This window comes from Mastacembelus armatus, unplaced genomic scaffold, assembly GCF_900324485.2.
Source record: "Mastacembelus armatus unplaced genomic scaffold, fMasArm1.2, whole genome shotgun sequence".
NCBI classification, from domain to species: domain Eukaryota; kingdom Metazoa; phylum Chordata; class Actinopteri; order Synbranchiformes; family Mastacembelidae; genus Mastacembelus; species Mastacembelus armatus.
This window is the reverse complement of record NW_022872938.1, coordinates 1225962-1370140: the sequence shown is the minus strand read 5'-3', so window position 1 is coordinate 1370140 and position 144179 is coordinate 1225962. Positions and strand designations below refer to the sequence as shown.

The window sequence follows — 144179 nt, the reverse complement described above, 5'->3', positions numbered from 1 at the left end:
GATGTTTTTGGAAAGAGGGCTGGCTGATTGTCCTCAGGAAGTTAAGCCCAAATGTCCAACATATTGAAGTAACAATGATCCACACACAATAATCCCAGTGTACAGCAACACCTTGTCATTTTTGATATTGCCTGCAGTCGACCATCGCCAGTGCCAAGAACTCTGAGTTACCATCATAAAGCTGTAATCTTGTCTTTTCAATCAGCCCATAATAGAATTATCACTAAATTTAACTGATTCAACTGTTTTCCTGATTCCAACAGAATAAAATGATTGGTTAAAACCATCCCAGTCTTAATGTGCTAATTGTGCAGCTCCATCCATTTGAACTGTTGTTGACAGCAGGTTTGAACAGAGGAACACTACTGTATCTCTGACACAAAGCCACACAATTAGATTTCTCATTTCCAAAGATGGGAAACATTTGTGCAGTCAAGTCACTGCAGATGCATCAGTTTCAGATTATAAAATCTGACCACCTTTGTTGTCTTATGATCATTTATGTAAGAACACATTATTTTATTGCAGAATCTAATCAATGAGGATTTTGAGTATTGATCAGTGTCTGAGTGAAATTAACTTCACTGACATGAAATCATCATATTTGTTATTAAATCCCAAGATTTCACCTGATGATCAGATGATTCAAGAAACAAGAAGCTAAACATACCTGAGGTCTTACAGATGATTCAACAGCTACTGTAGTAGAAGATTCATTTATTGCAGGTATAGGAAGCATCTGCTGAATTTTATATCTAATAGTTGTGATTTTATTTGTAAAGAAACTCAAATTCAGGGGAACACTGGGCTCAACAGAGCTGTGACTTTTTGTCAGCCTGGCTACAGTGCTGAAAAGAAACCTGGCACTGTTCTTATTTTCCTATATTAGTGATGAATAGTATACAGTTCTGGATTTACGGAGAGTTTTTTTTATATGTTAATAGACTGTTTTTCCAGGCGAGATAAAATTCCTCTAAATTTGTGGAACCCCACTTCCTTTCCAGCCTTTGTGATGCCTGCTTTAAGATATGAATATGTAAATTATACCATGGGGCTAATCTCCTCTGATTCACTAACTTCTTTTTCAGAGGGGCCACAGTATCAAGCGTTTCACGCAGTGAGGCTACAGCGCTGTCAACAATATGATCAGTTTGGTAGGGAGTGGGATTGAGGCAGCTGCCCTCCACTGTGTTGGCACATGGGAGAGATGTAAATAAATATGGAATCATTTTCTTAAATTTATTAACAGCGTAGTCAGATAAACATCTGCTGTAGTGGAATTTTCTTCCAAACGCTGCATGATCCATCATCTTAAATTCAAAAGTTATTAAAGAATGATCTGACAAAACAGGACTTTGGGGGAAAAACTATTAAATGTTCAATTTCGATGCCATAAATCAGAACAAGATCAAGGGTGTGATTGAAACAGTGGGTGGGTTTATTAACATTTTGAATGAAACCTATTGAATCTAATATAGAATTAAATGCAATGCTGAGGCTGTTATTTTCAACATCTACATGAATGTTAAAATCTCCCACTATAATGACTTTATCTGATCTAAGCACTAGATCAGACAGGAAGTCTGGAAATTCAGTTAAAAACTCTGAGTAAGGGACAGGTGGACGATACACAATGACAAGTAGAACTGGTTTTTGTGTTTTCCAGTTTGGATGTGAGAGGCTCAGAGTGAGGCTCTCAAATGAGTTATAATTGTTCTGAGGATGATAGTTTAATAATAGGTTTGAGTAGAAGATTGCGGCTACTCCTCCACCTCGACCTGTGCTTCGAGGAACATGACAATTTTTATGACTGGGGGGGTTGATTCCTTCAGACTGCCATATTCATCCTGCTGTAGCCAGGTTTCAGTGAGACAGAGTAAGTCAATTTGGTGATCAGTTATCAAATCATTTACTAACAGAGATTTAAATGAAAGAGACCTGATATTTAATAATCCACATCTGACTGTGTTTGTGTTCGATAAGAGGAATGGTCTTAATTTTTATTAGGTTTTTATGAATAACTCCTCTTTTGTTAATATCTGATTTATTTGATTTATATGTTCGAGGGACAAACACAATCTCTATGTGGTTTGAGGGGGGCAACGGCTCTAAGGAAACTGCAGAGAGGCGTTTTAGACTGAGTCTCTGCGTCCCGGTCCCCACTCTGGATTATCAGGCTTTAGGTTGGCTAATAAACTTGGCCAGATTTCTAGAGATGAGAGCCGCACCATTCAAAGTGGGATGGATGCCGTCGCTCGGTACCAGACCAGGTTTTCCCCAGGAAGTGGCCCAATTGTCTATGAAGCCCACATCGTTTGCTTGTCACCACCTAGACAGCCAGCGACGGAACAACAACATGCGGCTAAACATGTCATCGCTGGTCAGATTGGAGAGTCACAGCTCCGTTGAGCCCAGTGTTCCCTTAGCTCTCAGCAGTGATGAATTTATGAGTTTCTTTACAAATAAAATCACAACTATTAGAGATAAAATTCAGCAGATGCTTCCTATACCTGCAATAAATGAATCTTTTACTACAGTAGCTCTTGAATCATCTGTAGGACCTCAGTTATGTTTAGACTGCTTCTCTCCCATAGATCTCTCTGAATTTACATCAGTAGTTGGTTCATCGAAATCTCTTGGTCTCTTGGACCCCATCCCGACTAGACTGCTTAAAGGCACCCTGCCATTAATGAACTCATCTTTATTGGACTTGGTAAATTTATCTCTAGTATCAGGCTACGTACCACAGGCCTTTAAGACTGCAGTAATCAAACCTTTACTCAAAAAGCCTAGTCTTGATCCAGGAGTCTTGGCTAATTATAGACCAATATCCAACCTGCCATTTATTTCTAAAATCCTAGAAAAAGCTGTTGCTAAGCAGCTATCAGACCACTTACACAGGAATGAACTATTTGAAGATTTCCAATCAGGATTTAGAGCACATCATAGTACAGAAACAGCACTGTTGAAAGTTACCAACGATCTTCTCTTAGCCTCAGATAATGGACTTGTTTCGATACTTGTCCTCCTAGACCTTAGTGCAGCATTCGACACCATTGACCACAACATCTTATTACAGAGACTGGAGCATGTGATTGGTATCAGAGGAACAGCATTAAATTGGTTCCAATCCTATTTATCGGACAGATTCCAGTTTGTTCATGTCCATGATGAACCTTCCACATGAACAAAAGTTAGTTATGGAGTTCCACAAGGTTCTGTGCTAGGACCGATTCTGTTCACCCTGTACATGCTTCCTTTAGGATATATCATTAGGAAGCACTCTATTAATTACCACTGCTATGCGGATGACACTCAGTTATATCTATCTATTAAACCTGTTAACACAAACCAGTTAACCAGACTTCAAGCCTGTCTAACTGAAATAAAGGCCTGGATGACCAGTAACTTTTTACTTTTAAACTCAGAGAAAACAGAAGTCATTATATTTGGGCCTAAAAATCTCAGAAATAACTTTTCTAAAATTATAGCTACTCTAGATGGCATAGCCCTGGCCTCCAGCACTACTGTAAAAAACCTTGGAGTTATTTTTGACCAGGACATGTCCTTTAACTCACACATAAAACAAATTTCTAGAACTGCATTCTTTCACCTGCGCAACATTTCCAAAATTAGGAACATCCTGTCTCAAAATGATGCAGAAAAACTAGTCCATGCATTTGTTTCCTCAAGGCTAGATTACTGTAACTCATTACTATCTGGATGTCCTAACATCTTAATAAAAAGCCTCCAATTAATCCAGAATGCCGCAGCCAGAGTCCTGACAGGAAGTAGCAAGAGAGATCATATTTCTCCTATATTGGCTTCTCTTCATTGGCTCCCTGTAAAATATAGAATAGAATTTAAAATCCTTCTTCTCACATACAAATCCCTTCATAATCAAGCTCCTTCATACCTTAAAGACCTCATAGTACCATATTATCCCAATAGACCACTTCGCTCTCAGAGTGCAGGCCTACTTGTGGTTCCCAGAGTTCTCAAAAGCAGAATGGGAGGCAGAGCCTTTAGCTATCAAGCTCCTCTCCTGTGGAACCAGCTCTCAGCCTGGGTTCAGGAGGCAGACACTCTCTGTACTTTTAAGGCTAGACTTAAAACCTTCCTCTTTGACAAAGCATATAGTTAGGGCTGGCTTCAGGCAACCCTGAACCATCCCTTAGTTAGTTATGCTGCTATAGGCCTAGACTGCCCGAGGACCATCGGTGCACTGAGCTCCCCTACCCTAACCCCCCTTTCCCTTCCCCTCTTCTCTCCCACCTCATGTATATTCCACCATTGAATGTTATTAACTTTGTGCTCTCTCTCTCCCCTAGTTTGTGCTCTCTCCCTCTCTCTCTGTTCTCTCTGTACCTTCCGCAGGTGTCCCTGGTCCTGGAGCTGTTTATCGCTGATGTGCAGTTACTGGCCCCACCAACTTGCAGTGTCTATTTGTTGTTTATTGTTGCTGTTCTTTTCTCTCTGCTCTATCCACTCACCCCAACCGGTCGAGGCAGATGGCCGCCCAAACTGAGCCCGGTTCTGCTGGAGGTTTTTTTCTTCCGTTAAAGGGAGTTTTTTTCCTCTCCACTGTCGCCAAGTGCTTGCTCATAAGGGAATTGTTGGGTTTTTAGTTTTAGTTTTTGTAAAGTGCCTTGAGATGATTTGTATTGTGATTTGGCGCTATACAAATAAAATTGAATTGAATTGAATTGAATTGGAGAGGGGTCCAAAGAAAATGATGGAGTCCGACATTAACTTGGCAGTTACACACTGACTCAACTTTAATTTTAGTGACCTCTGATTGGTGTAATCGGGTGTCATTGCTGCCGATGTGAATAACAATTTTTCCATTTTTACGATTAGCCTTAGCCAGCAGCTTCAAATTTGACTCAGTGTCGCTCGCTCTGGCCCCAGGAAACATTTGAGTATGGTCGCTGGTGTCTCTAGCTTCACGTTTCTGACTATGGAATCTCCAATTATCAGAGTTGGTTTTTCAGCGGGTCTGTCGCTGAGCGGGGAAAATCTATTAGAAACGTTAACAGACAGGTAATGAGCCGTGGGCTTCTGCTTAGGAGTATGTCTCCGTCTGACCGTCACCCAGACTAATCCTCCCGGCTGCTCCGGAGCTTGCCTTGGACCGCTAACAGACCCTGAGCTCGGTGGCTCCACACCAGCTAACGGGGCTAGGCTAGCTGGCTTCAAAGGTGCGGAGCCGCGCTTCCAAATCAGTGATCCTCAAAGCTAGCAGAACCTTACACTTATTACAAGTATCATTATCACTAAAGCAGGTAGAGGAATAACTAAACATATGGCACACCGAGCAGGAAAGAGAGAGAGAGGGGGAGAAGACATGTGCTAAGCTAAGCTAACTGGTAGGCTAACGAACGCTAAGTCAGGAAATAGCAATAAATACCAGTAAAAATAGAAATGTACTTGACTAGTACCGGAATGTAGCAGTTAATGAATTATTTAGAAAGTTTAGTTAGTTTTTAAGAGTGTTAGACTAAAGCTAGTCTGTTGCTAATCTGTAGACGAACTATACAACACACACAGCACGACACGCTTGCAATAGGAAGTGATTCACTTACCCAGAAACTAGACTTCAATTCTACTTTTAGCATATAAAGTGTGTTCACACAATTTACCAAATGTATTTGTGCTTGTGTTGAAACGTAGTAAAAGTACATTTTTGGTGAGTCTCAAAAGTAGAAGATTAGTCAAAGAGTTACTGATACAAAAAAAGCAGATTCAAAGTAAAGTTTGCAAAGTATATTGAAATGATATCATTACTTCATTAGTCATTTAGCAGATTTCTTAAAAGTGCACTTTACTTTAAACATATTTTGAAGTATATTTAGTTATATTTTTCAAAAGTCTGTTAATGGTTTGTGTTTTTAGTGGAGATGGTGTAATTCTCTTCAAAATATGATACTATGCCTCCATTTAACTTGAGCTATATTTCAGTATACTTATTTAAAGTACACAGTGTGTGTGTTCCTGGGTGTGGTAACATATGATAGGTTTTGATTTTTTCAAAATCCATAATTAATCCGCCTTGGAGAAATGTTAGTTTGACAGGACAAATTGGCAGAAATGATAAACAGTGGCAACTTAAACCGTCTTACCCCAAACTGCACCACGTGATGTGACGTAGACGGAGGTGGAAGTAGAACCTGGCTAATTGTTGCTGGTAGTGGTTATTGAGTCATTTATTGTCATTTTTCTGTTAAAGTTAATACCATTACTCACAGGATGTCTCCATCTTTTCTGAACTGAATAAGTTGTTGGACTGGACCAAACAATATTAGCTAAAGCCTGACTCACCAGGACAGCAAAGTACATTGAGTAAACTTTTTAAATGTTAAATTTCATTATACTTGAAGTTGTGTTAAAATGAAACCACTTAAGTGGCACTTAATACAGTGGAAGCTCCACTATAAATCTGCTTTTGTACTTTAGTTGTATTTCATACATACAGTAAGTATGGGAACACTGAATATCTATCCAATGTAGAATTATTAAGATACTGTACAAAAGTCTTTTAACTTAAATCATCTCCATGGTAATTATTAAGTATTTCTGAAGCATGCCTTTCCAAATGACCCCCTTCTGACCTTATTTTATTTGGTTCTTATTTCAGATCCAGTCTGAGCCCATCACCACCTCCACAGTCCAGGTTTCTGTCCCAGCTGTATATCCCATCTGACAGATGTCTGAAGTTGTTGGACAGGAGAGGATTTCACCGTTGCTCAGCACTGGTTGGACTTCACTGGTTTGGTATTTTGTCTCATGTTTCAGTGAAACTGGATTCAGAACCCTTCACTTTTTTCAGCCTGATGCTCCAAGTGTTTAAATTCATTTTGTTTTTCTCATGAATCTCCACTCAGAGCCACATCATGGCAAAGTGAAAACTGAATTTTAGGAATGTCTTCATTTTATTAAATATCCATTCAATTAAACAAACACCATCATGTACTACAAGGTCATGTGTGCCTTGCACCTCACACCACTGTCAAAATGATTATGTTCAGGCTTTCACAATAAAAGTCTACAATTACTTAGAGGTGCTTACTTCACCTCTCTAAATATAATCAGTATCACAATTAACATTTCATCTTTCCTCTTAGTTCTGAAAAATAACTTGATAAACTCCATGATATTTACTTAAATGTACTGGTTGACTGGCATCAGCTGCTGGGAATCAGCTTCCTATAAACTGACATACGGACAAGTGTGTAGCATCATGTCGATGTGCAGTATGGACATTAAAACCTGAAACTTAACATCAATACATACGTATTTTGATGTGCCCATAAGAGTATTGTTTCCAGCCAGACAACAATACAGCGACACCTTCTTGCATGAGCACTGTTCATACTTAGCTCATAGGATGAACATCATTGAACAGACACTTAACATATCTTAGGCTGTTTATCATCAGTTTGATTAATTGTTATTTCTTCTTTCTTGTTATTTTCAGGCTATGTTATGGCTCTTATATTAAATGCAGTAGCTTTAGTGGTCTACTTGAGACTGAATTGGATTATGTATGGTCCATATAAAAGAAAACTGACAATTTATGTCAGAGTTTAATTATTTTGTATTCTCTTTATTCAATAAGAATAAAATTAAAAGTACTTTAAATGAAAATGTTATTTATTTCATTAATTTCATTCTTTCATTCTATTTTTTAAATTCTTTTGCAGGAAACAATGTAGCTCAAAATTTTCTAAGGGAGGAACTTCCTACCTTTGATTTTCTAGGTCTCAAGGTTGGTGAATATGTTGTCCACCTGTTCCTAAAAGGATCATTTTCATGTGTAATTCAATGCATAAGATTACATTAGTATTTTAACATGTTCAGTGATAGAAATTAGTATAATGTCAGGTTAGCCAAATCTATTAGAATAACACAGATGTTGTTGTGTTTAGCTTGAAAATGATCTAAAAGAAATGTTCCTCTACACATTTTATAACATACATGCTGTGTAAACATTTCAGCTAGTCCAGGATGCAACATGTTCAAAGTGCATGTGAGCTGGAGCAGTCCAGGGCAGCAGACAGCACCTACTGGCCTGTAGGGGCTTGATGATGTGATGGAAGGATTCTGAGCTGGGAGCAGAGTAGAGACTGTTCATTCAACAGTCTGTGCATCTTCTATTTAAAAAAAGAGTCAGAATCAAAGAATGTATACAGCAGACAGCAAGACAAATCTGAAACAGGTACCATTAGTAAAACTCATCTTGTCAATGAAACGAACATCTTGGCAAGTAACGTAGTGCAGATACACAGTAAAATATCTGATTTTAACTAATTGTTTGTTGTTGGAGGACCACAAGTGTCTCAGAAATAAAAATACAAGATGTCATTGGACAATAAAAAGCATGTTCCCTGAAAACGTTTTTCAGTGACATGACAGTGATAGGAGGTGTAGTGATTTACTAACAGTTGCAGTATTGCAGGAGACATAGCTCTGACATCTTCTTCTTCTCCTTTTGGCTGCTCCCTTCAGGGGTCACCACAGCGAATCATCTGCCTCCATTTTACCCTATCCTCTGTATCCTCCTCACCCACACCAACAATCCTCATGTCCTCCTCAGCATCCTTTTACCAATATATTCACTGTCCCTCCTCTGAACATGTCCAAACCATCTCAATCTGACTTCCCTGCCTTTTTCTCCAAAACATCTAACATGAGCTGTCCCTCTAATGTACTCATTCCTGATCCTATCCATCCTCGTCACTCCCAGATTGAACCTCCTATCTTTTTCTCAGTGCCACTGTCTCTAAACCAGACAACATTGCTGGTCTCTTGTACACCTTTCCTTTCATTCTTGCTGACACTCTTTTGTCACACATCACACCTGACACTTTCCTCCACCCGTTCCAACCTGCTTGCACACGTCTCTTCACTTCTTTTCCACACTCTCCATTGTTCTGGACTGTTGACCCTAGGTACTTAAAATCCTCCACCTTCTTCACCTCTACTCCCTGTAACCTCACCGTTCTACTTGAGTCACTCTCATTTACACACATGTACTCTGTTTTACTGCGGCTAACCTTCATTCCTCTCCTTTCCAGAGCAAACCTCCACCTCTTTAGAGTTTCCTCAACCTGCTCCCTGCTCTCACTACAGATGACAATGTCATCTGCAAACATCAGAGGGGGTTCTTGTACAAGCTTTTTGGAATTTCAAATAAAAGGCATATATTTGAAGGAAGTCTTCTCCTCTGCTTTTTCCGATAAAAGAACATGTGTTAACACCAGCTCTACCTTCACCTTACGCTGCATCTCCCTGTACTCATGTCTGTTCTCTTCTGTCCTCTCAGTGTCCCACTTCTTCTTAGCTAACCTTTTCCTCTTAACACACTCCTGAACTTCCTCAGTCCACCACCAAGTCTCCTTATCTGCTTTCCTCTTTCCAGATGATACACCAAGTACCCTCCTACCTGTCTCCCTGATCACTTTAGCTGTAGCTGTTCAGTCATCTGGAAGAACCTCCTGACATCCCAGAGCCTGTTTCAGCTCCTCCCTGAAAGCCACACAACACTCTTCCTTTTTCAACTTCCACCACTTGGTCCTCTGCTCTGCCCTTGTCCTCTTCATCTTCCTCACCACCAGAGTCATCCTACACACCACCATGCTATGCTGTCTGGCTACACTCTCCCCAGCCACTACTTTGCAGTCACTGATCTCTTTCAGGTTGGAACGTCTGCACAAGATGTAATCAACTTGTGTGCTCCTGCCTCCACTCTTATATGTCACCCTATGCTCCTCCCTTTTCTGGAGGTGTGTTCACTGCAGCCATTTCCATCCTTTTTGCATAGTCTACCACCATCTGTCCTTCTGCATTCCTGTCCTGCATACCAAACTTACCCATCACTTCCTCGTCACCTCTGTTCCCCTCACCAACATGTCCGTTGAAGTCTTCTCCAATCACCACTCTCTCACCACTAGGGATACCCTGAATCACCTCATCCATCTCCCTCCAGAATTTCTCCTTCTCTTCTCACTCACATCCTACCTGTGGGACATAACCACTGACAACATTCAACACCACACCTTCAACTTCCAGCTTCAGACTCATCACCCTATCTGACACTCTCACCTCACCTCAAGAACATTCCTAACAAAATCCTCCTTCAGGATAACTCCTACTCCATTCCTCTTTCCATCCACACCATGATAAAACAGCTTGAACCCTGCTCCTAATCTATAGGCCTTGCTACCTTTCCACCTGATCTCCTGAACACACAAGATATCCACCTTTCTTCTCTCCAGACATAGGTCTGACATAGCATTTGAAAAGTAACCACAATCAGACCCACATCCTCGTAAGGCCTCATATGCTTCATTTTGTGTTTTCATTTTGGGTCAAATGTTCATTCGTACAAAAGCACCAGCTGTCATGAACATGCTAAATAAGTCTCTACCATGGCCCTGTGCTGTGGAGAACCAATAAGTGACTGTAAATTACTGTAAATTTGAGAACCATCTCAGATCCCTTATCCCCTCCAATTCAAACACTTCACCAGCTCCTGCTCCCCTTACAGCCTCCTCCTCTCTCACCAATGGCCATCTGTGAAGAGGATGTTTATGTTGTCTTGGAGAGAGAGGAGATCAGGGAAGCACCAGCCCCACATGGTGTGACTCCTCTTGTCTGAAGAATTTTCCCATCTTCACACATATCTTCAACACATCACTGGAGCTGTGTGAAGTCCCTTCCTGCTTCAGACCATCCACAATCATCCCAGTTCCTAAAAAGCCCTCCCCCACTGGACTGAATGACTACAAACCTGTCACCCTGATATATGTGGTCATGAAGTCCTTTGACGGACTGACAACCTGAAGGACATCGGAGACCCATTGCTAGACCCCCTGCAGTTTGTCTACAGGGCAAACAAGTCGGTGGAATCAACATGGCCCTGCATTACATCCTGCTTGACTCCCCATAGACCTTTGCTCACAGATAACACAGAAGTTTTCAGTCTCATTCAAGATGATGGGTGGTGCTACAGAACACTGCATGCCAAAACAAGCAGATACAAGGACAGTTTCTTTCTCCACGCCATCCCACTGATGAAAACTTAGTCCCTGTTTTTCTGGACCACAGATTACAGGAAACAACCCCAGTGCACTAAATGTAAAACAGTGCAATAAGTCTCTAACAGCAACACTCATCTGCAATCACGTGTCGGAATATTTGTCAGAGACACTTAATATTAAATGAAAAAACGAAGAAACTACTATGAAATGGCTGAGGAAAACATATTATTAAAACACTTTGTGAATTCAGTTTATTTAAATATTGCATTTTTAAATTGATTCTGAAATTCCAGTTAGATGGGGAATTAATACTTTTTAATCTAAAGCATTTATTGAGCCATTAATATTTCGTTAGTAAATTTATATTTTAATTGCCCATTAAATTACACACAGATTTGATTGTATTTTTATAACAGGATCATTTCTAAATTGTTATTTTTACTGTCCAACCAAACACACGTAAAGAATTACTATTTCCATGACGGTTGTGGTCCTTGATACATGGCTCGGAAATGAAAGTAACTCAGTCTGACCAGAACCGGGTCTCACACACACACTGCTAAGGCTGCAGGGCAGCCCACCTGTCTAAACAGTCCTGCAATCTGTGGTGTCAACAAGATTATTTTACTGCTCCTGATCGGGTCGGGGCCTCAATCGTAAATATCAAACGTGTCATGATTACTGCTCGGGGAGGCTCCAACTGAATGCCCCCAATAGCCAACGAGAAAGAGAGCAGTCCGAACAACGTCACCAACCGGATATCGTGTACCTGAAGGTCTCACAAACATCATGACAAATCTAAACTAAAGCGGACATTGCAGACAGGCTTGTTGTTATATGTTATAATTCTACCAACAACATGTGCGTCTTTTTAACTATTATGCAGGAGATAACGTTACCACAATAGAGTCCACAATGAACAGACGTGTGTCACGTAGTCACGATTGATCCCGCGAGTGTTTGTGAAATCTCGTATCTGTGGAATAACTACAATCGGTAGGTGTGTGGTGTTCCGGTCTGGCTAGGTCCTCTAGTGTGTGCGGTCCAAAGATTGTAATATTAAAAATCAGCAGAAACTGTACTTATGTCTGTGGTCTCCCACGTTCTAAAAATGTTTAAATTTTTAAAACCGTCTAGTGTGTACCCAGCTTAACGTTTCTGCAAAATGTGATACAGCAATGAGAATGGTGCCACATCGATTATTATAAATGATACCAAAAATGTAACTGTCCATGCATTTATTGGTTTTTCATGAAAACTGACCAAACTGTGGGTGGGTTGGACCCACGGCTTCACAAACTATTAATAACCTCTTAGGTGCCCCACACGGCTGAAAAACACATACCCAAATTAAACTAGCTGTTGTTCTTCCATTTTAAGAGTTATTTTGACGAACATGGTGTCGTTTGAACCAAAAGCTTTCCAGTTTACTATCGGCGCGCTGTAAAACATGAAATATGACTCCCCTCCCCCTCTTGCTTCGAACGCTGCTTGCCCAGCGTTGTCAAAGCAACATACAGTAGCGGTGAGGGCCATTTAAAGCCCACTGATGCATCATCAAACATAACAAGTCATATACCGCTGAAAAGGTCTCATCATTGGCTACAAGCTGCGTCAGTCATCATTGCCAAAAAATGCGACTGGCTGATTCTACTGTCAATAGAATTTGGTCTATCCCCCTGACTGGGATTTGCTCTGAGGATGCGAATTCTATTGGTTTTAGGGTTAGTTACGCTGTGAAACGTAACAAACACGTTTGATTGAGGCCTCATGTGATTCACAGAAGCTTGGTATGTCAATCTTTATCTTTATTGAATAAACAGCGAAATCAACAGTAAAACAACCCGGATTACAGCTTTTTATGAGGAGGATGATGGTTTTATGGATTTACTGTATAATAATACGTCTTTTGGACTAAAACATGGGTGCTCTTTGTTCTATGGATTCTAACGAACAAAACGATATGCGACACTCCATGTTTAAGTACACGTATGAAGTAACGCGACCTAAAAGGTAAGAACCAGCGTAGTGTATTTGTACTATTGTTAAATATTAACAAACCGTAGTCGCTGTGATCATTCAATCCTAAATTTATACCATTTGAATCGTGAGACTTTTGTAGTATCTTAACCCCACAAAGACTCCGATAGCCCAATTCAGTTGTATAACTTTACTTGTCACCTCCAGTTAATACCATATCTCTTAACAGTATCTAACACTGGCAGGGAACAACCTCCATCTTGTATCTGCGTCTCTTCTTCTTCTTGTTAAGGATAACTCTAAGTCAAGACTATCAACCCCCTCTAGTGGTTGACCACTGTAACAACAGGCATTACAGTTAACACACAACCTACGTTTAACAACTATACTTCACTTTAAGCTTTTATTAAATATACAATTTGTTAGACTTTATTCAAATTTGTCTGACGATCTTTGGTGATATATCTGGACATACAGTTCATCTCCCGGGTACCCAACAGTTAAGATACATGCTCAAAATGATAGTTTTAATACTGATATGCCAAAAAGAGAAGTGGCCTCTGCAAAGCAGAACTGGTTGTGTTAGGACTAGGTAGGACCAGGACAGCAGCCTTTAATGAGTACCTGTGTTCTTACATTTGGGCTTTTGACACACAAATATGGAAACATCTATTTGGTTATAAAGTAATTGTGTATTATCTTGTATTGTTCATTACATGTTTCTAATCTTCCATATAGTTTAACAACTGTTAAACAAAACTGGAGTCAAAACTGGAAAGCAAAGTGGATACACACGCAGACCTGGACCAGTTCTTCATGAAAATAAACACCAAAACATTTGCTAATCAAAAACCAATAAATGACAGTCAGGTAATAATATTTGGTGCCACAGTGAAGATACATTTATAAACTTTCATGTGGCACCATTTTTATTGTTCTACTGTACTTTGTTGAGAAGGTACGAGGCATCATGATCATCAGACAACCCCCTCCATTTTAGGCAAACATATTGGCCTGTGTATAGATAATTATAAATTTTTATTGTCAAATACCTTGAAAACTTTAGCCAACCAGCATCTGTATAACCTGTTTTCCAATTCATCTAATCATAATATGGAAGAATCAGCACATTTTATCTCAGAGGGCGATAGTTTCCCAAAATTTGGAGACCAGTGTTGTTTCAACCTTTGAATCTCAGTGTCTGTCTTCAGCTGTGCTGATTCCCGTTCCTTGGTATATTTGTAATGTTTACAAATATTGATATATTTTTATTTCCAAAAACAAATATGAAAAATGAAAGTTAAATGAATAGTTTTTGTTGTTTTCAGCCTCATACTGTTTGATCTGGATGTTAACTTACAGTATGCTGTTCTGTTCTATATGTGTTCAGTTAGTCAAATATCTTTTATTGTGTATTAGAAGGAAGCTAGAACTTTTATTTTGATAGCACCGGATGTGGCCAGTGTAGGAGGGAAAGAAGTTAATCAGTTGTTGTTGTGCCTGCGTGAATGGCGAATGCGGGAGTTACGGATCAGAAATAAAAGTTTGTGTTCTTACTGAGTAACACTAGAGTCTGACCCAACCCTCAGCTTTATGGCACCTGTCAATTTCTGTCTTATAATCCCACAGAGAACTGGGGAACCCTGGTCCTTTTACAACAGAATGAAGGGTTAAGGCTGATGGTGGAGGAAAGTAGTGAAGAGTATTGGGTATTTTCCCAATTTTTTTCTATAGGAAATAATGCTCCTAATTGAAAGTGTTGACAGAGGTGGAATTAAAGTGATGATGTGCATCTTTACACCCTTAAGGTGTAAGAAGTGTCTTTGTTCATTTAAACGTTATCCTGAGCACAGAGCGTAATTATTTTTTTACACCCTTAAGGTGTAAAGATGCACATCATCACTTTCATCATCATCATCACAAGTTGAATGATGAGTAAAAATCTCTGAATATTTACTGAGGAAAAGAGAAACAGCTGAATAGAAAAGTTTTAACAGATCAGGTATTGTGGTTTTAAGCTTCTGTTGAATTGAGGCTTTAAGTTCAAGTCTAAAATATCCTGGAAACTTTTCAGACTGTATTCAAACCACATGAGGTAACAGTGAACACAGCCAGATTTGGCTGCGCCTTGATGCACATAGTGAGTGGATGTTTTTGTAAAACCTAAACTCAGTATATTCTGACTGATTAACTGACTCTTAATACATGTGTAAGTTTTCCTTCTGAGAGAGAGCCAAAAATTACACAAGGACCTTCAAAAGAAGACTCAGACCTTAAGGTGATCTGATACATTACTCACACCACAGCACACACACTGATGAGGTTTAGGCTCACACAGACACACCTCATACAGGTTTTGGATCGAAAATTACACCCTTTTCCTTAATTTAAGAAAGTTCTTATTTTAAGAAATGCCTATAGCTGATAGGGTCTTCTAGGATTTTCTGTAGGGTTTTTGAGTTGTAGTTACAGGCAGGTTTGTGAGTTCCTTTGGCTCCTGTCAGCCTCACAACAGACTCGTAAGAGAGGGCATGCTGCTGGGGAGACAGATATTCACGACTAGACTAGTGAGGATAATAGGGGAGCCCAGAATTTCATATCCTCCCCAGTGAGGACAAGCTACATAGGGGTCACAGGGCAACCAGGTGGGTCATATAAGCTAGTTGCTAGCCCCGACCCTTGACCTGAGGGTGCCCGAATGTAGGTCCTTCCCGACCATACAGTCGCACCCAGGATCTTCAGTTTTAGTTCAGCCCTTTCTTTTGTTATCTTGGGTAAAAAGTGGACTTGGAAAATTGTTTTCCCTGTCTCTGATGGAAATATTATTTAGTGTCTATGCTACTTTTAGAGATTGTTGTTAGTTTCCAGATGCGTGGTGGTCTGCCAGAGGTTTTCTGAGAATCTTGGTATTGATATGGAAGAGTGAGGTCCCAATCTAAGGGGAGAATAATCTCCTAAAGAAGCATTATAATAAAAGATTTAATTTATTAAAGGAAATTAGAATTAAGGTATGAAACTCAAATTTATTAGATTTAAATTTTTGCTTGGATTCTTTTGAATTAAACTTGAATTGACAAAAAAAATCAGGGTGAGATAAACTAGAATAACTCTACAGAAAATTAATATAAATATTAAAGCACTAACTACATCAAAACAAGCTGATTTAATTAGATCTTTAGAGTTTTAAACCAAACCAAACTAATCAGTTAATTAATCACCTCCCCCACTCCAACCAAGACTATTTTCAGGAACATGGTTGGTGGATAACCAACGGACACGTTTTATAAAAGGTGTAAGTATGTGACTGTGTTACCATTTTTAAGTTGTCATCATAGTGAGGGACCAGTTCATTCAGTTGCATCTCCAGCTCCATAGTCTCTTGTTTCACTGCTCTCCTTAGCGCCTCAATGTCACGAACCTTCTCCCTATGCACAGAGATACACACAAATGTGTTTTCATTCCATGCAGCCACTTTACATTGACTTGTGTTCTTTATCTGGAGACATACCCAAACCTTAAACATGCAGCATGTGTGAGATATATGGGTTTATCTTTAGTCTTACATAACTGATGTCAAATCTCAGATGTCTTCTTTCAGCTTACTGTTGATGTTCACAGCTGAGTTTAAAAAAACAAGAGGCATATAAAATCATCTATAGACTTGGTTATGTCAGTGGAACTAATGTAAAACCTTTAGGTGCTGGTTTTTAGTGGAATTGTCTATTTTATTTCTGAGGGACAAGTGACAAGGAATGTCCAAGTGCTGAGAAGGAAGGTGCTGAACCGGTAGGCCTCTTCTTTAAACCTGTAACTCTCTTGTCAAAAGCAAGTCAACTGAATCATATGATCATATGATCAGAATAATCCATCCCTCTGTGGCGGAACAGCCTCCCTTGTTCTCCTTGGATAAAAAACAACACAGTGCCCTCTAAGGTGCTTGCATGCAGCCTTTGAAGGTCTTCCTCTTTGCATGTGGTGCCCTGTATCAGCACCCAAAGGGCAGAAGATGAAAGAGCTAATGAACGGTCCTGTGTGACCAAGGTGTCTTTCCTACTTAGTAAGTGGACGTCCAGTTCAGATAAAGGTGTGTGAATGATTTATAAACACACTCAAACAATGTCAGTGGGCCATTCAATTTAGTTTGGTTTGTATAGCATTAAATCATCTCAAGGCACTTTACATAGAAACCCAACTGTTAGAAAGTCAACAGGCGTAGGGGGGAGCTCCGCGCATGCGCACTGCGCTGCAGCCTGCCCATGCTGAGCCTAGGAGCGCAGTTACCCTGAATGAAGATAATCTTAAATTGGTTGTGGTCAATTTGTACTGTTCAGTTGATTCCTTTTTTGCTTGCTGTATCCTGTCTGTTTGGCTGGAACCTTGAGTGTGGTGTGCGTCATTACCAAACAGTAAGTTCCGAAGTTCATATTGTGTTATGAACGATTAACAACGCGACCATGTGGCTCGCGGTTACATAACGCTGCTACGTAACTTGTGTTGGGGAACTAATACAAGAGATTTGCATGCAGTCTGTGTGGTGACATTGTTACGTCGTTAATATTAATGTCACTCGTGTGAACGGTTGGATGTATCCTACAGATGTTTGTGACATTATAGTATTGTTAGCTGAGAAGTGACGATGCATGTTATGTGCCTTAGTGCAGTTCCTTAACTGTAAGGATGTTGTTTGCCTGTAGATGGCGGTCTTGTTAGACCCTCCATGTTTAGTCCCGATGTTAAGTTTATTGGTATGATTACATCTGTAATAGACAGTGTGGGTGGCAATATTGTATACTAATGTGTATTGTTCATTTGTTTTGTAGACCACACCCACCTACATACCCACATCTGTGTACTATTTGGAGCTCAATAAAGGATTCGGAGAAGTATCACTTCAGCAGTATTCTTATCGACACTCCAGGGTGACACTACCTTCATACGGCCATGCACCCATACAGTCCACCTATTTTGCTCCTCTCATAACCTTCAAAACACCAACAAATCCCTAATGAGCAGCACTTGGCAACAGTGGAGAGGAAGAAACCCCCAGCAGTTTGGGCAGCCAGTGCCTTGACTGGTCAGGTGCACAAGCAGCATGAGCTGAATGAGCTGATTTGAGCCATGGCTTGCAAAACAATGAGATCTCAGAACACCTAAGATCAAGAGTTGTTGATGTGCATGTAGCTGGTAAGGCATACAGAGTAATCTCAAAGACTTTGGGTATTCATCAGACCACAGTCCATCTACACAGACATATCATCTGTGTAGATGGAGACAATGTGGTCCTGTGGCTAGATATTTTCTGTGGTTACAATAATCTATACTTTTCTCAGAAATTAGTTGTGTCTATCCAGCTAAAAACTACAAGCTCCAGCTCTAAGTTCAAAACTTAATGACATGTTCAAAATGTATGTATTTTAATATTTTATATTATTATTGCTGTATCACATCTGTCAACTTTGACAAGGAACACAGATGTTAGTAACGTGAAATGGACACGGCCCAAGGGGGACAAAAAGGCCACATAAAGCACTATAAACTACAGACATCAGCATGTGACATCAATAAGTGTAACCTGCAGTCTGTAAATGTCAAAGTACCTGTCCTGCTCAGAGAGAGCACTGTAAACTGAAGCCTGATCTTCAGAGAGCTGCTCCTCCAAGCTGCTGAGCACAGACTGGAACTGTTGCAGACAGACAGACATCTCCTCCAGCTCATCTAGAGAGAACTGTGGAGAACATAAGTGGAAGAGTTACCGCTCAGCCACATCCACATAATAGAAACTGTCAAAGTCCACTTCCTGTAGTCCATTGGGAAAAGCTTTAAAGTAAACTTTATGCTAATCTGATCTGCTTTTAGGGGCGGCGCAGTGGATTAGTGGTTAACACTGTTAAAACACTGTTAATGTACACTTCACAGCAAGAAGGTTCCTGGTTTGAAACCCATCAGGGGCCTTTCTGTGTGGAGTTTGCATGTTCTCCCTCTGCTTGCTTGGGTTGTTCTCCAGGTACTCCGGTTTCCTCCCACAGTCCAAAAAAAAATGTCCTGTATGTCAGGTTGATTGGTGACTCTAAATTGCCCATAGGAGTGAGTGGGAGTGTGAGAGGTTGTCTGTCTCTATGTGGCCCTGTGATGGACTGGTGACCTGTCCAGGGTGTACCCCTGCTTTTCACCCAAAGAGAGCTGGATCAGCTCCAGCCAATCCCTGTGACCCTCGGTATATTTAAGAGTTTCATATTACTATGACCACAACAACAAAGGTTTTCCATGTCACAGTGGCCTTTTGAGCTGAACAGCAGGTAGGGCCCTGCTAAACCACATCTATGGTCTCAGTGGCAAACTGCTTATGGCAATTTATTAGGTGAGGTCTGTTTTTTTTTTTTAAATATGTTTCAAAAGTTAGTGCATACTACAGAGTGTGCTATTACTCACAGGAATGTTTGCCCGAGTGTGTTGCTTGTAGCTCTTCTGAGTACAACAGGTACACTGATGGTGACAGGAGCAGCAGCAAACCATAGTCTGATTCCTCCTCCAATGCCTCTGCTCATCTTCATTCACAGTCCTGTCCACCTGCATGTCCATATCAGGCTTCACAGGGACGGACACAGTCTGGTAATTTTTTGCCATCACAGGGAAACAATCATTAGACAGCAGAGAAAACGATGGAGTTGAAGAAAATATCAGTCTTGGCCTTGGAATCATTTCTGAGGCACTGGCTGATACCGTCATTTTGTTTGGGACAGTATGAGGAACCCCATGTGATAACGTCTTGATTAGAGTGTTTTGTTGAATCTGCAAGTCCGTCCATGACTGGACAGCTCGGAACGGAGTGGAGGTATCCAAAGGGAGTATAGTAGGAAGCAGGGTAGATTTTGAGTTAGACATGTAGGGAACATCCTTCCGATGAACAATATGAGAAGACGGAGATGAAGACATCTGAACAGAAACTGAGTGGCTTGATGGCATAAGGTCTGGGCTTGTGGACCGGCACAGGGACAGGGACAGGATTGGAGCCAGAGACAAAGAGGAGGTAGTTGCATTTCCAGAGGTCAGGTCAATACCTGTTGATGCTGAGGATGACAAAGGCACCGTGGTGCTCATGGAGGAATTTACACCAACTGGACCTGTAGCTAACAGAGGACTCCCAGGACTGTCATCTGAGGCTTCAAAGCTGCCTGATTCTTCAACAATATGGGTTGGGTTAGAAACCTCGATTGGTTCAGCCCAAAAAACTTGCTCTTCAGTGTCCAGCTGTTTGAAAAAGATATCTGTTTCTCCAGTTTCACCCTCTGAGCTATCCACTGAGGTTTCAAACACCAGATCTGAGTTGTAGATCTTCATTAGATCCTTTGGCTCTCCCTCAGTTCTGCTCTGGTCTTCATGCTGTACAATGAAATAACTTTCTGTACCATTAATTTCCATTTGACAGACTTTTTTTAAATCTCCCTGTTTAATTTCATCTGAACTCTCATAATCTGAAGTGTGGGACTGGACCTTTGTCTCTGTTTCTATATTGTTACACACTTTCTCTGGGACTAATTTAGGACCTTTTGGCAGACCGGCCACATCTGAGATGTAAAAAACAGTGTCTTGAGTCTGCACAATGTCAGTGTGTCTCTTATCCGGTCCTGCTCCCTTTTCAGTCCTCTGGATGTCTAGGTCTGAGTTAGCAGGAGAACATGGTTGGCCTAATTGGGTGATGGGCTGCTCTAACATGTCTGAAATTCTTTCAGCAGTCTGACAGCCTAGAATGGAAGAGTTAGAAGAAAGACATGGCAGTGTGGGACGACTCTTCTCAAGCTCACAGGAGTCCAGATCAAGGAGAGATGGGGATTTGGTAGAGATGGGTTTTCCAGAGAGGCCTATTCCACTGGAGTCACAGAAAATAGACTCTTGATAGGATTTTGGACTCTTCCCTGGATTCTCAGAGGACAACTCGGACTGTGCAGAAGATATAGCAATCACAGCAGATACCTGACTATCTAAATGTGCAAATGAAGGAGAAGATGAGGCAGTAGGAAGGCTAGCTGAAAAATCAGAGTTATGACGAGTAGAGAGGTGGGGCCATGGAGCATCTTTATCCTCAGTTTTAATCTCATCCACCTCATCAGTTAACAAGACAAGGTGCATGGTGGAAGAGGTAGGGGGCAGAGGGGTAAAGGATGGGGGGCTGGGGGGAGTTGGATCCTTATCTGGAGGTGTCTCCATGTCTAAACTTTGCAGGTTAGGTTTTAAGCAGGGCAATAGGGCAGGGCCGACAATCAATGAAGGTGTTTGTGAAGAACAGGGTGAGGAAGATAGAGATTTGTCAACATCAGCAGAGGTAAGGGATGAAGAGAGGAAGGCAGATGTAGATATATGTGGTGAGGGGGAGCCTGGCCTCTCACTGTTCTGACTGTCAGTGCTTCCTCCTGACAGACAAGCCAGAGCCTGTAATCAAACCCACAAATATACTATTTTAGATTAACTCTACATGATACACATCACACTATCTATGAATAACTATGGTGACTTAGAATATTCTGTCATCTAGCCAGTGTGATTAACCCTCTGGGGTCGATGAACGCACAATTTTGATCGTACAGATAAAAGAAATATATCATTCAAATCTGTAAAGTGTCTAGTTTTAGTTGTACACACTCATAATAACAACAAGATGCTGTTCTTTTAGTTAAATAAAGAAAGCCGACAGGGTGCGCTCTCTGTCTTCTCTGTCTCTGTCATCTCTCTTCACAGACACGTAAATAAAACAACCAGAATCTCAGCGAATACTTGCCTCATAAAAATAAGAAATATATGGCTAGAAAGCTTGAAATGTCTTCTTTGAAATGAAACAATTCAAGTCGAAAACAAATCATCACTTTTTATTTAATTCGTATGAACGTAAGGAGAAGTATGTTTTCTCCTGTCTCACCTCATTACAGGTAATGCGATTCCGCCTTGTACTCTTATTCACTGTTCACATGTAAATAATCTCAGGTGAACCAGGTAAATATGTGCATGCCCCCGAAAAATGACATAAAACGTCAAACTTCATCATAGAACTTACTCACTTTTTCTGCACATTTGGATGATGGCGCGTTACACACGTGAAGAAGTGCTTCTTATATTCCACACAGAGACAAATAGTTTAGTTTGTCCTCAGAGGAAAAACACAGATTTTAACTCAAATGACGAACGTTTCGCTTCGCATTGTTTTGTATTGTGCTGCACCAATCCCCTCTCAGCCACATTGACTTAAAGGATCATTATGCGCGTCTTTGTCTGGTCGTTGAGTGCATCTATTCATCCTGAGACACACCTTCTTGCATATGTCTTTTCTAAACAAAAAGTGTCTAAGAAAACTTAAATCAGTGTATTGTTTACTGTGAATGAGTTAACAAGATGACTTTCACATCATTGTGAAGTAAACACTTTAGCCTACAACATGCAGTTCTCCAAAGTCTTGTGAACCAATGCTCTGTTTGTGTTTTATTATCTTCACTAACCATGCATAAACACTGTTTTCTCAAAAACATAATCAAAGTTGCTGCTCACATATTATTGTAGGCCAGTTTGTGCTGATTACAGTGTTATCAGACTTTAGACATTAATATGTTTAAAAGCAACTGAATAAAGCACAAATGTCAGGGCATTTCAAAACTTGTCCAAGGCCCCAAAACCCCTCAGACCCCAGAGGGTTAACTATTAATACTCCTATTTCATAGAGTGAGAGCTTATGGGCAATGTGTATTTGCAGTAATATGTATTGAATATGCAGTACAATGTAGTACAATGGAGACCTTGGTAAGTTCAGGTCCCAGTGACCCCTGAGAGAGAGCAGGGATGATGGGCTCTTCTAGAAATCCACTGCTGTCTGACTGACAGCTGTTGGTCCGTATTAGACCGTTAACTGATTGCACAGAAAGGAAAAACAAACTGATTAGAAACAACATCAGGAAATTTATTTTAGTCGGCCCAAAGGTACAGTGTGAATGTTTGAAAGCTTTCGAAAGACCAAGGAAAGAAAATTAGGGGGATTAGATAGTACAGATTAGTACAGCATGTTAAAAATAACATCTTTAGAACTGACCTAATAGAAATTTTGGACTACTGAAACTTCAAATCCACCTCCCACATGATTCTTGTTACATGCCATATTAAAAAAAAACCTCTCTAATGACTGTGCATCATGTCACTATGTTGAAATTGTATAACAATTTTTTCTTTCCTGTAAGGCAATATTAAACTCTAAGGTAACAGCTCAGGTACTGTTTTCCTTTGGCCGCTCTGTGGTTAGAAAGCTCTTCACACCCACACCAACTATCCTCATGTCCTCCTTCACTGCATTGTATGACTGGTAGGAAATTCTGTTAGGACGGTGTAGTTGTGCCGACACCTTGCAGTGTAGAGTTAAGATAAAATGTTGGACAGCATCATGTCAACAACATGTTCTCATGGTTGTACAGATAACATGTTGTTTTATGTTAATGTTATTATCCATTTGTGTTTAATGAACAACAGAAAGTTATGGATGCACATTGTAGAGCAGTGCAGAGAACACACTGTTGTATCACACCATAAAACTATACATTTCCAAAGCTTTACTTCTTAAGTTTTTCATTTCCTATCTTCCACTTTAGCTATGACAATGCGTACACTTTAAAGCTGTGGTAAATAGTGCTGCTGTTCCATCATTACTAATATTTTAAAACATTAATAAAGAGTTACATGATTCATGACCCACCTAAATGTTCTGCTCCTCCCATGTAGTTGCCTGCAAAACTACTGTCATCAAAACTGTGGATCTGAAATGAAAAAGGAAATATGATCTTATTTCTACACTTTGGAGGGAAATAAGTGATAATATGACAATAGCAGGAAACACATTTTAGGTTGAAGATTACTACATTTTAACATCTACTGCTAGATAGCAAACACCGTGGAACTAGTTATATGTTATTTAGGTTATAATGCATATTTTTTAATTGAATCATACCATATTTTCCAGCTATTAGTCACTTTTAGCAAAAACAGCCTTGTTGAAAAGAAAATAACATATGTAAGTCACTTTTCTGTATCTTTTTCTTCTTTTCCTTCTGGCTGCTCCCTTCGGGGTCACCACAGCGAATCATCTGCCTCCATTTAACCCTATCTTCTGTATCCTTCACACCCACACCAACTATCCTCATGTCCTCCTTCGCTACATCCAAGAACCTCCTCTTTGGTCTTCCTCTAGGCCTCCTTCCTGGCAGCTCTAACCTCAGCATCCTTTTACCAATGTATTCACTGTCCCTCTTCTGAACATCTAACACGAGCTGTCCCTCTTATGTACTCATTCCTGATCCTATCCATCCTCATCACTCCCAGAGAGAACCTCAACATCTTCAGCTCTGCTATCTCCAGCTCTGCCTCCTGTCTTTTTTTCATTGCCACTGTCTCTAAACCATACAACATTGCTGGTCTCACCACTGTCTTGTACACGTTTCCTTTCATTCTTGCTGACACTCTTTTGTCACACATCACAACTGACACTTTCCTCCACCCATTCCAACCTGCTTGCACATGTCTCTTCACTTCTTTTCCACACTCTCCGTTGCTCTGGACTGTTGACCCTAAGTACTTAAAATCCTCCACCTTCTTCACCTCTACTCCCTGTAACCTCACGGTTCTACTAAACACATGTACTCTGTTTTACTGCAGCTAACCTTCATTCCTCTCCTTTCCAGAGCAAACCTCAACCTCTCCAGATTTTCCTCCACCTGCTCCCTGCTCTCACTACAGATGACAATGTCATCTGCAAACATCATGGTCCACAGAGATTCCTGTCTAACCTCATCTGCCAGCCTGTCCATCACCACAGCAAACAAGAAGGGGCTCAAAGCCGATCCTTGGTGCAGTCCCACCTCCACCTTGAACTCCTCTGTCACCCCTACAGCACACCTCACCAGTGTCTTACTGTTCTCATACATGTCCTGAACCACTCAACCACTCATACGCTTTTTCCAAATCTACAAAGACACAATGCAGCTCCTTCTGGCCTTCTCTGTACTTCTCCATCAGCATTCTCAAAGCAAATATTGCATCTGTGGTTCTCTTTCTTGGCATGAAACCATACGGCTGCTCACAAATCCTCACTTCTGACCTCAGCCTAGCCTCCACTACTCTTTCCCATAACGCCATTGTGTGACTTTATTCCTCTGTAGTTTCCACAACTCTGCACGTGTCCCTTGTTCGTAAAGATGGGCACCAGTACACTTCTCCATTCCTCAGGCATCCTCTCACTCTCCAAGATCTTGTTAAGTAACCCAGTCAAAAACTCTACTGCCACCTCTCCTAAACATTTCCATACCTCTACAGGTATGTCGTCAGGACCAACTTTCCATTCTTCATCCTCTTCAATGCCTTCCACACTTCATCCTTACTGATCTTTGCTACTTCCTGCTCCACAACAGTCACCTCTTCTACTCTGTGCTCTCTAACATTTTCCTCATGCATCAACTCTTCAAAATATTCCTTCCATCTTTCCATCACACTTGTGGCACCTGTCAACACATTTCCATCCCTGTCCTTAATCACCCTAACCTGCTGCACATCCTTCCCATCTCTGTCTCTCTGCCTTGCCAACCTGTACAAAACCACCTCTCCCTCCTTAGTGTCCAACCTATCATCCAAATCCTCATATGCCCTTTGTTTGGCCTTTGCCACCTCTACCTTCACTTTACGCTGCATCTCCCTGTACTCCTGTCTGTTCTCTTCTGTCCTCTCAGTGTCCTACTTCTTCTTAGCTAACCTTTTCCTCTTAACACACTCCTGAACTTTCTCATTCCACCATCAAAACTCCTTATCTGCTTTTCTCTTTCCAGATGACACACCAAGTACCTGTCTCCCTGATCACTTTTGCTGTAGCTGTCCAGTCATCTTGAAGAACCTCCTGACATCCCAGAGCCTGTTTCAGCTCCTCCCTGAAAGCATACCAAACTTAACCATCACTTCCTCATCTCCTCCATTTCCCTCACCAACATGTCCGTTGAAGTCTGCCCCAGTCACCACTCTCTCACCACTAGGGATACCCTGAATCACCTCATCCATCTCCCTCCAGAATTTCTCCTTCTCTTCTCACTCACATCCTACCTGTGGGGCATAACCATTGACAACATTCAACATCACACCTTCAACTTCCAGCTTCAGACTCATCACCCTATCTGACACTCTCTTCACCTCTAGAACATTCCTAGCTAAATCCTCCTTCAGGATAACTCCTATTCCATTCCTCTTTCCAGCCACACCATGATAAAACAGCTTGAACCCTGCTCCTAATCTATAGGCCTTGCTACCTTTCCACCTGGTCTCCTGAACACACAAGATATCCACCTTTCTTCTCTCCATCATCAGCCAACTCTCTAGTTTTCCCTGACAAAGTCCCTACACTAAGTACTACACTTCTGAAGTCGGATTTGTGATTCACATATTTGATTTGGATGAAATTTTATGTCGGATGCCCTTCCTGACACAAACCTCTGCATTTACCCAGACTTGGGACCAGCACATGAAGACACTGTATTGTGCCCCCCTGTGGTTGCATTAAGTGACTTACTTAGTGCTGTATAAGTCACATTAATCTAATTATACTAATTATAGTCTAAATTAGCCTCTGAAGAACATAGACTAGACATAACAAGAAGCAGAAGTGCTTTATGAAAGTCATTCATCTGTGTCAAGTAACATTAAACATCTGCACCAACATCGGGGTGGAGGGAGATGAAGCGGCGTCTCCTCCTCCTCTCTCAGGTTGTCTGAATGTCAATACTGAGTCCAAACTGTGTTTCAGCTGCAGACTTTCTTACCTGCACTTTGAAGTCTGCAGTTTAGCTCTTTGTTTGGGTGGTACTTTCACTTCTGTTACACTGGGAGTTAGAGTTTTTACTTTTTTAGCAGTACAATATTATCTTCAATCAAGCCAACAGTGTCATCTAACACTAGTGACTACTGGACAAAATTACTACAAATATACACATATAAGTCACTTTGTTGTATAAGTCACAGGACAAGCCAGAGGAGTAAAGAAAGTGGGACCTGTAGTCCAGAAAATATGAGAAATAGTGGATACTGGAGGGTACACAAATGAGACATGTTGAAGATTTCAATTTAGCATATAGGTTCAGTTGAAATGTGTTGACACAAAATGTAAATCAGTAAGAAATAAAATCTCAAATATATTTGCATAAATATGGTCGATTAAGGATTTTTTGTAAAAACATAATTACGTTTTGATTAATAATGTTTCCTTACAATGAGACAGCAAACAAATATAATAATTTATGTATTTCAATGAGACCTACAACCATATTTTTATTTTACTATTATTTTAAGGGTGATGAACATGTGACACACAAACCACACACTTATAATAGAGCTAGTCTTGTTTTTGACTTGCCTCTTCCATTTCAAGTGATTCACTGGCCTGCCCTGGGCTTGTTTTCTTCTGTGAACAAGGATTTACTGTGAGGGCAGGACTTTCCACCAGGGCACAGGGTTTGAGTTTTCTTTCCTGGCCTATAAAAGAAATTATCTGGGGCTGGAGCTGAAGGTCTGGACCAGCTCCTTGTTCTTCTGCCAGAGGGCTCAGACAAACCATCTCCAAAAGTCCAGGTTTGAGTCTTTTTAAGTGGATTTTCTTGTCACCAAGGCTGGGTGGTGGTTGCAGTGGCTCAGGGACAGCACAGGGAGAAGAGGTAGCAGCAGGCCTGGTTGGGTCCTCGGTTTTATGGATTTGGCTGAGTGACTTCTTTGAGGCCTTTCTCAACAGCATGCCCATGCGCTTCCTCCTTTCCTGAGCCTCAAGAGACAGGTCTTTCCCTTGTGGTGTTCTGAGAATGGAAGAGGAGGAGGAGGAAGACCCCATCAAGGAGGAGAATGCTGTAGTTACTTGTTGGAGTACCTCAAGTTGTCTAAAACGATCTGTGGGTCAGAGGGAAAGAGAAGCAAACCTGAAACAAGTACAGTGGTCATGGAACAAGTAACTGACTGACATGTATATATTATGTATGTATGTATGTGTGTATATACAGTGGGTATGGAAAGTATTCAGACCCCTTTAAATTTTTCACTCTTTGTGTCATTGCAGCCATTTGCCATAATCAAAAAAGTTCATTTTATTTATCATTAATGTACACTCAGCACCCCATCTTGACAGAAAAAAAAACAGAAATGTAGAAATTTTTGCAAATTTATTAAAAAAGAAAAACTGAAATATCACATGGTCATAAGTATTCAGACCCTGTCCTCAGTATTGAGTAGAAGCACCCTTTTGAGCTAGTGAACGTTGGTGGACAGCCATTTTCAGGTCTCTCCAGAGATGCTCAATTGGGTTTAGCTCAGGGCTCTGGCGGAGCCAGTCAAGAATGGTCACAGAGTTATTCCGAAGCCACTCCTTTGTTATTTTAGCTGTGTGCTTAGGTCATTGTCCTGTTGAAAGGTGAACCTTCGGCCCAGTCTGAGGTCCTGAGCACTCTGGAAGAGGTTTTCTTCCAGGATATCTCTATACATGGCCGCATTCATCTTTCCTTCAATTGCAACCAGTCCTGTCCCTGCAGCTGAAAAACACCCCCACCCACAACATGATGCTCCCACCACCATGTTTCACTGTAGGGATTGTATTGGGCAGGTGATGAGCAGTGCCTGGTTTTCTCCACACATACCGCTTACAATTAACGCCAAAAAGTTCAATCTTGGTCTCATCAGACCAGAGAATCTTATTTCTCATAGTCTGGGAGTCCTTCATGTGTTTTTTGGCAAACTCTATGTGGGCTTTCATGTGTCTTGCACTGAGGAGAGGCTTCCGTCGGGCCACTCTGCCATAAAGCCCCGACTGGTGGAGGGCTGCAGTGATAGTTGACTTTGTGGAACTTTCTCCCATCTCCCTACTGCATTTCTGGAGCTCAGTCACAGTGATCTTTGGGTTCTTCTTTACCTCTCTCACCAAGGCTCTTCTCCCACGATTGCTCAGTTTGGCTGGACGGCCAGGTCTAGGAAGAGTTCTGGTCGTCCCAAACCTTTTCCATTTGAGGATTATGGAGGCCACTCTGCTCTTAGGAACCTTGAGTGCTGCAGAAATTCTTTTGTAACCTTGGCCAGATCTGTGCCTTGCCACAATTCTGTCTCTGAGCTCCTTGGGCAGTTCCTTCAACCTCATGATTCTCATTTGCTCTGACATGCACTGTGAGCTGTAAGGTCTTATATAGACAGGTGTGTGCCTTTCCTAATCAAGTCCAATCAGTTTAATTAAACACAGCTGGACTCAAGTGAAGGAGCAGAACCATCTCAAGGAGGATCAGAAATGGACAGCATGTGAGTTAAATATGAGTGTCACTGCAAAGGGTCTGAATACTTATGACCATGTGATATTTCAGTTTTTCTTTTTTAATAAATTTGCAAAAAATTTCTACATTTCTGTTTTTTTCTGTCAAGATGGGGTGCTGAGTGTACATTAATGAGAAATAACATGAACTTTTTTGAATTTGGCAAATGGCTGCAATGACACAAAGAGTGAAAAATTTAAAGGGGTCTGAATACTTTCCGTACCCACTGTACACTACCGTTCAAAAGTTTGGGGTCACCCAGACAAATTGTGTTTTCCAATTTATTTACCACATGAGTTGTAAAATGAATAGAAAATATAGTCAAGACATTGACAAGGTTAGAAACAATATTTATTTGAAATAATAATTTTTTCCTTCAAACTTTGCTTTTCGTCAAATAATCCTTCATTTGCAGCAATTACAGCATTGCAGACCTTTGGCATTCTAGCTGTTAATTTTTTTAGGTAATTTTCACCCCACACTTCTAGAAGCCCCTCCCACAAGTTGGATTGGCTGGATGGGCACTTCTTGCGTACCATACGGTCAAGCTGCTCCCACAACAGCTCAATGGGGTTTAGATCTGGTGACTGCGCTGGGCACTCCATTACAGATAGAAGACCAGCTGCCTGCTTCTTCTCTAAATAGTTCTTGCACAATTTGGAGGAGTGCTGAAATTGGCTCCAATCAAGCGCTGTCCACAGGGTATGGCATGTCGTTGCAAAATGGAGTGATAGCCTTCCTTATTCAAAATCCCTTTTACCCTGAACAAATCTCCCACCTTACCAGCACCAAAGCAACCCCAGACCATCACATTACCCCCACCTTGCTTGACAGATGTCGTCAGGCACTCTTCCAGCATCTTTTCAGTTGCTGTGCGTCTCACAAATGTTCTTCTGTGTGATCCAAACACCTCAAACTTCGATTCGTCCGTCCATAACACTTTTTTTCCAATCTTCCTCTGTCCAATGTCTGTGTTCTTTTGCCCATATTAATCTTTTTCTTTTATTGGTCAGTCTCAGATATGGCTTTTTCTTTGCCACTCTGCCCTAAAGGCCAGCATCCCGGAGTCGCCTCTTCACTGTAGATGTTGACACTGGCGTTTTGCGGGTACTATTTAATGAAGCTGCTGGTTGAGGACCTGTGAGGCGTCTATTTCTCAAGCTAGAGACTCTAATGTACTTATCTTCTTGCTCAGTTTTGCAGCGGGGCCTCCCACTTCTCTTTCTACTCTGGTTAGAGCCTGTTTGTGCTGTTCTCTGAAGGGAGTAGTACACACCGTTGTAGGAAATCTTCAGTTTCTAGGCAATTTCTCGCATGGAATAGCCTTCATTTCTAAGAACAAGAATAGACTGTCGAGTTTCACATGAAAGTTGTCTTTTTCTGGCCATTTTGAGCATTTTATCGACCCCACAAATGGGATGCTCCAGATACTCAACCTGCTCAAAGGAAGGTCAGTTTTATTCCTTCTCTAACCAGCTAAACTCTTTTCAGCTGTGCTAACATGATTGCACAAAGGTTTTCTAATCATCCATTAGCCTTCTGACACAATGAGCCAACACATTGTACCATTAGAACACTGGAGTGATAGTTGCTGGTAATGGGCCTCTATACACCTACGTAGATATTGCACCAAAAACCAGACATTTGCAGCTAGAGTAGTCATTTACCACATTAACACTGTATAGAGTGTATTTCTGATTAGTTTAAAGTTATCTTCATTGAAAAAAACTGTTTTTCTTTCAAAAATAAGGACATTTCTAAGTGACCCCAAACTTTTGAATGGTAGTGTATATATATACACACACACGGAGGGGGGGTTGCTCAAATCATTATGCACTGTAGAAAATGATATTTTATATATCTTGTGTGTAACAAAATCAATGTCTGTTCAATAAAAAATAATCTTCTCTCTCAGTGATGTGGGTTAGACTTGAAAGATGAACTTTGGATTGTTGAAGGGAGGGGGAGGAATCTGGTGTCCAGGAAAAGTCCCAGAGAAGAAAAACCATTAACTTTTGTCACAAAGTAAATCCTTGTGTAATAACCAATGAACAACACTTTGTTGTCATTCATTTAATGTTGATACAGGGCAGCATGGTGGCTGAGTGGTTAGCACTGTTGCCTCACAGCAAGAAGGTCGTGGGTTCACACCCTTTCTGTGTGGAGTTTGCATGTTCTCCCTGTGCTTGCGTGGGTTTACTCCGGGTTCTCCGGTTTCCTCCCACAGTCCAAAAACATACATGTCAGGTTGATTGGTGACTCTAAATTGCCCGTAGGAGTGAGTGTGAGTGTGAGAGGTTGTCTGTCTTTGTGTGTCTCTATGTGGCCCTGTGATGGACTGGTGACCTGTCCAGGGTGTACCCCTGCCTTTCACCCGAGAGAGAGCTGGGATAGGCTCCAGCAGATCCCCGTGACCCTGGCTTTCAGGAAAAAAAGCGGGTATAGAAGATGGATGGATGGATGTTGATACAACAAAGCTCTAAAGGTGAATCTATAAACAGATTGTATTGTGGTAACAGGCTGATCAAAGCTATGCTTTGTTGATGTAACAAACTGTCTTTGCAGTATTGATTCTGAATCATTTTGACTGGTTGACATATAAACACTGTCATGAGTCCCCGTTTGGGACTTCCTGCCAGGGGACCTTTATTGTTAGAGACTTCCTTTTCCCTGGTCCCCGGCAGCTTCACATTTGCAATTTGTGTTCATTCGTTTCACCTGTATCAATTATGTTTCTTATCTCTTGTGTTCTCCCTATTTATACCTCCCTCTTTCCTTTGTTTCCTGCCAAATCATTAGTCGCGTTTTGTTGATACTAGCTGTAGTTAGTTTGTGTAAGAGTGTGTTTTTGTAGTGACCGTCTCACCTGGTCTTTCTGAGTTTTATCGTTTCATCCAGTTCCCGTGTGCTTGTCTCTTGAGTTTTGCATTTTATTTTGCCCTGGAGATCCCAGGAGGGAATAAAGCTTTGTTTTCGTTCTGCATTTGGGTCCTACCACCTTTCCTTCGCTCCCGCACCTTCACACTCTGACACCAGCTCATGACAAACACAACAGTGTTTTTTTATTCAACTCTGAGCTTGATAAATTAACACTAAAAACTGTTCACACCTTTTGGAGTGTTGATTTAACACAGGAGACTTTGCTGCACCGTGCTGTACAGTATGTGCTTATACACTCCTGAACAAAATCTTAAGGTCATGGAAAGATTACAAGTTTCACATTTCACCCTGCTGGATCGTAACCAGGCTGTAAGTAGTGCTTCAAAATGCCAAAAGAAGAAACAGGAGCAAGAGACAAAATACTGAGTAGACAATTGATTGAAAACTGCATTTAAACTCAAACAGATTGTTCATCAGCTGATCAAAAGTTTAAGACCATAGCCTTAAAAGGTTCAAATCTGTGCAAAAATCTGGTTTTCATGTCCCTTTTCCTTCAGGCAAAAAGGCTTTGTGTCTTTAAACGTGGCACGATTGTTGAGCTGCACAAGCAATGTGCCATCACTGCTGAGGTTGGATGCAGCAAGACAATCATTTTAAATGTCTTAAAAGATACTAAGGGTTATGGGACAAATAATTCAAGTGCTGCACCCAACAAATTTCACCTGTATGAGGATCCAACAGGCTATCTGTGAAGACACAGGCTAATCCTCAACCCAAATTAAGACCACAAGAGGCAGTGAAACTAAAGCTGGAGAAAATCATTTCAAAAAGAGCCTACAGAATTAAGGCTGTGGGAATCACTGCTCATATAGTTCTATTATTTTAACTAGTGTTCATAGTTCTCTAGCTCTGTGGGACCACAGGTCGACCTATTTTTGCCCAATCTGAGTTATAGATTATTGATTTGTATTAACAGTCAATCACAGAAATCCCTTTTCTCCTGTTCCCTTCAGTTTCAAAGCAGAGTTTAAAGACCTCATTATACTAACTTAGTTATAGTGTTTCAGTCTGCTTTAATTTTGTGTCAGGTTTCAGGATCTGTCTGTATTTAAAGAAACATTTTATTTGTAAATTAAAACAGCAACAATTTCGGACACTCCTGCAGTTTCAATGATTCTCACTGATGGTGCAGCTCAGGTCTGTAGCTCTGCAGTAAAGTTAGTAAAAAACTCTAAACTGATAAAAAAATATATACTTTTTGTTGATTTTACAAGAGGGGGAGGGGGTGTTGTGTGTGTGTCTGTGTGTGTGCGTGAGTGCGTGTTTGTTTATGATGGAATTATAGAGTCTTATGGCCGTGGACACAAAAGACTTTCTGAATCTCTGTCTTGGCTTTAGGAGGACTTAGTCTGTGGCTGAATGAACTTCCCATTCGCCATAATTCCTCATGAAGTGGGTGGGCAGAATTGTCCAGTATGGAGCTGATTTTGTCTACCATACTCCTCTCTGCCACAGCCTCCAGACTGTCCAGTTCTAGTCCAACAACAGATTTTCCCTTCCTGATCAATTTATTTAGTCTGTTGGCCTCACCAGCCTTGATGCCACCTCCCCAGCACACAGCTGCAAAGAACAGTGCACTCGCTACTACAGACTGATCGAACATCTTCAGTAGCTTGTTGCACACACCAAAGGAACAGAGAACTGAGGAAGAACAATCTGCTCTGTCCTTTCTTGAAGAGTGCATCTGTATTGTTTGACCAGTCCAGTTTATTGTTAATGTGGACTCCAAGATATTTGTAGGAGTCCACAATCTCTACTTCCTCTCCAAGGATGGAGACAGAGACTGGGGTCTTCCTGTTCCTCCTAAAGTCCACCACCAGTTCTCTGGGCTTTGTTGAAGGTTGACTGTCTGTGGGAACTTCCATATCCTGCATCTTTGCACTGAGCAGGTGGGACTGAATAGTGTTGAAAGCACTTGAAAAGTCAAAGAACATGACTCTCAGTGTTGACCTGCCTCTCCAGATGGGAGTATGCTCTGTGCATTAAGAAAGTGATGGCATCCTCCACTCTGATGTGTTCCTATATGCAAACTGCAGGGAGTCCTGAAATTCAAACACTTGAGACCTCAGGTGTTGCAGGACCAGTCTCTCAAACACTTTCATGACATGTGATGTTAGTGATACTGGTCTGAAGTCACTAAGGGTACTGGGACAGCCTCTTTTTGGTAATGGGACAATACATGAAGTTTTCCATAACATAGGCATGTTTTTGAGCCTCAGAGAGAGGTTGAAGAGTTGCTTAAAATCCTCTGCAAGATGTCCAGCACACACCTTAAGTACTCTGGAACTGGTCTCATCTGGTCCTTTTGCTTTGTTGGTCTTTAGTTTGGATAGTTTCTTCCTCACCTGTTCTGTGGCAAAGGCTGGGCCTTGATGAGGAGTCAGATGGTGAGGGCAGGGGAGGAGGTATTGGAGGTGAGGTATACTTCAATGTTGTATGGCTGCTGATAGAGGAGATGGCATCAGTGGGCAATGGGGAGGCAGCATTGGCAGCAGTGTTAATTTCATTGACGAAATATTTTCGTTATAATTTTCGTCAACGACACGTTTTTACTGACGAAAACGAGACGATAACTAAATAAAAATTAAGTGATGACGAAAACTATAATTAAATTAGATTGACATTTTCATTGACTAATAAAAACGAGACGAAAATGTGAGTGAGGAACGTTTTTAGAAAAGATCCAATCAGAATCAATCTTGAAAAGTAACTGATCCACCTAGTGACGCGGGATGCGGGAGTTCACAACATCATCAGAGCCTACACTGGGTTTCTGTCTGACTTAAACTATCATGAAATGGCAACAGCTGGGAGAAAACAAAGAGAAGATATATGGGTCAGTTTCATCTTTGATGCAATGGCATTACTGCTAAATACAGTTTTTCTTTTAAATATTTTGCTTTAAAGAATGAAGAATGTCATATGCAAGTTATAAACGATGCATATCTAATTTTTGGTCTTTTATGGAAAGGCCATATTCCATATATATTTAATGAAACTTGTTTTTCATTTAATTTCAGAAGAAGCGAATGTAGTCTGTGATGAGTGAGAGATGCCTTCGATGTCCTCACCATGAGCATCCATGAAAAGGTCCCAGTTTGTAACCCTGAAGCACTCCTGCAGGGCCTCCTCAGCCTCCTTTGACCAAACATTCACATACATCTTGATAGCTGACTTACATGGGCTTGTATGTTGGTACTCGATATATTGAGTTGTGGTCTGATCCACCAAGCGGAGGGAGGGCTGGAGAGCTGTATGCCTCCTTCACACTGGCATAAAGGAGAATCTTATTTTCTCGTGTTGCACAGTCCACATATTGTTTGAAGTTGGTCAGAGTTGCCGAAATACTGACATGGTTAAAATCCCCATTATTTAGTATAAGGGCACTGGGGTGTTTCGTCTGGAGACCAGCGACAACTGTGTGGATGATGTCACATGCACTCTGTGCTGCAGCTGATGGAGGAACAGTCACAACAATGGCGTGTGAAAACTCATGGGGCAGGTAGTATGGCTTCAGTCCAACCACCAACAGCTCAATGTCTGTAGTGCAGATGCAGTCCTTCACTGTTACATGTCCAGGGTTGCACCATTTAGAGTTAACAGAAACAGCGAGACCACCTCCTTTTTTCTTGAAGCTCTGTTTCCCTCTGTTCACTTTCACTAGTGAGAACCCAGGCAGTTCAAGCGAGCTGTCTGGTATATTTTTATTCAGCCAGGTCTCAGTGAAGCAATGCAAGCTACACTCTGTACTCTCGCTGGCTGCTAGCTAAAGCAGAAGGTTCATCCACTTTGTTGCAGAGTGACCTCACATTCCCCATAATAATTATTGGGAGAAATGGTTTAAACCTCCTATTTTTTTCTTGATGCTTCACTCCTGTTCTGGAGCCCCTCCTACACCTCCTCAAGTCTTGGGGGATTTCAGGTTTTATACCCAGAAGCAGACTTGTTCCTTTGAGAGTTGTTCCCTTGTATAGATGCCGTTGCCACAGAAACGTATATCTTCTGATGCAGTTTCCATAATCTCCATATGTCTTTCCACAGGAATTAGAAGATCCCAACTCATCTACTTTCATCCATTATCAGAGAGAAAGCATAGATCTTGACTTGACATGGATTGGATGATAATTCAGTAAAAAATCGTCAAAACTTGCAAAAAACCCCCAAAAACAAACAGGAGCTGCTGCAACTGGCTGCCGCCGAACAGGCTCCATTCTCTATTTGGCACAAATATAGCAGTGTCATCTGATATATGATGATTGTTGAGAAAAGGACTGAGAACTGACCTTTGGAAGGCACTGGTGCTTTAAATTTCAAAGGAAGGTGGTGATAGTTTTTGGAAGAATGCCAGCAAATGCCAGCAAAATCACAAATATATAAGACTTTATAAAAACCTCAAACATAACTTGTTCCTCTGCTCCACTAGCTGGTGCTAACGAGTTGTTTTCAATTACATAATCAAAATGATATCTCACCATATTTGCTACACATTTGCTCTATATTCTAACTTTCACAATACTTGTTCCAGTCGACAACATTGTGACATTATTTAGCTGATATGTGTTTATGCACACACTGTAGGATGGCCTGGAGCACTTAAATATTGTCACACTTATCAGTTGTTGGAAATGCTTTTCTATGGACAAAGTGCTAAAACATACTCACTGCTGACATCTGGGTTTTCCAGGTCCAGTCGGTTCTTCTGGGCCTCCAGAAACACCTGGAGATTTATTCCTCTTGCCTGAGACTGATGATTGATGAATCGAGCTGGTATGCGCCCGGAGAGGTCAGGTTCATCACAGCCGAAGCCAAGTTCCAAGAGGATTTCCTCTGGGTCATCATTCCACAGGTTAAGTATGTCCATCACACTGCTGACGTAATATATACTGCAATAAACAGTTTCATCTGAAATGTGTGTGTGTGTGAGCAGCAGGGTCTAACCTGAACGATTCAGAATGACCTGAAGTTGCTTAGCTGAAGCTCTTCCAACTGCTCAAAGCTGGACTTCCACCTGAGCAAAACACACAACATAGTTTTTTTCTGTCTACTGTATTTATGGATTAATGATAGTTTATTCTAATTTCAGCACTTCATAGTGTCACTTTTAACTTTAATATGTAGTTGTAATGTGCACAGGACGAGTCTGCTGATGTAATTATTGTCCTTATCAACAAACCCCATGTTGAGACCGACCCAAAGAAACTAAAGTGCTGTACTGTCTGTACAACCACAGTCTGATACACAGCATCATATTCCCATGTGCCATAGAGCTTCACTGTTCAAACATTAGGAAACACATTACTGAGCCACTTTACACTAGCTGACATGAGACACGAGCATCGTACCTTATCAGCTGTGAGAGTACATGTCCAAACAGTCCTCAACACACAGTACTTGACAAACAGTCCTCAACAAACAGTCCTCGACAAACAGTCCCCAACAAACAGTCCCCAACAAACAGCCCCAACAAGCCTCCTTGCAAAGGTTAAGCCCTTCCTGAACCGCAGTGACCTAGAGAAAGCCATTCATGCTTTTATTAACTCCAGACTACACTATTGTAATGCTTTCTATGTTGGCATTAACCATGCTAGCATCCATCATTTGCAACACGTACAGAATGCTGCAGCTCGTTTGCCTACTGATCCCTCAAATTTCCAAAAATTTCCAAAAACAGATGCTACTTACCTGGTCTCTTTTTTAAACACAATTTTACACCAGACATATACCCTCCCTCTATGAAAAACAAATCCTTTTCTTTGAAAACTGGTTTAATAATAATGTCATTTTAGTTGATCAGCTACAGTATTTAAACCCAATGATATTATTACGATTATACAGAACTGCTCTCAGCTTATTCCTACATCCCCAATGGGATCTGCCATTGTCCCTCCGTCCATCCATCCATCCATCCATCTTTTTCCGCTTATCCGGGGCTGGGTTGCGGGGGCAGTAGCCTAAGCAGGGATGCCCAGATGTCCTTTTCCCTGGACACTTCCTCCAGCTCATCCGGGGGGACACTGAGGCGTTCCCCAGCCAGCCGATGCCCGATGCCCGAGCCACCTCAGCTGGCTCCTCTCGATGTGAAAGAGCAGCGGCTCTACTCCGAGCACCCGGCCACCCTGCAAAGGAAGCTAGTCTAGTCAAGTCAAGATCTCGAGATCCGAGATCCGAGATCTTGTCCTTTCGGTCATGAGCTCTGGGTCATGACCAATCTGGTGATCTAGGTGAGAATTGGAAATTGAGTTTTATAGAGCTCTATACCCTCTTCAGGGTGCTTGAGGGTTCGTGGGAGTTTTCCCAACCAGTTCACATGTGTTCTGTGCAGTTGGACAAGGCATTCGACCGCATCCCTCGCAACATTCTGTGGGAGGTGCTCTAGGAGTATGGGGTCTGGGGCTCTTTGCTAGGGCCTATCCGGAGCCGCTGCTTGGTTTGCATTACCGGCAGTAAGTCAGACGTGTTTCCCAGTGGATGTCAGACTCCGGCAGGGCTGCCCTTTGTCACTGGTTCTGTTCACTATTTTTATGGACAGAATTTCTAGGCATAGGGGAGTCCAATTTGGGGACCACAGGATTTCATCTCTGCTTTTTGCAGATTATGTTGTCCTGTTGGCTCCATTGAGCCATGATCTTCAGCATGCATGTTTGCAACTGAGTGTGAAGCGGCTGGGATGAGAATCAGCACCTCCAAGTTTGAGGCCATGGTTCTCAACCGGAAAAAGGTGGCTTGCCATCTCCAGGTCCGGGGAGAGATCCTTCCTCAGGTGGAGGAGTTTTAGTATCTTGGGATTTTCCATTGTACTTGATGCAATTCCTTCAGATGTCATTATGATGCATTTTCCTTGTTAGTTCCTCTTGTTGCAGATAATGACCATATCACATCTTCTTTCAAACAACATTCACAGACACTGCTTTTGGAATATTAGTTTACAAGGAGAAGAGTAATCATTATTATAATAAATTGCAGGTTCAAAATAGTAGTAGTAGGATCCACTTTCTTGTATTTAGAAATGAAATTAGAAGATACTCTGACAGCATTAAAAATACTAAAGCTATTAAACTATTGAAGGCAGCACGGTGGATGAGTGGTTAGCACTGTTGCCTCACAGCAAGAAGGTCCTGGGTTCGCAGTCCAGCCTTTCTGTGTGGAGTTTCTCCCTGTGCTTGTGTGGGTTTACTCTGGTTTCCTCCCACAGTCCACAAACATGTATGTCAGGTTGATTGGTGACTCTAAATTGTCCATAGGAGTGAATGTGAGTGTGTGAGGTTGTTTGTCTCTATGTGGCCCTGTGATGGACTGATGACCTGTCCAGGGTGTACCCCTGCCTTTCAACCGAGAGAGAGCTGGGATAGGTTCCAGCAGATCCCTATGACCCTGGTTAAGGAATAAGCAGATATAGATAATGGATGGATGGATGGATTAAACTGTTCAACTTCTGTGAAACTTATGGTTTAGATTACAAAGTATTACCCTGGCTATCTTATTATTTTTCTTTACCTTCTTTACCTACTTTTGTATGTTATTCATTCTAAGGTTGCTGGTTATGTTTTGCCTTCTCTTGTGTTCAATAAAGTCAATGAATAAATAAAGAATGACAGGCTGCCTAATATCCATTACTACTCCACCCTCAGGGGCCATTTTGAATGGCCATGTTGTCTTCTCTCAGTAGGATACTGCAAACTTTTCACAATAAAAGTTTACTGTTAACTATAGGTAGTTATTGCACCTTTTTAAAGTATAATCATCCGTCTAAAGTATAAGCATCCGGCTTTAGGTACCAGTGGAGGCCTATTTAAATCTCAGACATGTCATCACAAAAAATCTACAGCCTTTCAACACAACATGTTTCAGAGACTTGATGACCCATGATGACTGCAAACATCCAGACTTGAGCTATTTTGCTCCATCAGTTTATCTCCCACCCAGAGGCAGGGACACTCAGAACTTCTACAGAAATCTTCTAGTTTTACATCGTAAAACTTTATTATACCTGAAATATCATGATCTCATTAAGAAGTATGGTTAGTCAATTAATCCAATTCACAAAATACATGTGAATGTATTGCCTGCCTGTTTTTCAACTGTACATGTTTTAATAAATCATTGAATCCCTCAGACTTATGAGTGTCCCTAGAATTATTGGTCTCAATAAAGGCAGATTAGAAATAGGATACTTTAGACCTATAAACACTAATGGGTGAGACGTACTCTCAATATAATATGTTTATTTTCATACAGTTGATGTTTCATGATGGCAGTCAGCCAAGATTTGTGCTGAGATATCACTGTAACACTTAAACTATATGATATAAGTTAAACTGTATCATTAAAAGAATGGCAATAAAAGTGAAGTTCTTCTTATTGGATCCAAGACAACACTTTCCAAATCCCACCCCCTCAGTATCCTCATCGATAGTTGTTTGGGCCCCAGTGCATCACTGGTTTAAAGTCTTGGTGTCATCTTGGACAACACCTACTCATTCACATCCCACATCACCAATATCTCTCACACAGCCTTTTTCCAGCTCCACAACATTTCCAGGCTCTGCTCTTCCCTCACCCAGCACTCTGCAAAAGTCCTCATAAACAGATTATTGTAAATGTCTACTCACAGATTTACCCCTAAGACTCATTCACCATTTACAATCATCCAAAACTCAGAAAAACTCACTTTGCTGCCAAAACCATCAGCCATACCGTCACCATCATCACCATCACCATTATCACCATCATCACATCATCATCACCGTCACCATCATCACCATTAACATCATCGTCCTCACCATCATCACCATCACCATTATCACCATCACCACCATAAAACATAATTCTTAGCTCAACAAAACACAGTTACTCTTGTGTAACCTCATAGAGTCACTGGGTGTATTTACATCGTTGAGCATGCATTACTGTTAAATCAAACAGACACTGTAACTATAACAGTATAACTGGTGTCTTACCTCTTCTGCTGCAGGGTTCTCATTCATTTTGTCTCTCATGCAGTTTGTCCAGCCACCCTCACAACTTGCTAATTAACTTTGACTTCAGAAAACCTTGTTAGTCTGCACAGACATTGCAAACAACTGATTTGTTTGTCATCCTCTCCTGCTCACCATCACTGCGGTCTAAGAGCCATTATATATTCAACCTACTTCAAAATTGTAGAAGGCTGATCTCAAACAAACCCAGCAGAATGGACACAGTTAGTGTTATTCCAATAACAAACACACAAACAGTGCTGCGTGAGAGGGAGGAGCACACAGGCACAGGAGCAATTTGCCATTCTGATGGTTTTCTGAACAAACATTTGCATGCAGTTTGAATGAGCTGCCTCAGGGCCCAGTGATGCACAGATTACATAATACAGACTGACCATCCACAAGGTATAACTTCATCATTCAAATTTAATTCATATTGAATGTTCAGTGAGAAAGAAGATTTGAAATATAGTCTTTATGAAAGAGAAAATGAAAATGTACAACATTTCTCATCCAATAATTAGTGTAGCATTATGTTAGGAATAACACATTCTTCCCTTGTAGAGGAAGACTACCTCTGGCAATAGAGGTAGACAGTTTTATATTTCACTGCACAGCAGCTAATACTCATACTGCAAGTTAGCTATTGCATATCAGCAGTTTTTTATCATCTGTCACTTGTTTAATCACATGTTGAATATTCCCAATGATGACAACACTACTACAGTAGTACGATGAATGGAGGAGACACAGGACTCATAGAAGGAACATGGCTACAGGAAACACAAAGGATTTCCATTGGTCATACCTGCAGCTTCTTTCAATGTCTCATGCTTTGCATCTTGTCTACAAACACAGGGCGGGTACACACAGACACACACACAAGAACAATTAATGGCACAGTTTGCAGTTGTCCTTGTCTGTCCAGGCCACACTCAACCTGCCTGTAGGAAGTGATCCAGAATTACTTGTACTGGGGTGTCTGATCTTGAGTCAGAATAATAGTTAACTCCAGATTTCTACTGAACTGCAGTTTAACTCTTCTGACCATTACATGGTAATTATGTTAAGGTTATGTTAAAGTTACTGGTACACTAAGGTTTACGGCAGCAACATTATGCAGAAAAGGAGATACCACAGCTGTTATTAATTTCAATTAATTTCAATTTATTTGTATAGCGCCAAATCACATACAAATCATCTCAAGGCACTTTACAAAACACAAAAAAACCCAACAAACCCCTTATGAGTAGCACTTGGTGACAGTGAAGAGGAAAAACTCCCTTTAACTGAAGAAAAAACCTCCAGCATCGGCCTCAACCGGTTGGGGTGAGTGGATAGATGAGAGAGGAAAGAACAGCAACAAACAACAAATAGACGCTGCAGGTTGGTGGGGCCAGTAACTGCACATCAGCAATATACAGCTCCAGGACCAGGGACACCTGCAGAAAGTACAGAGAGAGAGAGAGGAAGTACAAACTACAGAGAGAGCACAAAGTTAGTGACATTCAATGGTGGAATATACAGTGGGTACGGAAAGTATTCAGACTCCTTTACATTTTTCACTCTTTGTGTCATTGCAGCCATTTGCCAAAATCAAAAAAGTTCATTTTATTTCTCATTAATGTACACTCAGCACCCCATCTTGACAGAAAAAAACAGAAATGTAGAAAATTTTGCAAATTTATTAAAAAAGAAAAACTGAAATATCACATGGTCATAAGTATTCAGACCCTGTGCTCAGTATTGAGTAGAAGCACCCTTTTGAGCTAGTACAGCCATGAGTCTTCTTGGGAATGATGCAACAAGTTTTTCACACCTGGATTTGGGCACCCTCTGCCATTCTTCCTTGCAGATCCTCTCCAGTTCTGTCAGGTTGGATGGTGAACGTTGGTGGACAGCCATTTTCAGATCTGTCCAGAGATGCTCAATTGGGTTTAGGTCCGGACTCTGGCTGGGCCAGTCAAGAACGGTCACAGAGTTGTTCCGAAGCCACTCCTTTGTTATTTTAGCTGTGTGCTTAGGTCATTGTCCTGTTGAAAGATGAACCTTCGGCCCAGTCTGAGGTCCTGAGCACTCTGGAAGAGGTTTTCCTACAGGATATCTCTGTACTTGGCTGCATTCATCTTTCCTTCAATTGCAACCAGTTGTCCTGTCCCTGCAGCTGAAAAACACCCCCACCCACAACATGATGCTCCCACCACCATGTTTCACTGTAGGGATTGTATTGGGCAGGTGATGAGCAGTGCCTGGTTTTCTCCACACATACCGCTTACAATTAATGCCAAAAAGTTCAATCTTGGTCTCATCAGACCAGAGAATCTTATTTCTCATAGTCTGGGAGTCCTTCACGTGTTTTTTGGCAAACTCTATGCGGGCTTTCATGTGTCTTGCACTGAGGAGAGGCTTCCGTCGGGCCACTCTGCCATAAAGCCTCGACTAGTGGAGGGCTGCAGTGATAGTTGACTTTGTGGAACTTTCTCCCATCTCCCTACTGCATTTCTGGAGCTCAGTCACAGTGATCTTTGGGTTCTTCTTTACCTCTCTCACCAAGGCTCTTCTCCCACGATTGCTCAGTTTGGCTGGACGGCCAGGTCTAGGAAGAGTTCTGGTCGTCCCAAACTTTTTCCATTTGAGGATTATGGAGGCCACTGTGCTCTTAGGAACCTTGAGTGCTGCAGAAATTCTTTTGTATCCTTGGCCAGATCTGTGCCTTGCCACGATTCTGTCTCTGATCTCCTTGGGCAGTTCCTTCAACCTCATGATTCTCATTTGCTCTGACATGCACTGTGAGCTGTAAGGTCTTATATAGACAGGTGTGTGCCTTTCCTAATCAAGTCCAATCAGTTTAATTAAACACAGCTGGACTCCAATGAAGGAGGAGCACCATCTCAAGGAGGATCAGAAGAAATGGACAGCATGTGAGTTAAATATGAGTGTCACTGCAAAGGGTCTGAATACTTATGACCATGTGATATTTCAATTTTTCTTTTTTAATAAATTTGCAAAAATTTCTACATTTCTGTTTTTTTCTGTCAAGATGGGGTGCTGAGTGTACATTAATGAGAAATAAAAGGAACATTTTTGATTTTGGCAAATGGCTGCAATGACACAAAGAGTAAAAAATTTAAAGGGGTCTGAATACTTTCCGCACTGTACATGTGAGGGGGGAGGAGCGTGAAAGCGAAGGGTTAGGGTTGGGGAGTTCAGTGCACTGATGGTCCTCGGGCAGTCTAGGCCTATAGCAGTATAACTAAGGGATGGTTCAGGGTTACCTGAAGCCAGCCCTAACTATACGCTTTGTCAAAGAGGAAGGTTTTAAGTCTAGCCTTAAATGTCAAAGTATTTACAGGCACTTTATCATCATTGGCTGTAGTGAACTCTCATCCTTTCCTTTACTGAGTCACCAGAAGACGTTTTTTAATTTGTTGCTTTTCAGAAAACAACAGACCAGAAACAGCTTCTCAGAGATCAACTCTAGGTCATCCACATAGTCTGCAATAATCCTCATCCTCAGCCTGGTCAAGTATCAGACAGACTATTGTTAGACTTTTGTAATGTTTACATACTAACTTAACTGTGTGTGCAAGAACTATTTTCAGAGCCCAGAAGAACCAGGGGACCTGTAACAGATGGTCTGACCCCCACAGAGCCCTGATCTGAGCCGTGTGGAGTCAGCCTGGGATCATATAAGCTGCAAAGTACCAGGAGAAACTATGTGCAGGTCAAACCAGAGAGAACTGCTGCTGGTTTAAAGGCAAATTTAAAGATGCACATAACCCTTTATGCTTCAGGAAGCAGAAGGAAGGTGCCAATTCAGTGACTAGCAGTCATAAAGCATGAAACATCCTGGTGAGAACACCCAGTCTGCCCTTCTTGGATATTTCAAGAAAAACATCAAGGTAAGTGAGAAAGCTAGCACTTTAAAGTGTGTAGGAAGTGAGTTGATGTAAGTCCTACCAGTGAAACCATTTGCCTCCATTTGCCTCCCATTGCCTCCCATCCTTCTGTGGCTCCCTTGGCCACAGAAGGATGGACAGGCAGTTATTTCAATTGAAACTTTAAGCTTCTGGAAAAGAGGGAGGCTCATTGCTCAGGCAAAGTACAGGATGTTATCTTGATATTTACGTTTACAGACGTGAACTGAAAGAAATTTACAAAAGGTAAACAAACCACTTTAGATTGCATATATAACATAACATATATATAAATTTATCTGGTCTGACCATAACACAGCAAGTTAGGGATTTATCCGGTCTGACCATAACACAAGCAGGTTAGTATTGTAAAGTCACTCACCTCAAACGGCACAGACACCTTTAGAACATCTATCATTTGAGGTGCAGTGAAGCCTGTTGACAGCTGCTCATGAGTGACTCAGTAATGGGCTCGACCATGGGCACAATCACAATGGGCACAATCACAATGCAAATCATCTCAAGTCACTTTACAAAAAACAAAAAAACCCAACAAATCCCTTATGAGTAGCACTTAGTGACAGTGAAAAGGAAAAACTCCCTTTAATGGAAGAAAAAATCTCCAGCAGAACCGGGCTCAGTTTGGGCGGCCTGAGCCTCGACCGGTTGGGGTGAGTGGATAGAGCAGAGAGCAACAGCAACAATAAACAACAAATGGACACTGCAGGTTGGTGGGGCCAGTAACTGCACATCAACGATATACAGCTATGAAGAGAAGCTAATATAGGAGAAATATGATCTCTCTTGCTAGTTCCTGTCAGGACTCTGGCTGCAGCATTCTGGATTAACTGGAGGCTTTTTATGGAGATGTTGGGACATCCAAATAGTAATGAGTTATAGTAATCTAGCCTTGAGGTAACAAATGCATGGACTAATTTTTCTGCATCATTTTGAGACAGGATGTTCCTACTTTTGGCAATGTTGTGCAGGTGAAAGAAGGCAGTTCTAGAGATTTGTTTTATGCGTGAGTTAAAGGACATGTCCTGGTCAAAAATAACTCCAAGGTTTTTCACAGTAGTGCTGGAGGCCAGGGCTATGCCATCTAAAGTAGCTATAATTTTAGAAAAGTTATTTCTGAGGTAAATACAATCCAAAATACAATCCAAAAAAAATTCCAAATACAATAACTTCTGTTTTCTCTGAATTTAAAAGTAGAAAGTTACTGGTCATCCAGGCCTTTATGTCAGTAAGACACACTTGAAAGTCTGGTTAACTGGTTTGTGTTAACGGGTTAAATAGATGGGTACAACTGAGTGTCATCTGCATAGCAGTGGTAATTAATAGAGTGCTTCCTAATGACATAGCCTAAAGGAAGCATGTACAGGGTGAACAGAATCGGTCCTAGCACAGAGCCTTGTGGAACTCCATAACTAACTTTTGTTCGTGTGGAAGGTTCATCATGGACCTGAACAAACTGGAATCTGTCCGATAAGAGAAGATCGTTGGTGACTTTTAACGGTGCTGTTTCTGTACTATGATGTGCACTAAATCCTGATTGAAAATCTTCAAATAGTTCATTCCTGTGTAAGTGGTCTGATAGCTGCTTAGCAACAGCTTTTTCTAGGATTCTAGAAATAAATGGCAGGTTGGATATTGGTCTATAATTAGCCAAGACTCCTGGATCAAGACTAGGCTTTTTGAGTACGGGTTTGATTACTGTAGTCTTAAAGGCCTGTGGTATGTAGCCTTATACTAGAGATAAATTTACTAAGTCTAATAAAGATGAGTTCATTAATGGCAGGGTGTCTTTAAGGAGTCTAGTCGGGATGGGGTCTAAGAGACACGTTGATGATTTCGATGAAGCAGCTACTGATGTAAATTCAGAGAGATCTATGGGAGAGAAGCAGTCTAAACATAACTGAGGTCTTACAGATGATTTAAGAACTACTGTAGTAGAAGAATCATTTATGGCAGGTATAGGAAGCATCTGCTGAATTTTATATCTAATAGTTGTGATTTTATTTGTAAAGAAACTCATAAATTCATCACTGCTGAGAGCTAAGGGAACACTGGGCTCAACAGAGCTGTGACTTTTTTGTCAGTCTGGCTACAGTGCTGAAAAGAAACCTGGGATTGTTCTTATTTTCCTCTATTAGTGATGAATAGTAAGCAGTTCTGGCTTTACGGAGAGCTTTTTTCTCTAGACAGTTTTTCCAGGCTAGAAAAATTTCCTCTAAATTTGTGGAACGCCACTTCCTTTCCAGCCTTCGTGATGCATGCTTTAAGATACGAATATGTAAGTGATACCATGGGGCTAATCTCCTCTGATTCACTAACTTCTTTTTCAGAGGGGCCACAGTATCAAGAATTTCACTCAGTGAGGCTACAGCACTGTCAACAATATGATCAATTTGGTAGGGAGTGGGATTGAGGCAGCTGCCCTCCACTGTGTTGGCACATGGCATAGATAAAGATGGAATCATTTTCTTAAATTTATTAGCAGCGTTGTCGGATAAACATCTGCTGTAGTGGAATTTTCTTCCAAATGCTTCATGATAAAATTCAAAAGTCTGAGGTCCTGAGCACTCTGGAAGAGGTTTTCCTACAGGATATCTCTGTACTTGGCTGCATTCATCATGATTAATTCATGATTAAATTCAAAAGTTATTAAAGAATGATCTGACAAAATAGGATTGTGGGGAGAAACTATTAAATGTTCAATTTCGATGCCATAGGTCAGGACAAGATCAAGGGTGTGATTGAAACAGTGGGTGGGTTTATTAACATTTTGAGTGAAACCAGTTGAATCTAATATTGAATTAAATGCAGTGCTGAGATTGTTATTTTCAACATCTACATGGATGTTAAAATCTCCCACTATACTGACTTTATCTGAACTAAGCACTAAATCAGACAGGAAGTCTGGAAATTCAGTTAAAAACTCTGAGTAAGGGACAGGTGGACGGTACACAATGAGAAGTAGAACTGGTTTTTGTGTTTTCCAGTTTAGATGTGAGAGGTTCAGAGTGAGGCTCTCAAATGAGTTATAACTGTTCTGAGAATGAAAGTTTATTTAAGTTTGAGTGGAAGATTGCAGCTACTCCTCCAAATGACCTACAGCTGTCCATTTTCTATAGAATACGGCAGTGGTGTTCAAAGTATCAGGTCAAAACCCAGAGCCGTTACATGTGTTTATAACTGGGGGTGCAGGTACAGGTTAAAGTCACCTGAATAAAACTATTCAGTACGAGGCAATTCGACTGTCACCAATTTGACCCAGAAATCTGTGTTTCATTAACTGCACCAACAGTGATAGCAGCTTATAACTTAAATGCAGCCACTAACCACACTACATTTAATATTGGTAAAGATATCTGTCTCCCCTACATACCACTGGATGATGAAAAGCTAAATTCATTGGGGGCCAAATAAAATGGATCTCCAGATCCTGATAATTGATGAAATATCAATGGTTCCTAAGTAATTAGCTTATATTCATGGCAGGTTATGTCAGATAAAGCAAACAGGTGACTTCTCCCCATTTGGAAACCTTAGTGATATATGACTGTAGGAGATTTCTACCAATTACCCTCCAGTCCATGGTAAAGCTTTGTATGTAGAACAAGTGAGCTACACATTTTCTCCACAAATCAACAGGCATTTTCAATTCAATTTTATTTGTATAGCACCAAATCACAATAAATCATCTTTAGGCACTTTACAAAAACCCAACAAATCCCTTATGAGCAAGCACTTGGCGACAGTGGAGAAGAAAAACTTCCTTTAATGGAAGAAAAAACCTCCAGCAGAACCAGACTCAGTTTGGGCGGCCATCTGCCTCGACCGGTTGGGGTGAGTGGATAGAGGAGAGAGAAAAGAACAGCAACAATAAACAACAAATAGGCACTGCAGGGTGGTGGGGCCAGTAATTGCACATCAATGGTGGAATATACAGTGGGTACGGAAAGTATTCAGACCCCTTTAAATTTTTCACTCTTTGTGTCATTGCAGCCATTTGCCAAATTCAAAAAAGTTCATTTTATTTCTCATTAATGTACACTCAGCACCCCATCTTGACAGAAAAAAACAGAAATGTAGAATTTTTTGCAAATTTATTAAAAAGAAAAACTGAAATATCACATGGTCATAAGTATTCAGACCCTTTGCAGTGACACTCATATTTAACTCACATGCTGTCCATTTCTTCTGATCCTCCTTGAGATGGTGCTCCTCCTTCATTGGAGTCCAGCTGTGTTTAATTAAACTGATTGGACTTGATTAGGAAAGGCACACACCTGTCTATATAAGACCTTACAGCTCACAGTGCATGTCAGAGCAAATGAGAATCATGAGGTTGAAGGAACTGCCCAAGGAGATCAGAGACAGAATCGTGGCAAGGCACAGATCTGGCCAAGGATACAAAAGAATTTCTGCAGCACTCAAGGTTCCTAAGAGCACAGTGGCCTCCATAATCCTCAAATGGAAAAGGTTTGGGACGACCAGAACTCTTCCTAGACCTGGCCGTCCAGCCAAACTGAGCAATCGTGGGAGAAGAGCCTTGGTGAGAGAGGTAAAGAAGAACCCAAAGATCACTGTGGCTGAGCTCCAGAGATGCAGTAGGGAGATGGGAGAAAGTTCCACAAAGTCAACTATCACTGCAGCCCTCCACCAGTCGGGGCTTTATGGCAGAGTGGCCCGACGGAAGCCTCTCCTCAGTGCAAGACACATGAAAGCCCACATAGAGTTTGCCAAAAAACACATGAAGGACTCCCAGACTATGAGAAATAAGATTCTCTGGTCTGATGAGACCAAGATTGAACTTTTTGGCGTTAATTGTAAGCGGTATGTGTGGAGAAAACCAGGCACTGCTCATCACCTGCCCAATACAATCCCTACAGTGAAACATGGTGGTGGGAGCATCATGTTGTGGGTGGGGGTGTTTTTCAGCTGCAGGGACAGGACAACTGGTTGCAATTGAAGGAAAGATGAATGCAGCCAAGTACAGAGATATCCTGGAAGAAAACCTCTTCCAGAGTGCTCAGGACCTCAGACTGGGCCGAAGGTTCACCTTTCAACAGGACAATGACCCTAAGCACACAGCTAAAATAACAAAGGAGTGGCTTCGGAACAACTCTGTGACCGTTCTTGACTGGCCCAGCGAGAGCCCTGACCTAAATCCTATTGAACATCTCTGGAGAGACCTGAAAATGGCTGTCCACCAACGTTCACCATCCAACCTGACAGAACTGGAGAGGATCTGCAAGGAAGAATGGCAGAGGATCCCCAAATCCAGGTGTGAAAAACTTGTTGCATCATTCCCAAGAAGACTTTTTTCTTTTTTAATAAATTTGCAAAAATTTCTACATTTCTGGTTTTTTCTGTCAAGATGGGGTGCTGAGTGTACATTAATGAGAAATAAAATTAACTTTTTTGATTTTGGCAAATGGCTGCAATGACAGGGGTCTGAATACTTTCCGTACCCACTGTACATGTGAGGGGGGAGGAGAGGAAAGGTAGGGGAGCTCAGTGCACCGATGGTCCTCGGGCAGTCTAGGCCTATAGCAGCATAACTAAGGGATGGTTCAGGGTTACCTGAAGCCAGCCCTAACTATACGCTTTGTCAAAGAGGAAGGTTTTAAGTCTAGCCTTAAAAGTACAGCGAGTGTCTGCCTCCTGAACCCAAACTGGGAGCTGGTTCCACAGGAGAGGAGCTAAAGGCTCTGCCTCCCAGCACCAGCTGCCTCCCAGCTGGTGCTTATCCAAGCAGCTTTAAATCTGAGAGCAAACTGACCATTTTGAGAGCTGAACAGAAAGTTATGGTTGAAGGCAGTTGGGAGATTCTTGTTGGAGATGTTGGTTATGGTGGAGCTTGAGGTTGTAGCTGCTGACCTGAAAATCATGGTTGGAAGGAATATAGTCATCGTTTGGGTGCAGCCAGCAGTTGGAGGTGCTGAATAAGTCGTGGTTGAATGGGTTTGGGTGATTGTAGTTGGAAAAGCAAGGTAGTCATTGCTTGGGTGAGACAGTTGTAAGATGACGTGACACTTTTGGTGTGACCCCACAGTAGTTGTGGTGCAGGACTGAGCCACACATGCTAGCAGTGGCACAGAGTGTAGCAGGAGATGATGCTTTGCCCATGGTTTGATCTATAGTAGTTGCAGGAGATGATGGGAAATTGTGCCAAGCAAATGAGCACTGGCTGATGCAGTGGACAGAATCACACATCTTGGAGCTTTTCCGACTATGGCAGCTGTTGGACTGGGCCTTGTGTTTGGAGCTGTGCTTTCTGTAACTGGTACCAAATTTGTGGTTTGAGCTACACTTAGTTAGCATCTACAATGGTAGAACTACTTGTTGGAGGTGGGGCCGTGTTTGTGTGTGGAGTTGTTCTAACCGACTGGTATTTGGACAGTACTCGCTGGGCTATTGTCACCAGTATATGAGCCCTCAGGAGCTTTGTTGAAACCCAAGACACTCATGTATTCTGATTTGGCGCTATATAAATTTTAAAAAATGAGATGATGGAACAAATTACTCATACTGCTTTCTCTAGTTGCCACAAACTTCAGACAAATGTGGGCTTTGGCTTGTTCAGTGTCAGTTTCAATTTGCAAACCCGAACCATTTCCGTATGACTGAAGAAGCTGTGCCTCTCTTAGAAACAAGCTCTTTGTTTTTATCAGAACAGGCTGCCATTGATGTACTTCATATTTCCCACATGTGAATCACAAAGGGAGGGGAGGGCGTTGCAGGACTACAGAAACTCACAGTGGAATAATTGGAATTAATCAATAAAATCGATTAATAGCTCAGCTCTAATTCACTCTCATGTTAAATGGGAAAAGATTGTTTTTTCCGCGTGGTGAGTGACTGCTCAATCTCTCATTCAGTGCCATTATAATTCTAATATAACTATAAGGCTAACATAATATATATTAATTATAATATTATATTATATTATAAATCTAATATTCCTGAAGAAAGTGTGTGTGACTGCTGAAAGCAGGCTGTGATCACTGCCAGCAGTTGTTGCAGCTCTCCAACAGGTGGCAGTATGGCATCAATATTTGCGCACACTGTAGGTGTCAAATCTGTGGCAGAATTGACACACATTGTCTTCAAACTTTTCTTTTCTCTCATTGTCTCAACAAAACACACCCTGAAGGTTGAAAAGACTGGCTGGAGTTGAGAGTTTTATGGCTGGAACAACACCACCACAGTCAACAGAAGACATTGGTATTGATCCAGAATATGCTTCACCAGGTAACTCCAGCTCCACTGAGAAACACCTCAACTGCCTGCAACTTAAAACTGTGCACAGAGAAGGAGGAAAAAGGTGGCAAAGACAAGGGCAAAGGTCTACAGAGATCTTTATGCAACTACTGTGAAGCTTGAAGATGCTTTAAGGAAGGTAGAAAAATACAAGAAAAGATGTGACCGACTTAAGAAGAAAATGGAAACGTCCAATTCCCCAGAGCTCAAAACCAAACAACAGATGAAGCAAACAGCAAAGGATTTAAAAAGAACTGTGTTCTGTTTCAGAACACAATTATTTCACAGATAAAAACGAAATACCAAAATGTGCACACTGCTAGAGATTGTCAAGTGATCTCCAAAGTTGTAGCTGGTAAGCTTCTGAAGAAATACTGCTTACTCTGCTTTGCCAAAAAGGAGTTTGGGTTCTCACCAAAGCTGATGAAAACAAATGTGACAAGGGCCACCAGACTCCAGTACACCCGAAAAATCCAATGTAACAAAATCAGCAAAGAAGTGGAGGAAAAGATAACAACAACAGGAAAGAAGGAGACAATTACAAAGAGCAAGAAAAAAATGCAAAAATGTTTCCTTGTTGAGTCCATGAGAATACTTTATCAGAAGTTTAGAATGGAGCATCCTGAGACTGCAGTTTCTTACAGCAGATTTTGCAAAAAGTGATCTTTCTGGATTGTTAAACCAACAATCATGGACAGAGACACATGCCTTTGCAAAATACATGCAAACCTCCAGTTTATGGCAGACAGACTGTTTTCTCACAAAGTAATAAAAAGTGCCAAAGTCAATGAACTAATGGAGTCTGTGGCATGCACAGCTCCAACAAAGGAGTGCATGTACAGGGAGTGACCTCACTGCAAGGACAAGGAACTGCCGATCTCTGACTTTGATGCAGGAGAGCAAACCTGTTTGTTTGAATGGAAAAGCAAGGTCAAGGAGAGGGAGAAGGCTGGAAAAGATGGAACAAAAGAAAAATTTAAAGCCCACTTCACAGTCAAGGAAAAAGTCCATGGGACTATACAGACACTGCTGGATGATTTTTCAGACCAACTTAAAAAGATGGGAAAACACATCTACAACATCATACATCAGTATTCTGCTCTCAGTGCCCTGAAGGAAAATATAAGAGGAGATGATATAGTCTTGCAAATTGATTTTGCAGAAAACTATTTATGTAAATATGCGAATGAGATCCAAGCAGTACATTTTGGTGATTCCCACAGACAGGCGACTCTCCATTAAGGTGTGGCTCACAGCAAAACTGGGGTGGTGTCTCTCAGTTCCATTAGCTCATCAATGCACCATGACCCATCAGCTATCTGGGCTCATCTCAACACAGTGCTCCCCTACCTCAAAGCACTGAAACCAGCAGCAACCACACTGCATGTCATCAGTGATGGGCCAACCACCCAGTACAGGTCCAAGAAAAACTTATTTTTCTTAAGCAAAATTCCCTTTCAGATTGGATTCAAAAGGATCACATGGAACTTTCTGGAGGCGGGACATGGAAAAGGCCCAGCCCAGAACTCTCAAAACAGCCATTTAATGTGAAGCTGATGTATGTCACTGAGAAGGAGATTGAGGAAATGGACAGTCTCCCTCGTGATGGCCTGCAGACTATCCGAGGCACAATGCAGATACATCAGGTAATTTTCACCACATCCAGATCAGTTTTTGTATGAGAAGGTGTGTAAAGCATTTATGTTTATTCATGTTTAGTGCATGTAATCTGAATACCATGTGCTCCTCTAGATTGTCTCTACAAGACCAGGAGAAATATCTTGGCGTATTCTAAGCTGCTTTTGTTTAGAGCCCCAGCTTTGCAGATGTTTTGGTCCACAGACAGTAGACATGGAAGTAACAGGTGATACTGAGACTCCTGCATCCACAAGCACACCTGTCACCACAGCTCAGCCTTTTGGAGACCTTCATGAGGGACTAATTGGAAAATGGTGTGTGGTCACATATGATGGTGATCCTTATCCAGGCATCATGCAGGATGTTGACTCTGACAGATGTGCTTTGGTAAAAACCATGAGTCATTTTGGCAAAAACAGGATTTTTGGGCCAACGAGAGAGGACATGATCTGGTACCGACTTGAAGATATTGTTAGACTGGTCCCAGAGCCTCAACCAGTTACAAAGAGGTATATGATGTTGCATCCCACAGTTTGAGCAGAAATATGCGCTGCTCTTGATCTTGAAGGATAAAGGAAAGTATCCATTTGCAAAATTGACAATTTGTTGAAAGCACTCATTTCAGAAATATTAATGAATGATAATATTAGTTTCCATTTTTAACATATAATTTTAAAATGGAAAAATCTATGGTTTAAATTTGATTGCCATAAACTGCCTTTTAGTCCAACTTTTCAACTTGTTTGTAGGTTTCAGCACATAGCAAGCAGGGAACGAGCAATTTTCTACCATCTGATGAAATGTTTATTGTTGTTTAAAGTTTAAATAACAATGTGTCAAGGATAATAAAAGTGAACATTATTCAGCATTGCTGTGTGTCATGACATTTCCAACAAATGCTGTCTTTTCCACCACGCAATTCATCTCCATCACAAAACAGATTTTTACATAAAATTCATAATAATAACACAGTCACACTAATAATATTTTCCAGTTTTAAAAATTATGCACTCTTGGTTGTAATTCACTTCTCGGATTGGAAAACCATGTCATGTAAGAACTTGATTGAAAGGCTTCAGTAACACAGTTAAAAGGTGTTTGTCATCTAAAAAATGGATAAATATTATCTTTAAAATCCTTAAAATAAATACAATTATACATTACATCTATGTGTGAAATTTCATTAAATATCTCGAAAACATGGGTTATGTTAGTAATTTTATTTGAAAAATACCTTTTTTGTGGTGTGATGGAAATGATGCTTTCCTCTGAACGTTGGACTAAAATGACAAAAATGATATATTATTTAAATAATTTCATTACGACCACTATCAGAAAGTGTTTTTACATATGATGGAGAAGAAAACCATATCCAAATATTTCTAAAAATATGTGTTAGATTTTCTAAAAATTTTTCACACCAAATTTGACCATAGTTGGAGAATGACCCTCAAACAGAAGACAGAATCAGAAACCTTTACTGTCATTGCATATAACATAGGTCACTAACAGGCGGACCGCGGTCCGGGTGCGGACCCAGAAGCCGCCCCATACGGACCCGGACCTACAGCCAAAACAGAAGGTTAACATTTAAAACCTAACGGGGCGCTTCTATTTCCACTGGCGCAGCTTTTGTAGACTTTACGGTAGTGGAAACGCACAGACAAATTGCATGCGAGTTGAGCCATCCCACGTGATACCACTCAGCCAATCAAGTCTGTGCATCCCATGCGGTAAACATTACGACTCTACAGTGTAAACAGAGCTAGAGGCAAGTTACACATGAAGAGACGGTACAAAGAAAAAGAAAAAAGGCGATACATGTAGAAAACAAAGGGAGAGAAACAGGCGAGTGAGACGGAGAAAGAGAGAGAACTTAGTTATTGAGAGAACATTATATATATCTACAGCCATACATATATGTTCAGTTGTATGTTACATGACAATAAATATTGTCAAAAAGTTTTTGAATTTTACTGAATTCATTTGATTTGACAGTCAGGTACTGGTTACATGCAGATGTTGATAAAACTACTAGGCAGGTCTGCAGTCAGTGGTGTAGAGACACACCCCTGGGTTCAGTGTCCGGGTGGAGGAGAGGTAGGGTCTAAATTTGACTGTCTGTGGTCGGTTTGTAAGAATATCCTTAATCCAGGGGCAATCCCCGTTAGAATCTCATGTCAATTTGGTTCTGGGTACAGCCTGTTTCAACAGTCAAATCTAGTATTTTATGTCTGGTGTTTCCTTGTCAAGTACAGGTCACTATAAGCCACATGAGAAGTCTGATCAAATAACATAAGTTGGTTCAAAAGGCAAGTTTTTTGTTGTTAGGCAACTACAGATGTGATGAAATCTCACTGAAGGTGTGATAATGTAAAGATGTACACTGCTGCAGAAAAGGCTTTGTCTTTCCTTCCGCATTTAAACATGCCGTGGTACAGCCCTCTGACAGAAACCTGCCCTGGACCCCAGTTATTAGTCATTTTAGACCAATTTCTAAGCTCCACTTTTTATCAAATTTGGTAGAAAAAGTTGTTTCAATTGAGCTTTTAGAGATTATGCACCGAAATGACTTCTTTGAGAAACTCCTGTCAGGTTTTAGGCCCCTTCACTACACAGGTGTTTTTTTTCTTCAATAAGTGACTAATGACCTTTTACTAGCTGACATGGGGAGAGAGATCCATTTGAATCAGTGTAGACCTCACAGCATACATTACATCACAACATGTTAACTGATTGTCTGCAGACACTACACTACTATTGGCTTTATAACGCTCTCAGTCACCATAAGTAATCTCACATCATCAACAGCCCACAGTACCTGTGGTGTACTGCAGGGTTCAGTTTTAGGTCTGATTTTATTTTCCCACTTGGTCAAATGATCAATAAACATGATGTGTACTACACCTCCTACTATGACCATAGCTGCTGCTGTTGACTGCTGGATGGCTCAAAACGTCTTACAGGTCTTATGTCCTGGTCGAGGAGATTAGGCTCTGCAAAATCAGGCTTTTATGTGATATGGTCTTTTAAGGTCATCTTATTTAATTTTACTTTTTATTATTGCATTTGTTCATTGTTTTTGTTTTTGCACTTGCAAGACTGCATTTACATTTTGGTTGGCTTCCTTTTCTGTTTTGAACTGGCCAGAAAGTATTTTGGAAGACTGTTTTTTTAAAGGACCTATAGAAATGAAGTTGTTTTTATTGTTCTTGTTAGTTCATAGGCTACTCGCCCTTTATTGGATAGTTTAGTTGAGTTAGCTCAGTGGTTATCATTACAATTCCATAATCAGAAGCTGCAGAAATCCCTCTATTAATGGCAGCTTCTATCAGCTTCTACAGCCTTCATTTGCAGGTTCCTTTAATAGAAAATCCCCTTTAAATCAGGTAATTGTCTCCTTTCATGACAAACCCACAGAACAGGACACTGTCAGTGCCACTTTCCCTTCTACCTGCCAAGATAAGAGATCTCTATATGATAAAATTGTCTTTTGTTATTAGAAGGGTAGATGTTTATCCAGTTTGCCTACAAAAAGAAAACATTACAAGCACTCTGAACCATGCCAGAGCCTCGACCATGGCAGGACTTTTCCTTTTTAAAGATCTTGCTGCTGCAAAGTATTTACAGTGGAATCTGAAACAGTATGAAGGCATCTGACATATACTGTGTCTAACTGTATAAGCTGGGGGACAAACGTACTGAAAAAATAAACATCTGTGCTTCCCAGTGCATGTTTGGACTGTGTAGACATATTCAATGAGCCTCTGCTCTGAAAACCAGTCGACCTGGCTGCTCAGTGATGAACAGAAACATGCCTTAAATATCCAGCAGCTATGACTGAGGCAGCTTCAGTGGGGCTGTGCTGGGGTTCATACGGTCTGCTGTTGTTGAGTAACGTGGTAAAGGATTAGGTGAAACACAGTCTTTCTTCACTTTGTGGACATGTTGCAGTTCTGGGACCACAAATTGCCCCACATGACGGCAGGACATTTCAACAGACTTGGCCACACAAGTCATTATCTGCCTATGAATACATGACAGGCTTTATAAGAAGACTGTGTCACACTTTCCACTCTCCTTCGGAAACAAATGTCCATGTTAATTCTGCAATTGACATTATCAAGGGATTCAGTCTGTCACAGTTTTAGAATTCTGTTTGTGACCAGTGTTTTTTTTCTGATGTTAATAAATACCTCAAACAATACTTTGGTTGGCCTCAGATTCATTGTTTTTCCCAAATGGGCAATAACACAACAATGAAACTAGATCCCACCAGTTACATGTATATACATATTTTTTATTAAATGGAGATAATCGAATAAAGACGGATTTGAAACTGAATTTGGTCTTTATTTTTTCATATAGTCATAAATTCAATTCAGTTCATTTCAATTTATTTGTATATTGAGAAATCACAATACAAATCATCTCAATGAACTTTACAAAAAAACAAAAAACCCAACAAGAAATGTCTTGTTCGTTTTTATAGTGCTGAAATGATAAAACTTCTTTTTTCAGGTGAAGATAAGAGTCTGACTTGTCCCACTCCCCCTCAGTCGCCTATCTTTATGTCCGTTCACTACCATCATAGCCACAGGAAGGCCTTGATAGTATCTCTGTGCTCCTCATCTCCATCCTCCCCTATGTTGAAATCTTGCCCATCCCACAAAGGGAAACTGCTGGTGTGCAACGGTCCATAATGTGATGCCTGTTTCTGTGGGTAGACAAGTTACGGCCAATAATGTGTCAGGTGCACACCATGATCCATGAAAACAAGTGAGACAGATAATAAACAAATTAACTTAATGGAATTAAATCACATCATTTACTATCAAAAGACGTATTATTTCAGGATTCAGTGTGCACCTAACCAATAAAGCAATGGACTACTGTTTTATGTACCTATACATCATACTGTGTATATTTTAATGTTCAAATAGGAAGATTATGATTCATATAAGCACAGTTATTTATAGTTTGTGCTCTCTCTGTCTGTACCAGGTGTGCTTGGTCCTCCAGCTGTAAAACTAAACTAAATCCAATTGAATTCAATTGAATGAAAGAAAGAAAGAAAACATTTGGCAAATGCTTTAATTGGTATGAATTGATAAAACACATTCACTAATATTAAAGATATCTTTTTACATATTGAGTCATAATAATCTCATGGAATCCCACTCTCATATAGAGTATTATCAAGAGAGAGACACTTAGATTTCATTAAATCCCCTACAAACCACAAGCTGTTGTGTAACTCTGTTAGGCAACAACACTTACAATCATCTCTGAAGATTACAAGAAGTATCGGGTAGGCAGTATGTATTAACAACAAGTCTACCACAGGGTGGTCCTCTACATGATCTCCTGAAAGAAGCATCTTCACATATCGATGCACTACAATAATTTTTTTTCACAGAATCCAAAGTATAACAGCAGCACTTGTGTTCAGGGTCATGGCCACAATTTCAGAAATACCAAGGACATGAAAAAAACCTAATCTTACTCAGAAAAATACATTTTAATTATTCATCTGTTAAATTTTTGCTTCCTTTAGGCAATGTTATTAGGAAGCACTCTATTAATTACCAATTCTATGCAGATAACACTCAGCTGTATCTATCTATGAAACCTGTTAACACAAACCAGTTAACCAGACTTCAGGCGTGTCTACCTGACATAAAGGCTTGGATGACCAGTAACTTTCTACTTTTAAATTCAGAGAAAACAGAAGTTATTGTATTTGGGCCTAAAATCCTCAGAAACAGCTTTTCTAAAATTATAGCTAATTTAGATGGCCTCCAGCACTACTGTGAAAAACGTTATTTTTGCCAGATATTTTTGACCAGGACATGTCCTTTAACTCACACATAAAACAAATCTGCCTTCTTTCACCTGTGCAACATTGCCAAAATTAGGAACATCCTGTCTCAAAATGATGCAGAAAAACTAGTCCATGCATTTGTTACCTCAAGGCTAGATTACTGTAACTCATTACTATCTGGATGTCCCAGTATCTCCATACAAAACCTCCAGTTAATCCAGAATGCTGCAGCCAGAGTCCTGACAGGAACTAGCAAGAGAGATCATATTTCTCCTATATTGGCTTCTCTTCATTGGCTCCCTGTAAAATACAGAATAGAATTTAAAATCCTTCTTCTCGCATACAAATCCCCTCATGATCAAGCTCCTTCATACCTTAAAGACCTCATAGTATCATATTATCCCATTAGAGCACTTCACTCTCAGAGTGCAGGTCTACTTGTGGTTCCCAGAGTTTCCAAAAGCAGAATGGGAGGCAGAGCCTTTAGCTATCAAGCTCCTCTCTGATTTCTCCACATTTGAGGTGAGAAGGTCCTCTGAATGAAGTTATAATCTGTAGCTCAAGACCTTACAAGGGTGTCATGGTTTCTAGATTTCACAAAGCCAAAAACACAAATAGAAAAATATAATATAATATTCATTAAGCTGTTTGTTTCTGTGTTCTAACATAAACCTAAAGATTAGCATGAGTAACTGACAAACTTACTGTCTGCAGTGTGTGCAGTGGCAGCTACAGTCTTGCCACAGTTTGACAATATAAAAATACCATTTTACCCCTAGCATTAAATTCACACATATGGTTTATCCACTTTTCTAAGGGACTTTTTCAAATCATCTCAGATGTTTTCCTTAAAGGCAAAGTTGGCTTTAGACTTTGCATGAATGAGCCTAATCACCAGTAATGCCTGTATTTGGATGGCAGGTATCAATGTTGTTCAGGGACCAGACTCCCCTGCTGCCCCCTGCTCAGCTCCCTGCAGGTGTCGCTGTGACAGGATGTGTTTGAGAGTGTCCAGCTCCTGTGTCAGCTCCCCTATTCTCATCTGCAGCTTCTGGTTTTCCTCCTGCAGTTGCACGGCTCTCTGCTGGGTCAGCAGGATCCTCCTGCGGGCTTTGTCCCGGCTCTTCCTCACTGCAATGTTGTTTCTCTCTCGTCTCAGGCGGTACTCTGCACTGTCCTTGCTGATGCTCCTCTTTGTCACCGGGGCCCTCAGACTTGGCAGGACGAATGGGGAGAAATCCTGGACATCACAATCATATGTTCAGGATGTGTGAAAGCTTTTGACAGTAGTGAAAATGGTGATAGATATTTCTAATTTACTATTTCACTTCTAGTTAATTGGCATTTATATTGATTATCTTCAAAAAAAAACCTGAGACCCACCTGCTGAGTGCTGCTGTGGCTCTGGTGATGGTTTGTGCACCCAGTATTCAAAGTATTGCTAAGAGAGGATGTTGGGTAAGGTTGGTATGACAGTCCCATCATCTGCTCGGCCACTCTGTCCTCACAGCCCCCCCTCATCATTCTCTGGGACTGGCTGTATGGCATAATGTCCATCTGAGACAACTGACCGCTGGAGCCAGTCGGGCTGGAATTGATGGGATTCAGGGTGTGCGTATGGGTCTGACCTGGGTATGAGATCACCCACTCCTGGATGACAGAGGATATCCTGGAATCAGACATCTGGAGGGGTTCAGAAGCAGAGCAAGAGTCGGTCATTTTTGAGTTCAAACCAAAACACATGAAGAACCACATGAGCAAACACAATTCGTTCTCTGACAGTCAGTAATAAAACCTGACCTAAAATCATAATCCATTAGAATATCACAAGCACAAGCAGTTGTGGACCTAACATGTTTACATAGTGTGACAAAGGAAGGTAGAGTAAGAAAGCAGTATATATTATAAATATTACATGAAGTACATGTAATATTTATCCATGCCAAGTACATGGAAAACAGAGCAGGAACATCAAATAGCATAACTCAGGTTTTTCAGGTTTCTCAAAGAGAAGATTTATTTTTTCTGATCTTCTCTTTCTCTCCTTATATTTTTTTCTTTTTTTACAATTTAAGTTTTGAAAGCTAAAAAACATGGGCAATAAGAATAAATACTGCTAATAAATAAATACATTGTGATTCAATGTAAAATGCTTCATTGTTGTATATTGTGTACTTTTACATTTGTAATACCACTTTTACTGAAGTAAGAATGCAAGACTTCTACTGCAGTATTGTTACAGTGCAATATGTACTTTTAGATTTAAATATATTTGCCATACCATCTTTTCCTTTTAGCACAACAGAGTTGGTTTTCCTAAATGTGACCTAGTTTAATCATGTTTGAGCCATGTAATGGCCCGTGTGTGCATGTCAGACAATACCTGTTGCCTTCAACATACAAGGTTCTTAAAAAATAATTTGATCTTTTACAGGAACAGGGAATTTTGGGTGTTTGACATTCATGGACATTGAAAAAAATAAAATTGGGCTGAAGGAAACTGCATTTTTACACTTCTTATTGACAGTGCATCCAGTCAAGTGAGAAACTAATCAGTAGTTTAAGTGACGGGATATACAATATCCCAACATTAAAGGAAAACACAAAGTTATAAAAATGAAAGACCAGTAGAAAGGACATAGTCTGGTTTTTAACTCATGTTGTTGTTTCGTTGGGTTGCCTAATTTTGTATCCTAGTTAATCCTAGTTGTGTCACATTCTAATGAGTAAATGACAATCTCATTAATACAACACATAATGCCTTTTGGTTTAGAGGCCTTAAAATTGGTCATGGCTTATTGATCATGTGTTTGATATTGATCAATATATTGATTTTTGATATTTACTCACCATGGCTGTTCTTCAGGTTCTTCAGGTTTCGCTGTGTGGAAATGCAAAGACAGAAACTGATTCTCTTGTGATGCTCCCTCCATCATTTCCTCTCTCTCTCTCTCTCTTACACACACACACACACACACACACACACACACACACACACACACACACACACACACACACACACACACACACAGACGTTAAAAAAATACAAACACACCTTTACAAACTGATCTGGTGCCGTTCGGAGTCTTTATGAGTCAACAGTTTTAATTAAACAAATTAAATCAGTTTTAACACAGTTGGTCAGAATTAAACCATTTGCCTTTGAATAACGAAACGCGTTGAGTCCTTCTGCGGCTTCCGTAGCATGAAGTCAAAATGGCTGCTGACAACGTGAGTATATCTCATTTTTGTCTGAGATGGATGGAACTCTAATTATTGGGCCGCTTTCATGATTTAATGTTTCCACACTGTAACTTAAAACAAAGGTCCAATGAGACGCTGACGAGTGTGGACAGACGAGAATTAACCTTAGCTCGTTCGGTTTTAAAGGTCGCGTTGACCTGCAGCCGCCATTTAACCAGCTCTGTTGTTTTTATTGTTGTTTTGGTGTCTAATTTAACCGTTTCTGTTGTTTTTATTGTTGTTTTGGTATCTAATTTAACCATTTAACCGTCTCTGTTATTTTTATTGTTGTTTTGGTGTCTAATTTAACCGGCTCTGTTGTTTTTATTGTTGTTTTGGTGTCTAATTTAACCGGCTCTGTTGTTTTTATTGTTGTTTTGGTGTCTAATTTAACCGGCTCTGTTGTTTTTTTTTTGTGTAATTTACCCAGCTCTGTAGAACAAAAACAACAGTTGTTAGCCATCACTGTTGCTAAGAGCATTTTATTTTTTGACAGGGTGCAATCAGAAGAGATTTGCCCACAGCTGTCCAGCTGCTGAACAATCTCACAGAGCAGGTAAAGTAACAGTCTAAATCTATGTCAGTAATGTGACAGTAATCCACCATGGTTATGACTGATGTGTCATCCTGGGTAGGCATGTTAGGAGTCCTTTACTGTCCTGTAACAAAACTATTAATTTGCCTTAAAACATGTATAAATGTACACTATAAAATATATTCAAATGCATAAATACCAGTGCCAACACCACCGCGTAGCAAATCTCGTACATAATATGTTTTGGATCCATGTCCGTGTTCCCTTACAATGGAATTGCGTCTACCCCTTTTGTTGACCAAAGACTTCTGTGCTGCTCTGTTTCCACCGTCTTGACTCCTGCTGATTTTCAAATGCCACTAGATACTACATACGCGACTAGTTTCGCCATCAGTACAGGCTGAGAGAGTTCAGGTGAAAGTGTGCATGTGTGTCATTAAGAACACAGGCCAAAAAAACTTGAAAAATAGAACAGTCTTTTTTTTTTTTTTTTTTCTCCATTACATAGTTTTTGTGATTGTTGAGACCTGAAATTGAAATCAAAATTTGATTAATTGCACAGCCTGATGCTGAAATACCTGGCTGCCTCATGTAATGGATGTTTCTGGAGCTGTCCTACAATAGATCCATGCCCCAAGTGCACAGTGTTGTCTCCCAAAGAATTCTCAATAAAACAGGTGGAGCTCTCTACCTACCTCAAGGCAAACTTTGGATTGGAGCATTATGTGCTAAGACTGATGATGTTTGACAGACTCAAGCAGAAAACAAGTACCAGTCCGTCTCTTTCCCTTCAGGTGGTCTCAGTTACCAGTCATGTCCATGGGCTGCTACTTAAAGTCAAGGACGGGACGTTTAAGACATCTCAGGTAAGAAAGGGCTTCAGACATGTCAGGTTTACTACAGGTGTGCTGGGTTTGACTGATTTCCAGTGTGTGAGTCACCACTTCACAAAGCACAGTATCACCTAAGACCAAATGCTTGATTTCCAGCCTTGTATCACAGTTTTCAGTGTGTATATAGATTACAGTACATGTGTTTGCAGTTTTCCTGCAGCTTGTAGTTCAGCTAATGTGTTCCCATATACAGACAGACCACAGTCTGCTCTTTAATTGGCCTCTGTAATTTCAGCCTGGCTTTCCACACAGCATGTTTTGAGTTTTAAACCCAGCAGTGACAAGTCTCTCCTTTCTCTGCAGGGTCTGTCTTTCTTAGACCTGCGTTATCACCTGCTGCTCTTCTACCTTCAGGACCTCACCCACCTGATTAGCATCAAGACCGAGGGAGAAAAAATAAAAGAGAGCAAAGCCTTGGACAGACTGGTCCGAATTAGAACGGTGAGATGTGGTGATGGTAGCGTCCTTCATTATTATTTCTTCAGCTGGCACACTCAGAATGTTTCATCACTCCCCTGTTTTGTAAAGGTCTTTGAGAAGATGCGACCCCTCGACCACAGATTGAAGTACCAGATTGATAAACTGGTGTGCACAGCTGTTACTGGTAGTTTAGGTAAGACTGATATAATGCTGTCTGTAATGAATGCCAACACTCAGTAGTCACTGCATTTATACTTTTACTTGTCAAATGCATATACTTACACATATACATCACATATTTTCTGTAGTTTTATTTTAAGAGTACTGTTCACTACTTTACTTGAGTGCAGTGTGTGTTTACACAGGATGTGTTTGTAGCTCAACAGACATACGATATAACAGCACTTAGTTACACTCAAGGGGTACCATCAGACTGCAGCAATAGACAATGTCTATACAATAGCCAACACAGGCATGATTCACCTGAGCAGACAAGATTGAAGATGCTGGATGAGGAGCGCGGGACGGTCCTTTAACAGTGTCTTGTGCTTTTCATTGATTTCAGCGGAGAATGACCTGCTGCAGCTACGTCCTAACCCTGATAATCTTATCAGTAAAGTAAGTCACTGTGATTGTAGCAACTCTGTCTAAAATCACCTTGTAATGAAAACCTGTTAACATCGTTTTGTTTGGACGTTCAGTTGGTGTAATTGATGTGTTTGCTTTGCTGATCATTCAGCTGTGTGAAACTGATGGCTCTGAAGATGGAGATGACAAACAGGTAGCCTCAGAGAAGAAAGCAGATCTCGGTAACGGCAGGAAATATGTGCCACCAAAGATTGTCCCAGTGCATTATGGTAAAGTTGTCTTTTAAAATTGGTTTTTGTTTCTTTGATAATTCTGCGTTGTTAACAGATGGAAGAGGCTTGATTTTTGTTTTTTGAACACTTAGCCATACAGTCAAATAAGGTTTTTTTTTTTTTTTTTTTTTTTTAATTATTATTATTATTTTCTCATTATAAGAGCCACTCCTGTTGTGTCCCGCAGATGGTGACGTGCTTGAGACGGACAGGAGGAAGACTCAGGTGGAACATCATAGACGGGCAGCTCTGAGAAGTTCTATGATCCAGGAGCTGAGACAGCAGTACAGCGACACCCCTGAGGAGATCAGGGACAGACGAGACTTCCAGAGTGAGCGGGAGAGCCGTGAAGAGATAAACAGGTGTTTACTTCATTTGTTGTAGAAATACAGGTGGACACTGCTGAGGATCAGTCGGCTATCAAGTGGGAAAACCTGGGACTGAATATTTTGCAGCACAGTGGGGCTACATCCTTTTGCACTGAGTGTAGATATGAAATGTGGATGGGCTAGTGTCTGCACATTTAGGTTTACAGCAACTCACTGTCTGCACGTCACTGAAAGTTCCTTCTCTTCTTTGGCAGGAAAAACTATGAGGAGTCCATGATGGTGCGTCTCAGTGTTCCAAAGACTTCCAGAAAAAGGGGTGTGATGGCCATGTCCAGCCAACTGAGTGGGATCACACACTTCAGTGACATCACAGTGCTGATGGGTAGCCAGGGCGGCCAGGTGAGCTGTTAGAGTAACATTAAACACTGCGCCAGTTCAGTTGTTTTGGGTTTGGGCACTTTAGTTCAGGTCATATCTCAGCTCCAAACAGTCGTCTAACATACATGAAAATCATGTGCATCTGTACCATTTCCTGTCTGACTTAGTTCATTGTTATTTGTAGGATGGGAAGAACGGTTGCCCCAAGAAAAAGAAAAAAGTCATGAAGAAGAAACCCAATAGAAGAGGTGAGTACACAAATTAGCTTAATTTTTAAAATGTCGTTCTTGAGTCTGTCATTGCCACTACTCCGACACTGGGCATCATCTCCTCCTCCCTCAGGTTGTCTGAATGCTGACATTCACTCCAAACTGTGTTTCAGCTGCAGACTTTATCTGCACTTTGAAGTCTGCAGTATAGCTCTTTGGTTGGGTGGTATTTTCACTTTCATTACACTGGGAGTTGGAGTTTAGCCTGAACATGTTTTTACTTTTTCAGCAGTATATTATCTTTGAGTCAAGAGTGTCATCTAACACTAGTGACTACTGGACAAAATGACTGTAAATATACACATAAAAGTAACTTCACTGTATAAGTGGCAGGAAAAGGCAGATGAATAAAAAAAAAAAGTGCGACTTGTAGTCCAGAAAATGCGATAATTGGTACAATTTTGGTTTTTAATTTAATTTTGGTTTGGTTCATAAAATATGTAGTTCAGTGCACTAAATGAAGCCATGTAACTTATACATTTTAATCCTGTTTCATAGTACTAAATGTGGACTTCCCTGTTTTGCAGCTATCAGAAAGCACAAATAAAACCTGAAACATGACGTCCAGTGATGAACCACAATGACCTAAAGATTTACCAGTTTTATATAAAGTGTGTAACTTTCACATGTAGTCTATAAAATAAAGGTGTATTGCCATCATTGTGTATTTGTTGTACGTCTCTTCATTACATAAGTCAGATTACCTACATGGCAGAAACAACAGACCATTATTGGATAAATACAGAAAAATTAGGGAATTTTAAGACTTGGAAACCATCTATTATGGGATACTGTTGAACTAAGTCATAGTGTATGTCTTTACATTTACATAAAACTCATCACTATCACAAGCAGACACATGTTGGTATAAACTGTTTAGTACATGCCAAAGGGTTAGGGCAAACCTGAAGCCACTGTGTCCACTTGTTTATGCACTCCCATCACTGATGTAAGAAACATCCTGCTGAAATGTCTCAATTTCTTCAAATCTCAGATTAAAGTCACCAATTCATGTGCTGCATCTATCAATGCTGAATTCGTTTTCGTTGTGCCATAGGCTTACCATTGTTGTCTGAACATGAAGAAAACCTGGTAAGATGCATATATCCATGTTAAATCAGATTATGGATTCACACGATTCATGTTTGGTTCTTGTTAGTGTGTGATTTAGGAAAATAATGAATGCAGTGAAAATGGAAAGCCTTAATACCCAATACAGAATTAGTCACACAGGTCTGTTTTTACACAATGTCTTTATTTTTTTTTTGTCCTAATTACAGACTCATGAGTTTAAAAATGAAAATTAAAAAAGCAAAACATTTGTTGAAACCCACTCCCCTTAAAAAAAGAAAGGAAAAAAAAAACCCCCCAAAAAACAAAAACAAACAAACAAAAAAAAAAAAAACCAGAAAGAAAAGATGTCCCCACACAAACTCCACCCCCGACTTTCCCTCACCCTAAAGCAACAGCTTCGGCCTACTCTAATTGTTAGTCAATGCCATTAGCTTGTCAGCCTTCCTTAGACAAGCTGCTGAAAGGGGGCACCCATAAGATCCACACCAAGGCCTAAAACCCCCTGGTCTTCTGGTCCTGCCTGCCCTACATTCTGCCACTCAGCTGTGTTGACTCCAGCTCTCAGAATAGAAATCAGGTGTTGGGTTGGCTGCCGGCTACATGCCATCTGTACTGCGCTTTAAGTAGGTGTAAGGTGTGTGTGTGTGTGTGTGTGTGTGTGTGCGTGTGTACGTATGAGGAGAAGACTAAAAGCAGCTTCAGCGTTTGCTGTTGTAGTAAATGCCCCCCGCTGTGGGCCGGTGGTCGCCTTGCCCCCCTCCCCCCCACACAGACAGGATGGGGTGAGTGTGCATAGCGGGAGCAGAGAGCGAGAGAGATGCTGCAGAGACGGTGGGGGGGGCCGGCGCCACCTGGGGAGGGGTCGTCAGCCTCCACTGGTCCTGAAACCTGAAACGACAAGAAGTGGTCTAATATACAGACAGAGGAAGGGGACTTGGGAGACGAGAGGTAGGGAAGGAAGAAAGTGGGATCGGAGGTGATGTTGGCGTCACAGAGACTAACTCTGCCAACAAGTACAGAAGGAATAATTTAAAAATTTGTGGGTGGGGACTGCAGAGAGGGTTGGGGGGTAATGAGAGTCCAAAGCACAGACTTGAAACACAGTAACACTCTGGATAGTGGTAGAATCACATGTGTATAGTACAGTAAAGACATGAACACAGCATAGTTTTGTTGCTGCCCCCTCTCTTATACTGGTGTTGGCGGTGGAGGGTGAGTGGGTGGGTTGCTGTGTTGGTGATGGTGTGAAAGTAGGAGATCACAGCCAGACCAAAGGAAACACATCTGCAGCCTGAGACAACCCCCTCTCCCCAACAAAACAAAAGTCTGCCACTCTCCCAGTGGCCAACTGATATCTTACCACAGCTGACCGCATCAGTCTCGGCACATGCACGCTCACACACAATCGCACACTGCAGCAGTCAGTCTCTGTCCTCGACAGGGTTATTTTATCCTTTTTTGTCTTTTTTTTTTTTTTTTCTTTCTTCTGGGGGTCTCTTCTTTTTGGTTGCGGGGGAAGGGGGCATCAGTGTGTGTATGTTTTCTAAAAGGGAACAGAGAGGGTGGATAGTAATGGAGTGCTGGAGGGAGGAGGGTGTTTAGTAAGGGGAATACCACGATGTTGTTCGCCCACGGCCCCTGGAAAAGAGAGAGAAAAAGAGGGTGAGTTTTTTTCTGGTTGGCTTAGGAAGAAGGACACCAATTTTCTGGTGTGACAGATTAGAATAGATATATGTGTGTGATTGTAGGCAGAGAAAGGGCCTGCTGAAATTTCAGTGGATAGAACATATTGATATATTTATGTATATATCAAAATGAGTAACAGTATATTCACAGTATGCATTATTAGATGCACCGTCTTAAAAGTATTGTGCCTTTGATCTATCTGGAAGAATAACACTGGAGAAAGCTGAAAGCAGCTTTGTGAAAAAAGACGTAATGTGATTTCCAGATATCACAGGAAAATTACTCAAGGTGTAAAGGGACAACAAAGGCACTCTCTCTCCCTCTTTCTCTCTCTCTCTCTGTGTCTGTGCGAGAGCCGCCTCTGGGTGTCACTGTGGGAGAAACTGAGGACAAACAGCACCACACATATATACATGTAGACACACAACACTCAGAGCTGCACCGGTACTGCACCTGCACCTGCACCAGCACCAGCACCAGCACCAACCACACCCACACGCTTTCACTCCTCGCTGACTTGGCATCAACGTAAATTATATTCTGCTTTGAATCCTGAAGACCCAACATACCCACTAAATGTCTAACACTGACCCTGACTGACTTCACACTACACTGTGACACTAGAACTCACTGACTTACACGATGGGAACCAAGTCTCCATGAGGAAGGCGAGGTCCTCACCCTGTGACTGTGTAAAACAGGTACTGGTTCCCACAATGCTAGTAACATCTGCGCACACACACACCATGCAGTGGTGACGAACACAAATATGTCACACCAGGACTGAAGTCAGAGGTCAATAGGCTAAAGACTCAGGTCAGGCTGCAGTGATGAACCCTCGTTTCTGGGAGTGAATACTGTAAAGGTCAATCTGTTATTGCGTGTGTGTCTGTATGTGTTGGGGGGGAGGTTTCATGGACATGCAAAGAGACAGTGGACAAATGCGTAGGACCCAGCTCCATCATGACGACAATATGTGCATGTGCTGGCCCACATAACCCTTGTTTCATCTTCCCTTGGTGCCAGTATGACTTTGACTACATGTAAACATGGGGGATTTTCTTCTGGTAAGGTGCAGACAAATGTACCTTCCCTGCCATCAGCCTATGCAACATCTTAGCCAGCTAACATGAACCAGGCTGTTACTACTTACTGATCATTTTCTCTACAGGAGCTCAAGTCTCCTCCAGGGAAAAAGTTCTCTGTTGTCCTGTCAAAACCCAGAAGACAAGGCTGTTTTGGCCTGAACACAACTGTTTCATGAGACAAACAAAGTGCACACTTTGAAAAGTGCCACTTTGTGCCACTAAAGAGTCAGTCCTCAAGTGTATGCTATTCAACATCTGTGACCAGCTGTAATTAGGTTTTAATCAAAGCCTCGTGCTGTTTGACTGCAGCAGTCTTCAGCAGACTAGTGAGGAATTAGTGGCAAAAATCCATCACAGCCAGTTCAACTAGAGATTCTCTGCATTCAATCCTCAATTACATGAAAATGCACAGTAATTTTTAGCAACACCCCAGAGGACTGTTGCTATGGTAACAAGTACAATCAATATGGTCAGACTGAAGATGGTTTCTTTTGTGTAAAGCCATTTGAGGTTCATGCTAGTCTGATGGTAGGACACCCAGTCAGAACTGTAATGTAAGGCAAAGGCAAATAATGAATGCAGTATTTAAAGTCTCGTCAGCTTCAGTGCACTCAGCACATATCAGTCTTCCTGGGCTTCCTTCCCATGGGCCTTGTCCTGCAGCTCAGACCATATCCCAGTTGATACACTGGCAGGACTGGGGATTCTTGGATGTGTGGGATGATTAGAGCTTCATACTTTTTCTCACAGAGCAACGAAGGGAGTGGAACCCTTCCTTGTCATTAGGGTTAAGTAAAAGCCAGGGCAAAAATAAGACCATATCTGAACACTTGGTAAAGTGAAACAGAGAGCTCAGTGTGATGGGTTTCGGTTCTTTCTAAAATAACTACTGGAGTGAAATGTCCCTTCTTGAGCATGAGTCTAAAGCTCCAGACCAAGATCAAATCCAAATGAAAGCTCAATGCATATATGAAAAGCAACACGTCTCACACTCCACCTGTTACTTTCAAAGGTAAAACAAGGCAGATTTACAGCAGAGCTGCTACTGAGGCTATTTTTACATGAAGACACATCGACTTGTATAGTTTGTTCCACCCAAAACGAGCTCTCACGGTATTGGCAGTTCAGGTTACTTAATGACTTGCTGTAAAAGTTGTTTGCGATGACACAAAGTATACCACAAAACCTCACAGCAGAGCTTAAAAGCAATCATCTTAATATCTGTACCTCACAAACACTGTACATACAGGACTTCCACAATCCCAGTGTACGACACTCCAGCATCGAGCATCACCTTAGCGGCCGTACAGATTACACACTGGGGCTTTAACAGCTACACACCGCAGGCATCATATTTTCTCTCATCAGTCTTAGACGTGTTGATGCGTTAGATTTGAGAAAGGGACTTCCCTAATATTTCCACTATGAACTGTAAAAATGTGTGAAGATCTTTAGAAATGCCGCTTTGTGGCCAAAGATGACAACTTGTTTCTCTGTCCATACTGTGATTACCTGCAGCTCTTCTTTCATGGTAGGACAGAGAGGAGTGTATTAATCCTGAATATGCTCTACAGCAGGCTGCTGTCAAATCCTTGTTTATGCCCTAGCTCCATCCTTATTTTGCAAATATAACAAACTAAGATATATTAATTTAAAAAATGCTTTTCTCCAGCAAGTCCTCTTCCTGGCCATTATGGTCTGTCTTGTTTTTTTTCTGTCCTCTATTTTCTTTCAGTGCAAACATGCAAGTCTTAGAAGAACTGAAGCATCACCGCATCGACTCACCTGAAAGCCCGGCCTCTGCCCCGTGGTGGCGTGTAGCCGCTGTAGTAGCGTGCACGCGATGAAAAGCTTCCTCCACGGGATCTGAAGCGAGCCCGAGGAAAGCCACGATCTGTGGTGCTGATACCTGGTCTGTTTGTTCTTTTAGCGCCCACCTGGAGGTTGAGGATTGAACAGGGTGTGGTTACAGGAGGGATAACATCCATAAGTCATTTTGACAGTCTTGATGTTTAAAGAAAAAGGCTGAAACAATTCTACTGGGAGATGACCCAAACCTTTAGCTAACTTTGTAAACGAGACAAAGTGGAACACAGCTGTGTTGCCCTTTGGTCCCAGTGTGGTCACTTTTCCTAACATTGAGACTCACACTGGGTAAGGACACATTTCAAATGTACTATAGTGAAAAGAAAACTTCAGAAAGATGAAATGTGAAAGCCTCTTACCTTTATCTGTCGTCCTCTGAAAAGGGACTCATCCAACGCCATGGCTGTCCTAACAGACTCTTTGTCTGCAAACTCAATATAGGCAAACCTGAAGAGAAGAACTGAATAACTCAACGACAAGCACTGACAGGCAAATGAAGAGCAGCAACAGGTAGACATCTTTATTATTGGTATGCACCATCATTAGTTAAACTCAGCATTTCTAGGGCTACATATGGGTTTGTTTCAAACACATGCAATCACATTTAATGATCCAGCTCTAGCCAATCTTTGGGAAGCCTCCATCATTTGTATTGATGCGGTTTATGTATCACATAAGATGATAATAGCCTGTCACCTACCCAATCATCATCTGCTACAAAATGAAAAGGCATAATGTTGGTCATTACCCCTTGGGATGCCCTGTGTATTTGTCACATAGGATGGTGACTCTGTTTACTGAACCACAGCCATGAAAATGAGCCTCAAGCTCTTCTGCCGTGGCACCATAGTCCACCTGAAGACACAAACAAAAAGGTTAAACCTCAAGAGAACCTTATCACCACAACTGTCAAGTACAGGGGTCATCCAATGCCATGGCTGTCCTAACCCATGTCTTAACCCTTGGAGACTTTAAAATTTAAATCACAGTAGTTGTATTTAGGACGAGATAGTGAACCAGGTCAAATGTGTCAGACTGACAGCTGCACCTGTTATCTTCACAGGTGTGTTTACATCTTAATAAGTACAGCACTATACATACAGTTTGAAGACACAGATCAAATAGCACTGTAAGATGGGAACAAAATAAGTCTTTAAGCTGCTAATTGCGATGTCTGGCCCAGGGCAAACACACCATCACTTGGGACAATAAGCCAGAGACATGTCTGTGCTAAATGCTAGGTGTATCCAATAGAGGGATTGTTTCCAAAACCTATTCTTTATATTTCCCCCAGTCATATTTGAATGACCTTGAATACCAGCCAGGCCTTTGCATCAAGATCACCTACCATGCTTAACTGCCAGACAATTATGTATGCCTGGCTATCCACAAACATCTGAAACCAACGTTTATGAAAATAGCAGAATATGACAAGTTGTACAAGGTAATAGTAAAGTAGTAAATAATAATAATTTGAATTCATTACTTAACCCTCTGGGGTCGACGCACGCGCCGGCGCGTTTTGACGCATCTTTTTCTGATAAGGCCGGAACAAACTTAAATTACTCCGTCAATTCTGATCGTACAGATAAAAGAAGCATATCATTCAAATCTGTAAAGGGTCTAGTTTTAGTGGTATACCATCATAATAACAACAAAACATTGTGCTTTTTTTAAATAAAGAAAGCCGACAGGGTGCGCTCTCGGACTTTTCTGTCTCTGCCATTTCTCTTCACAGACGCGTAAATAAAACCACCAGAATCTCAGCGAATACTTGCCTCATAAAAATAAGAATTATATGGCTAGAAAGCTTGAAATATTTTCTTTTGAGTGAAACAATTCAAGTCGAAAACAAATCATCACTTTTTATTTAATCCGTATGAACGTAAGGAGAAGTCCGTTTTTTCCTGTCTCACCTCATTACAGGTAATGCGGTCCCGCCTTGTACACTGTCCACTGTTCACATGTAAATAATCTCAGGTGAACCAGGTAAATATGTGCACGCCCCCGAGAAATGACACAAAATATCAAACTTCATCATAGAATTTACTCACTTTTTCGGCGCGTTTGGATGATGGCGCGTTACGCACGTGAAGCGGCGCTCCTTACATTCCACACAGAGACAAATAGTTTAGCTTGTCCTCAGAGTAAAAACACTGATTTTAACTCAAATGAGGATCGTTTGGCTCCTCATTGTGTTGTATTGTACAGCACTAATCCGTCCCATCTACATTGACTGAAAGGCTCATTATGCGCGCCTTTGTCTGGACGTTCAGTGCGTCTTTTGTGTTCTCAGGTAAATCACATGACTATTCATCCTCAGACACACCCTCTTGCATATGGCCTTTCTGGACAAAAAGTGTCTTAGAAAATTTAAATCAGTGTATTGTTTACTGTGAATGTGTGAACAAGATGACATTCACAGCACTCTGAAGTAAACACTTTAGCCTACAACATGCTGGTCTCCAAAGTCTTGTGAACCAATGTTCTGTTTGTGTTTTATGGTCTTATTTCAGTGAGTAAAAAATTGTAGTTTTTCACTAGCCATGTATAAACACTTTTTTCTCAAAAACACAATAATGTATAAACTTGAAGCTCACATATTATTGTAGCCAATTTTGTGCTGATTACAGTGTTATTAGACTTTAGACATTAATATGTTTAAAAGACACTGAAAAAAGCACAAATGTCAGGACATGTCAAAATTTGTCCAGGCCCCAAAAACCCCCTCAGACCCCAGAGGGTTAACTCTCAGTTCAGCTGTGTGATTTAAACCCTTTCCACCCCAAAACAGTTTTAGGGCCAGTGCCTCATTTTGAACCAGTTCTTTGCATTGGACAGCTAATGAACAGGCTCTGGGCCAGGAAAACTGGTGTTAACCTGCTGGTCCAGAACTAAGAACTTTAGACATCAGGAGCTGGGGTGGAATTACAGCAACCAAGAAGAGCCGAATCCAAATATGGTGTTTGTTTCTTCTAAATATTTCATTTGAACAAAGACTGTTAAAGAGATTTGACTTGGGGAAGAAAGACACATTAAGTAGCTGGTCTGCGAGTGTGGTATGTGGTATGATGTGACAAGAAGACACACAGAGAACGAAAGTAGAGGTAAAGTATGTTTTGTTGTGATGGGCTCAGTGTTTTATTAGCTAGTTGGCTGAGGTAGTTTATTATAACATGTCTTCTGTTCCCCTGTTGGAAAACAACATGTGAAGCAGAGTTTCTTTGGACAAGGGGGATGAACCTACTGTCTTGGGGCAGTGTGGTTGCTAATATTAGCCCATTCCCCTACACACTGCGCTCACCATTTCTGTATCACGGTTATCAAACTGGAGTCGGAGAACCAATGCTTGTCTGACTGGAACATAAACAGTGGTGTAATTAATGTGGACTGTGGAAAAGGAAATCGGTTTGACACCACAAATGTTCTGATGAATTAGTGAGCACACCAATTTCCTATTTTGTCTGTGCTGAAACTGAATGTTTTGACTAACGTGGCCTAGTTTGAGCAGGTGCAACAAGCCAAAGCAGTAGACAGAGACAGTTACTTACATTTCCAACATAAATAGATCTGCCATCTGCTTCCATCTTCTCCTCGATAGACATGATAACAGGGCCAACTGGATGGAGGACAAAAGCAAAAAAAAGTCTACATGAGCAACAAAAAACATTTTAGTTAAAATTCTGGCTCTAAATTTGGTAAAGCAAAGTGTCTACAAATAGTAAGCACGTCAAATTAAAAAAATGGGTGAATCAAGTACTGGTTTGAGGGCAACTCAACAATTCTCTTGTGATGAAGGGCTCAGAAAAATTGCCTGTTTTTCCATTAAGTGAAGCTGCTGTGTACTTAGAGAAAATGTTAGACTAGAATAAAAATTTCCTGTGCACTACATACTTAATCACATTCTTGCTGGCTTTTGTCAGAGATATTTATAAGCACACTTTGCATTTAGAGATTATGTTCACTCATCTTTCACATTAGTGTTTGGTTTTTATTTGCCAATACAAATGTAAAATGTCATTTTTTTTCAAATTTGTCTACTTATTCTCATTTTTAGTAGCAAAAATATGTCTAACAAGCTCATCTACATTTGTCATTAATCAGGACTGAATAAATGAGCTTAACTTGTAAAAGAAGCTGATGTAAAATCCAACTCGCTGAGTTTAAACAGTGATTCTGTTACAAATGAAAATATGGTAAATCATTATTGGGTGGGATTAGTCTCAAATAATTGGCCTATAAATGTCTTTTTGTTTGTCTCGTGTTTTGTCCAGGATTCCACCTTCATCATCTATCAAGGAAAGTCAAGACTGGCCTGAAAATGCTGAGATGCGACTTATTAAATGTTGCTTTTTAACGACACTTCTCACACATTCAGATTTCTAGCTCCACTGGATTAAAATCAACACACTGCTCTTCTGCTCTCATTGCGATGATAATAGCTTTTTCATAAACACTTCTCAGCTCAGCTTCAACTGACTCTGACCAGCTGATCCAGAACAGGAAATTCTATGTTTCCAACTCAGGTTTAGTCAATTCAGGGTTCAGGGTTTGCTAAAGGACCAAAAGAGAAGAGCACACCTGGTGGGGGGCTGAGATTCATCTGTTTCTCCACCTCATTCTGCAGCTCCTTGAGCTTCTCTGCCTCTTCCTCCATCTCTCGGACCCGAGCTTTGATTGCCTCCAGCTCCTGAAACACAAACTCCATTAGTGCTTTCTCACCACCATGGGCTCAATTGTGTGGTGAATATACAGTGTGGACTTTCTAAGCTACCAAGGGCTGACCTACTGCCAGTTCGAACCCCAAGATCTGATGATTAACGAATGTTTCAAAGTGCACTTGGGAAGATGGTATAGCAGCCAGCAGATGCTGAACCTGTGTGAGTGATGGTGCTGTGATAACCTTGGCAGCGTCTTTGAGCAGATCGTAGAGGAGAGAGAGGTTAGTGAGGTGCAGAAATAGGCCTTGTATAGTTTGATAATGTTGGACTAAGTAGAACTGTGATTTTGGATTTGTGAGACAGTGTTAATGCTCGAGCTATTCTAGACCCCACAGTAACTATTTATAGAGATACTGATGTTTGTCACTTGGTTATTTTTTTGGCTCTGTCCACTACACCAGTGACAGTGTTAGTGTAGGATGACCTGCCCTAACCTGCCCTGAGCAGCCCTGTGTGTGTGTGTGTGGTTGTTTTCTCTATGTATTTGTCAACATTTCAGTAATGTTGTCAGGAACATAGAGATATGAGCAGATTATTTATGAATAAGATCCCAAACACTTTGTTTTTTTTTGCCATGTTGTACAATAAAAGAAAAGCTTTATAGGCGAAGAGTCAGCATGCAGCCCTACCTACATTGGAATATACTGTGATGTAGGAAAACTAAACACTGGACTAAACACTCAACATGAAATGTATCAGGACATCCCTAATTAGCATTTTAAACATAATGGACACATATAAAACGGTTGAATCAGAACAACACACACCAGCACCTGACAAGTATAATCCCAATGTGACACAGTGAAACACAAGAGCGACACATCAGTATAGTGAACCTCAACACAAAGACTGGTGCTTCTCCTTTCTGCTACACACACAACAGCTTTAGCTCTGCCCAGATGCTACTGTGCACTGATGAGGGCATACACCTGTGTGTCAACTGTATGTCTAACACCACTGAAGACCCACGTCTGGAAATGTGTCAGGGCAGGCCAGGAGACTAACTCAGAGCCATCCCATAATAAAATACCTGTGGTGAGCAGAGATGCTGTCAGGTCTGTGGTGCACTGCAGCACTGTGCACCAACAGGCCATAACCAGGTCTCACAAGGACCTAGTAAACCTGCACTGCATGGAGATAGGATCCAGGTCCCTGGTCCTCTTGACACATTTCCACGACCTTGAGTTCTCCGACCAGAACAAATCTCCCATAATTAATAAACAATCCACATTCACTGCGGTGCGGCCACTCCAATCGACCGGACGGAAATACCGCAACCAGACCCAGACCGACCGCAGCAGAAAATACACGCAGGTTTTGCGGACCTGAATACGGACTGTGCACGTGGAGCCGCCACACGACAGACGCTGATGTTTAGTGCGTGAGACAGACATACGCACGGTGGTCCCGAACAAACGACACTGACGGTATAACGTTATTGTAGGCAGCATGGTCCCGAGCCCAGCCCGCGGAGCCGAGCACCGCCGGATGTTGCGGTCGGTGGTCTGGTGCACACGCAGCTTAATGGTGACGGCGGCGGGAACAATGTGTGACATTACCGACAGGCTCACGCGGCGGCGGTGAACGGCGGCAGCCTGACCCACTCCTGCATCTCCAGCCACTTCCTCCTGGTACACGGTTTTTCCGCCCGCGCCCGTGCTGCTGCAGAGAAACAGACACTCCTGTTGCGCCAAGATGGCGCCGACACGACGCACGTCACCGCCCGTTGGTGCTGCACTGCGCGGGCCGCCATGGCCGTCGGTACCGACCCGACACGAGCAGTAGCATGTGACCCGGGACTCGGTGCCACAGCAGGACTGCATCGTGTTTTAACGACCACAGGCCGCCACGGACCGCCCGGCGGCTCCGCAGCCCGAACAATGCCCTTCACTTACCGGGTCTTCAATCGCGGCCTCCCCCTCTTCTAACCCCGGTTCTTCGTCACCGACACCCGGGTCTTCCAGCTCAGGGTGTCCAGGTTCTGAATCTAACAGGGACTCCTCGGTCAGTCCGTTACCGAACTCCGCCATCGCCCTGCTCCAGATACACCGAGGCGCCTCGTGGTCAAACCTACGCCGTAGGCCCCGATCCACGCACTGCCGTTACAAGGGACGGCGGTAAACTGGGGTCCGACTCAGACCGGGTTCCACGATGAACGGGGACTCCTGTCCACGCGCTGGCTTACAATCACAGGACTATTTACCGACTGAGAGCAGATACCGAGCCCGGACGCGAAACGCGAGGACTCGCAGATCCTTCACTTCGGCGATGGTTACCGGGGCGGAAGTACCTAGCACTGCAGCCGCGCAACTCCCGATCCGATTCGTGGATTCCAGTCACGTGACACGCGCGGCGGCCTGCAAGGCACAACAATGGTCCAAGATGGCCGCTCCGTGTCCTGTCGAGTCCAGGCCCCGGACCTTTGGGTCTCAGGAAAGGAACCCGGACTGGGAGCCTCGGGACCTGGGATTCCCACATCCCAGCCCCTCCGAGAGGCCAGGGCCTTCCCAGAGCTGGGCCTCTGCAGACGCTGCTCCCAGGATAACGCACAAACTACTGTTTGTTTACCAAAAATTGTTTACAGAAGCACAGACAACTATTTGTTTACAACACTAATAACTTTATTTGTTTAAAGTAACACAAATAACTTTATTTGTGTACAGAAACACATTATTGTTTATTTGTGTATAGAAGCACAAATAACTGTATTTTTTTGTACACAGAAGCACAAATAACTTTTGTATACAAAATAACTTTGTTTACCAAAGCACTGTTTATTTGTAATGTCCCTGTGGGTGGGTCCATAATGCTGCAGTTGGATGAAGATCCAGAAGATTTTCATTGTAAAAATAAAGGTGAGCATTGATTACCAACACCAGTTTATCTATGGGTCTTCAATATTAGGGATGTTGTAGTCAGGGAATAAATAAGAATTCAGGAATTTAGCTACTTGTGTAATCACAAGTTGTTTTCCTGTCAGGTAAACCATTCTTAGAGTTTATATGAACCCCCACTGAAAGCCTGGGTTACTGTTGAGTTGGAGGACTGGTGCGGTTTGGCCTCTGCACCTCTATGGCAGCCTTGGGAGAAGGGGCCATACTCTATGCTTTGCTAGCAGCTAGGAACAAACTGAGGGGAGCTACATGTGCAGATGTACCCTGTGGATGTGTGCTGCTGAGGGTTGTGAAGTCCAGCCCCTCCAATGTGCAGTGTTTATCTGAAGACAGTCAAAGGAAACTTGTGAAAAGTGCAGTTTGGTTTGTTGTGCCTGGCCATGCACAGACTTATATACTGCGGGTCCTGCAGCTGGACATCCCTCCACCTTTAGGCAAAATGTACAAGCCTGAGAACAGGTCACTGTGAGAGCAAGGATTGCAGGGAAGGAGTGAAGAGGTCTTTACAGGGTCTGGATTATAACAGGCAAAAGACAGGTTTTCCACAGAACTCAATGATGTCATGTTCTAATGATATCCATCCATCATCTATACCCCCTTATTCCTAACCAGGGTCACAGGGATCTGCTGGAGCCTATCCCAGCTCTTTTGGGTGAAAGGCAGGGGTACACCCTGGATAGGTCACCAGTCCATCACAGGGCCACATAAAGACAAACAACCTCACACACTCACACTCATTCCTATGGGCAATTTAGAGTCACCAATCAACCTGACATACATGTTTTTGGACTGTGGGAGGAAACCAGAGTACCTGGAGAAAACCCACGCAAGCACAGAGAGAACATGCAAACTCCACACAGAAAGGTCCCTGATGGGTTTCAAACCAGGAACCTTCTTGCTGTGGGGCAACAGTGCTAACCACTAATCCACTGTGTTGCCTTCTAATGATGTTATTTTCAGTAAATGCTCATAAATAGTTGTTTGCATTGTTACATATTACAAACTTAAGTGCACTTTGTGTCAGTGCCATGATGTGATGGAAAGGGAGACCAAGGTGCAATTAAAAAAGTGTCATGTGGTTTGATCAGATAGCAGGAAGGGTGACGGCATCAGGCATCCGAGCAGCCTCCCACACAAACCCTGACCAACCAGCTGTCTCCCTGCTGAAGAGGCTGTGCAAAGAGCTGAACAATGCACTGAAATCTCCCAGATGTTCAGGTTCACTTCACCCATGAGCACACAACCTACTATAGAAGACATGGTGACAGAAGCCATACACATGTGGAGAAAGGTTTAACACAGTGTTTCAATCTTTCACAGCACTTAGCTTAGACAAAAACATCTGCACATCAGCATGGCATCTCTTCCATGACTTTGATTCTCATCTATTTACCCTACACTTTGCAACATCTGGATCTAGCTCTGCAAAAAGTGAGATAAGTAACAGAGTTGCTGATAAAGAGGTTATTTGCACTGATGCCTGGTTGTTGCTTTGTTATTAGCAAAGTGCATTACTGTGGTTATCACATATTACTGTCATTTATTATTGGAACTGTACAGCCTTTTTTTCTGCTTCCAGATGGGGCACCAAACACAAGTGTGATCATGGAGATCCATCCGAGAACCAACCTGTCAGAAAGGCAGGGCTGGCCTTTGACCTTAAACCCCTTGATTAGCAGCATCCCCAGACAGCAACATGTGACTGACCTGAGACGGGTGTGTTAGAGGCAAATGTACCAAGCAGCCTGCAAAATTGCACTTTAATTGAGGGAAGAAGACACCACAGTTTGTCTCCGAGAGCTTCAGGGCAAACAGTCACTGAAAAGGGACCATCAGTACTTTTATCAGGTGTAAACACTTGACACAAGTAGCTACTGTGACCTTGCTGTCTGGGAATCAGGGGAAGAAAGCAGGAGGGAAATACTGGCTGCTGTAGAGATTTTTGTGTGTGTAAAAAGGTAAATACATTTGTCCAGAAGTGCATCATTGCAGAGCTTTTAGCTAAAGTGGTTACAGCTCCTGTTTTTTCATTGTCACATCTCACCAAACCATCCAACAGCAAGACCTGCCTGTTCTCAATGATGATGACTGATGTCAGTGTACATCAGGAGTCTGTAATAGACAGTATGTTCACCAAAGCTGTTTAAAGATCAGCATTACACATTTAAAAGTGAAATGAAAATGGAATAAGTTTGAAGTATTCAAGATCTGCCACATACTGTCATACTGCTATATATTTCTCTATATATCTGTATATGTATATATCTATATACATAAATGATCTTTGTCAGCTGTGAGGACTTTCAGTCATTCTTGATGTGTGATTTAATATATATGTTTTTTAATATATATGTGATATGGTTATGTTGTGCAAAAATTAAATTATGTGTAACTAAAAGTATGAATTCATCAGTTCATTGTCATTACTTTATTGATGGAAACAATCCAGTGTGCATCTACATCTTTTTTTATGCTCAGTCCAGGGGAACAACTGAGGAAGCCAGATTTGTCAGTGCACAGCATATGGACTATTTTATTAAGAGGTGTTACACCTTTGGGATGCTCAGCTTCAGCCAAAATCACATTACCTGGGCTAAAATGATCTAAAAAACCACAGTTTTCAGTCAGGTGTTTGCCTGATGTTCTGTCACCCCATCCATTTGATATAAAACAAACAGTTCCTATCTCACTTAGATATTTCATGGTTTGTTGATTTTTGGATTTTGACTAGGTCTGTGTGATTGCTCTTAGGTCTCTGGGCTTTTCTATAAATATTTCAAAGCAGTCAATAATAATCTATGAAAGACCAGTCTAAAAACCGTAGGCATTAAGAGTGGGAGCTCTTCTTGTTTTGGCCAAAACAAGTGCACGGTCAAGTCTTGCATTTAAGACTTGCGTTTCGAAATGTTCTGCTGGCTGTTGGATCTGAGATCCTGAAAAGATAACTGAGTCATTTTCAGCCTCATGAGCGTTAGCAGCTGCTGGAAATGAGAGAGGTTTGAGCCAACCTGCAAAATGAAATGAGCTAACAAATGTTAAAACCGTTCCGGTCATTTTTAACAAATTCCTGATCATCAATTGTTTGCTGATTTAATAATGTCTTTCACCTTTTGGTTTCCTTCCTGAGCTCATTATAGTCTTTCCAACCTAATCCTACATAGTAGTACATAATCTCTTTTCACAGTGTTGTTCATCCTGAGCAGGTGGCCTCAGAGGATCAGACACTGATATCTCCAAGAGGAAATTTGCTGCATCTTGACTCTTCTTCTCCTCCATCCCCTTGTTCTCCACTCTCTCGTGTTGCTCAAACCTCTCCCTGTCTCTCTCCTTGATGGCAATGGGTCATCAGAGTTGGCACCTATAATATGATGTGAGACTTCACGCCTAATAAGTTGAACAAAAAGTCTCTTAGTTCTGATATAATTTCTGTAGATAAACTAAGCCCTCGCTGGTCAAACAAGCAGGACCATTTGCCATTTGCACAAAGCACGTCTCTAATTAGATGCATTTTTGTCCACCAGTCCCCCGTAGCTCAGAAAGTGAAAAGTGACTTAACTGGCCAAGTATGGTGACCCATACTCAGAATTTGTGCTCTGCTTTTAACCCAATCCCAAGTGCACACACACACCCAGGGCAGTGGGCAACCAATGCTGCGGTGCCCGGTGCCTTGCTCAAGGGTCTCACCTCAATCGTGGTAACGAAGGTGGACGGGGCGCTGGCTGTTCACTACGTGCCACCGACAATTTCCCCACTGGACCTGAGACTCAAACCTGCAATTTTCAGGTTACAAGTCCGACTCCCTATCCATTAGGCCACAACTGCCCCGTGAGTTGTTGAATAAGTTCATTTCAGACACACACAAACCATCTCACTCAATTTCACTGATGGTTCCCTCTGGATTTAATTATGTTCCCCGGAAAAAACGTCTGATTACAGAATGTTCACCTGAGGAATTTATGTCATTGTCCAACACAAAAAGAACTATTAAATAGCCCAGACTTTGTAATCACACAGTAATTCTTTGTTCAACTTATTTTATTTCTTTTTCTGTGTATCAAAGAAAGTAAAATGAAAACCAAACACAAAAGGCCAGTACATGTGAGGAGGGAAAACAAGCAATCAAAAATCTACCAATTCATAACAACACTGCCACTACCATTGTTCAAAATCCAAATATCATACTTTTATGAGCAAAGACGTGGCATTTAAAACTGTTATGAATCAATACAAATCAAAAACAGTGATAAGTAGTTATGATAAAATTGTATAAGTAGTAGTACAATTTTAACAATAGTCATAATCAAAATGACGAAACACAAGTGAATAAAAAGCAAATCACCAGAAAAACGCGTCTAGTTTGGACAGTGCAACACCATGTATATGATCCCATTCTTAAGGTTCAAGCACTCTTGTCCTTGCCTTACACACAAGATACAGTTTCCAACAGGAGTACAAATTATTACTCATGACAGGACATCGTTGCTTCCCTGTTTAAAAAAGCATGCCTAGTGACCCTTTACGCTGTGTTAATGGCTGTGTTCATTTGAAATATCTGTAGCTTGTGCAAAACTTGTGGACTAGTGCAAGTGTCATGCCATGGGATATCCTATACAGCTGAATGTACAAACACCTCTCCCACTCTCTGTCAAGCTCAGGATTGTTTTTTGGCTTCTGAATGACAGAAAGCAAAGGGAGAATTACTTCAGGATATCAGTCATTTTTGATATAGTTCTTTAAAAAGTTCATTTTGCATTTGTTAAAACTATCAATAATAACAATATACAAAGTCTTTCAATAATAGGCGAAAACAATGGGGTATATACACTTGAGTGACAATAAAATCCACTGGATCAAAGAAAACTGCTGTAGTTGGTCATTACAGTCCTTGGCCAAGAAAATGTGGGGGAAATGCTGACAACTTTACAGTCAGGATTTTATATGTTCTAGATAGAGAATATTGATGCAGGACATTCAAAGATTTTGGTTATAAATGCATTTTAAAACAAAGCTCTTCTCAATTTGTTGCTAGGTCTGCTTCTTGAACAATATCATACTTACTCCTACAGCATCTTTCATTAGAATCCCCATTTATTTCATGTGATTAATATTAAGGCATCCAACATGCATGAATGTATTTTTTCATAAAAACACACTTGCATTAGAATGCTTAAAAACATTTCAAACAATGTAAAAGTGTGTCAAAGTGCGGTATGCCAGGACTCTATGTTCCTCAATCTCATTTTGACCTATTTGGATTGTCATGGAAATTGTGAACTTCTAAATTGGGACAATTCAGCAAACATATTCTGTCTGAAGTACCTCTTTATCTATCCCAAATGAGAGGACACAACACTCCTAACTCTCCCATAGCAAATAAAAGTCAATATTAGCTCTTTGTGTTTCAGACCAGTCATGCTGTAACCAAGCAATCTACACTCTAGAAGTAAAAAAGGCTTAAGGAAAATATATCCACAGGAGCAAACAGGTAGTTATTAATCTTAATAATACGTTACTGTCCCAGAAAGTATTCCTGGCCTCACTAATAAATGGCGACACCTTTGCATCAGACTTCAAGGTAAGACACTTCAATCACAGCAAACTGAGTGTCTTTATGAATTACAGGAAGGACACTAAAGCAAAGTTGGGACCACAAATGTTTGGTAAACTGTGCTGAAATGTATTCATTACTTCTCAGACGACAACAACAACTCATAAGGTATGAAGCAGTATGGAAATAGTGTGTTTATTGGATTCCATTTCGAGTGAGTGAAGGTTGATTAAAAGATAGTGGGCGCAGGGGGAGCCAACTTCAAAAAGTAAAGATTATTAGCTTTTTACGTTTAGTGCTCAAATTTGTTTATTAAAGTCTGAGGAGCCCAAATGGGTCCAAGCATAGTCAGTATGCAGACCAATCCTGATCTGAGTCTTTAACTGCTGCTGGTGGCCATTGATGGAGGTGACTCAATAACAATTTCTCCTCCAGAACCAGAACCAGTTAGTGGAGCAGAAAGACAGACCTGTGAGCCTGGCACAGCACTGGCAGGTCCACCATTACCAGTGCCATTCTTGTTGACAAGTGTTGTTGGCTGGCCAAAGTTAGTGGTTCTGAGAGTTGCCAGATGACATGGGGAGAAGACATGGGTCCTCGCTGCAGCTCGGGATTCAAAGGAGACATTGCAGGCATCACAGTGGCCCGTCAGAGTTTCCTTCTGCCCTAGCTGGCCGGCCACAGTGGAAGCTGGAGGATCAGAAACTGTCAGCTGAACGGGTTTGGGTAGAATGGGACGATTGGCTTTGAGAGCATTGTATTGAAGGTAGCTTCCTGAGCTGATGTCCACCTTCCCACCTGACAGAGGAGACTGAGAGAGGGAGGGGCAGAGAGGAGCACAGAATAATTTTTAATGTCATATCTGGTAAGTCTGAAGTGAACCTTACATGTCTGTATTAAAGTAATATGAATGATAAAGTATTCAGACCCCTTCACTTTTTTTCAATTGATGCTGCAGACTGATGTTACAATTGCTTACATTTATTTTTCCTCAATCTACATTCAGTGTCACATAATGACAAAGTGAAAGCAGAATTTTAGGAATGTTTGTACAAAGGAAAAACTCAAATAACATATTTACATACATATTCAGTCCTTTAGCAACAACACGTGAAAATTATCTCAGGTGTCTCCCATTTCTCTTGATCGTTACTGGGATGTTTCTACACCTTGATTGGAGTCCACCTGTGGTAAATTGAATTGATTGGACATGATTTGGAAAGGCACACACCTCTATAGAGGGCCTCACAGCTGACAATGGATATCAGAGCAAAAACCAAACCATGAGGTCAAAGGAACTGCCTGCAGAGCTCAGAGACAGGATGGTTTATTAGCACAGAGCTGGGGAAGTCTACAAATAATTTCTGCTGTACTGAAGGTTCCCAGGAGCACAGTGGCCTCTATAATACTCAGATGGAAGAAGTCTGGCACAACCAGGACTCTTCCAAATTGCCAGGACAAACTGAGCAATCCTGGGAGAAGGTCCTTAGTAAGAGAGGTGACCAAAAACCTTATGGTCAGTCTGACTGAGCTCCAGAGATCCTGTGTGGAGATGGGACATAGCTCCAGAAAGACAACCATCACTGCAGCCTCCACTGACCCGGGCTTTATGGTAGAGTGGCTAAAGGGAAGCCTCTCCTCAGTGCAAAACACATGAAGGCTGCTTGGAGTTTAGATAAAAAAAGCACCTGAAAGACTCAGACTGTGAGGATCTAGATTCTCTGATGAAACCAAGATTGCCCTCAGTTCTAAATGTTATGTCCAGTCACCTCTCATCAACTGCCCAGTACCATCCCAACAGTGAAGAATGGTGGTGGCAGCATCGGGCTTTGGGGTTGTTTTTCAGCAGGAGGGCTGGTCAGGGCTGAGGGAAAGCTGAATCGAGCAAAGTGCTGAGATATCCTTAATGAAAACCTATTCCTTAGCATTCAGGACCTCAGACTGGGCTGAGGCTTCACTTTCCAACATGACAAGCACCCTAATCCCACAGCCACGACAACACAGGAGTGGCTTAGGGACAACTCTGTGAATGTCTGCCCTGACTTTAACCTTGTTGAACATCTCTGGAGACACCTGAAAATGGCTGTCCACTGATGGTCCACCCACAACCTGACCAAGCTTGAGAGGATTTACAAAGAAAATGCAGAAAATCCCCCAGTCCAGGTGTGCAAAGCTTGTTGTGTCATACCCAAGAAGAATAGATGGTCTGAATACTTCTGAAAATATTTCAGTTTTTCCTTTTTAACAAATTTACAAACACTTCACTTTGTAGTATCAGGCTGCAACAACGTAAAGAGGGTCTGAATACACTTATCCACTTATATTAATACTTATATGGTTTTTATTTACAATTCGCTAGTAATAGTTGACGTAATAGAGTTTTATGAAAATATAAGTTCAACAGTACAATTACAGGGAAAATTCAATATATAATGTAAAATTACTGCCATCATAGATACTGAAAAATATAAAAAAGCCTGCTAAGTTTTTAACAAAGTCTAAGCCTGCTTACCATTTTTTCTTGCTGCAATCTCCAGCGCTTCTCCTTGGCTCTGGTATTTTGGAACCAGATCTGTACCACCTTAAGTGGCAGGTTGAGCTCAGTGCCAATTGCTTCACACTCCATGGCGTTTGGGTGGGCGCAGGTCTCATAACAGGACTGCAGAATGGACAGCTGTAGGCATGACAAGTGTGTGCGTGGTCTACGGCTGGACGAGTGGGACAGAATGCTGCTCTCTGTAGGGCACGATCGAACTGTGCTGGAGGAGCTGGTTACTTTGGCAGAGCTGGGAGTATTTGGGCTAACTGGTGCAATACTGGGGGTGGGAGGAGGGGGAATGGTACGAGGAGGCGTGTGGGTAGGCAGAGCAAGTTGTTCTCTTGAAAGAGTGTTGATTTTAATAGGGATTTTAGGGGTCCAATAGTTTAGCCCATTTTGTTTTTGTGGCAGCACTGTTGTGGCAGGAGACCTGTTGTTGATGGGTACTGTGGGCAGTTTGGGCACCATGCGATTAGTGGCCCCTGGTCCAGGACCCTCCTCACTTTCATTGTCTCTCTCATCATCAGTCTTTTCTTCCTCTTTCTCCTCCTCTAATTTCCTTTTCTGAGTTGGTCGGGGGGCAATGGGGATTTTATCCTTGGGTGGCGATAAAAGGACAGGGGTGGTAACTTTGGATGCAACTTTGACCATAGTGATATTGCTGGTGGTTTCATGTTTGGTCTTTGGCATTGCAGGGGAACTACTGCTCACAGGAGAGACAACAGTAGAGGAAACAATCTCCTTCGGTTTGATTGGGACTGGGTTTATTTTTTTCACTAATGCTGATTTGCTTTGCTCCTTAACAGGCTCCCTTTCTGACTTCAAGAGGGTGCGTACAATTGGGGTAGTAGTAATGCTTGCAGTATTGTTTGGACCAGGCTTGTGGGAGAAAATTGGTTTGGAGAGAGGCCAGGTAAATTTGATGAGGGGTTTGCCAACCGCTGCCAGTGTCCCATCACTGATGAACCTGACTTCACCCTTTCGTTCTCTTGCCCTCATGTTCTGAAACCAAATCTGAACTACTTTCTTTGGAAGATGGACCCACTCTGAAATCTGTTCAAATTCGTGTTTTCCGGGATTTGGATCTTTGAAATAGCATCCATACAGAATGTCAAGTTGCTCAGCTTGAATGATGGTTCTTGAACGACGCATATCCCGATATCTCTTTCCTTTGGACTTCCTCTGGTGCTGCTCTTGCTCTCTGTCTTTGTAATTATCTCTCTCATTTTTTTGATCCCTTTCCAAAAGTGTAGCATTAATTTTCTCTGCTGCCCTCAAATGAATATCAGACTTTGTTGTGTTATTGCAGTTAACCAGACTCATGCTGCTGTTGGAAGAGCCCATGGCAGTAACACCTTCAGGTTTAACTTGAACAACTACAAGACCTTTGGATGTGGGTCTCAAGCCCAGCCCATCTAGCAACTGTCCCTTCTGTGCTGCAATTTTATCAGCTAGAAATGATGAAGAAGATGCAGATTTTGAGTAGTTTCTCCCCATGCTGAGATCCAGAGCTGACTCACACTCACTACCATTAGACAGGTACTGAGACAACTGGTTGTGGGAGGAGAGAGACTGTGAGAGAAGAGAGCTGGAAAAGCTTGTGACGGTTGGTGAATTAGAAAAAACTTGTACTTTGTTCCCACCTCCAACTACTGAAGAAGTTGTAGAGAGGACATATGGGCTAAGGAACTGAGTAGAAAAGGGAGTAAGGGATAAGGGAAATGAGTGCAGGGCGCTGGGTGGAAAAGCAGAAAGGCCCACCGAGTTAGATTGTGAACTTGGAGGATCCCCTTGGGCCTCTAACTCTAGATCCACATCTGGGTCCGGTCTCTCCTTCTTCACCTCTGCTTCATCGTGCTCAAATTCCCCCTTTTGTTTTTTCCTCTTAGCCCTGTGACTGCCTCCACCCTCTTCCTCTTCATACTCATCTTCTACATCTGAGAGGAACACAGTTGTGGAGCGCAAGACCTTTCCTCCCAAAGACCCTTTATCACCATGAACCTCCTGCTGTGCTTCACCTTTAGGAGGGCTCTCAGGGACCTCCCTCAAAGACTCATCCTGACTTTCCTCATCAGACACAATAACAGAGGTGTAAACCTCATTTTCTGAATCAGATGTAAGACAGGAATCTCCCAGGCCTTCCCTGTCCAAATTGTTTTCTCTGTGTTTTCCTCTTGTACTAGACAAATCAATTGCTAGACTCCCTGAAGCATCATCCTCACCTTCTGCTATAACCAGTGAGCTTTCCTCATCATCATAGTCGTTGTCAGAACTTTGGCCATGCCTTGTAGACCCTGCCAAGCCTGGCAAGTGTTTTAACTCTGTCACCCTCTGCCTCTGTTTCATCTGACTGACTTTGCTCAACCACCTGCGAACCTCTTCCTCAGAAAGCCCTACCACTTTTCCCAGTGCCTCACAGTCCTCGTGGGGGGGACTTGCAGCATCGGCCTCACTACGTGACTCAAAGAATGCACAGAGAACTTCTGACTGGAACTCTGACAGCATTGGAAGGTCTGGATAAACTGATCCTTTTTTTACACAATAAGGTTGGGTTGGGTCATTGGTTAAGGCATTTGTAGTAGGGCTGGAAACTGAGTTGACATAACAGCCACAAGGGCTAGTTCCTGGTTGTGATTTCTGAGGGGTAGAGTCAGGGCTAAGTGTAAGGTTTAAATTCACAGGACTGAGGCTAGAGTCGCTGCGCACAGATCCAGAAGGTGAGAAGTTGCTATTGCAGAAGCTCTTATCTGCACCTGCGAGGGAGAGTTTCAGACTAGCTGCTTTATCACTATCCAGGTCCATCTGATTAGTGGAGCTGTCTCCATCTCTTGTACTATCTTGTTGCTTCTTCCCTTTTCTTTCAATATCTTCAATGTTCACTTTGCTTTCTGTATTAGGACACTGTGCAAATTCTTTATTGCCCTCTCCCTTAAGTTTCTCTGTAGTCCATTCATCCCTATCCTTGACTGGAGCTGAGACCCTCTCCTCACTGTCCGGACGCTCTTTGTCCCTCTCACACTCTATATTCTGTTTTTGCTCTTCCAGGCAAGGCTGTATGTCTAAAGGAACTCCTGCCGAGGGCCACTGGTTCTGTAAGCTGTTAAGTCTTTGGGTTAGGAGGGCTTGCTGGGCTGTGCTAAGACCTATGAATGGCACACACTGGGTAAGGAGCTGGGCTTGCCGGTTCTCTTGGTGTTGCTGGGTTTGGGCTTGCAGCCCATTCAAAATTAACGGCATGAGCAATTGAGGCTGAGACACAAGCTGAGGTGTGGCAGCACCAGATGCAGTACCAGCTGCATAAAGGGAGGGGAGAAGGGAATGTGAGAGCGTGTTGGGACTTGATGTGAGGAGGGTGAGGAAGGCAGAAACTGCCTGAGCTGATGCTACAGGGGTGGTGAGAAGGGAATGAGCCAATTGTGGAGTCTGAATATGCTCTCCATCTTTTGCAGTTGTCATCACGGTCCCAGCAGCAGCACAGTTGGTAGTGGTCACTAACTGACAGGCTCCATTTCCAGTTGTGCTCACTACAGCATTTGGAGAACTGGTGGCGCTACCTCCCAAACCAACACTAGCCACACCACTGCTTGCAGTATGTCCAACATGCCTGCTGCGGGTCTGGTGCAAGACAGATTTCATATGGCTCTCAAGAGTGATAGCATGATTGTAAGAGACTCGACATATAGCACACTGATAGGGTTTATTTGGTATAAATGGGCGAGGCAGGACAGTAACCATAGGAGTTTGGGTATCACTTTCTCCATCTTGCTTTGCAGAACCTGTTGTCATCCTCTGAAGGTGGGATGCAGAGTTGTAATGAACACTCAAGGCAGTTCTGTTAGGAAGTGTGTCTAGACATTTCAATGACCATGTGGCATTTTCAGCTGGCACACCATTTTCACCAAATGACTTTTCACTGGCCTCCGAGACTTTTGCATCCTCAGTCATATTTTGCTGTTTGATTCTTGTGAGTTCATTTCTCATCTTTTCTGGATCAGCCTCAGCATCACCTCCCTCCTGTTTGTTTATTCTCTCTTCCTCCATGTCTCTGTCTCCAAGTGTCAGGGTAGCTTCTGAACTCTCACTAGACTGGCAGGAGTTTGAACTGACATCTTCGCAATGCGTCACTTGTGAGGACTCAGCATCTGGTAGAATAAATACACATTAAAACCTTCAAGTTCTAGTGAATGAGGTATTGACTGATAAGTAAGAATTAAATATTTGCATCATGAATGTAATTTGAAATAGTTCCCATATAAACCTTTAATTACGTACACACACAAGGTGCAATCTTACACTATTTTTGTTTTCGAAGCTACAAATTATATGTAATATAATTTATCATCGCACAAAGATCCACATGATAATAATTCATTCAGAGGATAAACTAGACTTTCCAGCTAAAACAAATTCACTGTACACTTAAAAGATAATACAAGGGGTACTCATGCAGTTGTGTAACAGCATAAGAAGCTAGATACTACCAGTCAAAAATTTGGGGTCACTGTCAGGTTTTCTGCCTCCATTGTTTAAGTGTTTGACATTTAAGACGTTCATATCAAGTGCTTAATCTTAAATAGTAGAAAACCAAGTGGTAAACTGCCAGAGGTTACCAAAAAGGTAAGTAAACAAATAAATATTTATGTAAATTTAGGTTGTTAAATCAGTCAACACTTTAGATTTAATTTACTTAAATTAAGTCTTTTAAATGTGAAAATGTTTACTCATATCTGTTCATTTCAGAGTATAATTACAATACCATACACACACACACACACACATATATATATATATATATATATATACACACACACACATATAGAAGTGACACCAATTGTTTTGACAGGTAACTGTAGATGTAAATAGAAAAGCTGACTCTTCCTTACTCAGTTACTATAAAAAGGAACAGTCTATGATGCCTACATAAACTATGTATTCTTGGCTCACTGGTGGGTTTTTAATAGTTTTCAGACAACTATACAATACAGACAAATAAGCTAAAGCTGGCTCTGGATACACACATACCACAGTTAGAGTACAAACTGTACTATTGGCTTTAGGCTCTGTTGGGAATTTGTGAAAAACAATAAAAACCGAGAAAATAACCATCCTTATCTTTTCATTAGTGTCATTACAATAATGAGAAAAGCAACTAAGCAGTATTTGTATTCAAGTTTGTAGTTTCCCTCTTATGTTTTTTTAAGTATTTTTCAACCAAACCTGAAGACTTTTGAGCACCTTTGTCCTCTTCTCCTCCACTGGTGCCCCACTTTAAAACAGCCTGTTAAAAGAAGAAGACAGGAGATGGTGTTATGTAGATTTTTGAGCAGAACATCATTTGGGCATGTCTCAGATATGTGTAGTATAACCACACAGGAAGCCTGTCTAGCCTTAATTTGGAATTTACCCTAAAGGCAAAACTGTACTTTTATCAATTCATGTCTTTGCATTTTACATACTAAATTCAGTACCAAATTTTAATTTAGCGAATACTTTCACAAGGTATGTTAACCAAATTCACTATGGAAAAGATCTTGTTTATTTAAAGCATTTACAGGTGTATCTTTGATGGAGATGACAGAGTATTACACGTAAAACAAGAAGTAATGTCTAAATATTATATAGCATGGACAAAGTAACAGACACAGAGAGTAATACAGCAGCTCATGGTGAAGCTCATAAGTTTTAAGATTAAATGTAAATGAAAAAATGAAAGTCCACTTGTGAGCACTGTTCCTCTTTGCTAGTGCAGTTTTCCTGTTTTGTAAAATGTCACCATGAGCGTAATTACATATCTCCTTACTTCTTCATATAAATGTATCATTTACTTTGTTACTGATAGCCTGATATTCTGTTCTCTGGCCTTTCTTCTCTTCTTTAGTTGGTAGGTAAATAACGTCCAATCTGAATAAAGTCGTCAGACATAAACACAAAAATAAACTCGTCAAATGTGTATCACTACAGATTAACAGCACTGCAAAGTGCGCTCTGTGGATCAACCAGCAACCAGTGTGCTCACTGAATATTATGCAGATAAGTGACACGGGGTGGGCGACCCATGTTAAGCTGCTCACAGATTTCAATAGTTGTGATAGATTTAGACCATTAGGTCCAGCCTCACTTACAATGTCCAGCAGTCTGTCGACACATGGTGGAAGCACGCTGTGTTGCTCAGTGAGATGCAGAGACAAGGACGATCTGTCAGTTTGCCATTTTTGGCACAGGGGGCACAGCCACTCTACCACCCCATTACTTTCATTGCTCATCATCTCTCCAGACTCCTCCTGACAAATAATTGTCCATGTTATAATTTATTTCAAAAACCAAAGAAACAAAGGAACATGAGGTGTAAAGAAATAATTCCATGTGACTTTACTTATTGGTGACCAGCATATATCATGCATTTGGATTCATTGACAGAAGCCAGACACTGCACTCATACTAGAACAACATCTTGTCCTTATTGCACTCTAAGTTTCTTTATGGTTTCAGTGCTTTGTAGGTGGTTTCCCAACTGAAATGAACATATTACACAGTAACGCACATTTCTGAATGGCCAACAGACCTCCAGTAGGTGTGGTGCACTTTAGAAAATGTAAATGTGCTGGATGCAGAGTGTGCTAATAAACAAAGTGTGACACGTGCTGCCTCACATTGTACAATCCAGGCTGTAACCTGCACGGGCTTATTAAATATGTACTCCACAACTATAGGTGTTAGGTGGGCCACCACAAATATGAGGCCAGCAGTGTGTGTTCATCCCAAGACCTAAAGTCCAACTATCCATTACAGCTTTATAGCAGCGGTGCAGGTCCTGAGGACAAATACCATCACATCTCACCTCCTCCTCACTCCAATTAGCAGGCTAGCACATCACATTTCACCTGGGCTCCGTGAGAACACGTTTACAGGGTCCTCCTCGTCTGCTACGGGCTCAGAACCTCGGGTCTACCTGGACTGACGGGGCTAATTAAGGACCCGTCTAATTAGCAACGGTGCCATCGAGTCAATTAGCTAGCAGGCTACGCCGCATTACAGCAATTAACCTGGTTAGCTGTTAGTCCACCTGGTTAGCTATTAGTTCACCTGGTTAGCTGTTAGTTCAGACGGTTATCTGGAGACAGACCTTATGGAAAACAGGGTGCTGGCTCTCAGACCGAGCTATCCTAGCGACCCTGTTAGCACACAGAGATAATTACCGCTAACCTCAAACTCCTCACGGTCCAGGTGGGACCTGCAGCTCCACTACAAACACAGGGACCCCTTCAAACTAACTGAAACTAGCACCAAACACCCCGACTCGCCTTCGCTCAGACCTCGGCCTCGAGTAGCGTCCTGGCCCCGCTGATTGCGAACTGCCAACCGGGCACGCGGGCTGCACCGCCCGCCGCCTGCCGCTCAGCAGCGCAGTCTGAGGCCTAGGCGGACTGAAGCCATTTAATTAACCAGCCTGGCTCCGGCTACAGATGTGGAGAAAACACTCGTACCCTGCTCCTCGCCGGCCAGCACACCGCCCTTCACCGCACCGCAGCACTCGAACCCATGCTCGATCGGTAAGCACCGTGCGACCCGTCCAAAGTGCTGTTTCGGCAGCCGTAATTAGAGAGGCGAGCCGAGGCTAAGGAGCTAGTCGAGGCGGAATACGTGCGCCGCGGCCGCCTCGACGATGGGGGCGGTGAAGGAGAGACGAGAGGCAGGAAAAGTTTGGGATTTAATGTTGGATTTCTAGAAGGGATCGGCTGGGGGGTGCACAATCCACTGTGGGCTCGATCCTCTACGCGTCCTAGGCCTCTGTCCCGGCTCAATTAGCACAATTAACCGACTGCAATGACGTTTAATTAAGTTGAGAGCAATTAGCTAATGCCTTTTTACCTGCATGGTCTCCGCTCCAGCACGCGCACACGCTCCCTCTGTAGCTCCCCAGAAGTGAAAAGTTTTCTTTCCTGCCCGTCTCTCTCTTTCAGTGTGTCTCTATGTCTCTCTACCTCTGTACCACTCGTCCCAGTATGTCTCTATGACTCTCTACCTCTCTCTCTACCACTGTGTCTCTATGTCGCTCTACCTCTCTCTCTACCAGTGCGCCTCTAGGTCTCTCTACCTCTCCTTCTCTCTGCGTCTGTCTCTCTATCTCTCTCTCCCAGTGTGACTCTCTCTCTACCCCTCTCGCTCGCTCTCTCTCTCACAGTGCGTCTCTATGTCTCTCTCCCTCTTTCTCTCCCAGTGTGTCTCTGTCTCTCTACCGCTCTTCCTCTCTCTCTCTCTCTCTCTCCCTGTCTCCCTGTATCGCCCTCCCAATATCCCCCCCTCTCTCTCCCCTTCTCTCTCCGTTTCTCTCTCTCCCTCTCTTCCTCTCTCTCTCTCCCCCCTCTCTCCGTCTCTCTCTGTCTCTCTTGCCCTCTCTCTCTCCCCATCCCTCTCTCCCTCTCTCTCTATTGTCTTCTATGTCTCTCTCCCCTCTCTCTCTCTCCCCATCCCTCTCTCCCTCTCTCTCTTTCTCTCTCTCTCTGTCTTCCCTGTCTCTCTCTTCCTCTCTCTCTCCCTGTCCCTCTCTCTCTCTTTCTCCTTGTCTCTCTCCCTCTCTCCCTGTCTCTCTCTTTCTCTCTCTCCCTGTCTCTCTCCCTCATCTCTCTCTCCCTGTCTCTCTCTCTCTCTCTCTCTCTCTCTCTCTCTCTGAGTGAGGTGCAGAGAGTGCTGAGTGCCGTTAGAGTGATTGATTTAACTTTAGATCTTTATACTTCGGTGATTTCATGGTAGTAGTGTTCTGAAGTGATATATTGCATTGTGGTGTGGTGTGTTTTTTGCCGACCGGCGTTGGACATACTCTTTACAGACTTCAGGAAGCATGACTTTAAAATCGCTTCTGCTGCTTAATGAGGTTAAAATGAAGATTACTTCTCTGATAAACTGAGCAGGAACTCTCATTTGGATCGTCAGACATCTTAGTGATAGGTTGGTTTTTTAAAATGACCTCAATATCACACAAAACTGCAGACTGTCATCGTCCAGTTTCTGCTGCTGAAGAACTGACTTGAGAATCTTTCTTATCATGCAGATTACACGTTTCCATATGCTGCCATGGTGGGAACCTGTAGGGGGTTTTCAAATCTATTTCACTCCCAGTTTTTGCATTTGGTTTGAATTTGGTTGTGATTCAGAGATGCCAAAGCTTTCCTTAATTTCTCTTTGCTCCTTCAAAACTGGCACCATTGTCTGGTTGAATGTGAGCAGTTCAACCTCTCCTGCAGATGAAGCATCGCAAAGCATTAATGAAAGCATCTGTGTCCAAGGAGTCTGCCACTTCCAAACTGCTTGACATAAAATATCACCACATAGCACTTTGCTGTGCCACATCCCTTCTTCGCTTTGATTGGTCCAAAATAATCAACATCAACATTGTTAAAAGGAAGAATATCAGGAATAGTCCCTTCCTCTGCTGTCTCATTCTTCCATGGTCACCTATAGAAGACACATTCTCATTTTTCTTCACACAGCAGAATTGGCATTTGTCATCCATTTGTGACCCGTCTCTCAAACCACCTCTTCTCTGTCCAAAATGGGGGAGGGGGTCAGAGAAGCTATCTATGTCCAAGTGGAAAAACCCTCCCTTAACAGGTGTGGAGGGCTTACACATAACCTGTCTTCAATCCACAGGCTGCCCTTTCATCTGTTCCCAGGAAATTAAGGAACAAATCGAATGTTTCCCAGGGAAGAGACACTCTGCAGACAATTGGTGAATCAGAGGGGTCAGCCCAGGTGTGAAGTGAAACCAACTCAGGGGTGTGGGTCTAAAGACTCTTACCTGATTTACATAGTTCACCTAATGAGCTTATGGGTCTAGGGGTGGAGTGAAACCAACTTGGAAGATAAATTGGAGGTTCCATAGCAGCTTTTTCTTAGACTGATGAAGTTACTTGGATGAGTAGTGAAACGTTTCGACCCACAAACTTGTCATGACTCAACCGTAGATAACTTCACCTGGATGACTGAGAATCTACACAAACAAGTGGTCTGATAGCTGCTTAGCAACAGCTTTTTCAAGTATTTTAGAAATAAATGGTAGGTTGGATACTGGTCTATAATTAGCCAAGACTCCTGGATCAAGACTAGGCTTTTTGAGTAAGGGTTTGATTACTGCAGTCTTAAAGGCCTGTGGTACGTAGCCTGATACTAGAGATAAATTTACTCCAAGTCTAATAAAGATGAGTTAATTAATGGAAGGGTGTCTTTAAGCAGTCTAGTCGGGATGGAGTCTAAGAGACACATTGATGATTTAGATGAAGCAACTACTGATGTAAATTCAGAGAGATCTACGGGAGAGAAGCAGTCTAAACATAACTGAGGTCTTACAGATGATTCTAAAGCCACTGTAGTAGAAGATTATTTTATTGCTGCTATAGATAGCATCTGCTGAATTTTATCTCTAATAGTTGTGATTTTATTTGTAAAGAAACTCAAAAAGTCATCACTGCTGAGAGCTAAGGGAACACTGGGCTCAACAGAGCTGTGACTTTTTTGTCAGCCTGGCTTTAACTCTCTGTTGATATCCATCAATTTCACAGATTCTGTGGTGTCATCTTGCTAATGAAACACCCTCAACATACAGTTTAGTGATCAATAAATATAACAGCTTATGCACTCTCATTTTCCTCATTTTTTTAGAATCAGTGTGAAAAATCCAACTACCTCAAGTTCATTTGATGGAGAGATTGAAACATTTTTAAAATGGTGGTTGCAGCTGGCATCTAACAGAGATGGGGAAGAAGGGAGCAGGCTTTGAGACAAGCAAATTCTTAGTAAGGTTCCAACGACTCTTAAATTTACTATTCATGTGTTTAGTCTGTCATTTTTATTTACAAAGTAACACATGTATGGACATTATGAGGGTAGTTCTGAAGTAATGCAGGGATAGATAGGGGCTCTCAAGATAAACAAAATCACCATAAAGGGGTACTCAACACCTTGAAGTCTCCAGGTCATAGGCAGAATGGATTTTAAAGTTTATGTCCATCTGTTAACTAGTGAAAGAATAAATGAACGTATCTGTAATATTCAATTTTCAATATTCTTATGATAACTGGATCTGTAATGAACTTACAATATTCACTTATACATAACTGGAGCCCAAACCTAGTATGATTTAATAATAATTTAATAGTAGCACTGGCCAACTTTAGAAATTTAAAGTCATAAACGACTGTAAGTATTAAACTAGTATTTTAAACTAGTATTCTTTTTAAACTAGTACAATGTTTTAGCATTGTGAAAGTATGATATTACTCTGCTGTATGGCAAGGTTTTGCCACAGTGCTGACTGGGCTGAGAACCAGGACTGAAGATACTCCCTCACCCCTGGTTAGGAACTTCAGGTGATGTCACTTTAAAAGGAGCCTGTTTAGGAGCGGCCCAGAGGAAACTACACAGTGCCCTCTGATTGGCATACCTTGAGGTTATTGGCAATAATATGAATAATGTGTGTGCGTTTTATAAAAGGTGTTCTAAAGTGGTTTTAACACAAAGACAATTTCAGTCCCAAAATAACCAACAGAATTTGAGTTTCCAACTCATTCTGAATGATGATGTGTTTATCTGCCAGAAATGGATTGAATTGAAATCTCTAAAGAGCGTGCACAGTTTGTGACAGAAGCATTCTGCTGTCTATCTAAGGCTGCACCTGTTCTGGATGTGAAAAACATGAGCGTTTTGTGACTTAAACGACCAGTCCTCATTCAGTGACTAACATGGAAAAAAATTATGTCTGGAGTGAATCATAGAATTCTAGGTTGAACATTTGAGGAAAAGTCAGGTTTCATATGACATTAGATGTCACTTTGAATATTTCACCCAGTACTGAGTTAACTGGAAGCCTGGGAAGCATATTTGTTAATGCACATCCCAAACAAAGACACTGTCCATGGCTGCACTGTGAATCCAGAAGAGTTTTTGAGAGCAATGTGCCATCTAGCGGTGAGACCATGTAAATCAAACAGAATAATGCTTGATGGGTGTGTTTATTGTAGAGTTTAGGCAAGTCTTATCAGGAAACAGGAGCTGCTAGACAATTGGCTGGGATTGATTTGTCAAACAGCACCCAACAGTTCTGCTGCAGGTTTCCTCTCTTAAAGGGAGTTTGTCTGCCTCACAAGTCTTTGAATTAGTTCATGTTCTCAATGTGAAGTGCCTGGAGATGATTGTTTTTAATTCTGATGTGGTGGTGTATAAATAAACTGAATGAAATCAGAATTACAAATGAAATAGAATTGAATCAGTTTTCCAAGTTAATAACTATCTGCTAGTGAAAACACTCCATCCCAAATAAAGGTCCAGCATTTAAAATAGAAGTCCAAAAGTAACAACAGTGTAATGTATAAGTAATGTATAATACCACGATTAGATTAATACTGATGTCTCACTTTACTGTTGATGCTCAAAGCCACTTTACTCACTGTACTACTGAACAAATACAACTCTGTATTCATGCACACTTTACTCAGGTACATACACCTCTTCACTCACACACACACACACCTTGATACCTTATACCTTGATAATGCCCTTACTTAATGCCCTTACACTCTGGGCCTTGCTCATGTATATGAACAAACTTCTATTGATGTTTAGATTTTTTACCATATATTTATATGACATATCATGCTGGCTCTCAGACCAAAAGTCTAAAATATATCATAAATATGATTATTATATATTTGAGACTTTTCCTTGGGTTTTGTATTGACTGTTTTGTTTCCTGATGTTCTATAAGTGCGTTGATTGGTTCCTTCTTGTCTAGAAACATTTCACTGCATTGTTAACTGTGTTAACCTGCACATGACGAATACACCAATCTGAGTCTGATCGCAGTCTGAGTCTAGTAGTTACTTTATATACTGCATCCTATTGTAGGATTACTTCAATGATCTCCTACCTAGGGATTGCGGCCCTCCAAAGGGTCACCAGATAAATCTGTCGGGTCAGAAGATGATTAATTGAAGAGGGCAGAAGAAAAAATGATATAAACATCCTTGGTGTCTTTGATACATTCATATTTCATATTTAGGATCAAAACTTTAAAGTCAGATCAATGTGGTGCAGTAAAGAGTACAGTATTTTGTTGTATAAAGTAGGCATTGTGTGAATTATCAGTGTGTTTTCTTTGCTTCTTGTGTGTCTACAGTAGGTATTACAGAGAGACCAAGAGCTGCTCTATAATCCCATTAGCTAGACAGGCCTGATTAAGAAAGTGGTTTGTTAGCTCTGAAGCCAGAAGGGACTGAAATAACTCCTCCTCCAGCATAAGATTATTTCACACCATGTCCTTTTTGCTCAGATTGAAAACCTGCAGTGCAGCAGTTCATGTCTTCCCTGGCCTTGTTGATTTTAAGACGAAGGGAAGTGTCTAGAAGGAATTAATTCACCTCAGAAGTTTAATTGTCTCAGTGTATTGTTTGGATGTGACACGAGTATCTGTGGATTTGACAAGTGGACAGGCAGGCCTGTTTACTGTATCTCACAGCCATGTTCAGCAGCTTCAAAAGGCTGATGGGGGTTCCTGAACCTCACTCTGCTCAGGCTGCTCCCCTTCCTCATTCCCCTGCTCTGCCACCTCAGGTAAGGCTTGGTTTCTCTCCAGCATCTTAAACATAGAAACCAACATGTATGTCAGATGGCAACCAATAATCCTAACTTTTTAAAACCAAGGACAAAGGCAATTACTCAAATGTTTATTTACAGTCTAAAATGGACTGAATATTTCCCAGCGCATATCCTGTTTAGCATTAGGTAAAACTGTCCTGTACCCTCTCATATGTTCTAATCATATAAAGGTTGTGATTTTTTCATATTATTCCTCAGGATATGTTTTTGAACAGGAATATTTTGTTCAGGTAATTTCACATGTGACAACATTCATTTTGTTGATTAATTGTCAGTAAATCTGTTTGGGGTTCATTAATTTTTGCTGTATTTAAAAATTGTATCATATTAAATGATCACAATGGGGTTGACACCTTGTGGAGCCCTAAAATATGAATATAACATTATTTGTTGCTGTTTTGTTGAAATTGTTGTTTTGTGTTTGCTTTAACATGTGTTCTGTTGCAAGTGCAATATAAAATTCAGGATTTATAGCTACCTGTCCAGATCAATGAAGACAGCGTGGTCCTGATTCGGGACAGATGCAGCTTTAGCAGTGAGCACAGTGGACTTACTGTTTTGTTTTTTGCAAGAAGTGAGGACATTGAGGATGATTTGCATAGATAGCTGGGTGTAAACAAATAAAAACTTTACATTGGGCCTGGAATGTTTTGCAGGAGTATATGGATTTTGGACTAATGGACTAATTTGTACAGTGGTGCACAGTCACTAACTTTGGTAACTAAGTGCAGAGTTCAGGTAGCCTATTTTATGTCACTTATACTTACACTGCATTAGAAAGGAAAATATTGTACTTTTTAAAGCACTACAATCTAATGGACTGTAGGGGTAAGATTAGATTTGGTTCTCAAGATCATTTTTAATTATTTTAGTTTTGCCCTGATATAATGTCTTATTATTTTACTATTTATATTTATAAATACATTTAAACATACATTTATTATTTATTTATATATTATATATATATATATACTCTCTTTTTATACACTCATGAGCAATTCAGTTACTGGTACATTTGTACTCGCTGAATTTGCACTATTAGCCCACTTTAGAGGCAGGGTTAGTTTGGTTTCCCCTCTCTCTCAAATGACAAAAGCAGTACTAGATACTTTAAACTGTAGATCATGTAGTTCACCAACATGTTGTTGGTAAAAAAACGATTGTACTCTTTTTGCCCTTTCAAAGTAAGGGAAGGCAAAATATTTGATAGACAGAGCTCGGCTGTGTTGTTGTTATTGTTATATTGCAGCCTCTCTACTGCAGCATTAGTATCAGACCAAGCCATTTTTATTTAAAAGCTGCACAGCCAAAGCAGTGTAGAAACTGTATTTTACTATTTGTTTTTCTTTACCAAAGCAGAGCTGAATTTTTGTAAAGTGTTGCTGTGTGTTACTGATGCACTAACATTAGGCATTCAGAGGATCCTCCACACAAAGCTCAGCAAATCACTAAATGCGCTCAAAAGGATTTTCTTTTCTAAAGATTAGTGTTCCCATAGAAGTCTGTGTCAGCTCTACGCTGTCCATGGTCTGCACTATGACTGTACAGTTAAAGTCTGCCCTTTTCTGTCCTTCTTTATTATAACAACCATTTTTTATATAAAAACATAGAAATGTGTCAGTCATTTAATGTAAACAATAACTAAAAGTTCAGTTTGCAGTTTTTGAAACATGAGAATTTTCTACATTCCTTTTTAATTATGTCTAATTATTTTTATTCATTGTGAAATTTAGACTACTGGTTAAACTTCACGTGTAATTGATCAATTTGATGACTTAGCATTATCTCACAATATAATATATAATTGTCAACACAGACTATTTTTACTTCTAATATTCAAAGTACGTTTTCTTACATACAGAACACTACTGCAGTAGTTCTTATTGTTCTGCAGGGTACATTATTGGGGTTGTTCTACTATAGGGGTAGATCGGAGGGTACATCATTGGGGTTGTTCTACTATAAGGGCAGATTGGAGGGCACATCATTGGGGTTGTTCTACTATAGGGGCAGATTGGAGGGCACATCATTGGGGTTGTTCCATTATAGGGGCAGATTGGAGGGCACATCATTGGGGTTGTTCCATTGTAGGGGCAGATCGGAGGACACATTATTGGGGTTTTAACATCCACCCCCCAAAGTTTCCCAGTATTTAAGATTCTGTTACCAGTCTTGTGTGTTTACAGGAACAAAGGGCCCCTGAAAAAGATGAAAAAGATGATCCAAATAAACAGGATGAAAAGAGAGAAGATAAGAAGAAAGATGAACAAGAGGAAGAAAAGAAAAATGAGAAAAATGAAGAGGAAAAGACAGAAAAATGTAAAGTCTCTTTTTTGATTTGCTTCATGTCAATACAGTAAAACTCAGAAATTCATGTGGGTTACCTTCCTAGAGCACCTGCGAATTGTGAAAAACCACGAATTTTGGATGTGGTATAAAAAATGCCTCGAAATGCCTATTTTTATAGTTTAAACCCTAAATATGTCCCTAGATATGCTACCAAAACAATTTGTCATTTCAAACTCAGCTTAATACATTATTAGTAAAAGAATTAGTGACCTAAATTAGTAAATTATATTGTTCTTAATAATTTAGCGTTTAAATGCGTAAAAAATTATATATTGCCATGAAATAAGCCATAAAAAATTGCAGAGGATATTTATGGTTTCCGTGAAATTGTGGGGGTTTCCACGAATAATTGTTAGTTAGGTTCTAAAGAAAAATCTGTGAACGACTGAGGCCACGAACTCTGAACCGTGACTTTGTGGGGGTACACTGTATTGGCTGAAGGCACAGACAGTCAGTCATCATTCACCAGTCTAAGGTGTTATAGAGCCTGATGGCAGTGGTGAAGAAGGATCTCCTGTATGGTTCAGTCCTGCAGCTCAGTGAGGTGAGTCGTCCACTGCAGCTGCTTCTCTGCTCCATCAGGATGTTGTGAAGGGGATGGTCAGTGTATTCCAGGATGGTCTCTATCTTTGTCTGTGAGCATATCTCCACCACAGCCTCCAGCCTCATTCCAGTCACTGAACCAGCTTTTTGCACCAGTTTGTCCAGCTGTCTTACATCCTTCTGTTTTATGCTGCCTCCCCAGCAGACTGTAGCATAAACAGCACACTGGCTGCTATAGTCTGGTAAAACATGTGCAGCATCTTCCTGCAGACGTCTAAGGACCTAAGCCACCATAGGAGGAAAAGTCGTCTCTTTTTTATATAGAACATATGTGTTCAGTGACCAGTCCAACTTCAATGTCCATACCACTTCAATGTCCATACCTCTGACTGGATGAGGAGGAGGTTTAGATCTTTGAAAATCCACTACCATCTCTTTGGTTTCAGAGGGGTTCAATACAAGGCAGTTCTTGTCAGATTCCCTGAAGGATTTTATCAGATCTCTGTTCTCCTCTTCTTGCCCATTCCTGATACATCCAACCATCACAGTATCATCAGAATACTTCTGAATGTGGCAACACTCAGAATGGTACATGAAGTCTGCTGTGTACAGGGTGAACAGGAATGGAACCAGAACAGTCCCCTGTGGAGCCCCTGTGCTCCAGCCTCTACCAGAGATACAGTTTCCCAGCCTGATCAACTGTGGCCTTTCTGTCAGGTGATCTGTGATCCAGGAAGCAAAGGAGGGGTCCACCCCATCCCACCCACCCCCACTTTCCCTTTGAGCTTGTGTCTGAGGATTGGTTGGATGCTACTGAATGTACTTGAAAAATCAAAGAACATAATCATCACATAACTTGCAGGTTCTTTCAGGTGAGATCATCCACACCAATGTGTTCTCTATAAGCAAATTGAAGGGATCTATTGTGTGTTTCCCCTCCATGACCTTCATCAGGGCCTGCTGCCTTCCCACAGCACAGTCTTTGCACCTACTGGTGCCTGGTTGGTCTTTTTTTTTTGCCAGCCAGCGAAGTTAATTCCCGTCCACAGCTCTCTAATGTTGTTGTGCTGTAGATTTCTCTATTTTGTTTTTGTAGTTCTCATCAGCCTGCTTTAATCTCCTCTTCAGTTCATGTTGTTTGAGCCTTTGTCTCCATCTTTAAATGCCTAATTTTTCTGGTTAAGGATTGACTTGATATCACTGGTGATCCAGGGTTAGTTATTAGGGAAACAGTCACAGACTTTGTAGGTTTCCACTGTCACCATGACTGTTCATTTGTCCTGCAGCTCAGCATGTGTTACACTATCATGTCTGTAGGTGGCACTCAGCTTACACTACCACGTCCATGCACAGACCAGACTGTAGCCCAAACTATAATGAATGTGTACTTAGAAACTGCAGTAAAGACAAAGCCCTGTGGTCAGGCTTTGCTGTTAACTGGGATTGTGTGTGGATCTTTGTTACTTCAATAAATTGGACATTTGGGCTTGACATCATGTGGACAATCAGCCAACCCTCTTTCCTAAAACATGCCTAAACTGCATTTGTGAATGTGTCTTATACTTACACTACTTAAGTTTGACCTTATCAAACGGAGGCGTCCTCAGTGCAGGACAAACTGGTCTCTGTGCAGCTGCTGTGAGACGAATGAGCAGGAATAGTCTCTTGTTCTGATGAAATTTGGCTGTAGCTCATCTGTCTTATGATAGTAAGACATTAACAAGAACTCTGAGTCTTTCCAACATCACTATCACCATCAGCAGGAGGTTATCTGTTGTCACTGAAAAATAGAATCTGAATCAAATTTTTTGGTTTTATTTATTTATAGGTTTATTGCCAAGTATGTTGGACACAGAATCTGACTCTGGTACAGTGACTCTCAGTGTGGTTGTCACACTTCACACATGTACAATATGTATTAAATATAAGTGGGTGGAAACAGAAGAGAATGCAAACAGAAGTAGGTCAAGTCCAGAGAGGAGAAGAGCTTCTCAGACTGACTGTTGTATATTTACAGTTATTCACCTGGACAGGTTTGGCACTGGGGTTGTTCACAGTATTACATGTTCATCAGACTGTTCGCACATTGGAAACAAACTGTCCTTGGCTCTTGTTGGTAGGATACGGTGGTGTGATGAAGGAGGTAGAACCCAAGTGCACGACACACAAGTGGATTTTATTACCTGGTTCTCCAGGGCTCAGGCACAAAACCTCTGCCACTCAGCGGGCAAACAGACAAAATACTCTTGTCACCAGCAGCACTTTACCTCAATGCTCCGACAAGGCACAAAGGAAGGTAGGGGACATATATACATAGAACTCAGGTCACAGGTGAAAGTAATCTAACTAATGAACAACAAGACAAAGCTACCTGGGGTTAACACAGAACAGAAAACAGGAAGTAACCAAAATAAGGATAGGAAACAGAGATCTTGGGGCCTAACCCTGGTGGTTTTGGCATACAGAGTTCTGTAGCACCATCCAGAGAAGAGGAGCTCAGACTGTTTGTGACCAGGACCTGAGGGGTCTGTAGATATCTTCCCTGCTCTCCTTCTGACCCGTGAGGTGCACAGGCAGTGATTCTAATCTGCAGCCTGTCCTTTGGCGTCTGTTCCTGTTATGTTTGGCTGCTGAACCAAACCAAACTGATGGACGAGCAGAGAAGAGACTTTGGTTGGACTTTCTGAGATGACGCAGAAAGAGCATCTTCTGCTGTGCCTTCTCGATGGTTGAGCTGATGTTTGGTGTCTGCTTCAGGGCCTGGGTGGGTGATTCTGGATCCTACAAACTTGAATGTCTCCACTACTGATACAGTGCTGCTGAGTATTGTGAGAGGGGGTAGGGCAGGGGGGCTCCTCCTGAAGGCCATTGTCATCTCCAGTGTTTTGAGGGTGTTAATCTCCAGGTTGTTGTAACCACACCACAGAACCAGCAGTTTAACCTCCCTTCTGTACACAGACTCATCACCATCTCAAATGAGACAGATGACTTTTGTATAGCTGTGGTCCAGTGTGGTGTTGTCCCTGGTGGGACAAGTGATGTGCTGTCTGTGTTTGGGCAGTTCATGGGTGAGGTTTACACTGTTGAAATCTCCTAAAACAATAAGCAGAGAGTCCATGTGTTTTTGTTCCATCTATGTTACCTGGTCTGCCAGTTGGTGCAACTCCATGAATGATGAAAACTCCTGCAGTGAATAAAAAGGTTTACAGCTTATGGAAAGTGCTTCCATGTCTCTGCTACAGATTTTTCCCAACACAGACATCTTTACACCAACCTTGGTTTATATAGAAGCAGATTTCCCCTTCTCATTTTCCCAGTTAGCCCTGTTTCAGGGTCCACTCTGTAGAGCTGGGGGCCCAGCAGCTGTAGACTACTGTCTTGAGATGGAGTCTCTGAGCCAGGTCTGAGTGAAACACAGAGCAGCAGAACATGAGAAGTCAGAGTTAGTCTGGTTAACAACAAACACCTTATCCACTTTGTTGGCTAGTGAGCAGAGATGTAATGGATGGATCCTAGTCTCCTCCAGCTGGCACGGAGAGCTGCTGCTCCAATTCAATACAATTTTATTTGTATAGCGCCAAATCACAATACAAATCATCTCAAGGCACTTTACAAAAACTAAAAACCCAACAATTCCCTTATGAGCAAGCACTTGGCGACAGTGGAGAGGAAAAACTCCCTTTAACGGAAGAAAAAACCTCCAGCAGAACCGGGCTCAGTTTGGGCCATCTGCCTCTACCGGTTGGGGTGAGTGGATAGAGCAGAGAGAAAAGAACAGCAACAATAAACAACAAATAGACACTGCAGAGGGGAGCTCAGTGCACCGATGGTCCTTGGGCAGTCTAGGCCTATAGCAGCATAACTAAGGGATGGTTCAGGGTTGCTTGAAGCCAGCCCTAACTATATGCTTTGTCAAAGAGGACCAACTAAGCACATACAAAACAGAGGCAGATAACTTAACTTAAACTTGAGAGAACAAAAACCAGTCCAAAATTCCAAAAAGGGAAAAGGCAAGGCAATTCTGGGCAGTTGGTAGTCAAATCAAATGTCTGGCAGGGATTGCAAACAAGAGCATGTTGAGCAGATGATCTAGCAAGGAACTGAGATTAAACAAAGGAATATAAAGGAAAGAACACAAACGAGGCACAGGTGAAAACAATCAACTAATTGGGTCAACGTAAAGTGGAAAAAGACAAAACAAAACCAAATCCTAAAGGAACCTACAAAATAAAAGCACAGAACAGGAACTCAGAACACGGATCCTGACAGACCCTACATGTGATGCAGAAAGCTATATATATATATTAAACATGAAAAAATATAAACCATCTGAAAATAATACACTGATGAATTGTATATTTACAATATGTACTGTACGTATATTTATAATTTATTGATGACAGTGATGAGATCAGCTGGGGATCTACTGGGAGCAGTGCTTGTTGTGCAGTCTTAGAGCAGCAGGGAGGAAGGGTAAAAACATACACTACTAAAATCAAGTCAAGGCAGGCAAAATGCAGGTACATGTATCCACTAAGACAAGAAACAGGAACACTCGAGAAAGCAGAATCACAAAATCAGGAAAGTAACCAGCAAAGAGACTGTGGACAGAGGTGACAAATTACAGAGAGGAAAGAATACAAATACATGACAAATACAACTGAGCACATACTATGTGTCTGTATTGCATAGGTTTGATATGTAGGTAGAGTCTGCACAGACAGCTGCTGATCTTGAGACAATAAGATCTCTATTGTCTATTGAGACAATAGAGAAATAAAAGAATTTGTGTTTCCCATTTGTGACTACAAGAGCTACACATGTACAGACTGACTCTTGTGTTTGCACTGTTTTTTCTGCATAATGAACAGAAACACATGTGGCCACCTCCACTGGGTTTGCATTTCTTTTTAATCATCCAGTTTTTCTTAAAGACTTCTAAGACTGTGCACACAATTCAGTACCTGCTAATTGAGATCTTAAGAAACAGCTCATCAGCACACATTGGACCAGTATTATTCTTTGCTAGGTAAATAGTGTGTAATTCTTCACTTCAGGGTGTCACAGGCTGAGCTGCTGGTTGGTCCAGGGTTGGTGGTTTGATCCCGTTTTGGTCCAAATGGGTCATGTGTGGCAGTCACACACACAAATGAATGAGAGGCTTTGTCAGTGGAGAAGCCATATATAAGTGCAGTCCATTTAACGTGGAACCTCTTTGATACCTAAGACATGGGTTTCATCATTTTTTCTGGTTGGAACTGCACAACCACTGCACAAGAATTGCTCATTTTGGATTTAATAACATCAGTTTTAAATGTGTTCATTTGTTAGAATCTAACTAACTATTCTAATATTTTCTTACAGCACCAACTCCTACTGCTGCTGTTCCTGTTAAAAAAGAGGAGGCTGAAGGGTAAGAACACATCATGGACTTGTCTCAGTATAAACCTGGTTTGCCTCCTGGCTCCATGAACCCTGTTGTTAGGTCTTCATGTGACAGACAGTAGCAAGCCCACAGCTCTTCCTAGAGAAAATGCCACTGCACTCATCTTTAGGTCCTGGTGGATTTCATTCACTTCTGTGGACATGTTTTCTGTCTGTTCAAAGTAAAATATCCATGAAGCAAAATCATTTTTATTTGCTATTTTATTAAAAATAGGCCATACCTGTTTACCTACTGTATACATGAGCTGACTAAGAATACCTGAAGCTTCAGCTCTATCAGGAACTCCTCATCTTCACTCTTTCACTGACTTGGTATCCTTCAACAGTTACAGTGATGACTCACATGTGCCACTCAAACATCTTGTTAATCCATGTACATGTTACAGAACCGTAAAGCTCACACTTCACTCTCAGGGTCTGGATAGCACCACCTCCATTGTCTCAGCTGTCCTTGTACATGCACATTTTGGACATACAGTTCATTTGCTGCAGCAACAGTAACCATGATTCAACTTGCACCATGTGACTCTTACCTCTGTGAAGGAGATTAGTGGTATATTGTATACCTGAGAATGATCTGGGCAGTAATTCACATGGAAGGTAGAGTTTATATCAGAGGAATGTTTTACTTTTTAACAACGTATTTACTTTTTAAAAAGGGAACTTAGATTCAGAGTCTGTAACTAAGTAACCTAAGTCTGGCTGGGGTGTTGAACATGGCACCTTATGAGGGCTCCATAATTCTGATGGTGGACTTCAGGATGGATGATGAAGAAACATTGAGAGGGTGACTGAGAAATTGGCAGATTGTTTACTCTTTCACTGCTCCCCTCTATTAGAGACACCTTCTCTTGTCTAATTCTTTAGTCAGTATTTTTTGCCTTTTCAGTGAAGAAGCCGCTCCACCGCCACCATCTGTTGTCTACTCACACTACACAGATGACATACTCAGAGGTTTGATCAAGAGGTTAAGAGAGCGAACGGAGATGCTCAGAGAGAAAGCCATAGATCCCTATGCCACTTCTCCAGAGATAACCCCACCTGTCAGTAAGTAGTTATACATTCGAAAAAGGCATAGTCAGAAAACACAAAAGGCCCTCAACACATCTTTACTCCCTGCCTGATTAGCTCCTATTCTGAAGAAGGAGGACTACATCAGGAAGAAGGAGGAGGAGCGAATAGCTAAAGAAGAGGCAGATAAAAAGAAAGCAGAAGAGGCAGCTGCCAGGGCAGAGGAGAAGAAGAAGAAGGATGAGGAGAAAAGGCTGGAGGCTGAAAAGAAAGAAATGGAAAGGAAACTAATGGAGGAGACCAGGAAGAAACCAAAAGCCCTCCCAGACATCAGCTGCTCCTGCTTTGACATCCTCTTCCGCCCAATCGAGGACAAGATGGACACGATCCTGGGAAAAACCATAGATCCTTTTACAGGTAGTTGATGTTGATGTAACAGCTGAATTCAAAAGAGCACATAAAATACTTTAATCTGTGTGGGTTTCTGTCTTCAGATCGTCGCTATGTTGCCTGGTTGACTGTGGTAGCCTTGGCATATAACTACAACATTTGGTTTTGCTCTGCCCGATTGGCGTTTCCTTATCACAATCAAGCTGTCAACCCCTACTGGATAGTCTTTGACATTCTGAGTGATACGGTGAATGTTATTGACATCATGGTTTGGCAGCCAAGACTTCAGTTTGTCAAAGCTGGGGACATTATTGTAAGTCCCAACTTATTCTGGTGTCTGTGTCTAATGTGTTGCTGTAATAGTTTGATATGACCACCTTTAGGTGTTCTGTGTATATTTCTAAATCACCAGAAGTGTAGTGTTGTGTGTAATTAACAGAGATCTGCTCTCTCCTGCAGAAGGATCGAGCAATGACAAAGATGCATTATCGAAAATCACAACGATTCAAGGTGAGAATGTAAATGTACATACAGTAGGACGCAGAAACTGTGTTGAATTACTACACTTTCAGTACTGAGGTACTTTACTCCAAAGAAAGTTTATTGTCAGATCCCAAATATAAACATGTGATACATCTGTAGGTACAAAATTAAAATAAATGAGACACTTTAAAAACAAATTAAGACTGCAGTAATCAAATCCTTACTCAAAAAGCCTAGTCTTGATCCAGGAGTCTTGGCTAATTATAGACCAATATCCAACCTACCATTTATTTCTAAAATCCTAGAAAAAGCTGCTGCTAAGCAGCTATCAGACTACTTACACAGGAATGAACTATTTGAAGATTTTCAATCAGGATTTTGAGCACATCATAGTACAGAAACAGCACTGTTAAAAGTCACTAATGATCTTCTCTTAGCCTCAGATAATGGACTTGTTTCTATACTGGTCCTCCTAGACCAGGGGTATTCAACTAAAATTTAAAGAGGTCCAGTTAGAGAAAATTTCTTGAAGCAAAGGTCCGGAAGATCATAATGTCTAACTAGTTAGTGTGATATGTATTTAAGTAGCCTAGTAGTTTTATCAACATCTGCATGTAATGAATACCTGACTGTCAAATTAAATGAATTCAGTACAATTCAAAAACTTTCTGACAATATTTATTGTCATGTAACATACAACTGAACATATATGTATAATGTTCTCTCATTAACTAAGTTCTCTCTATTTCTCCGTCTCACTATACAGTTTCTCTCCCTTTTTTTCTACGTGTATCGCTATCTTTCTTTTTTCTTTGTACTGTCTTTTCATGTGTAACTTACCTCTAGCGCTGTTTACACTGTAGAGTCGTAAAGTTTACCGCCTGGGATGCACAGACTTGATTGGATGAGTGGTATCACGTGGGATGGCTCAACTCGCATGCAATTGGTCTGTGCGTTTCCACTACCGTAAAGTCTAAAAAAGGTGCACCGGTGGAAATAGAAGTGCCCCGTTAGGTTTTAAATCACAATCTTCTGTTTTGGCTGTAGGGCCGGGTCCGTTTGGGGCGGCTTCTGGGTCTGCACCCGGACCGCGGTCCTCCTGTTAGTAACCTATGTCCTAGACCTTAGTGCAGCATTCGACACTATTGACCACAACATCTTATTATAGAGACTGAAGCATGTGACTGGTATCAGAGGAACAGCATTAAAATGGTTCCAATCCTATTTATCGGACAGATGCCAGTTCGTTCATGTCCATGATGAACCTTTCACACGCACTCTGTGCTAGGACCAATTCTGGCCTCCAGCACTACTGTGAAAAACCTTGGAGTTATTTTTGACCAGGACAGGTCCTTTAACTCACACATACAACAAATCTCTAGAACTGCCTTCTTTCAGCTGTGCAACATTGCCAAAATTAGGAACATCCGGTCTCAAAATGATGCAGAAAAACTAGTCCATGCATTTGTTACCTCAAAGCTTGATTACTGTAACTCATTACTATCTGGATGTCCCAGTATCTCCATAAAAAGCCTCCAGTTAATCCAGAATGCTGCAGCCAGAGCCCTGACAGGAACTAGCAAGAGAGATCATATTTCTCCTATATTAGCTTCTCTTCATTGGCTCCCTGTAAAATACAGAATAGAATTTAAAATCATTCTCCTCACATACAAATCCCTTCATGATCAAGCTCCTTCATACTTGAGTTCCCAAAAGCAGAATGGGAGGCAGAGCCTTTAGCTATCAAGCTCCTCTCCTGTGGAACCAGCTCCCAGCCTGGGTTCAGGAGGCAGACACTCTCTGTACTTTTAAGGTTAGACTTAAAACCTTCCTCTTTGACAAAGTATATAGTTAGGGCTGGCTTCAGGCAACCCTGAACCATCCCTTAGTTATGCTGCTATAGGCAGGACCATCGGTGCACTGAGATCCCCTACCCCTCCCCTCCCTTCCCCTCTCTTCCTCTCCTCCCCCTGTTCTTTTCTCTCTCCTCTATCCACCCACCCCAACCGGTCGAGGCAGATGGCCGTCCAAACTGAGCCTGGTTCTGCTGGAGGTTTTTTCTTCTGTTAAAGGGAGTTTTTCCTCTCCACTGTTGCCAAGTGCTGCTCAAAAGGGAGTTGTTGGGTTTTTTGTTTTTGTAAAGTGCTTTGAGATGATTTGTATTGTGACTTGGCGCTATACAAATAAAATTGAATTGAATTGAATTGAATTGTATTGAGGCCTGCATTTCTGCCTCACTTTCAGCAGGTTCTTACATACATACAAGATGTGATAACCTTTAACTATTAATATATACAGTATAAAAATGAGATGTTAGTGCATAGATCAACACAACTGTCTTTCAACAATCTATGATAGCAAATCACTTTCCCAGGGCTGCTGGGTGTTTGTTTGAAATGTAACCATGTACAAATATGAAATAACAGTATATGTTGGCCAGAAACAGGAAATGGTGTCATATTGATCAAATTTAAAAATGCTGCCCAAATGGCATTACCAGGCTGGGAACAAGAAGGTGTGTGTGTGTGTGTGTGTGTGTGTGTGTATGTGTGTTTGGTGTGTGGGGTCAAAAGGTCAGTGATGTCAGTTAATGATGATTACAATGATAATCTTAATGGGCGTGTCCATACTTTATATGTGCTAATTTTAGTCAATAACATCATATATATGTATGTTTTTGACATCTATAATAGAGGGCTGCATTGGGTTGGGGTCGCGCGGGTGGTTTTACCTTTGCTGCAGGCGGGAGTGGGCGTTCAGAAAATTTTGCAGGAGACATGCGGGGAATGGTGGGTTTTGCTATGCAATAGAAATTGACTCAATATATGGAGGTCAGAACAAATTAAAGCAGCTGTTTACTTGACAAACGCAAAGCAAGGCAAGTCATCTGGAAACAATTCTCAATCGTCACTGAAAAAAATGGGAAAAAGTTCAACATAGGAGTGAGTGTGAGTGTGTTTGCGATAAATGTGCAAAAGAATTAGTTTACAACATAAATCTGGCACCTCTGCCCTGAGGTCAAAGCAAGCTCTCATTCTTCCAGAAAGCACTTCCTGCTCACGTTAAGCTAGAAACTACAGAAAAATGTAAATGCACAGCAGGTTTAAGAAAACAGCCTGGCACAGGGCTCTAATCTACAATGGCTAAAAGCAAATGGTCAGTGGGATTCTGGTAAAACCTGATTAACATGCCACCTGAGTGGTGGCTATGATGCTTCAATCTGAAGAGCAAATGTTGCTTTGGTGTGTGGTGCCCTTTATTTTGACAAAATATATGTGCTACCACTCTGACATTAATGTGTGCAATCAGTTAATACTGTAACAATATGTCAGTAAAGTACTGTCACAGTCCTATGTTGAGTATTAGGTTTCCTTATAATACTGCTGTACCTTGTCAAGATTTGTTCTTCCACCACTGTACACTGTATATGTATGTGTACAGTTCATCGTCAGACATGGAGAGAAGGCCTCAGAGTTGAACAAACCATTTACTGTGATCTCTCAGGTACACTGAACTGTTCAGAAACCTAATAAGATTTTCTCTGTGTGCAGACAGACATATTCAGCATCCTCCCCTTCGATCTTCTCTGCCTGCACTTTGAATTCTCCTCAATGTACCGACTCAATCGCTTTATCAGGGTAGACAAGCAGATCATTACTTTTTTACTAGTATTAGAAAGTAGGAAAACATTTTTTGTGTTTCTCTCTTTGTGAATTCTGATGTTTTTTTGTGTCTTCTAGATTGAGTCCTTCTTTGAGTTCAGTGATCGCCTTGAGAGTATCCTAGCTAAGGCTTATATCTGGAGGTAAATCAATAGAAAACAATTAACATTTAACATGTAAGTGGATTGTTTGTAATGCCACATTTTCCCCTCCACAGACCTGTGTGTAATACATAACACATTAGCTATATTGTATAATAGCTATTATTAGCTTTGATCCAAAACAAAAACTGATGGTTTCTTATGTTGCTCAACAAGCTATTTGCACACTTTGGGATTTTTAAGAGCTTCATGTGGCAAAGGCCCAGGATTTAGCTTTCATTTAGATTCAACTATTTAAAAGCAGCTAAATTCCCATGGATCCTAAAAATGAGATTAAAAAAATAATATAATAAAAAGAGAAACACTAATAAAATCAGACAATTTATAAATTTACACTTTAATAAAAATATACAGTAGCTTTCTGACACCAATGATACTAAGGTACACAATGGGGAACAACTAGAGCAGCACTGCACACCAAGGCCCTTTAGACCCACACAACAAATCAAAACTATTAGTAAATAGTAAATGTGCTGAATTAAAACGAAAGTGAAAAACATTACCACCCAAAAATAATCCTAGGGTAAAGAGCACAGATGCATAAGGACATTTCTCTTTTAAAAAGGAAAAACTGAAATATCACCTTAACATAATTATTAAGACCCTTTAATCGTATAGTTATAGTATAGGGTGGCCAAATGGATAGGGAGTCGGACTTATAACCTGAAAATTGGAGGTTCGAGTCTCAGGTCTCAGTCTCAGGGAAATTGTCGGTGGCACGTTGCGAACAGCCAGTGCTCTGTCCAGCTTCAATACCATGACTGAGGTGAGACCCTTGAGCAAGACACCAGACCCCAAACTGCTCCCTGGGTGCCGCAGCATTGGCTGCCCACTGCCCTGGGGAGCCCCACTGTGTGTGCACGGTGTGTGTGTGTGTGTGTGTGTGTGTGTGTTCACTTGCTGTGTGTGTGCACTTGAGATTGGGTTAAAAAGCAGAGCACAAATTCTGAGTATGGGTCACCATACTTGGCCAGTTAAGTCACTTTCACTTTCACTTACTTATAATTTCGTCATGTCTCAAATGTGAATAAACTCAAAACTCACACTCACATACATTTTATAAGCATTCATTTCTATCCTGGTAGGAGTGAGCCCTTGTGTTCACAGAGCACATCATAGGATAGGATAAAGGTGATCGCTCAGAACAACTTTGTCTGTAAGGCTGCATTTTCCCACAGCATAACTGAGCCACCATATTCGCTCCCATATATTCATAGAGTCCAGCACAAATCTCCTCATTAACGTCTAATCCTGTCTGTTTCTGTGTCTTTATATCGTAGGGTGGCTCGCACCACTGGATACCTCCTCTTCATGCTCCATCTTAATGCCTGTGCATTCTATGTAGCCTCAGTATACCAGGGCCTTGCAACAACCACATGGGTGTATGATGGGAAGGGCACGGCGTATGTAGTTTCTCTTGTTGTTGTGTGTAATTAAGAACCACACTGACATTTGTGCCTGAGCTGCTTGATGCTAATCCTTTTTTTAACCTCTGCCCATGGTGCTAAACATAGTTTCTCCTCCTATTTACTACATTGTGAACCACAGTTACTGTCTTTTGACAGAGATGATGAGATGAGATCAACTTTATTAATCCCCAAACAAAGTTCAGGACTGTAGTCTTACAAGAATCAGAGCTCTCCAAAATCATCCATCCATTATCTATACCCACTTATTCCTAACCAGGGTCACAGGGATCTCCTGGAGCCTACCCTAGCTCTCTTTGGGTGAAAGGCAGGGGTAAACCCTGGACAGGTCACCAGTCCATCACAGGGCCACATAGAGACAAACAACCTCACACACAAGGAGAACATGCAAATTCCACACAGAAAGGTCCCTGATGAGTTTCACACCTCTTGCTGTGAGGCAACAGTGCTAACCACTAATCCACCGTGCTGCCCCAGATCTCTAAAACCATATTTGCCTGTTACCAGAGAATACAGTATGTACAGTGTGATGGTTATTTAGGAGCTATATACTGTGGGTTTGATGCTCCATTTCATTTGAGTTTAAGTTTTTTGTTTTGGTTACCCATTATTGATCATTATATTATTCTTATTGATTATTATTATCTAATTATGTATTACCTGAATTTCCCTTCTGGCATTTATAAAGTTTTTTTTATTTTATCTGGGAGGTAGGAATTATTTAACTCATAGTGTAGTTGGAGATCTCTGCTTTATATGGTGTTCCCAAAATAACAAGGCAGGGTCCAGGACATGTCCAATATCGTCTGCTAACAATCTCACAATGCCATTCACTGCTTTTTATAGATCTGAAATGCCTCCTGACAGTGATAATGTTGCTCATTACAAGTTGAACTACTAAGGTGTTGCGCTGTCTGTATCAAAATGAAATGAAGATGCTTGCTGTATGTTAATAATGAAGCCATGTCTGTTTTACTCTTGTACATCCACAGGTACCTACGTTGTTATTACTTTGCTGTTCGCAGTCTGATCAACATTGGGGGTCTTCCAGAGCCTATAACTACCTTTGAGATTACATTTCAGATGACTAACTTTTTCATTGGGGTCTTTGTGTTCTCCAGCTTGATTGGACAGGTAGGACACTTTTTGAAAATATTCTTTTCTGGTCATTTTTGCTAGTATTTCTTCGCAGTGGGTTGTGGAGACGTACACCAGAAATAGAGACATCATGGACTGTCCATATGCAAATGCAAATCATGAAGACCCCGTGAGTACAGGGGCACCAGTGCAAATCTTTCATGCAACAATTGTCTGCGGATCGTATATTTGGTTCTTTTAGTTTTCAAATCTGTGGCCTTACCCAAGTGTTCTTGATCTGTTTATAATCATGTTGTAACTTCATTTCCATCTTTCTTTCAGATGAGAGATGTTATTGGAGCAGCAACTGCAGGTGAGACATATTTTCGGGCATCCATGGATGGCTGTGTTGCCTACATGCACACCTATACCATCCCCAGGCTGGTCCAGAACAGGGTCCGCACTTGGTACAACTACACCTGGGCTGCTCAGGGCATGCTGGGTAAATATTAAAAACACAGAACACCAAACAGTATTGTTTCCAAGTCAGCAGATGTTTTCACCATTAATGAAACAGTTTCAGTCATGTCTCAAATACACGGCACTATAAGGCTTAAAATCCGGTATAAATATTTCTTGCTGTGATGCTTTTACATAATTAACATTTGTCTAAACATTTGGGTAAATAGTTTCCCCAACACAGTTTAAAATATTCTTAGCACTGCCTGAATTATCAAACACAATATCAGCTAGAACAACCAGACAGTGTTGCCCGTGTGCAGGCACCCTGGTGCAATACAGACTCAGCGACAAGCCAAGAGACTCTGGTCCCCTGGTCTCACTTATCTGCCAAATCTGTTCACAGCCTCAGGGTTCTAGCTGCTCTTCATGTCATCGTAAATATGTCTAATATTTCCTGGTTGTTGCCTGTATCAGTTGGAATCATTACACAATATCAGTCCTCTACCACTTACAACCATTAACATCTGTTGTTGATAAAATGCTGCAGCTGTCTGAACTCATCTGGCTGGATGAACATCACCTTCATTTCATACCTAAGTGGACAAATGACTGAACTAACTCATAAATGTTATTCCTGTTTTGATTCAGTGTGTAGTTAGACATAGTAGATATGTATGTCTGACATGTAAAGGAACCATAAACTGTCATGGTTTGTTGTTGGAAAGAGCAGAGAGGCAGGTTAGTGGAAAACACCGGAATGGGGAGTTTCAGGGAGGCAAGGTAGACAAGAGACAAGTGTCCCACACAGGGTCTTCGGGGTACTTGGCTTTTAGGGCCCTCTGCAATACCAGGGTGACAGAGGAGTTCATACAATGGGACAAAGAGCAACAGTGACAATGAACCAAAGCAGCAAAGAGCAGTAGAAAATGGTTTAGTGCATGTACAGGTAGGACAAGAGCAAAATAAAGCTAAGTGGGCAAAAATAGAGTCCCAGACAGGAGGTTTAGATGGGATGTGACATTTTTCAGCAATAGACAGACCTCATTTCTTTTTCTATTGTCGTTTTCACTGACTAACAACATTTGTGTGTGTCAGTTAACTGTATGGTTTGGCATGCCATTATCTGAAACACACCTTGCTTCAGATCTTGCTTCAGATCTGTGTTCAGAGGAAACAATGTTGGTTCTCTGAACACAGATTTTTATTTCCTCTCTTCTTCCTCTGCCTCCTTGGGAGAACTAAGACAAAGAAAGGTCGGAGGGAAACGAGGATGCAGTGAAAAGAAGTGAGATGTATTCACTCTGTCCTCTGCAGATGAGTCAGAACTTCTGGACAAGATGCCTCTGGTGATGAGAACAGCCATTGCTGTGGACATTAACCTGGCCACTTTTCAGAAGATTGCTCTGTTTCAGGTGAATCAGAATTTACTTTGTCCTCTTGTTGGGACCAAAGAGAACCTCAGGACTGTTGACCAAAAAACTAAACAGCAAGCTGTAACAAAAATCCATCCATCCATCTATTATTTATACCCACTTATTCCTAACCAGGGTCACAGGGATCTGCTGGAGCCTATCCCAGCAGCTCTGTACACATCCCAGTACACCCTGGACAGCTCACCAGTCCATCACAGGGCCACACAGAGACAAACAACCTCACACACTCACACTCACTCCTATGGGCAATTTAGAGTCACCAATCAACCTGACATACATGTTTTTGGACTGTAACCACTAAGCCACAGTGCTGCCCCCATCTATAAATATTATTCCAAAAATGGATAAATTCACAGAAGAAAGGGGACACCGTTAATTTCATTTAAATTGTGAACTATAAAATTAGGGGCAGCACTGTTGCCTCACAGCAAGAAGGTTCCTGGTTTGAAACCCATCAGGAACCTTTCTGTGTGGAGTTTGCATGTTCTCCCTGTGCTTGCGTGGGTTTTCTCCAGGTACTCTGGTTTCCTCCCACAGTCCAAAAACATGTATGTCAAGTTGATTGGTGACTCTAAATTGCCCATAGGAGTGAGTGCGAGTGTGTGAGGTTGTTTATCTCTATGTGGCCCTGTGATGGACTGGTGACCTGTCCAGGGTGTACCCCTGCTTTTCACCCAAAGAGAGCTGGGATATGCTCCAGCAGATCCCTGTGACCGTGGTTAAAGGAATAAGCGGGTATAGACGATGGATGGATGGATGGACTATAACATTAGGGCCATACATGGTATTTGCAGTATTACCAAATAAAAATGACAAATTAGGGTTAAAACTGAGCAAAATTGAGCTGGTGAGCTCTTAAAATGTCAATTTTGTGATGAAAGAATTTTAAAGTAAAAATGGCCAAACCTTACACATACTGGCTTGAATGCAGGATCAAAGACTGATCTGATGTGGTCTCTTCCAGGGCTGTGACCAGCAGATGTTGGTAGACATGCTACTGAGGCTCAAGTCAATTGTTTATCTGCCTGGAGACTTTGTTGTGAAGAAGGTGAGTATGTTTCTGCGTGTGAAGGATACACCAAGCTTTTGTTAGCTGGGAATATTGCTGAGATCTGTGTCGTGTGTCGTGTGTGTGCAGGGTGACATCGGTAAAGAAATGTACATCATCAAAAGTGGAGCAGTCCAGGTGGTGGGAGGACCAGACAACAGTATTGTGTTTGTTACACTGAAGGCTGGCAGTGTGTTTGGAGAAATCAGGTAAATATACAACATTTCTAATGGTTTGTTCCCACTACACTTTGCTATACCAGGACTGGAAGCTGGACAGGTTCTATGCAGAGCATACGGAGCAGTACTTGGGGAGATCCAGGTATTGATTAAAGGATCTGTATCAGAGAAGGCCTCTCAGTTCTTCTTACTCTAATTCAGTTCAATTCAATTCAATTTTATTTGTATAGTGCCAAATCACAATACAAATCATCTCAAGGCACTTTACAAAAACTAAAACTAAAAACCTAATAATTCCCAAGCAAATGACCAAGCATTTGGCGACAGTGGAGAGGAAAAATTCCCTTTATCGAAGAAAAAACCTCCAGCAGAACTGGGCTCAGTTTGGGCGGCCATCTGCCTCGACCGGTTGGGGTGAGTGGATAGAGCAGAGAGAAAAGAACAGCAACAATAAACAACAAATAGACACTGCAGGTTGGTGGGACCAGTAACTGCACATCAGCGATATACAGCTCCAGGACCAGGGACACCTGCAGAAGGTACAGAGAGAACAGAGAGAGGGAGAGAACACAAACTAGGGGAGAGAGAGAGCACAAGGTTAGTGACATTCAATGGTGGAATATACATGAGGTGGGAGGAGAGGAAGAGAGGGGGGGGGAGGGAGCTCAGTGCACCGATGGTCCTTGGGCAGTCTAGGCCTATAGCAGCATAACTAAGGGATGGTTCAGGGTTGCCTGAAGCCAGCCCTAACTATATGCTTTGTCAAAGAGGAAGGTTTTAAGAGATTTTTTGGCCCAAATAGAATGACTTCTGTTTTCTCTGAGTTTAAAAGTAAAAAGTTACTGGTCATCCAGGCCTTTATGTCAGTTAGATAAGCTTGAAGTCTGGTTAACTGGTTTAATAGATAGATATAACTGAGTGTCATCTGCATAGCAGTGGTATAGAGTGCTTCCTAATGACATATCCTAAAGGAAGCATGTACAGGGTGAACAGAATCGGTCCTAGCACAGAGCCTTGTGGAACTCCATAACTAACTTTTGTTCGTGTGGAAGGTTCATCATGGAATTATGTGTCCGATATAACGTACTTCATATAAAAACAGCAGCAGTTTTCATGACTACACTCAGTTCACAATTCAGCTAAAATAGTTATCCAACAAGCTGTAACTTATATCTGTTGGCAGTGATCTGGTGGTACAAACAGAAGGCACAGGGAGAGAGAGAAAGACAGACAATAGAAAACAATAACAACTGCAGTGATGCATAAACAACATAAACAATAACATGCTTTTTCTATGTCAGCAGTTCAATGTGAGACATTACTGTTGGCAGTGATAACAGTGTAATACAGTATTGTTCATAGTAATAATAACAGTAATAATGACTATATGAGTGTCTCACTGAGATAAAAAACTGGATAGCTCAAAACTACTTGCAGCTGAATTCTAATAAAACAGAAATAGTTGTTACTGGCTCACAACATATAACCAAACATATTCTGCCCTGTAAAGAGCCTCTTCTACATATCTCTGCATCAGCTGAAAAAAGCCTTGGTGTTTGGTTTGATACTAAACTAAACTTTGAGCACCATGTCACAAAGCTTGTTCAGACATGTTTTTATCATCTCAGAAATATCTCCAAAATACGCTCAATTTTATAATTTAAGGATACAGAGGTGATTTTACATGCTTTTATTTATTCACGCCTTGACTATTGCAACAGTCTATTTACCTGCCTTTGCCATAAATCTGTTAACAGGCGCCAGGTTGTCCAGAACTCAGCTGCAAGACTCTTGACTGGAAAAAGTAGAATTGACCATATCACTCCTGTTTTAGCGTCCTTGAACTGGCTCCCGGTACATTTTAGGATTGAGTTTAAGATTTTATTAATAATTTTTAAAGCACTGTGTGGCCTTTCTCCAAGTTATATATCCGAGCTGTTAAAACTGTATGAGCTTGCTTGTAGCCTGAGATCCTTTGATAGAGATCTTTTATGTATCCCTGATGCTAGAATGAAAACCAGAGGTGATAAAGCCTTTGCAGTTAGAGCTCCAAAACTCTGGAATGACCTACCTGTGGAAATAAGATCAGCTGATGCAGTGCCATCTTTTAAAGCTCTCCTTAAATCTCACCTTTACCAGCAAGACTTTCCTCATCTCCTTTAAATAGGGACAACCTTTTTGTCGTGGAAAAAATACTTGGAGGCAAATCTCAGGTCAAAGGATGGCAAATTTAATAGGCAAGGCAACGGGCAAAGCAACAGAGTCACAACAGAACATACGGCCTGCAGGACGGGTCAATACCGATTGACCACAAGCACAGAAAATTATCACCTTTTGTATCAGCTGAACAGCATTAATTTACACATCAGTCACTCACATGTAAAACATGCCATTAGGGTCTCCCTGACTTTCCGTCTGTTTCCTTGTGACTACAAAGCAGTGTTAAAATCCTTTGTTGAATTAACATAGGACACAAAAGGGAGGTATTAGACATTTGCCTATCAAGGTATAAATTTCCCTCACATATCCATTTATCATTCTATGATAACCACAGCTAAAAAGGTTTAAAAAAATGGTCAGGATTTCTTAAGGCAGAGCAAAAGTCAGGATATTTTCTCAGGAATGTTAATTCACAAAGACTTTCATAGCATTTTGTCACTTATTTTTCCAGGAATAATGCTCAGGGCTAGACACTGATGTCTTCTTCATGAAATGGAACTTCCCAATCAGAGGTATAAAGAGATACAGGGCAGGCATTGTCATTGAGTAATGTTTGTATCATGCCAAATTGCAATGCAATCATGTCAAGGTACTTTACAAGAAGTCGCTTGGCAACAGCAGAGAGGAAAACTCCCTTTAACGGAAGAAAAAACCTCCAGCAGAACCGGGCTCAGTTTGGGCGGCCATCTGCCTCCACCGGTTGGGGTGAATGGATAGAGGAGAGAGAAAAGAACAGCAACAATAAACAACAAATAGGCACTGCACGTGATGGTTAAAATCACAGTGTAGAGAGGTGATGCACTTGTTCTACATGATTCTCCATCGTTGGGCACCAGATATCGCCTTTGTCACCTTCCTGTAATCACCTGTCTTGACATTTATTGGAGCTCGAAGTGTGGGCCCTGCCCAATCACCACTTCTCCCCCCTCACCGAGGTGAACATTTCAGGTGACAAATTTGACTCTCTGTGCCTTGTTGATCATCTTCCGTGGCAGCTATTTCCTCGTCCAGTCGGGGTGCATCTGGGTGGGGGTCGTTGTCTGGTGTTGGAATCCTCTTACAGTGATTGGCGTGGACCCACAAAGTACGTCCCTTCACCTTCACCTTCATAGTTAGCAGCACCTGATGTGGTCCCGTGAATTGTCTCTGCTTCCAGTGTTTCCTCCGGTGGTTCTTGATGAGCACGTAGTCACCCACCTGGTTCGATATCATGAAGTGTGGCATATGCAGGGCTAGACAGAGCAGCTTTCACCTGTGGACAAAGGGCTGTTTCTTCACAGCATTTTGTTAGTTTGCTCTTGAGTATGCCATTCTGTCACTCTATCGCATCTGCACTTTGTGGATTTTAAGAGCAATGGTATTTGAAATCAAACCCAAGACAAATCTTTTAACACTTTTTTGGCAAACCCAGGACCATTGTCACTGCTGATCATTTTTGGAATACCCCATCGTACAATGATGTCTCTTATCAGGGCTTTTGACACTGTGGATGCATCCTGTTTGGAAGAAGGAAAAATCTCTACCCACTTGCTGAACATGCAGACCATAGTCGAGCAGTATTTCCTATTCTGGCAAGTTGAGAGTTCAATAAAATCAATCATCCAATGTTGAAAAGGGCATTTTAATGGCACCAGAGACACTATAGGTAAACAAGGTTTGTTGTGAGGGCCAAACCATATCCTCCCTTTTTTGTAATTTTGCGCCAGAGTTTCTCCACAAATTTTTAATAATATACTTGCTAGTGACTGCATGGTTGACAAGTCAGCCTGTAGGTTGAGTTCCTGTGAGACAGAAAGTTGAGTGATGTGAAACATCTGACCCATCGTAGCTGAGTTTCCTGTAGAAATGGAATATTTTTTGTTAGTGTGAGCTTCACATTTCATAACTGAGATCTGTTTAGGCAACAGGATGACATCTAACAGAGCTGAAACAAGAGCATGATGTGCAATGGGTGTTCCAGCTGATGTGAGGAAGCCCCTCTGTCTCCACAGACAAACATAATCATGGACAACACCAAAAGCATACCGCGAGTCTGTAAATGTTTCCTGTTTTATCTTTGGCCAATTTACAGGCTTCAGTGAGAGCAATTAGTTCAGCAGCCTGCACAGACAGATGAGAAGGCAATTTGCCACTAGGGATCACACTATGTTTTGTGACAACTGTAAACCCAACTTGATTTTTGTCTGTTTTGACATCACAGGAGGCAGAGCCATCAACAAATAACTCCATCTCTGCGTTCAAGATTGGTGTGTCTGCATGATCAGGTCTGGGAGTATAGATGGTTTCCAACACCTCAGAGCAGTTATGAGCCTCTCCATCATTTTCTGTGGGAAGAAGAGTTGCAGGGTTTAGCACATTACACCTTTTGACAGTGATGTTAGGCATTTCAAGCAAAATAGTGTGATATCTTAACCAGCACTGTGTGTGTAGTATGTGTGCAGTGGCGTGTGGAACCATCAATGTTAAATCAAAATAACAAACAAAACAAAATCGCGTGATGCTAGAACAGCTTTCTCTGCTGCAGCGACGGCTCTCAGAGAGGAAGCCCTGTTGCTACTGGATCCAGCTTTGATGAGAAATAAGCAACAGGTCGTAGTTTTCTGCTGTCAGGTTGGCATAACACAGAAGTCATCTAACTGTCCTTCTGGTCGACAAACTGAGTGAAGTGAAGGTTGAGTTAGGATTAGGCAGACCCAGTGTGGGAGCTACAGTGAGTGCTGCCTTTAAATCCAGAAAGGTCTTTTTCTCCTTCAGGAGTCCACATGATTTTGTCATGTGCAGAGAGTTGTTGTTGTACCATTCACCATAACAGACATGGGAGCTTCATGCAACAAATAGTTCGGGATCCACTGCCTGCAAAATGATGTCATGCCAAGAAAACCCATCATTTGTTTTTTTTTGTAAATGGCTTAGGAACATTTTGAATTGCAGCAATTCTTTTTTGTGACAGTGTCTTTCCTTCTGGGGTGATATGTCACCTTTTGTTGTACAAACTGCAGTTTGGAAAGACTTACTTTATGGCTATTTTCTGCAAGATGTTTTTGCAGGTGCACTGTATCTATTTTGCATGCTTCTTCAGATGGACTACAAATCAGCAAATCATCTACATACTGTAGTAATGCTGAGCCGGCAGGTAAATAAAGGCCTTGAAGGCTTCTACTGAGAGTCTGATGAAAGTAACTCGGACTTTCAGAGTAACCTTGATTACATCTGGTCCAGGTGTAAATCGTTCCTTCGAATGAAAAGACAAACCAGTACTGGCTGTCCCTGTGTACAGGGACAGAAAAGAAAGCATTGGCCAAATCCACTACTGCTTTTAACAAAGATTTGAACACAGGCTTTATACCATCAATGGCTTCCTGTCTTAAAGTATACTTCTTTTTTACAAGGCCTGTATTCTGATTTTGGATGTACTATCAGGTTCTGCATTTTTACAAGGCCTATGGGCTGCCCAGAGAGATCTTAGAATTTTGCTCGAGCTCTGGTAGTAAACTAGTTTCTGTGATGGTAAAGGCTGCAGCATTAGCGGTGTTCTGGCAATTAATGAGCTCAATTGTTCGACAAACTTGTACAACTGATGTAAATTGTACGATGTACATCACCCTTCTTACTGTACTCTGTCCTAGGATCTGATGCTGTTGGTTGAAACTCCTCGAGGAACAGCAAGCTCTGCAACCAGCGGTTTAGGTCTTTCCAACTCCAGTCAACAGGTTTTGCCAGTGGGATCTGTGGAGTGTTTCCTGTAAAACGTTCTTTCCGAGTAGGGGAGAGCAGAACAGAGGCAACAGCAGCAGTCCTTGTCCAATAGGCGTGTCAAATCTATCACTTCCACTTCCTTATTTTCTTCCTTATTTTCTACCTTCCACCTACCTTTCATATTCAACTTCTGGTCCTACATGTGCTGTGCAGTGTAGTGATTTATGTTGTGTGAGGGTACCTGCTTGTGTACAGTGTGAGTGTGCAAAGTCTATGAGTTGTTGTGTAACAGGAGTCTCACCTACAACATGCCATTTATATGTAAATTGTGAAAGGACGTTAACCATCTGAGTGAGTTGTGTTGGGTAATCCTCATCTCCCTGTTTCAGGACCTTTATTCCATTAGGTGTTGAGTGTAACACTATGCCAGACTGACACATCAAATCTCTACCTAATAAATTTACTGGACAATGTTGTGACATAATGAATGAGTTTGTGGTGGTCTGTTTCCCCAAAGTGCATTTGAGAGGAACAGAGCAGCTTTCAAAACATGTTTTTCACTAGCCCCTACTGTGAGACAAGACCTACCACTCATTTTAGGAGTGTATGGTAGTGAATCAGTGCTTCCTGCTTCTGTAGAGTGTAGACGCACTTCTGCTTGCTCCTGCTTCTGCCAGTTTTACTTTGCTTTTATTCCTTTTTACTTCATGCATTCTTACCCAATGATTTTATAATACACTTTTTAACAATATTTTACCCCTTTTAACCACATTTGGAATTTTAGTGAGGACTTTATTTTTACTTTTATTTTTGATCAACCTCCGATGACCATGCCTCCCTTCCCTGAGGACGATCACAGCAAACTCCTACAGAAAATCACTATGCTGGAAACTAAAATGCAAAGGTTAGAGATGTACATGGAGATAAATGGACTATCTGGGAAAGAGGACACTACTCTACCACTCTACCAATAGTAGCAGACAAGAGCATGCTAGTATACAGATAACTAGCACTAACAAGACCGAGCAACAGGAGGGTTGTGTCCGGGTAAATAAAACTACTGGTATCAGTCCTCCCTGAAACGCTCTCGGAGCAAAGCCAAAGACTAAATCAGGACAAGCAACAGGCAGAACTCAGCACCCAGAAATCTGTGATACGACAGGCTGGCCAGCGTTACCATCCTCCTCAACTCCTGGGCAGAGGAAAGCACAACCATGGATAACAGCTAAAGGGAAAAGGAGCAACAAAACTCCTAAGAAACTAATTGTACAGCTACAAAATAGATTCGCTCCACTACTGCAGGACCCTGGATCTTCATCTGATCACTTGGACAATCCTCCACATCCACAGAGAGGGGTAAGGTCTGAAAACTCAACAGAAGACAGAAAACTAAGGGGAAAGCTAACAGGGCCTCAGACTCTGATTGTGGGCGACTTGGCCATAAAAGATGTGAGACGGATGTGCAGTAACAACACAAAAGTGCTGTATTTCCCAAAAGGTATGGTCTCTGACACTACTGACAAAATCCTGAGCATTGTTGCAGAAAACCCAACTGTGAAAAACCTCGTACTACACACAGGGGCAAATGATATTGTGAGCAGTCTGAAATCCTCAAAAAGGACCACAGTAAGGTCGCTAAATGCAGAAGTTTTTATCAGTGGACCTCTACCACCAGTCAGAGGAGGAACTGAGAAATTCAGCAGGTTACTAGCACTGAACACATGGCTTTTAACTGCATGTGATGTCCAGTACATTTTATCGATAATTTTAACCATTTCTGGGATCGCAGGCATCTTTTTAAGGGAGACGGATTGTCTCTAAATAAATCAGGAGTAAAAGCTTTCACCTCCAACCTATTTTTCGCCACAATCTTCCCTCTGCCAAGGACAAGATACGACGGGAATCTGCCAAGGACAAGATACGGGAATCTAAACAAAATGAAGAAACATCAAAACATCCAAAGCCAACACTCGGGGGAGAAGTCAGAGCAAAGATGAGGAGGCCACACACCCTCCACTAGCAGACACTGCCTGTGAGGATTCACTTCCCACAACCCCGCAAACCCTACCTAGTTCACCATCTTCCCGGGGCATCCCATTCCCCATCACCAAGAACCTCGCCAACCTGATGAAGCACATCACTACTGGGCCCAAACTGACCTCCTCCCCCAGTGTAATTTTCACCCCCAGAAGCCCCTCAAAGCGGCATGCCCCACCAATTCCTCAGCAAGCTCTGCTGCAATCACAATTGCAGCATCCACCAACCCCTCCTCCACGCCGTCACCAAAAGCATTCTTTGTCTCCACAGCCTGATAACAGCACAGTAAGCTCTAACTGATATGTGCTGGGTCCAGGCTGCAATACTGTTAGTCATGGCTCTCTCCAGGAAAAGCCGGGGCCCAATATGCAAATAGCTGTTTCAATCCCAGTTTTGATAGGTAACAGAAAAAGTTTGGTAAATCTACAGAGAAATAAGACTTACTCAACGCATTCTGCAAATTTATGTATCCCTTGCCAACCACAGTATGTCCCAGAACATGGGGAAAACAATGTTTTTAACACACTAAATTTAGCTCTTTTAAATGTCAGGTCTTTGGTAGGCAAATCATTTTTAATCAATGATTTTATTATTAAGCACAAGCTTGATTTTATGTTTTTAACCGAAACATGGTAAAAACATATCATATGGAAAGTTTGACTCCTTTGAATATGTTGCTCTTCATACCAAATCCTCCTGTCGAGCAATATTTGTAACTATTTATAGACCCCCAAAGTACAATGCACATTTTTTTGACGAGTTTGCTAAATTACTATCTATTGTATGCATTGATTTTGATTGTATTGTTTTAGTGGGTGACTTTAACATTCATGTTGATAATATCAATGATGCAAGTGCAAAAGAGCTCTTGAACATCCTGGACAACTTTGGGCTTTCTCAGCATGTAACATATCCAACACACATCAAGGGACACACACTGGATCTAATAATCTCTAAAGGTCTTAATATTTCTGAGGTGGTGGTGACCAATGTTGCTCTTTCTGATCATTACTGTGTTTTTTTTTAAAACAACCACCCCTGCTGTTTTGAACACAGGTGAAACAGAGGTAGTCAAAAAGCGGAATATTAATGAGAAGAGCTGTGCATTATTTATTCAGGTTTTTGCACCATCACCAACCATGCCATCAGCCCCTGTTGATGATCTTGTAAGAAGTTTCAGTTCCAAAGTTATGACTGTTATTGGTTCCATTGCCCCAATTAGGACCAAGGTATTGTCAGCAAGAAAAAAGTCAAACTCACCTTGGAGAAAAGCCACAGTGGTTAAAATTCAGAAAAGAATATGCAGACAAGCAGAACGCAAGTGGCGAAAAACCAAACTCCAGGTACATTTCGACTTGTACAAAGAGAGTCTTCACAACTATAACCAAAAACTAAAAAATGCAAGGCAATCATTTTTCTCAGAGGTTATCAATAGAAACAGCAATAATGCCCGCACATTGTTTTCTGTTGTAGACAGACTCACAAACCCAGCACCCTCTCTTCCTTCTGAACTGCTGTCCAAAAAGTCATGCAATGATTTTGCAGCCTTTTTCACAGACAAAATATCAAAGATAAGACAAACTATCTCTAGCTGCAGTCCTAGGAACATGACAATATCACCTGTGCCTCCTTGTTCTCCAGTGAATCTAGAACATTTTGATCTCCTTGATCACAGAGCTCTGGCAGAAACGCTTCTACAATTAAAATCTACATCATGCTGCCTTGATATTTTACCAACAAATTTTTTTAAAAATGTTTTTAACAGCTTAGCTCCAGATGTATTGCAGATTGTCAATAGTTCTCTTCAGTTAGGGCAGTTTCCCCAGGCCTTAAAAACTGCTGTTATAAAACCTCTTCTTAAAAAGCCTAATCTAGATGCTTCAGCAGTAAGTAACTACAGGCCAATATCAAATCTTCCATTTCTGGGAAAAATAATTGAAAAAGTAGTTTCTCAACAAATTCACAGATTTACGGTGCAAAACAATCTTTTTAATGCACTTCAGTCTGGATTTCGCGCACACCACAGCACCGAGACTGCACTTATTAAAATTTTAAATGATTTACATTTAAATAATGATGAATCCAAAACCTCTGTTTTAGTACTACTGGATCTCAGTGCTGCATTTGACACAGTTGATCATGATGTGCTGCTTGATAGACTAGAAGCGTGGGTGGGAGTTACTGGCTCAGTGTTAAATTGGCTAAAATCTTACTTACAAGATAGAGACTATTTTGTCTCACTTGGTAACTATGAGTCTGAGCGAACAAAAATGAAATGTGGGGTTCCTCAGGGGTCTATTCTTGGTCCTCTCTTATTCAATATCTACATGCTGCCCCTTGCTCAGATTATGGAATACCACAACATTGACTACCATACCTATGCAGATGACACCCAACTTTATATATCAGTATCATCTCATGATTATAGTCCTCTAATTTCATTATGTGAGTGTATTAATCAAGTCAAAGAATGGATGTGCCAGAATTTTCTCCAGCTCAATACAGACAAGACAGAAGTGATTGTTTTTGGCCCCAAAAATGAAAGGTCAAAGGTCATTGCTCACCTTGACTCCATGTCACTGAAAGCTACAAATCAAGCCAGAAACCTTGGTGTAATCATTGACTCAGACCTGAATTTTAACAACCACATAAAATCCATCACTAAATCTCCCTATTACCACCTGAAAAACATTGCTAGAATAAAAGGTTTTCTGTCTAAACAAGATGCAGAAAAACTTGTTCATGCATTTATTTTCAGTAGGTTAGATTATTGTAATGGCTTGTTCACAGGTCTTAGCAAAAAGTCAAAGTCCTTACAAACACCAAGAAACTGGACCATATCACACCAGTTTTTAGATCACTACACTGGCTTCCCGTTAGTCAAAGGATAGATTTTAAAATCTTATTGCTAGTTTATAAAGCACTAAATGGTTGTGGACCAAAATATATCCAAGATATATTGGTTCCCTATGAGGTTTCCAGACCCCTCAGGTCATCTGGGACAGGTCTACTGTGTGTTCCCAGAACCAGAACCAAACAAAGTGAAGCAGCATTCAGTCACTATGCTCCTCACTTGTGGAACAAACTTCCTGAACACCTGAGGTCTGCTCAAACTGTCAGCTCATTCAAATCAGGACTGAAAACTCTGTTGTTTACTGTTGCCTTTGAATAATTGTTCATCCTTGTTTTCCTAATGTGCTTTTATGTTTTATTTTAATTTACTTTACTTAATTTAAATATATTTTATGTTAAATGTCTTTATTTTTAAATACTCTTTTCAATACTCAATACTCAATACTCTTTTTAATGTAATTATATGCCTCGTAAAGCACTTTGAATTGTGTAGTGTATGAAAGGTGCTATACAAATAAATTTGCCTTTGCCTTTGCCTTTGCCTTCAGTACAGAGCTTGTAGCTCCTGAATCAACCAGAAATGTCACTTCATGTTTATCAATAGAAAGACAAAGTTCTGAGAATATCTTATATCTGTCAGAATCACAGTACATGGAAAAATTTAGCAATTTATACTTTGGCTCTATCTTCCTATGTGTAGATGTGTGGATTGGAGTTACCTGGTCTGGCGTTTGTTCCTGTGTAGGTGTCACCTGACCTGGCATCTGCTCCACCCCCTCTCCAAGTCAGTCCACTCTCCGTTTATTCACAGAGCAGTTTCTTGTGACCTCAGGTTTCAGCCTGCTTAAAAAGGCATCCTTCAGGTGGGCTTCATAGGTACACAATGGGTTGCCTCTCAGCCCATCTCCAGGTGGGACATGACCGCTGTGGATATCATAAGCTTCAGTAAGCCGGGAAAGAAAGGCTCCCACAGATTCCTCCGACTTCTGATGCATTGTGCTGATCATACCCATATCTTGTTTGGGTGGGAATTTTTCTTGCACCCCCTGTACCAATTGAACAACGGCATCTCTGTATAGGGCATTGTCCACGTGTCCCCATTCATCTTTTGTTTCCTCTTCTTCACCAGACGAGTGGCTCTGCCCTTTGGATCTGGTCAGCATGGTGTGTCCCTTCACACTTTCAGAGTTAGTCTCTGGTGGAGGTGTTTCAGATGTGTCTTTTTCTGGTGTCTCATACTCCAGTGGGTGGACGGTGGCTGGAGTCTCTCTTCCTGTGTATTGTCTTTGTTTGTGATAAAGCGGAGGTGGGGGAGCAGAGTCCAGGCCTGGATCCACCTTGTGTAACTCAGGCAGAACAGGATACAGAGATTTAGTGTCATAACAATCTTTTGGTCTATATACTATATGTTTTGGTTCTGTTTGCTTCTGTTTAGACCTTTTGTCTCTATCTTCATACTGCCTTCTCTTCATCTTACTTTCCCTCACCTGTCCTTGTTTTTCTTTCTCTCTTTCTTGGACAAAGACTTGCATTGCTCTGCACTCTCTCTTCTCTTTTCTTTTTTTTTAAGTTTATCTTTTAAACAAGGTTAACTGTTGACTACTCAGACTAAACTCCACAGGAAACCCCAGCTTCCACCAGTTGCTTACAACTTGCGTTGTACTTTTTTCTAATTTCTTCATTCAACAGTGACAATGCAGTTGGTAGACCAGACCCTGGCCAGACATTAGCTTCTTTCTTAGTACCCAGTACTAAACCCATTACTCTAGTAGCCGTTCTCCCTTGTTATCTTTCCTCGTGGGACCCAGTCCCTTACTGTGTTGCCTACTACAGTAATTAATTACAAAACGGTCTCTACTTAAGACAACCACGGACCCAGTCCTTTACTTGTACATCATACAACAGTATTTGATAACACAACGGTTCTACTAAGACAACGTCTCGTCAACTACTCAACCACTTAGTGAGTCAGCGATTTTCCTTACCGTAACGTTACCGGTCTGTCTGTGTCTCTGCCGCTCCGCTGTTGGGCCGTACCTTTGTTTCTTGGGTTGGAGCGGTGGCCCGGGCTCCTTAGGATGAAAGCTTCTCGACCCGCAGGGGAGGAATCGCTATTTTGTGCACACTGTTACTTTCCATCCTTCAGATTCCAGACCACGCGTCCATCCCACTTCTGACACCAAAGTGTCGTGGAAAAAATACTTGGAGGCAAATTTCAGGTCAAAGGGTGGCAAATTTAATAGGCAAGGCAACGGGCAAAGCAACAGAGTCACAACAGAACATACGGCCTGCAGGACAGGTCAATACCGATTGACCACGAACACAGAAAATGATCAACTTTTGTATCAGTTGAACAGCATTAATTTACACATCAGTCACTCACATGTAAATCATGACAGCAGGATGGCATAATTAGGGTCTCCCTGACTTTCCATCTGTTTCCTTGTTTCTACAAGGCAGTGTTAAAAGCCTTTGCTGAATTAACATAGGACACAAAAGGGAGGTAATAGACATTTGTCTGTCAAGGTATAAATTTCCCTCACACTTTTATCCTCTTTAGTATTTAGGATTTTGTTGTTCTTTTATGTCTTTTATTGTAAAGCACTTTGTAACATATGTTTAGAAAAGTGCTCTATAAATGAATTTTATTATATTATTATTGTTATCATTATATTATGATCCTATTTTCACCTCATACATGAACAGCGTGCGTCATGATCCGCATTTCTGTGACTTCCTGTTTCTTTTATTTTGAAGGATCATGACAGGAACTGGTTTTTGTTTTGATCTGTTTCACTTTATTTTGACCTGATTATTGTATTGCTTTCACCTGTGTCTTGTTTGTTCATGTCTCCTGCAGTTCTGCTTTGTTCGTGTTCCCTGTGTGGTCTGGTGAGTCCCTAGTATGTGTGATCCAGACCCTCATGCCCTGTTAACCCTGTATTTCCATGTTCATGTTTCCCTGTGAGTCTGGTGAGTCTCCCTGAGTGTGTGTGACCCAGACCTTCCTGCCTTGTCCCATGAGTTCATGTCCTGTCCCAGTAGTTCATGTGCTTTGTTTAGATTCCCGTGTCCTGGTGTTCCCCAGTTTCCTGTTTTCTGCTTTTGTGTACTAATAAAGTCCCTGTTTTTACCTCAGTACCAGAGTGGACGCAATCATTGGTCCGAATTTAACTAATTATAACCCTGACACATGACAGCGTGAGGTTTGCAGACCCAGCTTGTTGTGTTTGTGTACCAGCCTTTGGGAGGGTACAGTTTTAAAAGCCAAGCTAAAATTGAAGAATAGCATTGTGACTGAGATTGAATGCTGGTTGTGTAAGTGTTTGTGGTACTTTGGGTGTGTTTGTTTACTTGTGTCGTTTGTTCAGCATAGAGTTCTGAGCATTCTTCTTTACACTGGACGGCATACACTACATTGCTCCACTTTTGTTTTGAGCAGCTCTTCAGGACCAGTCAGCTGTGCACCTCCATTTAAAGGAAGCAGGACGCTAATTTGAAGACAGTGATGTACATATTTTTGACAGAGATGATAGATGGTTTGGAAGAGGAATGAGAGAAGCGATATATGTCCAAGTGGAAAAAACCCTCCCTCAACAGGGGTGGAGGGCTCATACATAACCTGTCTTCAGTCTACCAGGCTGCTCTTTCATCTGTTCCCAGGAAATTAAGGAACACATTAAATGTTTCCCAGGGAGGAAACACTCTGCTGACAGTTGGTGAATCAGCGGGGTCACATGAGTCTGCTTTTAGATCTGAGCTCACTTCTATTGTTCACCTAACGAGCCTATTCAGACCAGGTGTGAAGTGAAACCAACTCAGGAGTGTGGGTCTAAAGACTCTCACCTGACTTACATAGTTTACATAGTTCATCTAATAAGCTTATGGGTCTAGGGGTGGAGTGTAACCAACCTGGAAGATAAATTGGATGTTTCATAGCAGCTTTTTCTTAGACTGATGAAGTTACTTGGATGAGTAGTGAAATGTTTCGACATAAAAAACTAGAAGTCCAGTTGCCATAACTCAACCTCTAGACAACCTGAAGTCTTCTTTCACTGCTGGGCTTCCACTAACACACCTAACATCAATGTGTCTTTGATTGCTGTAAGTGGAACAGGACAGCACATCATCTGCAGGTTGACTGGTGGCTGATACAGTGTGTGTCACTTCCTCCAGGCACTCCATCACAGTTGATCATATTCATCACAGTGATGGAGTGCTGAACTTAGTCTGTTATGGCCTTAAAACCTTTTCACGTGTTGCAGGAGTTGTTGGTTAGTGTGCCTGCTTTGGAATGCAATATTCAAAATACTTTATGGACATGATGGCTTGTGTTCAGCTTTTTTATACCTTTTATACTTTTTGAAATCTTCAGCTTTTTTCATTTTTTTTGTCCCATTGAATGGAGAGAATGTTGAAATTCCCTTAAATGCTGTCCTCTTTCAGCTTTAGCTGTGTCAGCATACTGTCAGCTAAAAACACCATTCGACCTTTAATCAGGTCTAAAGGCATTGATCTATTAGCATTGAATTCAGCTTTTTGATATCAGTTAGGGTTTTTCATTAATCACAGTTTACATTTTATGGTGTTTTTAGCCCTTTTGTAAATTTTACATTGGTGTCTGTGGGAGCCGAATGTTCAGAACTAGAGTGCGTGATGTTACTGATGACATTATGTTAATAAAAGCAAATACGCAGTAATCTCATAAATTTTTAATGTCAGCATTGATGTCTTCCCCCAGCAACACATTTCAACATTTATACACTAAAAGTCTACATTCATTCAGCACATAAACATATTCATACTTTCTAATATTCATTTCAAGAAACAAGCATGAGGTCTGTCTTTACGTCAACTTATCAAACAACCAGAGATAGCAACTTGATTTTTCAGACTCCAAACTGCTTGCACACTAAACATTTCTGCTGATTATTCTTGAAATGGCCTTTAATGTGCTGTTTGTATTTGCATTTAGTTTCTGTGATGATCTTCTTTAAGTTGTTCTGGACATTTCTAGGAACAGACATAAAACACATTTGATTTATTTGTCCCTCATTTTCATAATTTTATCTAAACAAGAGCTTAATATAAGGGATTGTCATCCTGAAAACTACTAATTTACATATATTTGTTTCATTTCAATGTGAAGACATTTTTCTTTTCTTTGAAACAAAGTCAAATTAGACACAATTTGATGTTTTTGACAAATATTCACATCTGACATGTGGTTTATGTCCACAGTTTACTCCAGTCTGCTAAAGATGGAGGGAACAGGCGCACTGCTAATGTCAAAGCACATGGATTCGCAAACCTCTTTGTCCTGGAAAAGAAGGACTTGTTTGACATCCTAGTCCACTACCCAGAGTCTCAGAAAGTGCTGGCCAGGAAGGGAAGGTGAGTCACAGATAAATGTCTTATTGGAAACTACTCAAATGTCAATTGCACTTCAAAATGATATTGACATTCTCAAAAACATGTCATGTCTTTTACGTGAGAATATTTTTTCTTGGAAACAGTCATTGTCTAACAGATTTAAATGTAGTTTTCTACATGTTGAAAAACGATCAAATTTTTGTCTACTTGAATGGATGAAAAACCGACTACATACTGTACATCCATCCATCCATCCATCCATCTTCTATACCCGCTTTTCCTGGCTCAGGGTCACGGGGATCTGCTGGAGCCTATCCCAGCTCTCTCTCGGGTGGAAGGCAGGGGTACACCCTGGACAGGTCACCAGTCTGTCGCAGGGCCACATATAGACACACAAAGACAGACAACCACACACACTCACACTCACTCCTACGGGCAATTTTAGAGTCACCAATCAACCTAACATGCATGTTTTTGGACTGTGGGAGGAAACCGGAGTACCCGGAGTAAACCCACGCAAGCACAGGGAGAACATGCAAACTCCACACAGAAAGGCCGGGATGCGAACCCACGACCTTCTTGCTGTGAGGCAACAGTGCTAACCACTCAGCCACCATGCTGCCCCCATACTGTACATGTGTCTGTAATTTATGCTAAAATGATAAATAATTAGTTTCATATGCAGAGCTATTACTGTGATATACAGTGCAGTTCCACTTATTACATGTAATTTTGCATGGACTGATCTTTGGAAACCTGAGCTAAAGCTTTTTGGTGAGATGAGCGGTAGTGCTTCCAAAATCCATCAAATCTCCATGTCAGAACATCATCTATTATTGTTTATTGGTGAGAGGCAATAAGTAAACAGTAAAGTTTATTTCTCTGACTACAGAGAATCAGTTCAAATATAACAATGGTCAGAAATAAAAAAAATAATGAACATGCTGCTTTAATATTAATCTCTAATATAATCATCTTGTCTCACAGTTTCTCCATTGTTGACGTCATCTTGGTGTTAGAGACAGACATACTCTGGTTCTTCTGTTGAAAAATGATCCTGTAGTAGCTCCTCTTTGGCCGTCTGGTTCTGATTTGACGTTTCACTTCAGGCTCCTCCTGCTCCTTTTTTAGAGGCCTGATTATCATATGTTAGGCCTGTCTATTTGACAATATGCAGCTGCAGCAGATTGTATTTTTGTGTGTGTGTGACTATACAGGAAACTAATCAAAGCCAAAGGACCTTCAACTGCTAAAACCAATGAAGAGAAACAGAAAGGTCTGACTCTGTTTGGACAAAAGCCACCAACACCCAAGCTGCTCAAAGCATTTGGAGGCCTAATGGACAAAGTTAAGGTAAAGTACCAGTGTGAGCAGCAAACTGGTACGGCTTTTCTGGACTCACCTCATTACATAGAGGTGAATCAGTCCTAATATACAGTAATATGACTTTTTGTCTCCTATCTACAGAAAACGTCAAAAGACCAGAAATGACAACCGGCTGTGTGACCAAGCTACCAAGTCTCATTTCAAACCTTTTCCCTGAGAGATCTATTCTCGTTATGTTAAAGTAGTTGAATTTCTAGTCTGTTGGTCACAGAGCAGAGTAAGAGTGATTCAAAAAGGAAAATCTTTAACGATAACGTGTTGACGTTAACCTAAACTTTTGGAATGTCTTTAACGATAACGTGTTGATGTTAACCTAAACTTTTGGAGACTCCTTCATGGAGACAGAAATGTTTAAGTGATCAGTACCAAATTAAAAACTGTTGTCCACACATGGTAAACACAATGAAACACAACCAATACCTCAATAAGCTCAGCTCTGATACCTAATTAGAATATAACAACATTACAAATAACGTAATGTAACAAATAAACTATGTCCTCTAAGACAAAGTATTATTGTTCAAAGGGACACAAGTGAATACTCTGAGTCATTGTGACATTTTCATTCAATATGCAGCTGCTACTGAGGTTTGTTTCTGGACTTGGAGCAGCTGAAAGAGAATATGAGTTATGTGTTCTGCAGTACTGGCAGTCATTCTATCCACAGCAGATTGTGCAGACTTTCCAGATTATTGAATGTTTTAAATATTATATAATCATTGTATTAATCACAACTCAATTGAAAATACTTTTCTTCTTCTTTAAAGGAGCAATTTGAGGCATGTTTTCAGGTAAAAGTACATATAGCTGATGTATAGGAACAATCTGAAAAGGAAACAAGATCAATAAAGCATCCTTTTGTGACATCTGGTGCACATGTGCATAGTGGGATTTCTGCTGCTAACAGGTTCCATAGCAGGAAGACTTCAATATCCAAGACTTATTTAGAACTAGATTGACCTGAATATAACAACTACATGTATCGCTATCTTTCTTTTTCTTTGTACTGTCTTTTCATGTGTAACTTGCCTCTAGCGCTGTTTACACTGTAGAGTCGTAATGTTTACCGCCTGGGATGCACAGACTTGATTGGCTGAGTGGTATCATGTGTGATGGCTCAACTCGCATGCAATTGGTCTGTGCGTTTCCACTACCGTAAAGTCTAAAAAAGCTGCGCCGGTGGAAATAGAAGCGCCCCGTTAGGTTTTAAATCACAATCTTCTGTTTTGGCTGTAGGGCCGGGTCCGTTTGGGGCAGCTTCTGGGTCCACACCCTGACCGCGGTCCGCCTGTTAGTGACCTATGTTCTAAATAGTCATGTGCAGCACAGGGCAAAGAAACATAGTGCAAAATGACAAAAAATGACCTTACCTCTGCTCCTCCTCAGCTTCCACAGTCTTGTCTGAACATCATAACTTTCATACAGGAGCTAGCAGCAATGCTGAGGATGTGCTGGCAATCTGAGGATAAAACATTTTCAGGTTGCTCAGAGTTCTAACATTCAAATGTTTTGAGTTTTTACAAAGGTAAACTGCTATCATTACAACTTTCTGCCTAAAGCAGGTGACTCCAGCCCTGACCCTCGAGCGCTATTGTCCTGCAGGTTTTCCATCTATCCCTTCCCTTCTAGTTTCTGACTGCCTGACAGTGAGTCAGCGAATCTAACACATATCAGGATTAAAAACTGTTTGTTGGATGGTTCCAGCATAGCTTGGCACATGCTGCAGTGTTTCAATGCTGCTGGTGTCCCAGATGGTGATAGTTCTGTCTTTATAGAAAGACACAAGAGTCTCCACAGGATTCAGAAAGATGGAGAAGAATTATAAAATGAACAGAGTAGCAGCTAGGGCATAGGTCACTAACAGGCGGACCGCGGTCCGGGTGCAGACCCAGAAGCTGCCCCAAACAGACCCGGCCCGACAGCCAAAACAGAAGATTGTGATTTAAAACCTAACGGGGCGCTTCTATTTCCACCGGCGCAGCTTTTTTAGACTTTATGGTAGTGAAAACGCACAGACCAATTGCATGCGAGTTGAGCCATCCCACGTGATTCCACTCAGCCAATCAAGTCTGTGTATCCCAGGCGGTAAACATTACGACTCTACAGTGTAAACAGCTCTAGAGGCAAGTTACACATGAAAAGACAGTACAAAGAAAAAGAAAGAGAGCGATACATGTAGAAAACAAAGGGAGAGAAACTGTAAAGTGAGACGGAGAAATAGAGAGAACTTAGTTAATGAGAGAACATTATACATATATGTTCAGTTGTATGTTACATGACAATAAATATTGTCAGAAAGTTTTTGAATTGTACTGAATTAATTTGATTTGACAATAAGGTATTCATTACATGCAGATGTTGATAAAACTACTAGGCTACTTAAATACATATCACACTAACTAGTTAGACATTATGATCTTCCGGACCTTTGCTTCAAGAAATTTTCTCTAACTGGACCTCTTTAAATTTTAGTTGAATACCCTGCTCTAGCACATAGCTGAAGTAGACAGCTGTCTAAAATACTAAAATACCCAAAGAGCATCAGGTGAGGCTCATCATCTAGTTGCCATGGAGAACATATACACACACACGCACACACACACACACACGCACACACACACACACACACACACACACACACACACACACACACACACACACACACGGAGAGAGAGAGAGACCAAGGGGAGGAGAAACCAGGGAACCACGGTGAACACAGGTGAAAGCAATAAGATAATGAGAACATAAAGCTAGAGGGACTAAACATGAAATATGATAAAAATAAGAGTCACTGGCAGGAAGCAGGGCACGGATCCTAAGAAACATGGCGGTCTAATCAGCAGCTCCTAAGGGTTAAAGGTCAGTTTTTTTATTTGCACATACCATTTTGAAAGAAGGTATGAATCACATGATGAAATCAGGCAAGACGCAGACACTCGGCCTATCCTGCAGTCCAGACAAATGAACTACGTTATCTATAACTTTTTGAAGCCCAGGAGCTGGGGTCGGGTCCCTCTGTGAAATGAATTGGGTATGAAAGACCAATGTCTAAAGCAGGAGGTAAAAGATGGCTGACACTGAAGAACTAACTTTTTTACTTAAGTACATTTCAGATCCTGTACGTTCTTACTTTTACTTGAGTAAAGGAGTTGAGTCAGTACTTATACTTTTACCAGTCTTTTTTAACACAAGTATCTGTACTTCTACTTAAGTATGGACTGTGAGTACTTTTACCACCTCTGGTGGTTCCTGCTGTAGTATTTCCCATGTTCCTGTCTCCCGGTCCTCCTTCTTTCCTGGGTTCCTGCTTCACAGCTACTCTCCTGCTCCTCTGTAAGTCCTGGACTGGACATGGCAGAGTCTGGTAGAAGGACAGAGATGGTGAAAGATATTCTACTATTCAGAAAGTATGGAGTTGGAGTAGAAATGTAGAGAGTTCAGACACAGAGTATTTGAGCTTAGAAAGTTTGGAGTTGGAGATTTTCCTTTGGAAAATGAAGTGTTACTGCACAGAAATGATGAGTAACAACCACACCACAGGATTTATCTTGCAAATACTTTCATCCATCCATTTTCTTCCACTTATCCAGGACAGGTGTCATGCCAAAGTATCGCGCTGCAACTTTAGCTGTAGTGGAGGAAAGTTGTCCAAAATCATCAGTGACAATGGATAGAATAATATTACTTTCACAAGAAAGAGGGACAAACTAAAAGACACATTATAAAACATCATTGAAAAAACTATATTCAATATGATGACTGTTGGGGTCATGAGGTCAAAAGTACAATTATTGTCATTGTGTAACATGATTTGAAGACAATACCATGTTTGTGTAAGATGTTTTAGCAGGTGTCTATCTTACCAGATAAACCACATAACCTTTTGACCTGTGTAAATGATGAGCTGAAGCTTCTAACTGCACCCACGCACCCTGTGCCTTGTTTGTTCCTCACTATAAAAATAAAGGACTGCTCAGTGAAAGGAGGCGAAGGAGAGTCAAGGTCGCATGGGGGAGAGAAGAAAGTCTCTTCTCTCCGTCTGCAACTGAGGCCTGTTTTCACTTGCAGAGCATACACTCGGTACAAAGTTGTCGTGTGTTTCATTGCCTTTAGGGAAAAGAACCATGTCAGTGTAGCGTAAACCTGACAATGACTAAAGGATCCAAGTGTTACTGTTTTTTTGTTAGCTAAAAATCAAGTCTAACAACCCAGGGAGGAGTCCAGGAGCCATCAGGCACAGATGCCTGAACCACCTCAGCTGGCTCCCCTTGATGTGGAGGAGCAGTGCCTCCCTCACTCATGAACAAGATACTTAAACTCCTCCAGCTGAGGCAGGGTCTCTGCCCTGACCTGGAGATGGTAAATAGTTTCATATAGTTTTATTTGATGTCAGTATTACCCTTTACACTTTGGGGACACATGACACCTATTCAAGTTGTTTATGTACAAAGTTTTGAGGAGTAGTAAACCTGAAAAGACAAAAACCACATAGAGCAAAGAACACTTACTTAGTTTTATATGTTGGCATATAGTCTCAGCTTTATATTGTGTGTTGTGTTTGGCAGCTATTAGAGGTAGACAGCTGAGATAAGACACCTGTGGCTTTTACCTGCTTTTTGTTGTCAATAGTGACATAAGCTTCATTGTGAGCTTTTCCATGACCTATTGTTTTTACATTTTCAGCCTTAAAAATGCTTCATAAACCATGTTTGTCTTTTCAAGAATAAAGAGACTGTCATTTTTCAGTAGAGCCAAAGTCTCCAAGACAAAGAAATGTGCTTTTTTTAGTGTAGCTCTCTCCAGGACAACACAGACACAGGTTGGTTCTTTAGAACGGGCGTTTTATTTTCTTTATATCCTTGCCGTTAACGTCATAACGCCTTCACGCCGTGAGAACTGTATACATAAATGAGCACAGTACAAAACATCAGAAATTATACAGCACACAGTTGTCCAACACATTGAACAAGTGAAAAACCTCGTTGGCTGCTTGTCGTGAAAAGAGTTCTTAGTCATTAGAAATCTTCTG

General features: G+C 41.4%; 5 protein-coding genes across 17 annotated transcripts; 2 read left to right on the top strand and 3 right to left on the bottom strand.

Moving 5' to 3' along the window:
* Positions 1-60429: 60429 nt before the first annotated feature.
* cebp1 (CCAAT/enhancer binding protein (C/EBP) 1) lies at positions 60430-62867 on the bottom strand. Its single transcript, XM_026305769.1, has 3 exons — positions 62776-62867; positions 61309-61608; positions 60430-61165 (listed from the first exon to the last, which is right to left on the bottom strand). The coding sequence occupies exons 1-3, from the start codon at positions 62776-62778 to the stop codon at positions 60860-60862; spliced, it is 609 nt and encodes a 202-aa protein (XP_026161554.1). The 5' UTR covers positions 62779-62867; the 3' UTR covers positions 60430-60859.
* A 211-nt stretch (positions 62868-63078) lies between these two features.
* ngdn (neuroguidin, EIF4E binding protein) lies at positions 63079-67517 on the top strand. Of its 3 annotated transcripts, none has more exons than XM_026305751.2 (11): positions 63079-63156; positions 63665-63724; positions 64498-64569; positions 64900-65037; positions 65125-65209; positions 65582-65634; positions 65756-65873; positions 66064-66238; positions 66460-66604; positions 66768-66831; positions 66926-67267. In XM_026305751.2, the coding sequence occupies exons 1-11, from the start codon at positions 63142-63144 to the stop codon at positions 67054-67056; spliced, it is 1056 nt and encodes a 351-aa protein (XP_026161536.1). In that variant the 5' UTR covers positions 63079-63141; the 3' UTR covers positions 67057-67267. The 3 variants fall into 3 exon arrangements, with proteins under 3 accessions (XP_026161536.1, XP_026161537.1, XP_026161535.1); XM_026305752.2 differs by lacking the exons at positions 63079-63156; positions 66926-67267 and adding exons at positions 63183-63315; positions 67380-67517; XM_026305750.2 differs by lacking the exon at positions 63079-63156 and adding an exon at positions 63183-63315 and having other exon boundaries at positions 66926-67271.
* A 706-nt stretch (positions 67518-68223) lies between these two features.
* On the bottom strand, positions 68224-79609 carry pabpn1 (poly(A) binding protein, nuclear 1). Of its 5 annotated transcripts, none has more exons than XM_026305759.2 (7): positions 79183-79609; positions 77148-77256; positions 76118-76185; positions 73315-73421; positions 72926-73013; positions 72486-72637; positions 68224-68814 (listed from the first exon to the last, which is right to left on the bottom strand). In XM_026305759.2, exons 1-7 carry the CDS (start codon positions 79315-79317, stop codon positions 68625-68627), a joined length of 849 nt encoding a protein of 282 aa, XP_026161544.1. In that variant the 5' UTR covers positions 79318-79609; the 3' UTR covers positions 68224-68624. The 5 variants fall into 5 exon arrangements, with proteins under 5 accessions (XP_026161544.1, XP_026161543.1, XP_026161547.1 ...); XM_026305758.2 differs by lacking the exon at positions 79183-79609 and adding an exon at positions 78847-79150; XM_026305762.1 differs by lacking the exon at positions 79183-79609 and adding an exon at positions 77352-78099.
* A 5392-nt stretch (positions 79610-85001) lies between these two features.
* On the bottom strand, positions 85002-96288 carry zfhx2 (zinc finger homeobox 2). 7 transcript variants are annotated; one of them, XM_026305683.1, is made up of 5 exons: positions 96138-96288; positions 94391-94549; positions 93486-93546; positions 88242-92410; positions 85002-86540 (listed from the first exon to the last, which is right to left on the bottom strand). In XM_026305683.1, the coding sequence occupies exons 1-5, from the start codon at positions 96141-96143 to the stop codon at positions 86109-86111; spliced, it is 4827 nt and encodes a 1608-aa protein (XP_026161468.1). In that variant the 5' UTR covers positions 96144-96288; the 3' UTR covers positions 85002-86108. The 7 variants fall into 7 exon arrangements, with proteins under 7 accessions (XP_026161468.1, XP_026161469.1, XP_026161471.1 ...); XM_026305684.1 differs by having other exon boundaries at positions 93504-93546; XM_026305686.2 differs by lacking the exon at positions 96138-96288 and adding an exon at positions 95753-96103.
* A 5489-nt stretch (positions 96289-101777) lies between these two features.
* On the top strand, positions 101778-139829 carry LOC113129670 (cyclic nucleotide-gated cation channel beta-3-like). The gene is made up of 18 exons (XM_033325116.1): positions 101778-101870; positions 104102-104234; positions 110172-110220; positions 111142-111299; positions 111381-111680; positions 111758-111966; positions 112113-112163; positions 115688-115774; positions 115877-115941; positions 117240-117362; positions 118379-118520; positions 118806-118965; positions 120240-120337; positions 121323-121406; positions 121497-121615; positions 137633-137785; positions 138982-139117; positions 139232-139829. Exons 1-18 carry the CDS (start codon positions 101778-101780, stop codon positions 139253-139255), a joined length of 2184 nt encoding a protein of 727 aa, XP_033181007.1. The 3' UTR covers positions 139256-139829.
* The last annotated feature ends 4350 nt before the right edge of the window (positions 139830-144179 follow it).

Excerpts from the sequence above, each read along its gene's own strand:
- zfhx2 (XM_026305683.1), bottom strand. Across the intron at positions 93,547-94,390 it reads TCGACAGACTGCTGGACATT|GCTGTTTTAAAGTGGGGCAC; the intron begins GTAAGTGAGGCT and ends TTCTTTTAACAG. Across the intron at positions 86,541-88,241 it reads GATTGCAGCAAGAAAAAATG|TCTCCTCTGTCAGGTGGGAA; the intron begins GTAAGCAGGCTT and ends TCCCTCTCTCAG.
- LOC113129670 (XM_033325116.1), top strand. The coding sequence starts at position 101,778 with ATGTTCAGCAGCTTCAAAAGGCTGATGGGGGTTCCTGAACCTCACTCT. Across the intron at positions 104,235-110,171 it reads AGAGGAAAAGACAGAAAAAT|CACCAACTCCTACTGCTGCT; the intron begins GTAAAGTCTCTT and ends ATTTTCTTACAG. Across the intron at positions 120,338-121,322 it reads AGAAGATTGCTCTGTTTCAG|GGCTGTGACCAGCAGATGTT; the intron begins GTGAATCAGAAT and ends GGTCTCTTCCAG.
- ngdn (XM_026305750.2), top strand. The coding sequence starts at position 63,223 with ATGTTTCCACACTGTAACTTAAAACAAAGGTCCAATGAGACGCTGACG. Across the intron at positions 66,239-66,459 it reads AGCCGTGAAGAGATAAACAG|GAAAAACTATGAGGAGTCCA; the intron begins GTGTTTACTTCA and ends CTTCTTTGGCAG. Across the intron at positions 66,832-66,925 it reads GAAGAAACCCAATAGAAGAG|GTTGTCTGAATGCTGACATT; the intron begins GTGAGTACACAA and ends CTCCTCCCTCAG.
- pabpn1 (XM_026305758.2), bottom strand. The coding sequence starts at position 79,110 with ATGCAGTCCTGCTGTGGCACCGAGTCCCGGGTCACATGCTACTGCTCG. Across the intron at positions 77,257-78,846 it reads GCCGCCGCGTGAGCCTGTCG|GAGCTGGAGGCAATCAAAGC; the intron begins GTAATGTCACAC and ends TTTGTGTTTCAG. Across the intron at positions 73,422-76,117 it reads GATCTATTTATGTTGGAAAT|GTGGACTATGGTGCCACGGC; the intron begins GTAAGTAACTGT and ends TTGTGTCTTCAG.
- cebp1 (XM_026305769.1), bottom strand. Across the intron at positions 61,166-61,308 it reads GCCACAGCAGCACTCAGCAG|GATTTCTCCCCATTCGTCCT; the intron begins GTGGGTCTCAGG and ends TGTGATGTCCAG.